The sequence below is a fragment of the Phalacrocorax carbo genome, chromosome 1 (assembly GCF_963921805.1).
Source record: "Phalacrocorax carbo chromosome 1, bPhaCar2.1, whole genome shotgun sequence".
Classification (NCBI taxonomy): domain Eukaryota; kingdom Metazoa; phylum Chordata; class Aves; order Suliformes; family Phalacrocoracidae; genus Phalacrocorax; species Phalacrocorax carbo.
The window spans coordinates 80,770,070-80,914,248 of NC_087513.1; the positions used below are offsets into that span (position 1 = coordinate 80,770,070).

The window sequence follows — 144,179 nt, forward strand, 5'->3', positions numbered from 1 at the left end:
CCACTACAAGGAGTAGGGAGATAAAAGCTGGAGAATCAGGGCAAAGAGTTGACAAAGGAGTATGTTTTCCTCTGTAGGAAGGAACTGTGAAAAGTATTCAATTCCATGAATTCTGTGCCACAGTTCAGCCAAGTTTCAAGTGCACTAATTTCTGCTATATAGATGCTCTGCCAGTGACGCTGTGAACCATATGTGCTATGGAAGCGTACGTCACTCTCATTTGCATAGAGCAGTGATCTGTTCGGTTAACAATTGTATGGTAAAGCCAATGTTAGGCCCAGCAAAACAAGATCTGATATTCAAGAGCTCGAGAGATCCACAGCAGAAAGAAAGTAACTCTGGGATGTCATGGCTACAGGCATTATTGTTCGTGACCTCACTGGGCACAGCAATAATCACACAATGTGATGAAACAAATGTGACAAAGTATGCAACCTTGCCAATAATACTGCTATTTCAGTAGGCTTTTGGAAAGAAGGGAATTGTTAAATTGAAATATTGAGAATAAGGAGAAGTTTGTATCCTGAGAGCACATTTTCTAACTTGGCATTATATGCTGATTATGTTTACTGAAACCCAGCATCATAGGGTCCTGTTCCTGTTTGCCATTTTAGGCGCTACTGTAAAACAACCAATAATTATAACACATTCCATGAAAGTTATTTTTTACAATGCTGAGGCCAAATTCTACCGATCTCATGTTATTCTACCTGGTGTGCAGTTTAAGGTGTGCTTGGTCTTTAAGTTTAGTACTCTTTACTAGGTCAACAGAATTCTTAAACTGACTATAATCATAGTATACCTTCATAGAAACCCATACTATTTTAATACCTTGATAAATAAGACTAAAAACATTAAATAAATTGTATGAACTAAACCATAGTGCTATCACACAGAGCAAGGTAGCTGTTGATATGCTTATGTTGCATAAAAGGAAGGCAAAAATCACTGCTTGAAATATCATATCTATTCTCACTGATGAAGAGGTATCAGACATCAGTCATAGAGAGCATTCACATAGTAAAAGACATTATAAATTCTTGTCCAGTGAACCTCAACTGTTACTTGATTCCTATCTTCAATGATATTAAGTGTCCTAGCATTGTTTTACTGCGTTTGTTTAAATTGTTAGTGATGCATCAGAGGAGAAGGAGTTATTGGTACTGAGGTTGTAACAGAAAACCATTTAAAAGTGGATCTTATTACATGTATATTTGAAAAGATTGATCAAAATATGACTACTGCTTCAGGAGAGCCTTTTTACATAGGAGCTGTGTGTTAAAACTAATGAGAGTTTGGAAAGATGACAGTGATCCTTCAGGGATAAGTGGAGTTGAACATTTTTACATTTACATATATGAGTTTAAAAAGTCAATTAAGACATTCTGTTAATTTCAGTTAAAGATTACTGTAAAGCTTTTTTTCTGTATCCTATAGGCTGTTTTATACAACATTTAATGGCTTATCAAGCTGATATTAGAGAGAAGTAAACTAAATTGAAATTCTTAATGAAACGGGTCCACATTACTGTCTCTTTCTATACTAATCTGGAGTCCGAGGCAGTAATTATTCTGAAATGATCTTTCACTCTTCAATTTTAAAAATAACATTATCCTCTCAAGTATTATGGAGCTAATAATTATGGGGAAAATGGACTTATGTCCTCAGAGAGGAATAAGCAAAAAGAATAGAGGAAATACTGAAGAACTAAAATATCTCGCCATGCAAACACCATAAAATTTAAATCCAGAAAAGAATATGTTATTTTAAACACTTTCCTTTGCACCTACTAATAACAGTGCTGGCAGGTTTTTCTCTGCCTATTTTTTTTTTTTTTTTTGCTAAGAAATCAGCTCTGACTGTGTGGGTTGGATTTTTTTAGGCATACATCCATTGGAGAAGCCAGACAAGATGGAACGGAGAAAGAGTCATGATGGAAGATTTTGAGCAAACCTTGGTGGCTGCAGAGATCCTTCTCATTCTATTGCCTTTCTTAGCCTATTCATATAATTCTTTATCACTGTAGCATCAGCAGTTTACAACCAAGTGATAACACGTGATGATGTATCAGCTGAATATGACGAGGTCAGCAAAGACGCTCTGGATCTGAGGCACTTCAGTCCAGTTTTGTCCACCTTTTGGAAATCTGGGACTGAGTCAAAAATACTTAAACAAACAAATCTGTGATAAGACACAATTTGATCTGTTTAGAAGCAGCTGTAGAAAAGAGGTTGCCTCGACAGTAAGTATTCTGAAGGAGTCTGGGACTCTTGAGAGCTGTTTATTCTAGCAACTACAACATCCCATAAATGTTTCATTACAAAAACCCTTCTGAAGTAGACAACTGGATGTTCACTTTCTTGAGTCAAATCTAACATGAGCAGCAGTGTGTTGAACGTGGAGCATTCTGCTGAAAGCTGACATTTAAACAATAATTGTGACTAACTAGATTCTTTTTAGGAAAAGAATGAAAAATCTGAAGAGGACTTTAAAATAAATTAATAACTTTTGATACTGCAACCCAACACGTGCAAGTGACCCATGCTGAAGTCATGAAACAGGAACTTCTAGCTAACATATAACACCTGCAGCCGGATCTTGTTCTGTTACTAGCTCTACATGCTTTCAACAGCAAAAGACCTCTTCTTATGTTACCCTAATGTGGAAAATAAGATAAAACTCAGTGTCTACTAAGAAAGAACATTCTAGTGACACTACACATCAGAACTTCAGAAAGTCAGTAAGGCTGCCTAAGTCATCACTTAGTATCTGTAAAATTCACTAAATAAATTAAGCATTAATATTTATCAAACTTTACATATTAACACCATTCTCCATTTTGGGTTCATGTGCTTAAACTGACTTGCAAGGTTTCTGTCATGAGGAGATAGATAGGAGTGTAGGTGCATGTAAATATAGAGCGTTTCTCTCAACCTTGACAATGACACATCACTGTGAAGGCAATAAGGTGTGCCTGGCAAATACTCTGAAAATGAAGATGCAATAACATATGGTTTTTAATTGGAAATGAAGTCATTATGTACAAGTGATATTTCTGAACATGATATTCAGTGCAATTTTATATTTCCCATGCACAGAGCAAGAAGAATATATACTTTCTGTCTCCAGAGGTGTGTCTGGGCATCCTATTACTAGTAACATTTAATTTTGTATCTCAGGATAGATTCAAACTCTCTGGGCACTCAAGCCCAAATACTCACTTGAATGCCTAGCTGTTTTTGATCTCTGGACAATTTAGCTTCAAAATTAACTTCTTAAGAATTTAAAGATTTACAGAATTCAATTAACTAATCTTAGTTTGGAGCAATTAACAGACACCACTATTAAGAATTTCAGCACATCTTGTTTTGTCCTTTTTTCCACCTGCTGTGAACAATGGGATGATTATTCCATAATACAAAATTTGTAAAATTAACAAAAATCTTAGAGAAAGTCTATAACTGAAAGGTATATATTGTAATTAGAATTAGCAATTAAGCCCTATCCATCATTCCTAAGAGTGCATTCTGACCAACAGTTGTGTTAAAGTGGACTAAGTCATTGTGAGATGCTATATTAATACTGAAAAGGTAAATTATGAGTATGTTGTAATTTGAGACAAATAGATTACAGCCAGCAACTGTGACTATGGCCAGGGATACAAGTATCCTGCTACAAAAAAACCTAACAGATCTGGACCTAACAGGTTCTGGGAAGCAGTAAAAAGCTGAAATTTAAGAAAAGCAGCACTATCTAGACCAGATTTTCACACATGACAGCATGATCATTTGTTTCTGTATGACAAGAACCCATTTGATTTTTGCTGAAGAATCCCACAGAGCTTTGCTTACGGGGGTTGCTGAAAGACCCTGTCCCTGTTCTGGGGCTACAAAGAGCACATAGGGAGGGAGAAGTCACATTTTTACGTGCAAGAGGAATAAACTGACTTTGGGAAAAGCCACCTGCAGAAATGCCCATTCCACTGATATTCCTAAGAAAATGGAATTTTTGGAACTGTCTGCTAAAGACGTAACAATGAACTATGTGAGCCTGGCAGAACAGAGGTCGAGGGCTAGAGACAGAAACTGAGAGATAGGGAAGCACTTGTTTTACGACTATATTCTTGAGGAAGGCTGAGAGTCTGATCAAGGCAAACATCCCGCCTCAGAAGCCATTGAAAACGGGGTGATATAGTCAAGGAGAACAACTAATTGGGATGTAGGTAGGAACTAAAAGTGCCCAGTAGGCAAACTATCCTTGTTATAATACTAAAAATCAGGCCCCTAGGCCAGGAGAGAGCCCCCCTCGCCCCAAGTCCCTTAATCCATGAGCATGCGTGGTAAATTAAAAGTGATCTGTACTGTTACATCGAAGGGAGAAAGTAGTTAACCAATTATTAACAGAGGCGTGTGAATATTAGCTCTGATTGACACATTTAACTGCATAAATGCCATGTAGTTTCTCAGTGCAGGGTGCTAACTGTGGGTTACCGCCTAGCACCAATCTTTGCACAAAAATGATTTGAATGAAATAACTTTTCTGTGTGTGTAGCCTGGCGTTTTGCACACCGGGCGAACGAACCCGCTTTTCGGGGTAACACCACCACCACGGCCGTGCTCCCCAGGCCCGCGGACCGGTGACACAAGCTAAGATGGCGGAAGCACGACGCAGGAGCAAGGCACTTTAGGAGCACCATCCTCCACCCGCTCCCTCCCTCCGGCCCCCTCCCAGGGGCAGCGAGGTCACTGCCGGGGTTTTGTCCTGCCCCCGAGTGGCCTCAGTCGGCTCCGCGCCTCCCCTCGCTCGGGGAACCGCGGCTGTTCGCCTTTCCAACTGGTTTGGCCCGAGCCGCCTTCCGTCCGGCAGGGAGGTGCTTTGAGGCTGCTCGCGAAGATGGCGCCCGTCGGCGCGGCGGTGGTGGCCGGCTCCGGTCCCTGGGCCGTGCTCTCCCGCTGCTGCGGGAGGGTCGCGGTGCCCCGTCTTTTTGGGGGCGCGGCTTATTCGTCCCTGCCCGCGGCGAGCAGCGGGGCAGGCCAGCAGAGGGAAGGTGAGGGCGGCCCGGGCGGCTCCGCGGTGGTGGCGGGGCAGGCGTGCAGCCCTCCGGGGCGCGGGGCTGGGGCTGCGCCTGGCCCGGGCCGGGCTGGGAGCGTGGGCCCACGGCCCTTCTCTCTTCCCGGCTTCAGGCGGCTCTGAAAAAGATGTTTTGTTTTGCAGCTGTTTGCTGGAGAGCTTTTGGTAAAAATAATAATTAAAAAAATAAATTTTAAAAAGTCCTTTACGGTGTAGGGTACAGGTTTTAGCCGTGTAGATACTATGAGTCGTCTGAAGAAAGAAGTGAGCAAACTGGTGTTTGCTAGACAGATTTTCAGCTGAGGGGTTACAGTGGTACAATGAACCTGCAGTGTTTTCCCTCATTCCAAATGAGAATTTCATTGTTTCCTAAGGAGTGTGTACTCGTGTTAAACATCTTATGTCGTGCCTGGCCTCAAGGTGAGCTGTTCAGGCCCTTCTGAGTGCAAAGGGAAACTGTTGGTCAGGGTTGTACCAACATTTTTCCAAAGCCTGTGTGGGTGTTTGGCAAATACAGATTCAGGAGGTGGGGGGTTGAAAGTGATTATATTAAGAGTTTGGGGAGGTTGAGGAAATGCAGGCAAGAAAGTGAAGATCTGTGATTAGATTGAAAAATATAGTGGTATTTGGTATCTTTATGCATCCCTATGAGTCCCACACTACAACTCCAACTGAAGTCATCTGGCTAAAAAGTTGAGCTAAATGGTGGCTCAGGCCTGCTAAAAGGGAGTAAACTCTTTCACTTCCTGTTGCATCTTCTCTGGGACTGCTCAATAAGCCAGATCAACATGGTGAAGTGGCAGAAAACAAACCTGTCAGTTTGTTCCTCATCTCCACCTCAAGAAGAAACACAGTTTGATGTGCTAACTGTTTATACAGAGGTTAGATGAGCTTGAGAGTGGCACAGAACAGGGCGTGAAGATGGGCTGTCAGAAGGAAAGAGCGGAACCATGGGATTCTCCTTTTGGTAGTAGCGAACTGGTGGTGTGCTAAACTAAAGGTTTAGCTGTCTCATGCTGCTGGTGGAGTGTGATTTGTAACTTAATGGCTGAGAGGGAGAAAGAAAAGTTATGAAGGCAAAAGTGTTCTTTCACTCATCTCATTTTTCTTTCCTCCTCCACCAAGCCAGAATAACATGCTAGCAAAATGCATTTAGGCGTGGAACCACTAAATTATTGTTAACATGTTTCTAGGACAGACCCAGACAAAATTACTTCCAAGCTTTTTAAAATCTTGTTTCAAAATATAAATGAGCAGTTTGCAATATAAGTATCTTACCTTCCCCTTCTTCCACATAAAGACTGGGAAGTATTAGTGTATATTGTCTTCATAAAAGAAAAAAAAGCAAATAGGGTTAGGCTACATTTTTTTCCCATAAAACCATATAATAGTTTATATTGAAAAATGTTTCTCTTTCTTTCAGCTTCAATAAGGAGGAGAGGCAGAACACCGCAGTTCGTAAGATCAGTAAGTACTGAAACTATTTGCAGTTAACTCAGAGGTGTTTGAGAAAGTTTTCTAAGCTACATGTCTTAACAGTTTGTACAGGAACCCTTTTTGTAGTCAAAACCTGGTGAAACAATCCATTGTGACTCTTCCAGAACCAGCAGCTAGCTTCTTTAATCTCCCAGCTGTTTTCAGACTGTTTTCTCATAATGGCAAAAACAATAACAAGCTAACAGTTGGCTTGTATTGACACCGTGTACTGCAGGTCTTAAAAGTAACTTACAGTTGCATTTAAAATAAAACTAGGCGTTTTAATGTTGTTTTCAGAATGAGTTTACAGGATTCGTAGTGGTTGCTTTCTGGCGTAATTAAAAAGGCTGATATTGTGCATAAGTGAAATTGTTCTTGCATACTAGAATTAAAACTGATATCTGAACATTTAATCACTGAGGATTTTCTTATTTATTCTGCACATAAATTTCAAAATTATTATGTTATGTGTTATGATTTTTAAAGGCAAATAGTAAAAGTGGACCTGAGGTGTATTAAATTTTTGTTTAACTTCCAAGAGCAGATTTAATGATACAGCAAAGCAGTCAGACCAGCAGACTGCGTATATCCGTTTGTCTTTTACCCTTCTAAATTCAAAGTTAAGGTTTGGGGGAAAGAAACCTTAATTTTTTTTAAGAGCATTTGACTGAAACCTTTGTCAGTTATTGGAGGATATAAACTATTTCTGCAATATAATAATACATTGTTCCTATACTGGAATTTCTATAGCAAGTAATTTCAGAGTTGTTAACATCTTTATTTCAGTATGAACTTGTTTAGACCTTCAGAATTCCAGAATTTTAAAACTTATTTTCCTTCTCCCCGCCCCCCCCCACCACCCCCCCCCCCCCCCCACCCCCCCACCCCAAAAAAAAAAATGATTAGGCACTTTAGGAAGTAGTGTCACAGTAAATACTGGTTTTATTCCCCTTCCTCCCCCCTGCTGATTTATCATGATGCAAGAAGATGGTAAGTTCTTCTTTCTAAGCATTCCTGAAATAAAATGCAATTGAAGATTGGGAAAGGCCTGTCACCCAAGCTGTGAGAGGCTATCTTTTAAAAATTATTTTACAAATTAGCACTAACTTTTGATGTAGAGGTGTCTTGAAATTTCTGGCTGTGGGAGTTTATTCCTGAAATAACTTGTTGTGTGTGTTGCTCCTGCTTTGTCTCACAAAACAGCATTATCTCCCATCAAACTTTTATAATTTTCAATTTATTAGCATGCACCTCCCAGAACTGAGAGGATGAGTGTTGATCAGGACTGGAGCAGTGTTTATCCAACAGCAGCTTCATTTAAACCTGCCTCTGTGCCTCTCCCAATTCGAATGGGTTACCCAGTGAAGAGAGGAGTACCTCCACCAAAAGAAGGCAACTTAGAACTTATAAAGGTAAGATGCGTTCTGCTGGTGTTTGGTAACTTTTCTAATTATTGTTCACTAGGACTGCACTGATTTGATTGGAATATTTGTATTGGATACTGTTTCCTATTGTTAAATAGGGTAATGTTCTATTCAATTTCTAAATTAAATGGTAACAGCTATGAATATAAGTTACAAATGAACAAAATCAGGAGACTTTTTTTAGGATTATCATGCCTGTGACTTTTGTAATGGGGCTTAAATTAAGTCTCTTGCTAACTCAGACTTGACAAGAGTCTTCTTATCTGAATATTTTAAGTGTATTGTAATACCTTAACAAATGTTAAAAGTGGTAATCAGATTCAGTAAAGCCCCTTTATTTATGAACAGACAAAAAGCTATTATTCTGGTAACTCTTAATATGTCTCTTTCAGATTCCCAATTTTTTGCATCTTACTCCTCCTGCAATTAAGAAACACTGTGCGGCTCTTAAAGGTGAGGTTTATTTTGGTTTTGTCGGGTATTTCTTTTTTCCGTTTTTAAAAAGCATCTTTCTCAGAGATTTAAGATAATACAAAATGTAACTGTGTGTGATCCACCTCTGAAGCTCACTATTTGTCAGGCTTTGGCTGGTATTGTATGCTTTCTTGTTGCTGCATTGAGTCATACAGCTGGTAGGCAAACATGTCTTAGGAGGTTTTCAGCACACAAGTAAGGCTTTAATTTTACCTTTCCATTAGGCCCTGCTTGTACTGGAGAATTTATAGTTTAGTGTCTTAAGGAAGATGGGTGATGAATGTGACTCGGTTCTCAGAAGATTATCTGTGATTAAGCCAGGGTTTAATCAGTAGCCATTTTGGCATGCATTTTAAAAAATGCTGTTAACAAATGAAACAGACTGTGAGAGAAAAGTCTGCTGGGGAGGTACAGGATTTAATGAAGACCAAGAGCATCTGCCAGCCAGCAAGCCAATAAGGAGAACCTAATGTGGAGGTTAACCCAAAGCAGAGGCATGAAGGGACAGGGAGGAGATCGAATCATAGAATAATTTAGGTTGGAAAAGACCCTTAAGATTATCGAGTCCAACTGTTAACCTAACACTGCCAAGTCTACCACTAAACCATGTCCCTAAGCAGCACACCTACATGTTTTTTAAACACCTCCAGGGATGGTGACTCAACTGCTTCCTTGAGCAGTCTGTTCCAATGGTTGAGAACCCTTTTGGTGGAGGAATTTTTCCTCCTAGCCCACCTAAACCTTCACTGGTGCAACTTGGGGCTGTTTTCTCTTGTCCTATTGCTTGTTACTTGCAGAAGAGATGGACACCCACCTCGCTACAACCTCCTTTCAGGTAGTTATAGTGATAAGGTGTCCCCTCAGCCTGTATGATAAGAGATAAGAGGCCTGTCTTGAGTTGCCTGTAGAAAGATGTATGCAGCATAGGAAACAGGAGGAATTAGAAGTCTGAGGAGTCACAGAAATGCAGAGAGAAAGCTTACACTACTGAGGAGCAGGAAGGGATGATGTGGAGGAGAAGCTGACCTGTACCCAGAAGAACAGCTCAGATGCAGAGCTTTGCTATGAGATGGATAGCAAGCTGACTGAGAGTAAAGAGTAGGGATCAGAGGAGAAGCCAAAAAGGTTGTGGTAGTCGACATCTGCCACAGATTGGCTGGTTAAGAAGAGGAAGTGGATGGAAAACTGAAGAAAGCCTCACAACTGCAAGCTTTGGTTTTTATGGGGAACTGCAGCCATCTCACTATCTGCTGAATGGGTGGGATGGAAGCAATGTAGGAGATTTCTGGAGTGTGTTGCAGATAATTTCTTGATGCAGATGCTGGACTATGGGAAGGTGTTGTGTTGCACGTGTTACTTCCCAAGTATGGAAGAACTGGTTGGAGATGTCAAGGTTGCTGGCTGCCTTGGTTGTGAAAAGAAGATTGTGGAGGTCAAGATCTTGAGAGAAGTGAGAAGTGCAAGTAGTGTATTAAAGGCAATTTCTCGATGCGGATGATCGGTGAGTTCACTAGGAGGCTGCTCTGTTGAATTTCTTCAGAAACAAGGAAGAACTGGTCAAGTATGTGAAGGTTAGGGGCATCCTTGGTAAGAGTTGTCATGAAACTGTGGTGTTGAAAATCCTGAGAGAAGTGAGGAAGACAGACAGTGGAACTAGGGCCTGGACTTCAGGAGAGTGATTTTGGTTTATTCAGGAATGTGCGTGGCAGATCTACAGGGTACTCTCCTGCGGAGCAAAGTGGCCCACAAAAGCTGCTGGATGTTTACATTCAGCTTCCTTAAAAGAGCAAGAATGGTGTATTCCAATGCACAGAAAGTTGAGCAAGTATGGCAGAAGGACAGCATGGGTGTGCAGGGAACTCCTGAGTGACCTGAGATGCAAAAAGGAAGTACACAAGCTGGAAGCAGGTAAAGACTACTCAGGAGGAAAAGAAGATTTTGGCTTGGCCATCTTCAAGAAGGGCAAGAAATAAGATGCAGAGAACTGCAGGTCAGTCAGCCTCACCACATTCACTGGAAGATTATGAAGCAAACCTTCCTGGAAGCCAGTTCCAAGCTTGTAAAAATATGTTTTTTAACACCCTGGATAATGGCAGAGAGCACAGCATCAGCATGTCTTCAGATAATAACAAATTGTGGGGGGAACTGGACAGCAGAGCTCCTGTTCAGAGGGATGTCAACAGGCAGGAAAAAGTCTGCTGCAAGGACCCTTATAAAGTTAAACAAAGGCAACTGTGAAGTCCTGCATCTGGGATGCAGTCTTGCACATCTGGGATGTGCAGCAGTACCGGGGGTGGTGGGAAGGGGCAAACAGGTAGAAAAAGGCTTTGCAGAAAAGGCCATGGGGAGCCTGGTGGGTATTTGAAAGATGAACATGAGTCAGCAGTGTGCCCTTGTGACAAGGAAGGCTAGCTGAATACTGGGTTATATTAATGAGTGTAGCTACCACATTTAGGAAGTGAATTTTTTCCCCTGGAGTAGTGCATCCAGTTCTGGTGTCCCCAGTGGAAGAAGGATGTGGACCTGTTAGAGGAGGGCCCCACAAATGACCAGAGGGCTGGAAGACCCCTCCTGTGAAGAAAGACTGAGAAAATTGGGGCTGTTGAGCCTGGGGAGACATTATTGTGGCCTTTAAATATATAAAGGGGACTTATAAGACAGGCAGAGACTTTTTACCAGGGCCTGTAGTGACAGGACAAGGGGCAACAGTTTTAAACTGGAAAAGGGTAGATATTTAGATCGGATATAAGGATGACATTTTTTATGATGAGGGTGGTGTGGGACACTGGAAGACCTTGCCCTGAAAAGCTGTGGATGCCCCAACATTGAAAGTGTTCAAAATCAGGTTGGATGGGGATTTGAGGAGCCTGATCTAGTGAAAGATGTCCCTGCCCATGGTGAGGGGTGTGGACTTAGGTGGTCTTTGAAGGTCCTGTCCAACTCAAACTGTTCTGTGATTCTATTTGGTGATTGTGAGACTGCATCTGGAGTACCGTATCCTGTTTAGGGGAACCCAGTACGAAAACAGACATTGAAGTACTGGAGCAAGTCTGGTAGAGACTGTACTGTTACTTAAATGAGTACAGTTTCTATAAATAGTACTTAAAAAAGATATATTGCAATAAATTTTTACAAAAAGAAAAAAAACCCTAATGGTTACTACTTGGAGTGTTTTCTCTTTATTACATAGATTTCTGCACTGAATGGCCAAGTGCTTTGGACAGTGATGAGAAATGTGAACAGCATTTTCCTATTGAAGTTGAAACAGTAGATTATATTTCTGCAGGGACATCTATTCGTAATCCCAAAGCAAGAGTTGTGACCTTAAGAGTAAGTAATATTTTTTGTAAACAGCCTTTGTTTCAAAAACCCAAATGCTTGGCTTTCTTTTAAAAATACGTGCAAATGTGGTATAAGGAAATAAGGGAAATGGTTTACTGAATGTCTTAATAAAAAGCAGTGGGTTTCCTTAAGTATATTGCAGCATGTTAGAACTGGGGTTGTAACATTATGGACGTGTAGTTACAAATGAAGACTAAGCTCCTATATAAATAAAATAGTATACTTTCTGAAGAATCTACTTATAGAAAAGGCTGTAAGTGCCTTTTGTCTACTCGAGACACTGCTCGGTGTCTTGCTTAGGCTCTCTTCAATGCTTATTTATAGACCCTAGAAGTACACAAGGATTGAAAGCTAGGCCATGTGAATGCGGCACTTTTAATAAGTACTGAGTTGGCAAGCCTCTAGGCATCAGTGTGTATGCAGTAAGGGCAGCAGCCTTCTGATCATAGGGTCATGGGTTACTTGAGGTTGAAGGGGAGCTCAGGCATTTTCTGGTCTGACCTGCTCAAAGTTAGTAAGGTATGAGATCAGACCGGGTTATTTGGGACTTTATCTAGTTGGGTTTTGAATGCCTTCAGGGCTGGAGATTGCACAGCCTCTCTGGACAGTGCTTGCCTGTCCTCATGGTAGTCAAGTTAGGAGGATTGTGCTGCAGCTTTTGAACATGCCTTTTGAGATGAGATTTGAGCCTGTCTTAAAAGCAGCATCAGCAGTGGGATCAGTGATAGTTGTGTTTTACTCTGTCAGTATAGAAGTTAAAATACCGTGTGATATCACATGCTCATAACACCTGTACAGCATCTAATCACAGCAGCTTTGAACGGTAGGATTCATTTAGTCTGTAGGAGTCTCCGCTTTCCCTTTATGTTGCAAAACCTTTTGGCCTTAAATTTATTTTGGTCTGTCATTGACTTAAATATACATTTCACACACCACTGTTAGCAGTAATGGCACCATCCCCTTACAGTCATTGCATACTAGGGTTTAGCCTTTTGTCTCCTAATTCAGATCCATGGTCAAGAGAAAGTTTTCCTAAATTTGTATACATTAGAAATAAAAGGAAATGGAGTTTATCTGTGAGAATAGAAGCCCCTGACATCATGCTGGGTTGCAAACATGTGCAGGAGGAGGCGGCACACATTGGACCCCCCTTGCTCCCATATTCAGTTATCTCGCATGGTGTAGTACTGACATTTGCAGGTCAGCGCCAGGCATAGTGTCAGAGGTAGAGGGAAGAGCTCAGCTGCTCAAACAGCCTTGAATTTCCTCCCAGCAAAAACAGCAGGTGGTTAGCATATGTACATTTCTTGCTTTGTATATAATGTAAAACATTACAGCATATAATTATCTTCTGTTAGGTGTGGCTGTTGAGACACAAGCTGTTGGACTAGATCAGCTATGCTGCAGTGGAGAGGATAATTCAAAATGATATACAAATAAGCACGTCTGTATTATCCTATCTAAATCTGTCCATTAATGTTAACTGGCCTTGGTACTTGTGAGGTGTTATGTGGATGTGTATTACACATGTATGTTAAAAAAAGGAGAGGTTGGAGGGGGAGACAAAAATGGAACAATTATCCATATGCTTTTTCAGTTACTGGTGTTCTGATCGCAGACTTCATTAATAAATTCTATCTCTGATTAATCATCTGACAACAAAATCTGCCTAGGGAGGGGGAAGGGAAGATTTAAAGGCGAAAGCAGATGGTGCTGGGTCAGGTAGTGGTTGAGTTTATATCAATGAGAGGGCATTACTGTGTGCTGTGTTAGAGAGTATGATAAACTCTCTGGATCTTCATGATTAGATTTGCTTTTTTAAATATTGTTTAAAAGTTAAACCTTTTTAACCTTAATTTAAAAACTTATGCTTTTTTTTCTACCAGGTATCATACTGGACACGTGAATTTTTCATCTGTTGTAGCCCAATGCCAGTATTTCTTGTGATGACATTTATCCTAGTCTATCCCCAAGCTGAATTGTCCACATTGTGCCAGACAACACAGCGCTACAGGATGTAAAATGAGACTTTTTAATCAATAATCGACTGCTGTTCTTAACAGAGCTCTAACTTTTCTAAAATTCAACATAAAATAGTCTGCAGCGTTCCAGCTAACAGTTAAACTGTTCAATTTTTATCCCATTTTGAAGCAAATAGCTGTATAAATATTTGTCACTTTAAAGTGACTTTGGATTAGTAGGAACAACATACTTTTTGTGATCCCCTAATATAGGAAACTGACCAGATAGCTTTTTAGTTTTTATAGGAAAAGCAACTCATATGGAATAAAATCATAGCTTTCTAACAGTAAGTTTCAGATGATAAAACTATGGTAATGCCACCCTTTTAAGACAGTGCAAAAAGTACTACCCCATGGAATCGTTTTGCATTGTTGGTTAAAACAAGCTACTGCTGGACATCTGGACTGGAGTATCCCCTTAAGTTCAGATAGTCATGGCCATAAAGTGCTTATGTGCACTAGCAGTTGTACGCTTGCCGGAGAGTTATGTCTGAAACTCTTTATCGTTTGGAGCATTTTTTCTTTCTATGAGTGTTAGAGAAAGACAGTGTTAAAATGTGTTTTACAAAAAGGTGTTTCGTGTCAGTTTGGGTGAGCATTGCCAGGCAGCAGTAAGGGTAGGCTGTTCTGCAAGGGAAGACTGTTCAGGGGCGGTGAGGCAGGCAGGGCCAGTGACCTCCCCAAAAAGGGGGTAGCTACTGTCTGAGCAGGGTGAGCAGGATGGGTCTGGTAATAGTAACATCATCCAACAGCCCAGTAATCACCTGACAAGTTCATAATGATAAGGCAAGTTTGAGGTCAAAAGTGGGAAGACAAGTCAGCAGATCAAGATTAGGTCTGGTGACAGTAACTAGGATCAGGCAACAGTCTGGTGATTGTCAAGCTAATCCATAGAGATTCAGTAGGTGAGGTCAAGCCAGGAAGTCAAGGATGTGTGTTGGGGTTGGGATAGCGTGGGCCATGGCTAGGCACAGACATAGCTGCATTATGGCTCAGACAGAGATCGAGACCAAGTGCCTCAGCTTAGATGTAGCTTCTCAGTAAAAGTGGGGCATTCCCACCTTCTCATAGCTCCCTTTTTTTTTTTTTTTCTTTTATCACCACTGATTGAAGGCTATGTGGCTGCACTGTATGGAAGGACGCTGTATGCTAAGGTAGCTTTGACCCTTAGAAGGGGTTGCTGTGTGCGTAGGGACCCTGGAAGTATTGTGACTTCAAAAGTTATTGTTCATGGTCATTTTAGGCTGCGCTAAGAATAGAGCTTTATTTTTGTAGCTTAACCTTTGCCTTAAAGACTGGATGCACCTAATAGGTCTGTTAGAATTAGACTTGACAAATTGTGAGCTAGGGAGCAAAGCTAGGTGAGATCCTGCTCACCAGTATTACAGGCATGCATAGTAAATGAGCTTGTAATTCCTTTAACAGAAGACATTTTTCATATAATCTATGGAGTAGTGAATGATAGGTTTTTTCTAGATTAGAAGTTTCACTGATGAAACTCTGTTGTCACCTCCCTTGTATTTAGGTTTAGTACTTCGGTTTTGTATTTTTAGTAATATAGGTTTTTCTTTTCAGGTAGTACTTTCTTTCCTGATATTTCAGAGCTTCTAATTTGTTTTGGTCCTTCAGTTTTTGTTAGTTTTTCTGATGCAGGTTTCTTGATTTTTTTTTTTTTTTTTAATGGTTCTTTAGTACACCAGTGACACAGTAGAAAAAAAATATGGAGGAAAAATGAACAGTGGACAAATTAGTAACAGACTACTGTTATGTCTTCATGTTTTTAATATTCCTCAGCAACTCTCACTTAATAGAAACACTTGTTTCCAACACCATATATCTTTAAAGTGTTAAGGTTCACAGCCTTCGTATTTGCTACTGTGTAAACAGATAGCTAAAACCAGCTTGCTTTACTTTTCATACACATTATTGTATATCAAAACTAGCTTCAGACTAACTCTTAAATTTTTTTTTAAATTAATATTAGTTATTTGTTGTTTATCTTCTGTTTGTGTGTTTTCTGGTATTGAAACAGAAGACAAGCCATTCACACTGATAGGTTATGTGAGATCAGACAGTTCTGGTCCATTATATTGTTAACTGTGTACATCGTTGCATACTTCTATTAATCTCCCAGTAGTGACTTTGAGAATTCTGACTTGATGTCTCTCTAATTAATAGCTTTCCTCCTCTTCTGGATGCTTGTCATAAATGACTTCTATATATCTTAGTATTAACCTTACTTTTAACCTTTGAAAAAACCAAAATAAAAAAAAAATTTAGTTTTCCATATGAAATATGGAAATATTCGTATGGAAATACAGCTACAAATGAAACTGACAGGTCTTTTTTCCTCTGAAAAAAAGTTTGAGTAGGAATATTTTCCCCCCAGCCCCTCTGGTATTTGGATGAAAAGGAATTTATTGTTTGAATATTCAGATTTTACTTGCCTTGTGGTAAGACTTCTGACATGTTACAATCAGAAGAAATTCTGCAAATGCATACTTAGTAGCTATCCTTTTAACTCTTGATAAAAGATGTGTTTAACTATCTCAAAATATTTTCAGGGCACAGAGGTGGATTTATCTAAGTAATTAAAGGTGTTTTCTCTTGTACTTGAAGGTTAAACTTTCTAACCTGAATTTGGATGAGCATGCAAAGAAGAAGCTCATTAAACTTGTGGGAGAACGCTACTGTAAGGATACAGATATACTCACAATTACAACAGACAGGTATGGTTACAAGAAGGAAAAAAATGCCTGTAGCAATGGTCACAGTATAGAAAGGGCTGGGTGTCTTCCAGGAATATTAATTATCGTCTTAGTAAATTATTATATTCTTAAGGCTAAAATAAGTCTTAAAATAAACATACTAGTACTCCAGTTATTAACTGTTAAAATTGTAATGGATAAATCACCTAAGGTCAAACGTAGTATTTGTTAAATATTGCTGGTTATTAAAGCTCTGTGTTTAGGAGTCTCATTTGTTATTTTAAAGTAGTTGTCATGTTTCCCAAATGGGTTCTGTTAGTTTTAACAACGATCTGAAGAGTTCAGGCAAGAAAAATGGGGATATTGGTGACCAGTCATTTTTCAGTGTTTTGATGTTTAGATATAAATAAATCACTGTAATTTACAGTCATGTTCAGAAGGGTGCATGGGAGAAACATGTGTTCTGTATTGAATTTTGAAGAGTTTAACAGAATACATATGTATTCCTAAATTCACAATACACTTTAATTCACAGCTACTTTCAGTGGTAGGAAAAACATTATTGGTAATATTTTCTGTGTTTTTATTAGAATCCATTTTCCCCTGTTAAATTTCCTGTCCTTCAGTAGGAGATACTGTTTTATTTCTACATAAAATAAATACAAAATGGATAAAATTGTGCATATCTCTTTTGATGAGACTTGGAAATCTGGATACTTTACTGGGACCACTTGTGCTACCAACAGTTTTCATTTCCTGAGCAAGAGTTATTTTGTGGCTAAAACATTAAGATAGTTGAAAGGAGCTTACCCATTAGAGCATCTATGATGGTCTCATGCTGTGCTCCACAAGAAACTCTCAATATGCCTGTTGATATTTCACTTCTGTTTTAGTGAATTCTAAGGCCTAAGCTCTGAGCAGTACCTATTTCTCTAATACAGTATTTCCCAGGCTGGTATTTAGATTACTTTTAAATTGAGGCTCTTTCACTATGAAAGAAATGAGAGTCAAAAGCTTGAGTCCTTTTAAAGTTTATTTGCTAGAATAGTCATAGTCATTGGTCATTTTAGAGTGTCTTAGATGTAGTCTCACATGATTCAGTTTGTTCTGCATTAAAAAGGGGGTGAAGGAGCCTGCAGGAAGAGGTGAGTGTGAGAAAGAGACAGGAGGTTATGGGTGATCAGCATGAGGAAGAGATTAATGTCATTAAATTCTCAGCAGGTTTTGATGACTAGTTTTAAGAAATACACTGGTTTTGCAGGACTGTGTCTTACTGGTAATCCTGTTTTGACTTACAGCTAAATTGACTTAAACTTCTCTTGTTAAATTGTTGGCCAGATCTTCTGTTCTGAACAGCATTTCATGGCTGTCTTTACCAGTCATCCTTTTCTCTTCAGGTCTGGGGGAAAAATAAATAAGGTTTGAAGGGAGTTTAAAGTATGTTGGATTCCCCTTTGACGCAGATGGCAAAGAATTTTTTAATGCTTCCTGAATATCTGTAAATTCTTGCCTTAAATATGTTTTCCTACGGATTGCAGATGCTCATTCTTCCATGTTCTTAATATTCACGGTTTCATGATGTTCACTGTATGTAATTCAGAACTGGGTGTGAATCAAACACACATTCCCCTAAGATCACCTACATTAGAAATTAGAAATTTTGATGTTAAGTTTAACATTGTATTCAAAAGGATATTACAGTGGCTTGATTTAAAAAAGACTAGCTTTGTTTATGAATTTTCAGGTGTCCGCTACGAAGACAGAACTATGATTATGGCATACACCTCCTCACAGTTTTGTACCATGAATCTTGGGTAAGCAATTGTGAATAGCTTGCGCTCCTCATAATTTACTTTAAGCTGCACGCAGTCATGGAACTTTTTATAAGTTATCTTAGATTCTTTCCTTCTTCCACCTCACTTTTCTTCAAATTCAACCAAGATAAGATGCTTAGGTTTGAATCTTACTCCCCAGTCAACTTAAAGTGCATTTCTTTAACTTCACAAATGATATTCTGATGTTCATATACGTAGTTTGCCTCTTTTCAGAAGTTCTCTAGTTTTTGACCTTATTAAGAGATTCTTTTCTAATACATTGTTTCTCATGACAATGAGCCGAAAACCAACCCTGTGACTAGCAGAAAACGCCTTAATTCTCAGGATTCCTAAACGTACATTTAGTTTGGCAGCATGCTGGGCTGCCTATGCACAGTATTGAAATACGAATTGAGTGCATCCAGAGAAATGGTGTATTCTGTGATTATCACCTATATCTCTGCATTTTTAACAGTGGGGCATGTATGAAGGTGGCAACAAGTCTGTTCCAAAAAAGGAGAGGGGTATGTTACTGGCTTTAAAGCTACGAAAAATAACGTACAGCTCAATATCTACATTTTGCCTGATTCCAAACTCTTATCTGCTACTTAGAAATTGTCTTTTCTTGGTCTTTTCCTGGGCTGGGGTAAACCCATGGCTGTAATTTGGAAGTATTCTGCTTCTTAAATGCTCTCTACAGATCTTGACTCAAGCTGGAAGGAGTGAGGACTTAGGCTGCTTTTCTGAGTTCCCTGTTGCTAAGGCAAGGGACATTGTCCCCATGTTGTGTTGACTTTAGGGTTTCATTCATCAGAGTTCATGTCTGGAAAAATATAAAAAATTATTTTAACTCTTTAGGTAAATATTTCTACCAAAGCAAGTGTAATATAAACTTTTCTGTAATCATTCAGTAAATGGCATATTTGGAATTCTTCCCAGTAGTTTGTTTAAATGGGTATACATGTGTAATATCCAATGCAAACCTACTAAAGATACTATTCCAATGTACTGATAATTTACTACAATTCTTAAGTAGTCCTCTATATATAACAAGATGCCTTTAGACCACAGATCTTCCTTTTACAGTGAATTCTTCAGACTTATCTCCTGTATTTTTGTGGTTAATCATGTTGGTCTAAGTATTGCCTTCAACAATTTTACAGTCATTTCTTACAGAAGACGAGTTAGCAGTCTGAAGTGAAATTATTGTTGAAAACACATAGTTATATTTTGGATAACTTAACCTTGTTTAAATGTAATAGGTTATTAGTCACATTGAGACAGATACTGATGATGGCGGCTTTCACTATGTTTCCATAGATGTACTCTTTTAAATAAGCTGTAGCTGATTAGCTACCAAAATTCACGTTTACTGTTTCAGTTGTTCTATAGTATTTAAATCTCCATATTTAGCATTTTTATGAATTTCAGCGATCTTGACTTTGATCATTGCAGTGATGATGTAAAAAACATCATAAGGAGGATGAGCTGTACTTCCCTTTCACTGGAAGTTGCCTTGAAGGATACACTTTGTAATTGTAGCATGCATCAACCTAAATTCAGCTTATACTAAATCTTAAATAGATTTACTTTAGATTTCAAGTGCTTTGTACACATGGATATTTTTCTTCCCAACAGCATTACATTGCATTACAAAAATAAGTGACAGATTGGTTTCCAGTTAATATTGGAAACAAGACAGTTCTAGCAATGACAAGAGCTAGACTCTGCTTACTTTTAATTCCAGATGAACACCACATCCGTCCTTTGCTGTAGTATTACTTAGTGATGGAAGACAGGGCTAAACAATGTTGCTACATGAGTGTTCAGTGCATATTGAATATGCACAAGTCTCTTGCCCTTTTATTACCTTTCAACTTCCATGTTAATATTTGATGAGTTCACCAACCAGTAGTAACTGTCTTTGATTTCCATGAAAAATTAATGGTCTCCAGAGACATGGTTTGGTTTTTTTGTGTGACATGTTTTGTTTTGTTTTTCCCATGATCAGTGGTAAAGCCTTTTAATAACTTGCTGAAAGATAGTTTGAATATGTTTTGTAAACCACAAGCAAACAATGCATGGTTACTTTTAGTTTGCATGCACTTTAATATCGGAGGGGGGTGGACAGGGACTGGCCTTCCATGTAAACAGTAACATCAATCCTGTTTACAGAACTAATTGCAAGATTTGATGACTTTCACAGCAGAATAGTGCCATGCTGTTTTCGTGCATGTGTTTGATGGAATTCAATAAAAAGATGAGGGCAGCATTCCATTCTTGCTCAATGAAGGGAAAGCTGGCTGCATGTAAATTTTGCCCTCAATCCTGAAAACTTTGCCTACGATCTCTCTAAATATGCCATAACTCTAACATGTTCCTACCTGGATTTCTGAATTTTGTTAACCAGCAAGTATGTGAATATATAAAAGGAAAAATTGTATGCAGATACACATCAGGAAATGTAATTTCAAGTGTAATTATATTTTAATGGCCAATGATGCCTTATTCTTTTATTACAGTTACGAAACAGAGCATCTAAGTAGTTTAGGAATCTGAAACCTTTTTGAAAGAATGACTGTTCTTTGTGGTTTTGTTGGGTATGTCATGAAGTATATGCTGTGCTGTGAAGCTCCACTGTGTAGAGATGCATTTCCAGCAGAAGGTTATTCTTAAAGTAATGAGTATGAAGAATTTAATTCTGGCTTGTCTGTCTCTTTGTATGCATGGTTGGTTAGAAGACAAAATTTATCATTGTGTCAACAGTAGCTTCTGTATTACAAATTTTCGTGTTTGCTTTTCCAGTCTTGGCTTCAATAAAACACAGGGCATCCACAGCTCACCAATTCTATTGCTATTGCAATTAGAGGGCTCAGGTGGAATTAGTTTGCAAGAATCCTTGTTGTAATGGAGTTACAGTTGAAATACACAAGTGTGTACAGACAAAATAGAAAGGAAAGGGGGGGTAGGATTACCAACAATTGGTACAGGTATTGCTTTGCCTCAAGGCTCTGAATATATTGTTAAGAATGGATTTCTCGGATTGTGAAGTGGGGAAGAGAGTTTGTTTGTATTTAAATAAATGAATAAAAGGTTATCCAAATAAAATTTGGCAAACTGGTTTCTGAGAGGTGCCCCAGCCAAAGTGAGGGAAGTGTGTTGATAGGTTAATGCACTGACTGGCATTAAAAAAAAAAAGTCTCCTCTAACCTGCGAGCACTCAATGGACGATGGAAGAAGACAGATTAGCCAAACTGTGAAAGGTTTTGAGGCTATGTTGGAGCATTGAAACTGGAGTTGAGAAGCTTTCAGAGAAGTTCAGGTGATTTTTATAATTGTGTGTAAGAGCTCCCTTTTTTGAATGCATGGAGAAATAAGAAAAAGGGAAGAAATTAAAAGGAAGGAGCAACTTGATTGTTTTTTTAATTTATTTTTTTGTGGAAGGAGTAAATGAATGTCTGTTTTGGTTTGGTTTTGTGAGTGTTAGAGGGGAAGAAACAGAGTTTCCATACTGTGATGGGGGGGCAAAGGGGAAAAGAATCATCAGACTGTTGATAGATGGTCAGAATAAAGAGTTAAGATGAAGAAGCTGGCAAGGGTGGCAGGAGTGCAAAAAGGTACATTCATGACTTGGGAATGGAGAGTGTAGCTGAAGCTATTTGATTACTTGTAGAAGTGGGATACTACTGGGTAGCCTCTTAGGCTACATAACTGCTATGAATTGGTAGTTAAAAAGTAGTATTGCATTTGAAACTGTACTGTCTTTCCTGTCTTCTTGTGTTCACACAAGTGCCATTAATGCCCTTGACCACACAAAATCCTGCAAAAGTTGAGGATAGTCAGGGCCTCTCAGGGTTGTGTTAGAATTTACCAAAACACAGTGCAATGTTACCAGTTTGTATATGATCTGTATTTAAACAAATAAATCCCCTTTATTTTGAAGACAGAAAAGTGATGACTTTCTTTCATCCTCTAGAATGCATTCCTGTAGCAGATCATGCTACCTGTGCTTTTGGCAAAGGGAATCTATAGTGCTTGTTATTTTCTGACAGAAAAAAAAGTCTCAATTGTTTGTTTTCAATAGAGGATGTGAAGGAAGAGAGCAGGAAAACCATTAATTCATCCTCTGGTTCTTGATACATGCTCTGTTATCACAGGTTCAAATGAGATACACTGTAAAGCAGAACTGTGGGAAGCTGTTCAGAATATTGGCAGCATATTGGTGGATTGATAGTAATTGTTTGGTAAGACAGCATGCTGTTTCTCGAAATGAATCTGAACAGTGGGAGCAGTGTTCATTAGGGGTCTACATATTGCATTCGTGGTTCAACCTATTTGAATTACAGATTGGCTAATGAGGCTGCTAAAATCTAACGGAGAGCTCCATTTGTTGTAGTCTTTGTTACAGAGGTGCATAGGAAGCAAGGAGTGTGCCTTAAGATCCCAGACTGATGCATTTGGCACCTTAGTCTTGATAAAGGCAGATAGATATCAGCTCATGAGTTCACTTATCTTTAAAACATTCAGATTTTAAAACTTAATGTTCATTTATTATTTTGACATACTTGGAGATTTTTTGCTTCCTGTTTAATAGTTCTCTGGTTATTAATCAAATATTTGTATTTTATTAGCTATTAGAATGTATTCAGTAGATATGTGACTTGTACCATCTGGTAAGAATTGAACTTGCCTTCTTTGGACTTTACCTGTGATTCCTTTCAAATTATCCCCCAGGATTGTGCCTGCATTGAATTAATCAATGAAAGGGTGAGATATATTAGGTAGATTGTTAAACAGTAGTTCAATCAGTTGTATTCCTGCTACCTTTAAACATGGCGCTTGAATGCTGTAACATCTCTGTAAATCTAAATGTATTTTTATAGTATTAAGTGGTTTTTAAAGAGTAAGGGTTTGCTGCCCTCAAGTGGTTAAAAAGGTCATAGACTGATTTCTTCCACAGTCAGCTCAGAGTAATAGTTGATCACTAAAAAGTGAAGCTCTGAGTTGAAAGAAGGAAGGAGAAACAAGTGGAGCAGGAAGCTAACTTTCCACTAAGCAAAATCATTCATAGTCATTATAAAGGGGAGGAGTCTAAAAAAGATAGTGAGAAGGAAATAACTTAGTTGTTTTAAACCAGTCAAGACTACAAAAAGGTGCAGCATTTTTCTTGCTCCGATTCCACATGATTTTAAACATACACAAATGCAAGATGATGGCGAGTGGAGGATCTTATTCTGCATTATACAGCTGAGATCTTGAAAGATTAGTGAAAAGTCACCCTTACATTATCTGTTCTCCAGTGTGTTTCTTAATGTAAAAGGTCTAATCTGACATACTAAGAATAACAGCAGAGCAATGCTGGGCACACTTTTGAAACTTGTCTTGCTTTTTCTGGTTATGTAGTTATGGGAGTCTAATAAAGATTCAAGACTTAAAAGGAACAGTGAGTAAGAAGGAATATAGAAGCAGGCATACGTGGAAAGTGGCTATTCGATATGTGCAGTGACAGCTAAAGGGTCTTCTGGGTGCATCTCTGCATTGTGCCTGCATTGTAGGTGCTAATAGTACTTAAAATGAAAGGACAGGGAAGTTGAAGCATAAAGGCAAGGGAAGGAAAAAAATGAAGAACAGACAGAGTGATACTAGAGGCTTAACTAGAATTTATCTGTGAACCCCAGGGCTGTGTAGTTTGAATGAATTTGAGGCAAGTGTCACACATTGCTTTTGCATTCCTTTTTAAGTAGAGCATTCAACTGCAAGCCACTGGTGGGGTGGGAAGTCTGTGTATGCATGCAGCTGAATGAATATTTTATATAACCATTGGTGAGAATCCTGAAATCCATTGTATGGCTTTTCTGTAGACTTTGGTTAGCACTGAAATGGTATTGTCCTTTTTTCATCTACACTCATTTTAACCCATTACAAGTAAGCATAACTTCTGTCACTTCAGATTGTGCCAGTAGAACTTTGTAATGGTAGAATTTTGCCATTTTCATAGTAGGAGTTTACCTTGTAATAGCCTAATATGTGTAAGGATATGAATCCACTTTTGGAGCCGGGCTCTGGCTACTTAAGTTTCAAAAGTATACTTTATCCTCATAGTCTGAACACTCAGATGTTATGACACATGGGTTGTAGGATTAAAACAGGAGGTGGAGTGAGATACTCTCTGAAGTCTTGCTGAAACTCTCTGCCTAGGCAGAAGAAAATTCAAGATTGAATGAACTGAACAAGAGGGCCATAGTCTAGTTATTAAAGCATGTGCCTGGATGAGACAGATTTAGAGCTCCGGGCACCTTTCAGTTTAACTGAAGACTGCTTAGTGTCCGTCAAAATCTCCTGACTTTGAGATCTTAGAATAAGGGAGTGTGATGTAACTGTGCCCTTCTTACAAGAGTGTTCTTTCTCAGTATGTCATTATTTATGGTTTAAGTAACACAAACAGGCTGGAGAAAGGGTGATCTCTCAATGTTGTAATATATACTTTGTTTTGAAATGTGTATTTCATGGTGTGCTTGCCTGTGCTCAAAGTCTAACAACTTGAAAGAGTCTTTGTCATTAATGTGAGTCAGAAAAGACAAAGCTAAGTGGCATAGTAGATGCTAAATTTAATAAACTTTCTCTGAAGATCTGAATTCAAACACTTCAAGGGAAGAGGTTTGCTGAAAGGAATTGTGTATTGCAGTGAAAGAAGGTTAAACTTTTTTGTACCACTTGCTTGGAATCACAAAGGATGAATGTTCAGGCAGAATGTTGAATTAAAAATTGTCTTTGTACTGTTTCAGACTGTAGCAGGCTTTTTGCAATACCTTGTGTTTAAGCCCTATGTTTCTAGGTGCTAACTCTTGCTAAAGGCTCCTTTTTAATGCCTAAATATAATTTTTATAGTGTTTAATTTTCAGTCTAAATGTTGTAGTGAAATTAAGTTTTATGGGGCATAGATACTAACACAACAGAAAATCATCAAAGATTTGGACCCCTAATACCACAAATCTTTCTTGATGAGGCCAGAATCTTTTCTAATATGCATTTAAAGATGAAACTGATTTAGGTAAACACCTTTCAGAAGCCTGGGTTTTCCAGAAAATATATGCAGCCACTTCAGCCCATACAAATTAGGTGTTGTCCTTATTTTGGAAAGAGGTGATCTAGATGATGGTGACTGCTGAGGACTCTTAAATTAGTGACAGAACCAGAGATTAAGCCTGTGGGTATAAATAAGAGTGAGAGCATCTCTTGGATCCAATACTATTTTTGAGGCAAAGTTCTGTTTGTTTTTTTTTTCTTGTTCTTATTTTCTGTTTTACATTTGTACCTTACTGGAATATTCAGTCCTCACAGTCTTTCTCCTGATTATCCTTGATGCCCTAGAGGTCTTATCTGCCCTGTCCCATTGCTGTGTCCTAGAAAGTAATGTTCTACTCATTCAGAAGAAGGTACTTTAACCTATTCTGCATCACCAAGGAGTTAAGATTTTTTGTATCCAATCTCATCAGATACAAATGTTTTGCTTATTTACAAATCTGTGTTGATATTTCTTTAAGTTGCTAACTAAACAGTACAGTTCAAAGGTCTAATATATCCAAAGGGATAATAAGTACGTACTTGTTTTAGCAACTCCTCTTTGGCTTGAAGGTACCCAATAATTTGGAAAATGCTAGTATACCTGTCATTTATTATCTGAAAATCTGTGATTATTGTACCACACAGAGTGACCCTTATTTCAGTGTAGCACTAAGAAATAGGTCTATTTATTCCAGGCTGTACAGAGTTTGAACCTTAACTTGCAACTTAAATAACTTTCCTTCCTCACTGGAAAAATCCCGCTAAAATACTTGGTCTTTGCTAGACAGCATTATATTTTAAACTGTTCAAACCATTGACAAGAAAATTGACTAACATGAGTCATGTTTCTAATTGCCTTGAAGATTTCTGTGTGCCACATACAAATTTTAGTTAAAATGTCTTCCCCAAAAAAACCACCAGAGAACTGACAATTCTAATCCTGGCTGTGACAGCAAAGTTATGAAATTTAAACTGGCAAAAAACCCAAGAAAAATGATGAAGTGCTTTTCTTTTTTTTTCTGTATTTAAGGGTACAATATATATTGAAGCTTTTTGTTAATGACTTCTATGTAAAAAGAAATTTCACTAGCCTGAGTACTATTTTAGTATTTATACTGGGTCAGCACTTCAGATTAAGCACTCTAAAGGCTTGTAAACCTCCCAAAATACTGGCTTAAATGGTCACATAAAATACTGGCTTAGAAACAAATCCTTATTCTGTTTATAGCATTAAAAAATAATTCTATGTGTTTGCATTAGGAGGTATAAAAAGAAGTCTGTCTTTTGTGCCTCTTCTTTAGTAATAGATTTATGTCCTTCGACTTTATATGAAAAGTTGCTTTCTTGTGATTTTTTTTTTTTTTTTTGGTTTGGTAGTTCTGATTGGAAGTTTTGGTAAGAGAAACAGTTGAAGTTATCAGCTGAGTGCATTTTTAGCCAGCCTGGTTAATACTTACTGAGATTCTGTCTTATGGCTGGTAGAATGAAACAATCATTTTTAGTGAATTAATTGAAGAAACATACGTTCTTGATTTTTAACCTTGTTCACTAGGTGGGGATTCTAGAAAAAAGTTACACAATGCTGCACTTGTATTCCAGTTTTCATGGTTTTATTCTCATTTGTAAGACTTACTGCAGGGTTTACCAACACTTTAAATTTGCAGGTGACAAAAAATAATCAACTAACAAAACTCTGAGGGATGAAGTCCTCATTTTTAAAGTTTCTTTCATTGTCTCATTAGTTTTCTTCATAACACTTTAAACTGAGGCTACGATACATGTAACATCTCCGCTATTCAGAGTTCATGGGTGCAAATATAATTCCAGATTCACTTTTAGTCTTGCAATAAATCTGGCTGGAAAGGTATTTTAAGTTTCATTTAATACAGCTAATTTGCAAAAATCTGGTTTCTGTTCAGTTTCCTGTTTATGATGTATGCCTTGACCTGTGTAGAGCAGGATAACTTTTCATTTTGAGGCACGGCCACCAACATTGCAGCAATGGATACCAGCTTCTTGTAGCAGGGCTGAGGAATGGATTTTGAAATCTTCCCCTGCTGTCAAATCCCTTCCTGCCTCCCTCCCCCTCAGAAGTCAGATTTTATTTTAAAATCTATTTTGACACACCATTCTGCTGGGAAGGTTTCCAAGAAAGAAAGACTTAAGAGTTTCTTTGGCCTCCTTTAAAATCTTCTTGCTCTGTATAGCTCAAAAGAGATAGAGAAATCTTAATCTGTTTATCAACGTGCATCTCTGAAATCCTGTAATTTAATGTGTGCGGAGAAGGATTTTCCTGAAGAGATAAATGTTAATAGCTGTAATTAGTTCTTTTTGTCTCTGCTATAACTTAAAGGTGTTTAAAAGCCTCACAATGATCTTTTGTTTGAACTTCAAACATGAGTTCGGTCCAGGGGCAATACCCATATTCCCTTACTCTTGCGAAACCCTATCCCTGTGAGAGAAGCTTTTGCTTTAAAATGCTTTTGGAGTTTAGGAAAAAAATGTATTGGAAAGCCATTATGCAGATAAACAAGGGATATTAAAAACAGGATGGTGTCGTTAATTTAAAACGATGTAAATCTCCACATTGAATTGCAGTATTTTTCAAACATACAAGGAATATTTTACTATACCCACTTGTTCCAGAACTATTTTAGCAGTACAGGCTACAGTATGTCCTTTTTTTTCCCTCCCTCTAGAAGTTGAATGAGTTTCTTTTACTTCTGTGTTGTATTGTGCCCAGGTTTTAATGTCAGTCATGTGAGCCTTTTAACAGTGGTAATCACTGTTTCTGATTAAACATTTGGACTCGGAGATTTGAAAGGCAAGAGATTCCATTTACCAGGTGCAGGGTGCAGCATTTGTTAAAGTATTTTTTAATTCAGATAGGCAGACCCAAGCTCACAGGGGTGGGGGTGGGGTGGGGGGGGTGGAAATAATCTTGGGTCTTAATTAAAGGTTATTATATATTCTGGTTTGACTGCAGCAACCTTGTTGCCAGTGGACGGAATACTGTAAAATAAACAAATGAAAAAACAACCAACCCACCCCTCCTCCACCCCCAAAAAACCCCATACCAACCCTCTCATGATTGCCAGGTTTATTTGGATTCTGCATAGCATAGCTAAAATTTATTGAGAAGCCCTTGCTGGCAAGGGATTAAAAAAAAAAATCCATATGTTGTAAATGCTTTACTCTAAAGTTTCTTTGAACTTACTCCCAGAGAAATATAAGTTTTATTTAGACATGATTTCTACAACAAGTGTAAGAGTAATATGACTGCCAAAAATACTTCAAATTGTGGTTCTTATATAGGTGAAAAAGTATAAGGATGCTATGTATTGTTGACATCAGTAAAGCACTAAATTACAAATATACAAGTAAATTTACAATCTACAATGTATTAAAATACAAATATATCTGCAAAGCATATGTATTTACAAAAGTACAATAAAAATTAAATGCACAAAAATAGCAGGTTATAACATTTGAAATATTCCTTCAACAGTCTGTGATGCTAGAGGAAGGCCTGCTGAATTGGAGAAATACTCAAATGCAAAATTTATAGAGAACAACTGCACAACCCACGTATTTACAGGCGCTGGGACGGTGCCTTCTGTCCGTGTTCAGCTTTTGAGCCTGTCTAACCTTGCAACACCAATTAGGTAAAAGTTAGCACCTTGTGGATAGATATTCTTTTGAGGAGCAATTTGTTTTGCAGGAAGGGGAAATGGATTAATTTGTGGTGCTTTTCCTTATGAGTCACAATTAAAATATTTCCTAAATGGTGAAGGATTGCTGTCTCTCATCATGGTTACATGGTATGAGCTGTCTCACTTTGTGCCTTACAGCCAATGTAAGCATACCAAAATCATATGCTAGGGACATAATAGCTAGGTGACTACTTCCAAAGCTTGAGTGCTTAAAGTTATTTAAAATTATTACTTTTACAAAGCTCTTTGTTATTCATTATGTATAGTCCATAAGCTTTTCTTCCCATTCTGACTTGTCTAGTTATCTGTGCCAGGTAAATAAAGAACTTAATAAGTGGGAAGAAAGAAACTCATTCTGCACAGAAAATGTATGGCATACAGGCATCTTTTGAACTCTGTTTGAGGCTTGAGTTGCAAGCCTTGGACTTCAGAGGAGGGGAAATATCTTCCATGAGAGGAGTACTTTTTAAAGCAAATAAGTATGAGAGAGAAATTTCTTCAAATTCTTGTAGCTTTGTTTCAGTCTTGAGTAGTTTTTAAGGCAATGTATATTTTCTTTCAGAAAACTGAGATGTGGGAGAGCGAGAAGACTGAGGAAGACATGGAAGAATATATCTGGGAAAATAGCTGCTCTCAGAAAAATGCCTTGGATACACTGCTTCGAATAAAAGCCTCAGAGAATGTCAGTAATGTAACTAAGGAAGAGCTGCTTGCATCTGAAGTGGTTAAGAATTACAGAAACTCTGTAATTGCACTAAAAAATGAAGGTGAAACAGAAAATAACATGTCTCAGTATAAGGAATCCGTGAAGAAACTACTGAATATACAAACATCACCGTGAGAGCAGACTCTGCAGGTACATCTGATTATTATGGAAATATTAAACTACTGTGTTAATATTTCTATATGATGTGGATTATTCAGAACTTTAACCAAAAATATGAAGCCTGATAAGTTAATTTCAATAGTAATCAGATCCTTCTTTACTGTTGGATTTTCTTGTAAGCATAATTTTCCTGTCCATGAATCATGTTCTTTGAATAAAGAATGTTTTGAGTCATATTGACCTGAATGTTCTATTCTGTGCTTTCTTAGCTTGGAGATCCTGGTTCTGTTCTCTACTTAATCATATTCTGACTTCTCACACAACTTCTTTTGGCATATAACTTAGAGAAACAATGTCAAAAACAATGAAATGACTTAAGCTCCAAGTTCCATTAATTGTCTGAAAGTTAAGAGCTCTAAACTTTCTAAATGCTTTTCAAATGCGACTCAGTAGTTTAACTTTTGGGGAGGTTTTGAAGCACACTGAGCAGTGTCAGGTTGTCAGCTCTCATCATGAGGACTAGCAAATACCCTAAGTAAAAATACCTGTCTCTAAAATCAAAGAATAAAATAAGGTAGAAAATGGGATGGTAGTGGAAAGGTGGACTAGCAGTTATTTGCAGGATACCAAATTACATGGGAAAAGTAGAATTATGAGAGTTGCTGGAAGTGAGAGCTGGTGAGTAGTGAGGCATGTATATAGCTTAAATAGGAATGGACTGAGTCTTGGTACCCTGAGGCCTGCAGAGTTCTCTTGAATGCGCCTAGGCTCTTCAAGGGAAAAAATGTTTGCAGCATCCAGCTTACTGCTGTGAGCACAGAGAATGAAATTACATGGATGTTTATCTTATATTTGGTAGTTTGTATTAGAAAGGAACTGATTTGAAACACTGGAATCATGGGCAACTTTTATTGCCTTCTTATGGTTAAGAAAAAAACCACCTTAAAAATATCAGCTGGAAAGGACATAAATAACTATTTGTGTTTTTATTGTACCTTCCTGGTTTAGTAAGATGTCATCTTTGAGAGAAAGTATTAATTTTCTGGAAGGGGCAGAGGGAGTTTTCATTCATCAGACTTACAGCATAAGAACACTGAAAACTGAAGAGGTATTGATTTCTGCAGAGTATTCTGTGTGGCTCAACTCACTACTAGGATTTCTCATTGTCTGTTTTGTGTTTACCTACAGCCAAAGGGTATATGTATTCCCATTTCCAAAACATTGTCAGTTTTGGAGGGATTATCCTTAGGTAGAGATTTTTTTCATACAGCAGGAGATTGAGTTTAATGCAGCTTTTTACTTCTTGTGAGAATTTGCCAGAGCTACAGCTAAGATTGAAAATGCTTGTCCTGTAATCCAATTTTGCACTTACCAACTTGATTATTTAGTGGTCCTTCCTCTTAGATTTGTATTAATGTGAAGTTTTAGCAGAAGCTTAATATGGGGAAAGTTTTCACTGTTACCAAGTTGTTCCTTTCTTCAGGGATAATGAGGGTAATGTTTTAAATTCTCATTTTCTCATTTGAAAAGTACATCTGTGTAATTCCTAATCTCTTTTGAACAGCCATGAAACCAAAATTACTGAGGAAGTAACTGCAGTTTGACTCAGAGAATGGTATGGATGGTGGAATTGTGCCTGGCTTTATTCCAAAGGCCGTTTGGTTCTAGTAGGTACACAGAAGAAATTTGTTTCCTTAATTAGCTTTGTCAGAGCTTGCATAAAGACTGGCATACTAGCAAGCATATGTAACTAACATCCATTTTGCAGTGGCATGTCTTGTACCAGACTGTCAGGAGTAATGCCCTTAAGTGTTTTAAGGAACCTAAAACTCCATAAGCTTGCGTTTCTCCATAAAATTGTCCTTACCTACTTAGGATGTACAAGCACCTGATAAAATCCTCTTTGCAGCATGGGACAATTCAGTTTTCCTTTGCTCTTCATAGACCTTAAATGGACCTAAGCAGAATGCTGTATGAAAGTTGTAGCTAAAATAAGTTTGACTTTACTAATAATAATGGCTGATAGAAAGAACAGCACAGCAAGGGAAATGAATTATTTTCATTTTATTACATCAGCATTTCATTAGCTTCACAGCTGATTCATGGAAAACGTAAAATGTGCAGGCTTCTGGAGTTCCCTCTGAAGTGTTCAAGCCTAGCCCATATACGTTCTATGTTTCAAGAAATAGAGGCAGGATAAAAGGTGGCTGTCTCCCAAGTACCAGGACACTCAAATGTCTCTACCGACAATAGATTATACCTACTGACCAAGAACAATGTTGGGACTAATTCACTGTGGTCCCTCACCACATCCAACACTTACCATCAGAAATTAATTGTCAAAGATAACAGTTTTCTGGTAGTATCTGGCTGAATGACCATATGGCTCTACAACACTTGGCCAGCTGGCCTGAGAAATCTACAGGATAGACCTCCAACCTTAGTTTTCAGTGTTGTCTTTACTTCCTCTCCTTGCTAAGAAACATAAGAGCAAAATTAAAAACCTTTATAATCCTGTAAGTGCCCAACCAAGCTGCTAGAATCAAGGGCTATATAAAATTTAGAGTTACACTTGTGATTTTTTTACTATGGATTATATGTTACAGTACAGAGCTTGTGTAATGCATTGGACTGGATCAAAGGTAGTCTGGATTATATTTTGAGCTCTTTGTCATCTTGGATGTTTTTCTTTCTATTTTACCGCTTCTCCCTCCAAACTGTTTGTGTTTGAGGATGGCAGTGTTTCTCTCTGATTATACAGAATATCTAGGATACTGGGATCTTAACTCCAGTGGGAATCTTCCCAACCTTGTTGATGTATAATGTAGCACATGTTTTTATGAATTAAACTACACATCTTTATTCTCCTATATAAAACTCTTGCAGACTGTCTCACTGGAAACCTGCACTGAAGTTCAAAAACTGTGAGGAGTTAAAGAGTAATAAACTACCAGGTTAAGCAGCTCTACAGCACAGTAATAAGTACATCCTTAGCAATGTTCACTTATTAATGTGTGATGTACATTAGAATGTAAATGCAGGACTCTAGGGTGGGTGTCCCTCTATACATACCTCTGTGTGTGTACATTCTTCTGTACATGGAAGTGCTTATGTTACTTTTAAATAGAAATGTAGATCTATAACACTTAAATCAAGAAGCACGCTACACCCCCCCAGTGCATAGATTTGGAAGGAAAGAGGAGCAAAAAACCGTATATAATATCTAGAGGCATTGGTGTCTCCATAGGCAATTCTTCTACTGGTATTTACTGGCCAAGAAGAACATGGAGCTACTTCATGACAGCCCTGACCTCAGGCAACCCCATCCATCATAGATTGAAACTTGAGCAGGAAGGCTACTATATATGCTTCTTTGCGGTCATTGTTCTAACCTCCAAGTAGCAGATGTCTCATTTCAAATCCAAACACTTGTCCCCACAAACTGGAAAAGTAAGTTCCTTACGGCATGGAAAAATAAGCTGTCTCCAATGGAAAAAAACTCACACAAATTAAGTTCTTGGCCATCTGGAATAGTTGTGATGCATAGTTTTGCTGGTGCTGTTGAGGAGACTAACCTTTCTTTTATCTCCCATATAAACATTCCAAAGAAAGGTTGAGATCTAGAGCTTGGTCAAACTGGAAAAGAACTTGCTTTGTCAGTATTCTGGCTGGTTTTTTGCATCTAGAAACTGCTGTAATCACTGGCATAAGATGTCTTTAGTAAACAGTGTGCTAAGAGTTGTGAAGTGAAATGTTCAAAGTGTTGCTTAAATAGTTGCTTGAGGTTGTTTGTCTATGTTCTGTCACACTTTTGCCCTTTAAAGAAGGGCTGTTGGACTCTAAGCATAACCACTTGCTCAGATTAGACTAGAAGGCCTGTCCAGAGACATAATGCAGTCTTTGGCAAGGAGAGCAGATGGTACAACTACTTGTAACTTCACCAAGACCTAAGACCTGAATGTGACTGGCTGTGTGTGAAGAGTTGGTAAGTCTCTACAGATAATCTTGTGATCTTCAGGGAACTAACTTACACTCCTGACTGACACTTTTTGTCATGTTCTCATGCGTAGCGTCGCTACAGGCATGAGTAAGGGATAAAAGGACAGTTGCCTAAAAAGAGATGTGCTGTCTGGACAAACTGTCCTTCCACCATTTCTTGTTTTCTCTCACACTTAAAATGTATGTATTTTCTTGTGACTCTCCTAGTCTGTAATAAAATAGTTCTGCCACTGTGCTTTATATAACCCTTTTCCTGCCCATTTTTTTTTCTCTATATGCTAAGAAACTAAGAATAGTCTGCAGAACATGATCTTGTATGTTCTACATTCCATCCTGCCCTAGAAATGTTTGTGCATGGGACACAGATTTTCACTTCTGTCTTGTTTGCTTTTTCTGGTGAGTATTGGGGTCCTCGTTCCATTATATTATTCTACACAACATAAGCTGTTAAGTGCAGTGTACAGTCACTAATCTGAAGATGAGGAAACCACGGACACCAAGGATGACTTACTTCCTGCAGATCACACAACTGATAGATCAGATAGAAGTTACTTTTCTGAGAGGAAAAGGATGTGAAAAAACACCTGGTTTAAAATAAAGAGTATATTACCTATGACTTATTTCTAATAAAACTAAGGCCTTCTTGCAGAGATTAGTGTTTCTGGCATGTTGGCATGTATCGTGTCCAGTGAAAAGATTTCTTTGCTAGTCTTTTCATTTGTAGGTATACAACATCCCTGATGTAAAAATAGCAAGTTCTCACTTCTTCAGTAGTTTATTATCTTTTTTTAAAAAAAGTCTGCTAGTAGTATCCATCCGTTATGACTCGCTTTTCTCCTTTTCTCTTGATTCAAGCTGCAATGGAGGATCTTTTATAGCAAAGGAAGAGTTCGACAGGCTGGAAGAAGCCTGGCACTATTGACTTCACAGCACTCCAGACTGTTAGCAGATGTTTTGTGAGGCGTTTATTTAGCAGCCCAGACTGAATAGGAAAAGTCAGGGTAAGAATAGATCTTAAGGACTTGGGGAATGAAAATAGTGCAAGTCTCATAAAATAAAGGTATTGCAATATGTTAGAACCCGTCTCAATTTGCAATTAAATTGCATAATATTTATCTGAAAACAGCAATATCTTACGGGAAGAAGAGGGAAGGGGAGTCCCATGTTCACCTTTGCATCTGACATTTCCTGTCTTGAATGTTACCTATTATCATACGGGTACTGCAAGATACCAGTACTGCAAGAACTATGTTGCCTTAGACATGTAATGATCTTACTTATGTGTCTTCAAGTTCAGCAATATATTATAAATATATATTATCGATTTAAGCATCTTCCCCTCTTTTATATGCAGGATTAAATAATGAGTTAAATTAGAAATGTGTTCTCAGTATGATAAATTAATAAGTAAAGGGCACTGTGTTACAATACTGCTGCCTCAAACTATTAAACAGTTCTGCAAATCTTATTATGTGAAGCAGGGAGAAAGAGGTGTTGTGCACTCTCTTTTCTTTAAAACCTGGAAAATGGAAAAAATAAAACATATTAAAATTTTTTAAAAAAATCCAAAGTATGAAATAACTAACACAAAATGCATGTGCCTGTAACTGAAGTTAACTAATATTCAGCAATGCTTGGCAGAACTCTAGGCTAAGAAAAGTGAAACACATTATCCAGCTGAAACTATGGGGAAATTTTTAGTAAACAGAATGTCATTTTTCTACCTGAATCATACTAAGCTGCCTGCATGTAAATTCTGTATGCTAAAAATTGCATGCACTTATGTAGCAATAATAGTTTTAGTGTGTTCCCTGATTTTCAGGATAAATTATATTTGGAATTCAGTGCTGCAATGTCTTGAAAATAAAGTTTGTGCAGTTTGAAATGCCGTAATTTCTCAAGTAACACCTTCTCTTTGTCTGGGAGCTATTGAGACTATAATGTGAACACAGCAGAATTTGAATGGCTCTGTTTAGCCTGAAGAAGGGCATCACAGCATGCAGATGTAGTTCTCTGCCAAAGTATTTTTCTGAGTCTAGGTTTAGGCTTTTTAACTGTTATTCACATAAAAACGCAAAGTTCTTCAAAGTGCAGTTTTTGCTGAGCCCTTCTTTTGCAGCTAACATATGCTTCACCATTTTGATTGCTTTGGCCATTTCAAACAAAGAGACAATTTCATAAGATATTGAGGTATTACTGCATTACACTGGATGTTTATTCATGTGGTAGCAAATAGACAAGCAGAAAGGTGACAAGCTGGATATCAGATCTGCTTTTGATGTATCTTTCCGTTTTAGATGTAAGTTGGTTTTAAAATGTGTTTTGCTTGGTTGCATGATTTTAAAAATTGTGGGGCAAAAAAAAATAAATGTAAAAAGCACTTTCATTGCAAATTGATGTGACAATGCTGGCTGAAGTGTTCTGTGGGAGAGTGCTGTGATAAAATGTCATCAGTACTGAGTGAGATGAAAAGTACCACAAGTTGACTTGGAGCATGTGGTTAATCAGTTTGTTTGTTTAATATATTTGATCAGGTTGTAATGGATTTGTGAAGCATCTGAATGTTATCTGTGGTAGAGCTCAAAATATGAACTTTGCAAACTTTTCATTTTCTGTTTAAGACTTTGTAGATGGCAGTCAGTTATGCCTGCTTGTGTCCTTAACAGAAAGGTGCTTCACTGAGCCATAAACATTTCCTTTAGAATTTAATTAGAAGACCACTGTGCAAAGAGAATCCTGAACCACTTGGTCTGCTGCTCCTAGTCTAAAGAAGGTCATACTGACAATATCAGTGCACATCGCCATTTCCAGTGTAAGCTGTGGCAAAAGGATATAAAGCACATCACAGTAATCTATGTTGAGAAACCAAGTTCCTCCTCTGACATACACGTGCCTTTGTTTCATAATGAAAGGAATCAGAACTGAGACTTTTCCATGTTGGGGTCAGATCCATGAAGATTACGCTAAGATGGTGAGCACATGAGAAATATGTTCTTTATTTACAATATTACCGCATTCATCCTTTGATTTGATATATAGAGTATACTGGTTCCTTTCTCCTGGTTCCTTTCTCCTAGTTGCTTTCCTTTTGGTGTTAAAAACCTGGAAAAGAATATATGTCAACTTCCTCTAACTCAGAAGAGCCCTTGGGGTCTCTTTGTTCTCAGCTGAAATTTTTAGTAATAGTTAAACTACGTGCTAGATTCAGGAATTAGAAAAGTGCAATTTGGTGCTAAAAGCTTGTTGAAAATTAAAGTGCATCATACAGTGGGTATACCTCTAGGGTTTGTATCACTTTACATATAAACATAGAACTGCCCTTAAAAACAAACCGTACCTAATTCTAATCTTTCCAGCTAAAATAGAAGGAATTTTTGTGTTACTTCAACTGATTAAATAACCCCACTCCTTTAAAATGTTTTTATCCTGTGTCAGTCTCTCTTCTGTTACATACAAATTAACATACAAGGTCAATCAAATACTATAAACAAGGGGGTTTTTAAATTCCAGTTTTCTAAGGTACAGTGCTGGTCAATACGGGTTAAAATATCATTTTAGAGAGGTCTTTTCCTCTGAAACCAACCTGCTCAACAGTAATTAGGTATTCATGTGGCCTCACAACCTCATCACTGTAGTCTTTGAACATTGCATGAATCTTACCCGTTTTAGAATAATTTTCTGCCACATAGATACCTGAGAATCAGTTTTATTTGTTATTGTTTCCTTTTATAACATTTACACTTGTCTGGGAGATAGAAACTTCTTACAGCAAGTGAAGAAAACTAGAAACTCTTGAGACGTCCACAGGTTTAAAAGAAGAAGAACAACCCCGGTTACTGTTGAAAATGTTTGCTTTACTAAGCAGACTTCCTGAGTAAGGTAAGGCAAGGACATACCTTGTTACCTTGTTGATCTAGTGGCTTGATTTATGTTCAGGCGGAGCACTTTTATGAATAGAGTATACAGGATGAGGAAACAAAGAAAAGGATTTTTTATTATAAAGCTAACTCCTAAAGTTTTCAAAACATTTTGTCTATTCCTGTGCAACATACATTAAATGACTGTTCAAATTTTAAAAAGCTGATGACGTAAAGGATAAATATGAGTAGGCAAGAAAAAGCAAGTCAAGGTGGACGACGCAGATCGATGCTAACTGCAAGGCATGAAGAAACGTTAGCCATGTTTGTGTTTTCTTTAGCCAGTAGCAGAATGGATTTGTCAATGCATTGCAGAGCAAGTAAGTTTACAAAAGCAGCCAAAGTCTGAAGGTGCTTCTGGAGGGGCTTGAAAAACATTTGAAATTATTGTTATTGGAAAAGTGAAGTGAGAAGTGGGGGGAAAGTAAAGCATAAAGATTGAATGATCAGAAATTTGGGTATGAGTTAGTGGAATTCAGCAGTTTTGGCGACTTGGGTTGGTTTTGGTGTTTTTCTTTGAAGAAGTAAAGAGTGCTGGCAAAATTGTTTTGTCTCAGTATTAGGGATAAATGGGGAAAAACGTCAGTTTTTATGGAAACAACTACATCTGAGGCAATTAAAGGATGATTAGAGTTAAATGCTTTTATGATACTCTAAACTTTCAGTCAGTTTTACTGATTGCACTTACACTTAATTTTCTCAAGTGAGTTCAAAGCCAGGAAAGAATATGTACAGCTGCAGTGAATCTGCTCTTAAATTAGGGGAAGTGTATACTGTTTGTTAGGCATTAGTCTGGGTCAGATTATGAACCAAAATGTGCTCTAACACCTCTAAGCATGCAGTGGGAGCTATAAGTGTGTACTTCTTACCCAAAGAGGGGAATTGTGTTTCATCTGTTGAGAATTAAATTAAAATTGAAAGATTCTGAAACCATCAGTGAAAAAATTATCTTTGATTCTATAAAAGAAACGAGCTGGTATATATAACTCATTTTTAAAAAGCTGTTTGTTCCGAAACAAGGATGGTGACAATATTTTACAAATTATCTTTAACAGTAGTGTATTTTATGAATTGTCTCAACACTGTTCTTCTTCTCCTTATGGGCTTATACTGACCTTTCCTATTTCTGCAACGCCCTGCTGTGAAAGCAACAGTACAACAGCAAAGGAAGATGAGAGAAGAGCAAAGAACAACAGGAATCAACGAGACCCCCAAAGCTGCAGCTTCCCATGCAGGTGCCTCATTATCTGAAGTATAATTCCTACCACTATAGCCTTTGGTTTCATTTAAGTGTTTACTGCTGTTTAGATGAGGAGGAGTGGGCATGTGGGATAATACCTCAGCAGACTTGGAAATCAAAGTTGAGGGTACAGTCTTTTTGTCTGAGCTGGTGATTGACCTAGTGCTTACTGAAGTTATGCTTGTCCTCTTAGCAAAACGATCATCCAGTGGAAAAGTTTCTGCCCTGGAATAAGTGGTAATTTCAGTTTTTTTGACCATCAGGCTTGTACTGGAGGTATAAGTGTTTGCTGTTAAGCTGTGACTAGCGGTAGAAGATGGAGCTTGGAGTAGAAGAGAACTTGGCGTGGCATTATGACTCTGGCATCTTTCCCACTTGGTGGCCTTTGTGCTCTTTTGCCTTTCAAATGTATTCAGTGAGGAGTGAGTATTTGACTCTCTGGATGTCAGTTTTTCAAAAATAAGAAGATCTGGATCAATCCCTGTTGAATCATAAACAATGTTAGTTTATGTGATAAAAGCTCGTCTGCACACCCACAAAAGGAGCACGCGGAGACAATGGCAGGTCAGGGAGCCCAAATAATACCCATCAGCACCTTCTGGACTGGGGGTGTCACTGCCTAGGGTTATGGGACACCTTATGGGATGCAAGGGAAGTGCTTTTGGGATTGTACAGGCCTTACTATGGGATGCTTCAGGAAGGAACCAAAGGTGAGGAAAGGGAGGGATCTGGGCTACTGGGGAGCAGGAGAGTGGCAGCCAGCTCTGTGTGTGTGCGTGACAGTCTGCACCAGCAGCTGGAGGGGGGCTGCGCCCTCGGGACTCGTACGTCTGGGTGCCAGCAACAGGAGACGGGTCCAGGAGCAGCTACTGGGCAGACCAAGCATCTGAGCAGGGAGCCCAGCTGCTAGGGGGATTCACATTGCAGGTATGCATATATATATGTATCTATATATCTTTACTAGCAGATCTCTCCATCCTGTGCAGCCAGAGGAAGCAGGATGTGGCTCTTGGTGCTGCCTGTGTTCATGTGTCTCCTTTAGGCATATATCTGTGTAACCTGTGTGGCTGGCTGTGTATATAAGTATACTTGTGGTATGTATGTGCGCGCTTTGGCACAATTAGGCACAATTCCCAATGTGCCTAATAGGAACACATTTTCAGCCTTGCTCCTGGTTGGATCTGGGCACATGGAGCAGTGGGAGCCTCGCCTCTTACATCTGGTGTGGTATTTTCCCCAAGCATAGTATTAATCAGGTACTCAGAGCATGAATCTTGAACGCAGGATGAATCTTCAAGGTCCTTTCTCAAATACTGAATGGAAGAAAGGGAGAAAGTATTCCTAGAAATAGGTACGTTAATGAAAAAGGAAAAAAGTCTTACGCTTTTTAGCATTACATGTTACTTCAGATCTTTTAGCACAGCAACTGACCTAGTATAACATTTCCTATAGTTGCTGTTTTCAGCCTTTATAAATGAAATGCTTAGTTACCTGTTGTGATGTTGTACAAAATGACATTGATTCTAGCCTTTAGTATACAACTTTCCAATGCTGGGCAAGACACGTGTAGGCAATTCATATTCTCATGAATAGCTCCATGGTAGAACACTGCCAGATTGCAGGAAACTGTAATACAAAAACAATGAAGTTGAGCTTATCAGCGTAATGAACATCGCATTTTTCATGTTATTACATTATTTAACATCAGAAGATCATTAATACTGGGCAGCTCCATAGTACTTTAAATCCATGGTTCTCTCATTACCGTGCAAACTAATCAAGCAAACTAAGCACCTCGTCAGTAAAGTAGAGCCACTTCTAACGATATTATTATTATTTTAAGAAGAATAGAATAGCCATCTGATTTCTAATGTACCTCTGATACAATAAAAGCATATGCTTTAGCTTGTAGTCCTCCTACCAGTTGCCTTCCTTCACGTCTCAGCTACAGTGAGTGGACTGTTTCTAAAAGTAAAGTTAGCAAGGAAGACAACTTTGAGACGTTTCCTCTTGTGTAATATACATGTCTACTTAAAACTGGGCTGCAACCATTCATTTTACCCAGTATTAAAAAAAACGTCCTAAACTACAATGAGTAAGTGACACCCTGTGCCACTGCCCAGTTGTTTTCCTTGTTTGCCTTTGGGGTATTTTATTTCTGTGAATAGGGTAACTTAGACAATTCTTTATTTATGTTTGGAGGTTCAGTTCTATCTTCTCATATCAGAAATCGTACTTCAGGGTGAAATTAATAATGAAAAAATGGCTGAACAACTTGTCACTGAAACCCAATTTTCAGAAATATATAGATGCCCGAATTCTACTGGTTTAAGATTTAGATTGAAAATATATGCTGCATTACTTATGGTTAGTCACACTGTATAAAAAGCAGGAAAGATTCTGCTTTCAGAGTCTTACAGGACATCAAAATCTCAAGTCAAAATATCAAGTGAAAAGTTAATTTTATTTTATCCTTATCCTTAGTTAATTTTATTTTATCCTGCTTGGAGCAGGATCAATGTTAGGTTGTGTTTTAGTTGTACAAAATTTTGGAGGTTTTATTTATTTTATTTTACCTGCCTTGAATGTAACCTCGATATCTGAGCTAATATAGCTAACTGCAATTAAAAAAAGTATTGGCAGGGCAAGGGACAAATTCAGTAGCAGAAAATACTGTAAATTTTGAAACAGCTAAGGAGAATTTTTCTGATACTGATTCTGACTTTCAAGTTTTGCGCTTCAGAAAATTGTAGCGTACCTTCTGAGTCTAAAACAGCTTTTAAGATAAGATCTTTATTTGTTAATGTAACTGGAACACGTGAATTAATAGGGCTGAAGAGCTGCTTCAGGCAAACAGTTCTAAAATAATCCTGTGATTTTTTTTTAAATATTGGAAAAAGCATTTTAGTTACAGTATATTTATGTAACAACCTTATGAAAAAGCTTTATTTTACAAAAATCCTTAGGAAGCTACCCAGCTTTATAAATGTATTGTATTTACTTAGGTATTTATTCCAAACATTTTCCTTATATCTGTGAGTAATGAAAATAATTTGTAATACTTCTGCAATGAACAACAGAAGAAAATCATGCAACTCTTCCTATTTTATGTGTGGTTAAAAAAACAATAAAATCTCTAACCTATCTACAAATGGGAAAAGGAAGAAAATACACTAAACCCATGCTTACTGTCTTTTCTGTATTACTTGTATTTTTTCAGTCAGTAGGCTCAGTACTGCATCATAGATTAACACAGTAAACATACACCTTGAAAATAGTTTTCTCCATCATCATGAACTTATCTGTCCTGAGAAACATTACTTTCAAAAAATGTATACAAATGATTAAGTAAAAATTTGCAACGAAAATGCACTCTCTCTGTCTGAACAATACAAATCAGCAGCTCTATGGAAGAAAAAATCATGGCAGAAGTGCTGTTACGGAGTTGTCTTGTGTTTTGTAGTTACTTATGTATAAAGGTCGAGGTTGTCTGCCTAGCTGAAATGAAAACAGTAATATTTGCATGTAAAACTGAGATCCTAAACTGTAATGACAGCAAGGTAAAGCTAAATCAAAGATGATAATCACCAATTTTTCTCTCACTGATAGAATTTTCATGTCCTGTATCTACCTCTAGTTTTCCTTTGTCAGCTTCCAGCTATTTGTCATAGGAACTTGAGTGTGGAGTAGATATTTATGAAAGCAAGGCTGGTGCAAAGACACTTATGATTATCAAAACAATAGTACGACATAACTTGTGGGAGACAGAATTATAATCTTGCAGGGTTTATATGAAGCTCTGGCTTTATTATATACCAATTGGTCTACTTTTTTCTTCAAAAAATTAGAAACATTTTGTAGTGATAGAGAAGCATGTTTTGTAGAACCATAGAATGGTTTGGTTGGAAGGGTCCTTAAAGATCATCTAGTCCAACTTCCCTGCCATGAGCAGGAACATCTTCAAAGCCCCATCCAACCTGGGCTAGAACACTTCCAGGGATGGGGCATCCACAGCTTCTCCGGGCAACCTGTTCCTGTGCCTCACCACTCTCACAGTGAAGAATTTCTTCCTTATATCTAATCTAAATCTACCTGCTCTCAGTTTAGAGCCATTACCCCATGTCCTATCACTACATTTAGCCAGCACATAACTATTTTGATATATTTCCTGAGGCCTACAGGCATATCCACAGTTGATATATAAAAAACATCGGCTTCTACAGATAAAGGAATTTAAAATCCAGTGAGTATTTTTAAGAAAATAATTCTGAATATAGAAGTAGTTTTAGGCATTAGTAAACATTTTTCATCATTTTTAGCATAAGTTAACTGTTCAAAAGTCAAAGCCCTTCAAATATTTCTGTGAAATATCTATGTAGTACTTGCTTTTCTGTGTTATCTTTTGTTCAAGGTTTCTTAAACACTCTGCAAACACTAACGAAGTGGTATTATTGAAGTCATTTGAAAATTCACGATTTTCAGATGTTTGTTCACATTGATGATTTTTCTTCCAACAGAAAACTGTTCCTCACTTGCATCACATGTAGCAGTATGTACCCTTGCCTCCAGACCCAGGTATACAATGTTCTAGATTTTGTCAAAGAATGGATGTTTTGTGCTAATAGTATACTTTGTTTTCCAGTGTGACACATGAATACTATGCAAGTTTCTGATATAGAGACTATCTTATTTAAGAATATATAAGACACCTGAAAATACATGTGTGTGTTTGAAGGGAGGAATGAAATCTTCGAAACCTTTCCAATCTTCCAAGTTTGTGCAGAGTTCTGTTGTCATTAGAAATTCTGGGGTTTAGCACCACATCATTATAAATGTTTTTAAAATTTTAGTGATTACTTTGCAAGCTCTATGAAAATGTCATTAAATAGTAGAAAAAAGTGTCTCATCTGAAGAATTTAGCTTCTGTGAATATATTGTCTTTAGGATCTGTGATGGATTTTATTGCATAAAATCAGGTAAGAAAAATGAGTCACAAACCTATTTTTTGTAAGGAAGGATAGTTCTTTGGTCAGGAAAAATAAAGTCATGCTATAGGATTTTTTGCATTGGTTTGATGAGATATAAAGAAAATGTTTTATTGCTTGTTTTTAAATTATTTCAAAATTTCTTTTTATCTTGTAAGATTAGCTTTCAGTAACTGTGCTATTATTGAGGATCCAGCAAAGAAATTTCTCTTTCCAAACTTCTTATCAGCATTTCTTGAAATCTTAATTAGGACATCTATTAGCAATAGTATTTGTGGTAGTGACTACATCTGTCTCTTTGGGACTGTAAGGAAACCACAAGCTGATTTAAAGCATATCTTTGAAATGCCATCTAATGTCTCTATTTTAGTTAAGATTGTAACAAATCTGTGCTTGACTATGTAACATGATAAAAATGAGATTCCAAGTTGTCATTACTTATCTCTGTAGGGTATCCAATTCCATTTCTGTGAGAAAAAGTTTGTTGTCCAAATAGGAGAAACAGTGCTGAACTCTATATAATTGTTCTTTCCTCACAATATTTAAGACAGAAGTTGTCTATTCCTAGGAATGCTGCTGGCAGTTACATTAGTTACATCAGAGTCAGGTTTTCAGGGTTGTATTTTTGCGCATAATTAAAAATTTCATCAGAATTCATGTTGACTGTTTTTAGTAACTGGTACCTCATTTTCATCCTCCATATCCAAAAACCTTTCAAGTCTTGTGAGTTCTGCTATCAAAATTAGGCACCACAGACACACTCCTAAAATATACTCCTATAGTGTACCAATGCCGTGTGATACTGTGGAAGTATAGTCTTGGGCTTAAGTCAAGCAATGATTTTTCTTATTTTTATTCTGGGTCTGAGTTTACAAGGCTAGGGAAAAGGGGTTGCCAGCTGTAACTTTATTGTTCATATTTACGTTACACTTGGGTTGCACCAGAAACATGCTGTAACCTCAGAACAAGAGAGTGCTCGCTCCAAGAAAATGAATATTCTTGGATTTCAGAGAAATCCAACTTGGGTGTTCACTCCCCTTTACCCCTCACCATGTCCTAGTCTAATACCGTACTCCATGAAGAAAAGTCATGTTGAAATCAGTGTTCCTAGTGTGGTCTTCTAAAAACTTCAGATTATCAAGTTCCTTTCTATAGGACTGAAGATGGGGGAACAGTTACAATGTGCCTTTGCTTTCCTGCCTCAAAAAAACCCCCATATATCCCATTTTTTTGCATTATTTTTTCTTCAAATAAAGGAATGTCTATATAAAAATTACGCAGAATGTCTTTCCTCATACATCATGACGCAAATTTTAGTTTATGCCGCAATCTTGGTAATAAACACTCACCATTCCTCAGAAGGCAGCAGGTTCTGCTGCACTGTTGGGGTGAGACTTCTGCATAAATCTTCAGCACCTGGGCTCCCCTCTTCTGTGATTCCTGCAGGTCAATCAGAAGACCTGGGAAGCGTCGGATCCAGCAGTTTTTGTAAAACGTGGTGGGTGAGCAGAGAGAGTCTGACTCCACAGCCAAACCGAGGACCAGCAGCACTTCTGCTATTGCCACCAGCAGAACCATCTCCTCAATGTAATGGGCTTAGTCAGCACGCTCTCTCATCCACAGATGCACTAAAGTTTGGACCAGGATTTTAAGAGACAATCTCTTGGGTGGTGAGGATACTGCCAATTCTGCCAGGGACATGAGCCAGGGGATGTTTTTTCCAAACAATTCCCATGACGCTGTTTGGGCTGCTGCTGGAAGGAAGCAGCCATTTTATGAGCTACATATGATTACAAAAGTTATTACTGTTCTCTAACTTAATTATTTGGAGACAGTTTTTGAGAGACAACACGCACAGGTTGCTTTTAGTCATTCAGAGAATTGTTTCTGTGTTCCCAAGTTTGTGTTTCTTGTCTTTCTAACACCAAACTAGGCAGACAGCCCTAATACATGATGAATAATGGTAAGCTCAGCATATTGTTTCACCTCAGCTCTGAGAGTATGGGGTACAGTCACTTGAGAGCAGGTAGGTCTGCCACTTTGTTCAGGCACACTGTTACACTCAACAAAGAAAAACAGCTGAGTCTAGTTTCGTAACACTTTTTGAATTATCTGGTGGCTGCAAATATAGTTCCCTTCTTTACCAACAAACTGGACTATCTAATTCTGTCTGCCAGCCAGAGGTGGAAATTTGTTCCTCTTCTCTACTCTGTTTTGATTGCAAGAACAATACAACTTTATTTGCAAAGATCTAGGAGTAGATGAATACGACTGGGGAAGGCTGTGACCTACATTCATCTCTGCATTAGGTAGGTAATCAAAGTCCTGCCCCTAATCTTCCATATGTGTAAGAACATTGAACTATCTGTATGGGTTCTTCAGCTTATGTTTAAGCTTGGAAAAGGCCTGTGTGAGTACAAGAGAGAAAAATATAGTTGGCATATAGGGAGGCAATTCTTCAAGCACCTAGTCCAAAACCTGAAACTCCCAAGTGTTTTGTTTCTTAAAAGGACCCAGTCTGATCCCTGATTCCCACTTCTGTATACTTTTCATACAGAAAGGCTTTAAAATACCGTAATGCATGAGTTCATTTAAACTCAGTGGACTGTACTGTGAGGTTGAGAGAATTAAGTAGAAATACATTTTTCTGCAATAAAAATAGTGTGTTGAATATATAAAAATATTTTAGATGGCATTTTTTTCCCTCAAGATTGGAATCAAGGAATTTCACAGTCTTACATGAAGTGTAGATCAGTGACATGGTGCAGGGGGGAAGCCTCAAATTCATTTTAATTCTTTAGTCATTATAGCTGGTGTTTGTTTTGCAAAACAAGGCCCCCTGTTTGGAAATGAGCTGATGTATACAATTTTGTTCCTTACAGAGCTCCTTAGAAGGTAATAGAGCTCAGAGCAGGTTAACTCCTGTTGATCCAATAGCAAGACCAGGCACTTATTTATTCAGCGGAACTACTGACTATAATTAGGAGGATTCCTAATTATATATATAATTATAAATATGTGGTTGTATACAGATTGCATGTCTGCTGTGGGGAATACATGAATCAAGTTGTAAGAAAGAGCATAAGTGGGTAATTCTTTAAGCTTCTGTCCTGAAAACCATCTCTTTGTACTTGTGTAGTTTTAGTTTTGGTATGTGCTTATTTAGTTTTTGATGTGCTTTATTTTCATCTCTCTGTGAAAATCACTACTTAAAACCTTAAGTATGTTTCAGTACACCTGGTAGTTTGCATTCAGTAGATGGCATGAGGACATTTTTAGGCATTTATCTACCTACCATTGCCACGAGCACTGTTGACGGTATTTTTCTAATATTTTTGTTCCAGCTTTCCAAATATTCCAAGGCATCCCTTGTTATGGGCCACACACAGAATTTTGAAAGATATGCCAGTATATTTTGGCATTACCTCCAGTATTTAGTATGAATTTTGGATCTATTTTGTTCTGTAAGACTTGCATGCAAAAATGTTGATTCGTGATTGCTTTCTTCACTGCTACTCTTCCCATATCTCCAAGAAGAGAAATCTAGAAAATTATGAATAGCTTGGGGAAACATGGAACAAGAAGATTAAACTGATACAAACCAGATATTTATATTGGATAAAGCTGAATATGTCTTTAGTCCATTGAAATAAATAGAATAGAATAGAATGAACAAAAATTTAGATATAATAGTTAGCTTTAATAGTATATGCATTTGTAGTTACATGAAAATTACACTCTTTCAGCTCCTCTGTTTTCATACGTTTGATGCCTTGCAAAGTGTATGTGTAAATAACAGATATGTTTATTTCTTCCTAAGGACTAGCCCTTTGACCTACTTCAGTTAGATGGACTGAAATACCGTACGATTTTTTCGATTTCAGTGGGGCTCTGTCCAGACACTAAGATAAAGTGAGAGACTGGGCGTGAACACACCTGAGCATCTAAGCATCTTTCAGACCATTCAGTAAGTCTTTCTCTGTTTTGAATAAAATAAGAAATTCTTAAGTGTCTGGTACTTCCACTACTCACTACTCACTGTGCATAATGTTTAATTATATATTTGCAAAATTGGGCTTGGGTAACTAGTCATGTTTTGTACAGATCTATATGTTTTCAATGTATATTTTAAATCTCTGTTTTGTTTGCCACTGTTTGTCAAGAGACATGTTGCTAGTCTTTCACAGAATGTTCATGTTTTTATTCTGTTCTGTTCTGCGCTTCAACCAAGCCGCCTTTTTTCAATTACTTGTCATTCTTTCTCCTTTCACTGTTTCTGAATAAATTATAAGAGCAGGAATAGCTGCAGGGAAACTTTTTTATTTAATGAAATATAAAGAGATTGAAATAAATAAATAAGTGGCTGCTTTAGGCAATTTCCTTTAAAAACCGAAAAGTTCTCTCTCTTCAATTTCAGAGTCTTCTGCCAGCTTCCCCATAATTTCACTTCAATTTTTCTATGGGAAATGCATATATATAATTTAATGCTGAAGTCTTAAATCACAAACATTTTGCAAGAACGAAATAGGAAATACCCGAGTCTTACCTGCAAACCAGTGACCGACTGTTCCATGCGCTCTGCAAGGAGGGATCAAGAGACTTTTACTGTTAGTAAGGAGCCTCTGGCCAGTATCAGTCCAGCGCTTCATATTATTAAGTAATTCTTTTCATCAGCCTTCTTAAATTTCTTCCTGGAAAACAAAATGCAGCTGCCTGTTTTCTGTGAGAACATGGATGTCTTTACAGACCTTTCAGTAAGAGATATAAACGTACCTGCCACAAAGGAAGAGAATGATCCTTTTAATGATTCTTGTTATAAATAGAAACAGTACCTGAAGTTTTCCACCTGGGCTGGCAGTCATAATGGCACAATCCAAGAGCTCCCTAGCACAAAGGATTCATCATCAGGCATTAACTCTTTTTTTGCCAAATATAAACAAAAGCATACGAAGTAACAGATATATATTGATATATATATTGATATTTGGAACTATATTTAGCTTGTATGGAATATGTGGTTCTAGTACTCAGAATATGTAAAGCCCAGAAAGGTCTACATAGTACAGGAAAGCATTCCCAAAAAGGTCTAAAAATGCCAAGGGTTTGATTCTGTATTCAGATCAGCCTGTCTAAAACTACACTGCATGTTGGCTTTGTTCATGGGTCATCTGTTGTCCACACTGTTATTGTCCTGTGGTTCTCTGCTGAATGTCTTGAAGTTCCCTGTCAGCCCTGAGGGGGGAGGACAGACAGTGTGCTGGGTCAAGCTGAAGTTTAGGCGTTTGAACTGTTCGAACAGCTATGGGAGACAGTGGTGCTTGTTGCTATGTCCCAGCCAAGTCTAGTGCCTCTCTTTGATAGTTTCTCCTTTCTTCTTCTCTGTCAGTGGTAGTTAAGCCGGTATTATCAGAGAGGGACACATCCCTCATGTAAATGCAGACTAGACAAGAGGAGACAGCTGGGTCTCCTGTCTGTGTCTTCTCTTTCCCAAGCAGATTAGAGGAGAGAAAGGAGAGATGCTTCCTGAGGCCCAGATGTGGCAAAGCAACACTCCTTGATGCTGCCAGGATGATGCAGAAGTACGCAGCGAGTGATTGCTGCTAGCGCAGGCCCAGCCTGTCTCAGGCATGTGTAAAGCACTTCTCTGCCACACTTAGAGTCAAACATGTTAGTTTAAATCATCGGTGTTTTAGACTGTCTCTGACAGAGCAGTTGAAAGATGACAACTGCCAGCTGAGAAGCAGCCTGAAGTTTCCCATGTGAGTGCTGCTGCCTATGTCCTCATTTGAACATCAGTAAGCTTATTTAATCAAACGTGCAGCATAATCCCATGCAACGTCAGCCCTAATAATCTCTGCTGAAGCCAGTAGAGCTCTCTGCCTGAGTTGCGCTCCGTGTCAATAAACTAAATTGCAGGCCTGTGTTGAAACCATCTTTACCTCATTTTTCTTAGATACGTACATGTGTTTTCCCTTTATTACAGCAGTGTTAAGGTCAAAATTTTACCTAAGCTAAGTATTTTGATAGTGCCAGAGTGTGTCACTGTAACTCTAATATGTATAAAAGTTATAAAATACTGATGTATTGAATCATTAAATAATGAAATGTACATACTTTGAAAAAATATCAAAGCAAATCTTTTTGACATTACTGAAATACTATGCTCGCTTTCTCCTTTAAAATTTCCTTGAAATCAAAACATTCTTGCAAAATGTCCTAAGTCCAACAAAACAGCATTTTTTGAGAGAACTGTTTTGTCAAAAACAGCTATTAGTGGTCAGATTTAGGTTTGGAGCAATATATCAGATTTTTAATGAATATGACCTTCTCCAGGGTTTGGGACAGTTGGGTCCAAGACTCTGGTTTCAGCCGCATCCCAGCAACATGGTAAAAAGAGGTGAAATATTACAGTTTCTGTTCCTGGGACTTTGTGCAAACCATTTTTTAAAACTTGTGTCAAAGGGGCTGCCAGGCCCTGAGATTCTCTCAGAGCTTGGCTTCAAACTAATTCTGGTAAAACCTCTGCACGAAGGCTGGAGTCTATGTGTTCAAACAAAAAGCAACAGAAGTCTTAGCCAGATTAGATTTATACATATATAAATCTACTGGCATACATATAAACTTGAGCCAAGGTTTATGACAAAAGGCACAATGTTTAGCAAACACTCGAATGAATGCTGATTTATGACAGAACTGGAAACTAGACAAAGGGGATGGAGTTTCGATATTGTGATGAATTTTATACAGATGGGTACTTAGTGAAAGTCTTCCATGTGGGTTACCATTCATCTTACCTAGTTATTATATATTAAAATTCAGCTCTGCCTGTCTGCACCAGAATTTAAAAATACGTGCTATTTTAAAAGCACTCGGTTTACTCTCATCTAGACAGAACTACACAAGAAAATTCTGGCTGGGGATGCACGATGCAGTTATGCAGAACAAACATCCCTAACAGGAGATTCAGCAGCAGGCAGAGCACTCCAGCAGCCTGGTCCCTGCTCAGGTTTTGTCAGGGAACACTCATTTCACCTGAGAGAGTTTCAAGGAAGATTTTTACTGACTCTGTGGCATAAAAAATTGGAACAGATTGAACACCATTGTAACAATTTACACGCTCATGCCTCCATTCTGCTGTCTGGTGACTGAACTTTCTCGTGATTCACAGAGAATGCCCACTAGCACACAGACCATGGGAACAGCCTTTTTTGCTGCCCAGAGAGAGCTCAGTAGTACACACTTCAGTATTAATCACTCATTAAATTTGACTAAAGCAGGGATAAGTTAAGTACTTGATAATAAGTCATCAGTATTTGGAAAAAATACCACTCCAAGTATTTTTTCAGTAGTGTTACAACATATATTTGTTGCAAGGAATAAATATTAAATAGTACCTCAAAAGCAGAAAAATTAAAGAGAAAATAATGGGGAATAAAGTCTAAACAAGTGCTATTGGAAATAGGAGTGCTCTCTTTTTTTGGAATAGCATTGCTAATGGCATTGGGTAAGAAGTGCTTTTTTTGGCTCTGAATCTGAAAAATGAAATTACCTTTATTTAGCAGCTCATCCTTCACAAATGATAGAGACTTCAGTTGAAATAAAATTATGCTCCAGTCAGTTCCTCTCAGAAATGCCAAGATCCTTTAGAACACTGATATTTTTAATGCTGAAATACTGCAGGATATTTCCTATGTTCCACAGACGCTTTCTTTGTATCCTGTGACAAGGAAAATACTAAACAATGGCAGCAGTTGATGAATCATTTCTAAAAGACTAATTCCTCTCTTGAGTAATTCCACTATTACTCAATACACAGTTCCCTGGCAGTACAGTACAATTCCCTGGCTTCTCAGAGGGAAGAATGTGGCACTTTATATTTTATATTAGATAGCATGTATATTTTAAATATCCCCTGATTTGGTTCCAGTTCACGTTTTAGACTAATAAGGCTGAAAGGAATTCAATTTTTCCTTTGTTTTTTGCCCTCATTGTGGTCCTTTCCTTAGAGCACTCAGGTCAGTGTTGTTTTCTGGTTCTCATGTATTATTCAGAGTCTCTGTGTTGAATCAAGGGAAGGTTTGCCTAAAACAAACACAAAACCACTGCAGTCTTCCTTTAGGCACTGTACTGGTGCTTAAGGGTTTGATTCTTCTCTGCTGCAGATTTTTTGTGTGATCTTGGGTTAGACCCACAAAGAAATTCAGGCTATATTTCATGTATATGTAAACCAGGTTTCCTGCCAAGAAAAGCATTTGTCATTCTGATTCCCAGTCACTGGCACTTCTGTTACCCCTCTTTGCTGTGTCTTGTGACCTTACCAGACTGGAGACCCATCCAGCTTACCGCACAAAGCCACTGAGTGGTTCACGGAGGAAAAACAAGTGGCCATGGTTTTCTAAGTAAATCTAAGCAGTGTTAAATACTTGAAGTGCATCTAAAGTGTAAGCAGTCTTCACTCTTAGCGTGCAGAGTGGGCTTGCACCAGCCCTATACACGTGCCTTGCCAGTCAGGAGGCATGAGCCGAGCTCCATGAAAAACAGAAAGAGTGCTACTTCTGTCTAGTTGTCTCTGGCTTTGCTTTTCCTATCTCTGTAGCAGTAGCTTCTCCTGACTCTCGGTGTTTCTTTGCTTTTGCTAAGCTAGAAAAGTCAGAGGGCTATAGAAATGTATGCCCAGGCAGAGAAAGGGCCAGAAGCTTAGGTTTTCTGTATCATGGTTGAATGGTCTATTACAATGTAGCTGCTGTATAAAAGAGCTTCTTCAAATTTCCAAGTCTTTCTAAAAGAAAAGAGTGATCCCTCTTCAGCCTTGGAAATAATTCAGGCATTAACTACAAGAAAATAGTTCAGGCACCAAGCACAGGAAAAAGTGTCTAGACTGTGAATCCCAAGCAGAAATGGCCATCTCAACTCCAGAAAGCCCTTATTGACACTCTTTGGTGCCTTCCTACTCCATTTGTTGGCACTTAAGAATCCTTTTCCTTGAGATAAATTTGTCTGTCAGACACTGGAGAGACACACCTGAAGTATCTAAAACAGGCTTGAAGATTTTGCTCCAGAAGCCAGACTCTAAAAGCTGGATATTGAAAAGCTGAGCACAGTTACCCTTGTCTTCCTCTCGGTGTAAATATCTTGCTCTTCGGGGTGTGTTCTTTTACCATGCACTCATTTAACACCTACCATGATGCAAACTTGTTTTCATGTTGTTTCCTGCATCATAATGTTCTTGAAGAGTGACAGATGGTCTTTCATATTGGTTTCAAAGATCATTAAAGTCTTTTATGGCTCTTAACTGCAGCTTTTGACTTTGTAGCTCTAGCACTAGAGTTCCATTAACTCTGGAAAATACATTTCTTACTCTCTTAAGATCAACCAAGATGATTGTTGGTGAAACAGCAAGACCTTTTCTTTGACTCCGGTATAATAATATGTGTTATTGATCTTAACATAAAGCAATACAGCTGTAGACTGGGAGAGAGACAAAATTACCTGTACAAATATGGAACAAAAAGGTAGTCCTTGCCTTGGTGCATTTTGCAGTGTAAGTACTATATAAGCACACCATACAGACTAACTGATTAGTGCAGTAAAAAAACCCAAGGGAACTGCCCTGTCAGCATGTTCTGACTTAACAAAATTGCCCAGTCTTAAGCCTGGATAAAGCACAGATAGCTGACGATTGGGCTAGTAAAAATAATTGGTTCAGGAAACAGATTTAGACTTTTTACAAAAGTGGCCATTCAACAAAGAGTATTGCTGACCTCTTGTGCATGTGGCAGTGTCTAATGAAAGCTATAGAAGTCAGTGCTCTCGAAAGTTTGCTGGAAGGAAGGAAATACTTATTGGTACATGACAGAACTGATCCAGTTTATTAAAAACCTCATGGACCGTGAGGAAGATGGACCTGAAATCCTTGGCAGAGTGGCAGGTACAGGCATATATATGCAACAGAAGAAATATTCCATCTGTCCAGGCTGCGGTGTCAACACTTTGAGGGAACAGAACTTATCCTAACAGACTACATAGAAAAAATCACTCACCAGTTAGGAGCTAACTTACCAATACATCAAAGTTACAAGACTCCAAAACAGATGTCTAAAGATGGCAATCATACCACCATGTTGGCAGTCATACTGTATCCCAGCAGGGGAGCTTAATGGCCACGACAAACACGAGCTCTCTGTTTACATCTGAAGTATGAAAGATTACAATTGCTTGAGATATCTGCCTATTGGAATTACAGTACAAGAAGGAAATATGGGTTGGACCCCTACTGAAGTGCTAAGACACTTGTGCATGATGATCTTTTCAAGGCTGAACCTGAGGCAGAGAAAAAAAAACAGCCAGTGCTCGGACTCAAGCTCAGCTAGGTGTAAGAAAGTCAAAAAGCCAAATGATGCAGCACTTCATCAATAACAGAAGACAGGAAAGTGGGATTTGAAAGCTGATTAAATACTGAGTGAGAATGAAAGGAACACAAAACAAGCCAACAGTGAAACTCATTAGTAGGAAAGAGAAAATGAGAGGTGATAGTGACCTCGCTGGGGACTGAACTGAGGCTGCTGAACAGAGCTCTTTGGAACTGGCTGGGATCCTATATAAAAGGATTTCAGGACATGAAATGGGCCCCTCAGAAACAAGATGATGAAAACGTTTTGAAGTGAGGTGCAAAACAAAAATGTACAGAAATCTACCCCACCTCAGTAAATGCTTTTATAAAAGCCAGCAGAAAGGAATACTTGTAACTCTGAGATTAACATTCATGTCATCTATATGGGCTAGAGTTAAGAAGCTGAAGATCAACAGAACAGTGAGAGAGGATTACTTCATGGAGGAAATGCTAAAAAGCAAACAAACCTGTCTTCCTTTATAGAAAAAAGAAAGGAAAGGAAGGAAGGAAAGGAAGGAAAGGAAGGAAAGAAAGGAGGAAAGAAAGGAGGAAAGAAAGAAGGAAAGAAAGAAGGAAAGAAAGAAGGAAAGAAGGAAAGAAGAAAAGAAGGAAAGAAGGAAAGAAGGAAAGAAGGAAAGAAGGAAAGAAGGAAAGAAGGAAGGAAGGAAAGAAAGAAGGAAGGAAAGAAAGAAGGAAAGAAGGAAAGAAGGAAAGAAGGAAAGAAGGAAAGAAGGAAAGAAGGAAAGAAGGAAAGAAGGAAAGAAGGAAAGAAGGAAAGAAAGAAAGAAAGAAAGAAAGAAAGAAAGAAAGAAAGAAAGAAAGAAAGAAAGAAAGAAAGGAAGGAAGGAAGGAAGGAAGGAAGGAAGGAAGGAAGGAAGGAAGGAAGGAAGCCTAATACCACTCTGAAGAGTTTTAATAGTTGGGGGAAATGAACCCTTCTAAGCAATGGAAATACGGAGTTGTCTGAAAACTGAGCAATCTGCATTAACTGGAGATGAGTCACATTACTGCTAATGGGAAAAATTTTCTATGGTCTGCAATACACGGTGAAAGAAATAACTTTATAAAGATAAAAAAAAAATTTAAAAGTCTTTATATTAAGCATCATCACATAAGAATACACAGGATGGCAGACTTCCTCAACTGTTTCAGCCGGTGCTTTTTGTAAAAAAAAGACTGTCACTATGTTTCAAGAATGTAACAAGGCAAACACAAAACAGTCACTTTATCCACGCCCAAGATGCTAGTTATTAGTTTGCTCTTTTCCTGTTCATGTCAAACTCAGGGCCCTGGTATGTAGATCACTCTGATGAATATATATATATTCATAATGTCCTATTCCAGGAACTTAGTTTAAATAGAAAATACAGAGTAGGAGAACAGGTTATATAGTATGTTTACAGGCCAAACCAGGCGCTGAGTCCCTGGGGGACTTGTGCAGGCGGAATCGGGAAGGTCTCGGCAGACTTATGTCCGGTACTCGCCGTTCCCAAATCCTGCTGCCGCACTAGTGCGGGCTGATCCCTTCTGTTGTCGTTGTCAGTGGATGCCGCAGCATCGCGCTGCCGTAGCGCTCCCGCATCCTCTCCGGCTACGCACGAATACGCGTACACGCACCATATTTGTTTGCCTGCCTGCGTGGTTCGAGAATATTCCCCCGCTCCAGGGGTGCAGAAGGACATTTATGGCAAGGGGTTAGAGCAGCCGGCTGGGGCAGCGCCGGAGGGGGAGGCGGGGGAATCGCCGCGCCCTCCGCCTGTCCCTGCACCCCGGGGCCGGGCACTCGGCCGTGTCCCCCCTCCCCAGCACAGGGGCGGGCGGGCGGGCGGGCTGGGAGGGGGTGGCCGGGTTCCCGATGGGCGCTGGTGGCCCCGGCGGGCAGCCGGGCAGCGCGGAGAGGCCCGGCCGCCGCCTCAGCGCTCAACATTGCCTTTTTAGGGCTTTTTTCCTCTCCTCTGTTTTTTTTTTTTCCCCTTGCAGGGACGGAGGAGCGGCGGTGGCCGGCGGGGCACGCCTCCCTCCCGCCTCCCCCGGCGGGGCCCGGCCCGGCCCGGCCCGGCGCGGCCCGACCCGATCCGGCCCCGCTCCGCCCCTCCCACCCCGGCAGCGCCGCCGGGCCGGAGGAGGAGGAGGAGGAGGAGGAGGAGGAGGAGCCCGCCCGCAGCCGGCAGCGGCCGGGCTGAAGCACAGCCAGGGGAGGGGGTGAGCGATGTCCCTGGCGGAGCGGCGGCAGCAGGAGGAGGAGGAGGGGGAAGGGGAAGAAGGGGATGGGGCCGGTGCAGGGGAGGAGGTGGTGCAGATCCGGCTGGGGGACAAGTGCTACCCGGTGTGCAAGAGGAAGCTGATCGAGCAGAGTGACTATTTCCGAGCCCTGTACCGCTCGGGCATGCGGGAAGCAGGGCAGGGCCAGGAGGAGCAGCTGCTGCGCGGGGGGCTGAGCGCTCTGGGGCTGGAGCTGGTGCTGGACTTCATCAACACCTCCTGCCTGGCCAGGCTGGAGCAGGAGGAGGGGGGCGATGAGGAGCCCCCTTTGCTGGAGGAGCTGGTGGAGGCCGCTTCCTACCTGCAGGTCACCCCCTTGCTCCGCCTGCTCCTCTCCCAGGTGAGGCTGGGCAACTGCTTCGAGCTGCACCGCCTGGCTCAGGTCTACGGTCTCCAGGACTTGCACGATGCCTGTCTAGACTTCATGGCTGCCCATTACCATCAGGTGCTGCGGAGGCCCGATGCCCAGCCACATCTCCTCCTGCCCCATGCTCTCCAGCAGCACTTGAAGGAGAGGCGGATGAGGGGCACCGCCACCCTCGTGGCCATTGGGGACTTCATGGGTGCCTCCTCCCTGGGTCTGCCTCCGGGCTGTCACCCTCAGGTGGAAGCCCCCTGGTCTATGCTGAGGTATGACGAGGAAGCGCAGAGGTGGCTGCCCCTGGCCAACAACCTCCCCCCTGATCTGGTGAACGTTCGAGGCTATGGGTCAGCGATGCTGGACAACTACCTGTTCATCGTTGGGGGCTACAGGATCACCAGCCAGGAGATTTCAGCTGCCCATTGTTACAACCCTTGCCTAAATGAATGGAGTCAGCTGGCCTCAATGAACCAGAAGAGGTAACCCCTGCTCCCTGAAATACATGTGTGTCCATGTATATTGTCAAAATAGACCCTGTTGAGTCACGTGGTGTTGACTGGACTCAGTGTTACGAGAAGTGATTCAGACCTGTCTCTCTGCTTGGAATCACTCGTGTCTCTTGCATCATGTGATGGGAAGGACCACAGCACTTGGCGATGGCTTGGCAGCGTGCCACCGGTTAGGCCTGGCAAGCCTTGTCTTTACTGGCAACAGTCATTCCACTGCAGCACAATGCTGCTGCCTCTCTCATGCTGAGGGGCCCCCTCCGTCTGGCCCGGGGAGCTGCTGTGGCAAGGGAAGGGTGAGGAGGATGGGGCTTTGTTGCATAAATGCTGGTGGTTAAGGCCCCAGTTGTGGGAGACCATGAGCTAGAAGTCAGCAGAGGAGGACTGTGCTATAGCTCCATGCTATAGCAGCATGTGTGATCATTCACCTCGTTGTGAAATTGTGGCGGGCTCCCACTTTTCATTTAAATTGCAGTATACAAGGAGCTGTAACAGAAATCCTCCCTAAAATAACAAAGATTTAAAAACAAAACAAAACAAAAAGATAAAATTCTTCTCTTTCTTTGTGGGATTATCTTAACTCTAATAATGTATGTGACAAGAATTTTTACTGCTCTTAATAGGGATGTATAGTCTATCAGAGCTAGAGATGGCTGAAAAATTTTAGTTGGAGCAGTTTTTCATTGTTTTGTACTTTCATAAAAATCTGAGTGTTTGGTAGGCCTGCATTTCAGTGAAATGTTCACCAGAAAAGTGTCAGGAAGATTGTGAGAAATTTCTCACTTCATGAGAACGTTTTGATCTGGCAGACATTGAGCATTTTGACAATTTTGCTTTTCCCAGTATCCTTTTGAATTTTTTGTTTGACATTTATGTTTAAATTGGTATTCAGAAACACTTGTATAATTCACATTTGGAAGAATAATAGGGAGCTAGCTTTGAGGGAGACCCAAGAAGAGAGGCCATCTCCTTGGCCAAGGTTGTGGCTGCTCTACCTTCATCATGCTGCAGAGTTATCAAGACAAAGACTTTTACTTATTGAAACAAAATGTTTCTGTTATCTGAAGTGAACTTCCTCATTGTTTCCATTTTAGAAAAAGCATTCAAATTTTATCTTCTTTGTAACCAGTAAGGAGGTCAAAATTCACTGTAGAATGGAAATTCTCTTCTCCATCCAGTAAATTCAAGGAGCACCCAGAGACCCCAACCATTGGCATAAATGCTTTGCATCTGCATAGTAAAACTACAGTCTATATTCCAGTCTCTATTTAGCTCTTGCCAACTAAAACCCCTCAAAACATGGGCTTGACTTAAAATTAGTTCTTTCCTGTTTCACTTTTTTTTCCTTTCACTTCCTGTGTTGTGAGAATTTCACTGACATGATTGCCTCCATAATCGGTCATTGGAATTGATCAGAAGTAATTCTTTTCAGCATTTCTGGCTTCTTGAATAGGTGTTGTGAAAAATTTGATCTGTAAAATGAGTATTTATCTTTTAAACACTGCAAACACCTATACTTGCAGACATATTTCTTAGAGTCTAAGCCTCTACGCAGTCTTCACCAAGGCGCCTGCGGGAACTGAGGCGTTTTAGCCGGCCTCGCTTCGGCAGTCTTGCCTATGTGAGCATGATTGAGAGCACAGGAGCCTCGGCAGGAAAAGATGATGGGGTCAGCCCACGCAGCGTCTCCTATGGAAATTAACTTAAACATAGGAATCCCACGTTGATCAAGTTACGAGGGTTTGGCATTGGTTTGTGTGATGTGTATAGCAAGAGAGATGTTATTATGTGCGATGATTCTGCAGCATGGTGAATGAGGGATTTATAAAAAAATGTTTTTTCAAAGCCCTTTTTTCACCTTATGACCTGACTGTTGAAACTCTAGATCAGCTTTTTTCCCCTCCACACTTTCCCTTTTTTCTCGGGTATATCATCATTATATCTGAAATAAACACATGGATATTTTCTCCTTGTATTACTATTTTCAACTGCACTGCCATACCAACTTACTCTTGAAGCCCACCACAGGTGACAGCAAGGTATTCCTTAGCATAGAATTTCACATTGGCAGAAAAGTAGTACGTGAATGGATATTTTTGGAATAATCTCTATTCTTACATTTCATGGTAGTTATTTCAGGTCGAAAAGAACCCAAAATTACATCTGCCTCTAGACTTGCAAGTGAGTAAGTATGTTCCTCTCTGAATGATAAGCAGGGGAAGTGTCTTCTGTTTTTTTGGGTTTTGTTTGTTTTGTGTTTTTTTTAATGGAAACTCTGCTGACCCCTTCACAAAACATGCTTTGATCTTCATGGAGTCTCGACTGTGAAGTTAGTAATTATTATTTTTTCTATCTGACATAACATTTCAGCTCTTTGATGACCAGCTTGACATTTAGTGCCCAGAACACAGGGAGGGATGGCCTATGCCATAGGAGCCAAGAGCAGGGAAATTTTTAGTATCTCAGTGAGTTTGCATTCAACAGGAACAGCAGTGATGCCTGTCTGCCACACAGATAGGCTGCAATTCGAACTGCACTTTGCTCGGTGTTGTATTTTTGGTTTGTTATGCTGTATTAAAATAAGCAGGGCAGTTGCCTAGCATGCTGCTTAGGAATTACAGTCATGTGACTGTCTGCTAAATGAATTTATGTCAGCCGATATAATTATACCCCATGAATGAATTTTTTACATACTTTGAGGGAGGATTCTAGTTCCCGTTGAAGTCTGTTTGACTTTAGATGACATTTTAAAAGTATCTGGGTCTGGTCCATATGAATGGATGCATATCTTAGCCTCGAGAAGGCTGAGGAGTTATGGAAATAATTGTGCTGATTTGCTGTTAATATAAGAAGTTCTCTCCCCTCAACAAACCTTGTAAATTCTATGATAGTTTTATCTTTAATTATTTCCATTATTATAATATAGAATCCCAGGATGCTGGGATTCTCTACAATCCATAGATCAAATAGTCCCAACTTACTTCTAAGTAGAAGATAAAAGTTGCCAGATGTATACTGAATACTGAGCAGTCATTCTGCTTTAGGTTATAGCTGCTAGCTTTCTTTCTAGATGTAGAGGTCTTATTACTGTAGTTTCAAATTTGTTCATAGTAGGTAGTTCCTATGTAGTATTCTTGTGATGCCCACATAAGCCTGAGAAAGTGTTATCCCCTATTTATGCACACACAAGGGAGATAAAATAATTTGCTCAGGCTCATGTAGGAAGCCTGTGAGTAAGCCTGGAATTTCTCATCATCTGAGGGCTAAATCTGGTCACAAATAGTCCATAACAGATCACAGTTTCTAGATCTTTAATTCTGGAGATATTGTTGTACTTGGAACAGTGTCTTCAGAGGAGCTACCAGGGCTTTTTTTGTGGAAGAAACTTCCTGTAAATGTTGCCCAAGACCATTTGTGGTCTTTGGGGACAGGAAGGTAACAGGGCACTTTGGGGACTGTTCAAGTAGTGCCCTTCAATACCTTTCCAAACTTTTCTTTAAATTGATGCTGTCAGTTGAAATTTACTGTTTTAAAATAATATACTCATAGGATTTCTATTGTGTGTGCCAGTTACAGCTGTATATTCCACTTTTATTTTCCTTCAGAACACTCATGGCAGGTAAATCTTCCAGGCTTGGAAGACCCTTGTAAGCCCCTGGCTGGGATTATACACATGCATGTGGAACATGGTTTTTGTGAGCAATCTGTGCCTGAACTGCTGCCACTCTGAGGACTCTTAAAGGAATATAGGAGAGGGTTCTCCTGGGGAATGGTAGTGGTTTATGAGACCTTTTCTTTCCACATTTCTAACCTTTTTTTTTTCACTCAAAATTCCTCTGCGTTGGGGGAAAATAGACTTTTCAAATATTTCTGACTTAGAAATATTCATGTTACATTTATCGCAAATATATCACTCACTTCCAACGCTAAAGGTTGGATGCAGTGTGGTCTGCAGACTCATATAAGAAATGGGGAAAGAAAGAAGTGTGGTCCATGCGAAAAGTGTCGAATGCTTTGGAATTGCCTTCATAACTGTGCCTTCATGATTCTTCATCTCTGTTATAAATGCTTTAACTCTAGAATAAAGAAGTCATCTGATTTGTGGGAAATTTTAAGGTTATAGTTGATCATTTGGCAGGAAAGAACCACAGGTTGGTTAGTTCAACCCTCCTGCTCTACAGCAGGACGAAGCTTACTTTGCAAATACATGTCTAACTTGTTCTTGAAACCCTCTAGCAATGTAGATTCCAATCTTCTTCCTCCGAGGTGAGGTATCTCGCTCCCATGTTTACCTACCCCTCTGATGAGGAAGTCCTTGCTAATATCTATGCTAACATTTTCTTGTTGTTTACTAAATGAATGCTATCTGTCAGTAAACAAGAAGAAAGTGGCTATAAAGAGGACAGCAAGCATTCATAGTGGTCTCCTAAAGATACATCTGTGGCTGTTAATGCAATCCAGAACAATGTAGGGTTTTTTTGCAAGTTGTTGAATGCTGTCTTGTATTCAGAAAGCTATGCACTCTCATCCCCAGATCCTATGCATTTGTGCATTAATTTTTCTTCCTCCCCTCATAGAGTACTTTGCACTTATCTTTATGTTGTACTTTGAACTGTGGTAAAACCCCACAGCTCACTCTTGCTTGTGTTCCTGGGCTTCCTTTAAGAGCAAATGAGGGGCATCAGAAGACAGCTCATACCCCATGTTGTCCCAACAAGAAGGGTATGCACTAGGCCTGGCATCTGGAAAGTACTTGTGATCCCCCGAGTTTAGATAACTCACCAAAGTGAGTGGAGTTACGTCGCAGTTGAATCTAACAGACTGTTCAGCTCTGTTGTTTCCAAGCTGTAGTCCATGGAACAGTTGTTAGTTGTGGAGAGCTGGCTGGTTGCTCAATGTTTGCTTTCCTTGATTCCAGCTGCTCCAACACATTAAAAAAGTATAAAAATACACTAAATATTTCCTAATGTTCACTCTCCATAAAAACACCTGCTGTTATTGGCATGGAAAGGTGAACGACAGAAGTTTTTTATAACATGTTGAGCCATTGTCCAAACTTTCATATAAAGTCTGCTGAGGGATGCTACTTTTGAGTAAAATGAACCTTATAATTAATGTGTTCCATAAATCTGAGATATTTCCACTATATGTCATCCATTTTAACAAGTGTTGGAAGTGGTTAAATGACTGACACAAATGTACGTGGTCTCCTTCTAGAATAACTGGAGTTGAAAGTTGTGCCTTACATCTTTCATGGGATAGTTTTCCCTGTGCTGCAAGAAGCAACTCAGTGATACAAAGGCCATCAAGCAAAAACTATAAATTACCTCCATTCAGATAAAATAGTAAGAGACTACAATTAGAGGGTAACTAGAGAAGCATGTGTGAATTAGCAAACCTGAATTTTTTAATGTTCTGACTGTACACACTTGTTTAGTTTATTCATGTCCTCTGTGGCAGAGCTTTTAACGTGTTTATAAAGTGGCCAGAAGATCTTAGAATAGGGAAATGCTACCTGTGTGCGTGTGAACTCATTTTATATGCAAAATATCCTGTGCCATCTCCATCATAGGCACAGAGTTAGAGACTTTCTAGCATACTTTAGATTTTAAAGAATCACTTGGAAAAAGCATTTACATTTTGTGGTTTTGTTCCTCTGTTAATTTGTGGATTTGGTTTTTTTAACACCACAACTTTTAGAGCAGGTACGTTGCTTTGAAAATCATAATGCTTTACAAGTAGTTATCTTCATTTCATACCTGCTATTGATTGCCATATTATTCTGGATTCTCTAAGATGGAAAACATAATTGCTGTAGAGAGGAGATGAACAGAGTGACCTAATTGTAAATGTCAGAAAAAAAAAAAAAAGAATAAAAAGCAATTAATTCCTTCAAAGGAGCATTTTAGTTTCCAAAGCTATATCAGGATGACAAGAAAAAAATGACTCCATCTGGAAACAAATTCTTTTTCCAAATATATTTAATAAAAAGAAATTGAAGGGCAGTCTGCTGCTAAGCAGAGTTCATTTTGTCCAGACAAAATCCTGCAAAACTACTTAGCGGTAAGTTTTGAATCTTGGATTCCTGCAGAGTGAAACTCACTTTACTGCTCAGCAGGCCAATGCAAGTCTAAAGCACCACTTTAGTTTTACAGACATAACGTAGTTCCCCATTTGGCTTTATGCTGAGCTAGTGCACTCCTGCGACTTTTGTGCATTTAGTTAATTGGGACGTTGGATGGTAAAATCTCAGTTTGGCTCGGCAGTAGGCAAGGAGCAATCTTTCTAGGCAATGAGAATGTTTCTGAAGAGAGGAAGAGCTCATCTTTGATTAGACCAGCTTCCATAGCTGGAAGGCATAGCTGAGCATGCAAGCCCTCTAACTTCAAGCTCTCCAGTTTCTTCCTACAGACTTGCACCTTTCACATCCATAGACCATTTGTTTCTGCCTATATTATCTTAAAACTGTAAGCTGTAAGGCTTCTTGTGCTTCAGTAATTAGAAAGTTGCCCTTTGCCACGTGTAAAATATAACAGCACAATTGCACAAAATAGGAAACAAAAGAACAGGGCACTGCCTGTGGAGTGCATTGTATTTTGTTCAACTATGGGTGGAACATTAATTTACAGATACATCTTCAGTGGGGTGGAGGATGTATTTAGTTATTTAATGCTGAATAAGGTACAGGAGATTCTCTCTTCCTTCTTTTGCAGAACGTGATTCAATGTGTATCGCTTTAAATTTCTGTTTATTAGGCTTATTAAAGAGATTCTATATTACAGACCAAGACGAGTACACATTCTTAGGCATTCATCAAGTCTTGTTTGAAATTTCTGCAATTTTAACTAAAATGTCCTTGACAGTGTGTATATATGTTTTTCTCTACTAAATGTGCTTTGCTAAAAGCCTAGTAAAAATGAGATGTCTGCTGAACACATAAGTTAACTAAACATTTAGAGCTCAAACTGTGACAGATTGAAATCCAAAATAAGATATTCTTCAGTCTCAGCGTCAACACCGTTAACATCCAGAATATCACTGGTTGCTGTCCTAAGTAATTACAGTGTAATTACAGAATTTTGGCCTTGCACAGAAGGGTTTAGATGCTGTAATATATGAAGTGATGGTACAAGTTGGAAGTGATGATAGATATGTTGGAGCCTGGATAGGAAGAACTTTCTCACCTATATTTTTCTGTACATCTCTCTAACCTATTTCAATGTTGCAATCTTTTCTTTCAGGTCCAATTTTAAGCTTTTGGCTGTAAATGGAAAGCTCTATGCCATCGGTGGTCAATCCCTTTCCAATGTGGAGTGCTACAACCCAGAAAACGACTGGTGGAATTTTGTAGCATCCATGCCAAGCCCTCTTGCAGAATTCTCAGCTTGTGAGTGCAAGGGCAAGATCTATGTTATCGGAGGATACACTACACGAGGTAGACAGCTTGCTTTTACTTTTTTTTAACCTGATTGCTTCTAAGGCCCAGATACTTTTCTTCTCTTTTTCAGGAAATCTTTTGAACTGGTGTAGAAAGCTGCATAATACTTATTAAAACATGTAGAAAAAAATCACTGGTAGAAAATAATTGGCAAATGAAAAAAAAATTAGCTCTGTCATAAAGGAATCAGATTTCTTTCTCTTTTTTTTTTGTTTTTTTGGCGGGGTGCACCTACATGGACCTGGGGCTCTGTTATTCTGAGGTAACAGACTGATGGGTAACTCAGCACTCAGCTTAGCCCTCCCTTTTTTTAGATTTTGATCATACAGTAGAAAGAGAGGTCCAACAGATACACTTTGTTTAATTTTTAAATACCTGTTTTAGATAATCAGAAGGAAAAATATGAAGAAAATATCTGCCTGTATTAGTATTTCTCATGTACGAATAGATGTCATGATCCTTTTACTATAGCATTTCAGTGTTTCACAGGCAAATTCAAGCTATAGGCAAGATTTTCATTGCTGAAATAACTTAATTGAATAATTAATCAAAAGCTTAAGCAAGACCCAAGATTTTTGACTTGCTTCCTTTCTGTACCCTGTTTTCTGAGGATACTGTACAGAGGGAAGGATTTGAAGTTGAATTCTCAGCTGACAATTTCTTTTTCTTTATCCAGTGGAAAAGCAAGCCACTTAAAAAGAGCTCCCATTTGTTCATTCCTTAAGCACATAGTGCCATTCTTTGGGAGTAATACCATTTTCTCAGAGATCTAGAAGTAGGTTTTTTTTTCATGCCAAATGTTTAGTATTTACCAGGATTTCCTAAATTTAAACTCCTATCTCTAGGCCTTTGCTGACTTCATTTGACCACAGTAGTTTTAAACATTTTTCCAAACGTAGAATAAAATTAGAAGAGATATAAGCTTTTATGGAGTGCTGCAATCAAAGCCAAACTGACATTATAACAAACTGTCCCTTCTAGTGTCTGAGCAGATTTTGGCTCTGAACCATTATAAGGTTTATAAAAGACACGCACCCCTCATGGTCCTTGTGGTAATGATAAACTTCAAAAGCATTTTGTCTGGTCCATTCTGACCCAGAACCTGGTGGCTTCACTGAGGAAAACAAAAGATATTGGACTGCTTGTGTCCACATGGAGGGCCATGCTGTGGTGTGCTCTGTAGTCCCAGCCATCTGGTTGTCTCCACTAACGGATCTGTTGGGATGCATTGCGCTCCCTGATGTCCGGCGGTCGGACTGAAGGATGTCTGGCACACACCACTTGCTGTGCTGAAAAGACAGACCCAAAAGGAAACACCCTTTGAGACAAGAAAGCAGAGAACAAGGAGAAGGGGCTGAAACAGACAGTAATGGGAAGACTCATCTCTATAGACCAGAGTTAGGATTTTTGTCATTTTTATCTAGAGGAAGAGAAAGAAGTGTTAAGAAGAAAAAGCTCTGATTTGGTTAATAGTGCTACTAGATTACGGGAGTGCCAGCTTTTCTTCTACATCCTCTGCACTTTGCAAGTTCCTTTTCTGGTGCTTGTGCTGTTCTTTCTTCAGGCTGCCTGCTCCTGGTGACATGGATAAGAAGATCAGCATGTTGCTGATGCAGATCCTACTCCCTTAAAATTCATTAAGAAAGCATATGTAGTCAGGATTGCTGCTCTGTGTCAAGCTCCTTATTCAGTACTTACTACCTGTGGTTTCAACTGAAGAAGAAGAGTCAGTGAGTTACCTCTGGCTTCTTCCACACCTCAGGGGATTGCCACTGACCATCAGGCCTCAATCTTTTCTTAGGTCTTTTCCTAAAGGCCATTTTTAAATTGAAACGGCATAGTAAAACAGTATAAAGTTGTGAGCAGTGGATAACTAGCACATTTAGGCTTATGTTTAAATCCAAGACTGTTCAGAACAACAAATGCCTGTGCTTGTTATAAATAAGGACCCTTTCCTCAGTGAGGGTCTAGAATCAGTTTTTCTGTGACACCTTGGCTTAGGACAGCTATTGGACTTAGAAAGCAGAATTGCTGCAATTACACTGGTGATTTACCTTCCAAGTTGTGCAGATGTTGGAGGGAGTTAAGGCATAACTATCTGAGAGGTGCTGAAGTTAATTTGGTGTTTCACTGCTTTCACTAAATAAAACACATGCAGCAATTAATATTTTTTTTTCAGTATTTCTGCATATGCCTCAGTGAGACTGTAATTTTGGTGTAGTTTTTGTAGGTTTTGTGAATTTTTTTTTGTCTGTGTAGAGCCTTCTCCTGAGACTACACTTTCCAAAAGATAGTAGGAACTGGAATTTCCCATTATAAATTATAATGACACTTCTTGAATAAAGAGCTTCCTTCCAGTTCTCAGCTCTGACTTGTGAACCTAGCTCTTAATAGGCACTCTGTATCAGGAGGTGTAATGTTCATGTTTTGTATTGTTTTTTTTTTTTGTTTCAGTGAATATAAAAGACCTAGGCTCTGAACTGAGCAAATGAAGACCATATCACAATAGACTTTCATTTCATATGCTCGCTCTCAAACCATAGCACTTTTTACCTGGGAAGATTACTGCTATAGGTAGATGTAGAAACTTAATTACTAGAAATGTTGGGATTTTTTCCCCACTAATGAGTGAGAGAAAGATACATTGTTTGTAGACAAAAATAATTTATATGCAGAGCTTTGATCAGCAATTTCATAAAGCATTGCCATATACTTCCTCTTTTTCCCTTTATTTCATGTGGATTAAGTGTTCAGGAAGACAATGTACAGTAATAAGCAATGACTGAAAGTCATTAGAGTGCAAGCAAATGCTATAGCAGCACCTCCCTAATCATGTTGCTAATGCACTTCATTCATGACAATCCGGTTATATTTATGGCTATTTATACTTGTGCTCTTACATAACTTGTCAGTATGTCACCGTCTGCTGTTCCACTTGGGAGCTCATCTGGAGGTCATCATGCAGGATAGGCTTGTAATATGGAGCAGATTTCATTAAAAGACTAGGCTAGAGTCTGCAAACCTGTTGCTGCTTGTCACTTGAGTTTGAATTTAAGCTCAGGTCTCCAGAGATTGCAACTGAGTTTACTAGCGAGTCCTGTGCATTCTGTGTTCATTTAGTGAAGCCTTGGACACAGCCAGGCTCTCCACTGCACCATAAATCCGGCTGGTATTGTAACAGTTTCATAGAATAACAGCATTGCAAACACATGCATCCACTAAATTGTGACTGAAGTGTAGATACGCTTCGGTTCTTTTCTGTGCCTCTGTCTGGTGCTGGAGCATAGAGTTCCTGGTTCTTAAGATGATTTTGACAATGTGTATTTCTCTTTTTACGAGGTACTGAACATATGCCCTTAGGTCATCCATGCCATTTGCTGGAATGTAGCTAGCTTTATGAATTTTATTCCGTGAAACTTTGATCTATGGAATGAAATGCAAAGTATCAAAGTTAAGCTTGGATGATAAATCATCACTTGACAGTCATTAATGAAGCATACTGTGTTCATGATAATTTGATTCATCTGTGGTCACTGTTGGAGAGCAGAATATGCTCCATTTTCCTTTTCATAAGAAGTTCTTGCATATGAATCAGAGACAAAATTAAAAGCATAAGTTAAAAAAGGTAGGGATTATTCTGCTAAAATCTGCATCCCCAGATCATTTGCATTATGTAATATCCCAGAAGCAGCTTAGTTTTTCCCTCTGCAAAGGAACAGAATGTTCAAACTTTATTGTCAGGGACAAAGACTTGCAGTTCTCAATAATCAATATTTCCTCCCTGGTCTGCTATGCTTTTGCACTGTAATACGTTAGCAATCTGTAATAATGGCTGATACACTTTGGAGGGAGGAAGAATCCTCCTTCATGAGTGCCTTCTAATATATTTATTTATTTGTAAATATTTCTCCTCTGTTTCAGATAGGAATATGAACATTTTGCAGTACTGTCCCACTTCCGATTCCTGGACCAACTTTGAACTTTGTGATGTCCATGTTCGCAAACAACAGATGCTCTCTGTTGAAGAAACTATATATCTGGTAGGGGGTTGTATTCATGAACTTGGACCAAACCAAAAATCCAGCCAAAGTGAGGACGTGTTAACTGTGCAGTCTTACAACATTGCTACCAAAGAATGGCTCTACCTCAAGGAGAACACATCAAAATCAGGTCTTAACTTGACTTGCACTCTCCACAATGATGGAGTCTATATATTGAGTAGGGATATTACTTTATCTACAAGCTTGGAGCACCGTGTTTTTCTTAAGTATAATATATTTACGGACAGTTGGGAGTCACTGAGACGCTTTCCAGCCTTTGGACAAAACATGCTGATCTGTTCTATGTATTTGCGTGATGTGCGAGAAGTGTAAGAGTATCAGGTTTTTCTTTTCGGCTCATTGATCATTCTTGGAAGAAACATTGCTCCCTCTAAATAATACTGTTTTCAGAATATTATGTGGTTGCATAACGTATTCTCTTCTTTAACAAAGTTGCAAAATCCAATATTAAGAGAAATCCTTCCAGAAACAGTTTTAGGATTTAAGTTTAAAAAATTTACTGGTTTGGATTTTAATTTCATCAGGTATTTTATACCAGGAGTATACACGATAAAAGTGGAAATAATTCAATAAAGTAAATAAGTCTAAGGAAAATCACAAAGAGAATTATTTCTTTCAAAATGCAGTTTTTAATCAAACTGTGTCCTGTCATATGCATAATGTTTAAAATTGTTTATACTATCACATTTTTCTCTCTTTTATGGTAAGATGGTAAGAATAAGCGAGATTCTCAAAGATGCCAGCAATTGGGGTACTATAAAGAAATAAGAACTTCCCCTGAATCATTTGTAGTGAAATGCTTTGCCAGGGACTGGGAGGAATTGCCTAGAGGCTTACGGTTGCTGGTTGGATACTAAATGCTCCTTTCATGGAAGTTGGCAGCATTTATTGCTATCATTAAGATAGAGGTAAAAAGACTGTAAATTCAAGTTGGGAGCTTTGCTCATCTTCAGAAAGGTTTTAAGTTTTAGTTGCATTGTTGTATTCTGGTGTACTGAGTCTTAAAGATCAAATTATAGTTGGCAACAAGCTGCATGTTAGGAAGGTGTGCATGAGCACATGCGACGGTGATTCTGCACCAGGCACATCCTGTTCAGTAACAGTCATGCAGGACATCCATCGCTTGCTATGGAAGAGTTGATTCATGTAAATGACTTCCTGCCAACACCACCCAAAGCAGGTGCACATGAGTGTTGGCTCTTTCTTGTATTACCAGGATCTTGATAGAGATTACCTCAAATTTGCCATCCAAAGTTGTTAGTTTCTACAAAGAGCATGGTAAGGTGGTCACCATGAGTACTCCTTTGTGGGGATTCAAGAATAGATACTCTGGGAGCTTCTCCCAGTTCCTGCCTATTGCTTGAGACAATTATAAATATGATTGGCTTTTTGTAGCTGACAAGTTCCTAAGTGTTTTCTGAAGGCACTTGCCCAGGTTTGGAATGTGTGTCCTCGCGACAAGAAAAGGAGGTGGTCTTGGTCACCATGGGAAGGTTTCACTGCAGCTGCCTTTAGGGAAGAGGTAACCAGATTAGACATGTGCTAAACACATTGCAGGGATGCTGTTTCTGCACCAGCTATTTCTCCACATAAGAATACAAGAGATTTAATTCATCTGAACAGGTTCCTAGTATGTGGAGTTGTCTTCTTTTCTTTAACTTGGAGTTCGGGAATATGAATCTTCTTTTGAAGATAGGTGCCTGTCGAACAGGGGAGGAGGAAGCAGTGATGTTTCCCTTATGGTTCTTTTAACTCCCTGCTCCTCCATGGATTTGCATGAAGTCGGTGCAGACTAAAAGAGCTGTCAGACTTGAAATGCCTTAGCAATTACCTCTCACACATTCAGTGCTTAGGTGTGTAATTTTGGTGCTTCTGATCATGCATAGCAACCCAAACAGAAAATTCCAGGAAACGCTTTGGTCCAGAATGAGGGCTTTCGGGTTTGAACACTTTTAGGATACAGGTATTTTGGATTACCAAGATTTACCTTTTGGGTGGAATTTTTGCAGCCTGGCAGAGTATGTTATGGTTAGGCCCAAACTAGTGTCTATAATTCAGCTGTGTGTGTGAATTTAATGAGTTATGCCTGTGATTATTCTTTTGAAAACACAATGCACTGAGCAGTGGTTCTCTTCTGACAGCAGTATCAGGCCAAACCACGGCTCTTCTGCAATGAAGAAATAAAGTGACTTTCATAAGATTATTCTTTCAGAAATGTTTTAGAATAAATATAAGCAGTGTGACAGTATCTGGTGATAAATTATCTCAGTCACGCTATTTTGCCTGCTTTACTTCATTTCTTTTCAGTTCCAGATTCAGTACCTTACAGTCACCTTTAAGTCAACTCAGGTCAATACCGGTGGAGGGAGACACATCTGAGTTGCGGCATTCTCTTGCCTGGCAAATCGACTGTGAAAACCCATCACTCCCAGATTTGCAGGTGTGGTATATCTAATCAAGTCCTTTCAAACCCGTTAATTTCTTAGTGCAGTCATCATTCCAAAAGCTATGACATAATCTTTTAGGTGTGATCACTCTTTATCACATGAGGCCTTTCCACATTGGGTTTATCTACACGTTGGTTTTAGCTTTCAGTGATCAAGTGGAAAATCTGGAGAACTTGCTCAAATGTAGAAGAGAAAGACAGCTCAGACTGTAAATAATCAGCCCCTTTTGTCAATCCACAGTGCAAATTCCTCATATACTGACGTCTAACAGTACTACAGTCACAAATCAAAACTGGTGTTGAATTTAGTGGGAGCACCAGTCTCTGATAATCTAAATGGACTGTATTACTACAGGCTGAAATAAATATCATTTTCTTAGACAAAGTTCATTACAGAAAAGCATGTAATGAGGGTGGATCCTATACCTCAAGAAAAAACCCAAACACTGTAATGACTGTCCCATGCCTCTCTCATTTTCTTTCTATCACATTAATATTTCACATAAGGCACTGTTGGGCAGCTTCTGCATTTTGGAGCAAGGAAAACTGTCTGAGAGTCATTAACAGAAAAAAATTTAAAAGCTGCTTTTTAGCCAATGGAGATATTGTTCAGTGATTCAGTGTGCTCTCTTTTCTTTGATGGTGGGTGGAAAAAGGTCCTTAAGGACAGATAAGCTGCTTCTGAATGACAACAATACAAGTGTAGGCTGAAGGGCCTTACAGTCTGATTGACTGGAAATTCCTGTGTCATCCTGGTATTGCTTCTAACTTACCGTGTGGGCTTGGAGAGATCACTCCACCTTCTTGCATCTTCATCCCCAGACGTAACATGTGAGTAGGAATGTTCTTTCTGTGGGAACACAAACAGTTTCTCTGGTGTAGTAGTGTAGTGTTTGTAAGACACCTTGAGCATGTGAAGAAGTACGTATATTCTCATTGTGTAACTGTTTACTTGGTTATTAAAACTGCTTCATGGCAAGTGACAGGATAGAAGACGGGCAGTAACGTCATTTTTGTGTCTGCTAATTACCTTTATTTGGAACGGATAGCTATTTCCAGTCAGGTTTTTTTTTGTTTGGGTTTTTTTTTTTCTTTTTCCCCAGTACCTAATATTGCCTGTAGTTCATCTAAGTTTCTTAGTCTTGGTGTTCTCAAGTCTGTATCCAAATTCAAAGCTGCTGCTTTCCTGCTGGGTCTGGGTTACCTAGTGCTTACATATCCACTATTCATTTTCTCTGTCTCATGGACTGATTCCATTTGATACTGACCAGCAAAAGCTGACCATGGAAGAGGATGATCCCAAGTCGAAAGAAAGAACAACAGAGAGAACAGCCTCCAAAGTCCTGAGGGAGCGGTAAATGGAAAACTCCGGGAACTTTAGTTTCTTCTCGTAAAATAGAGAAGCGTTTAAGACAGTTGCTCACATCAAGGCTAAGAGAGCGCATAATGGTTTCTTCCTTTCCGGGAATGGTTTGTGGTTTTCAATGTGAAATAAGAGTTGTGTGGGGCTTAAGTTTAATCTCCCTGGCTGGTTTCCATAGGTTTCCCTTACTGCCCTGTCGGCTGACCTTTCTTGGGCTTAGTATCTGTGTTTTCCATTCTTTGAGGATTTTGCCTTTCTATATCAATGTCCAGCCTGCTTTGCTGAAATCCTACGGTAGCAATCTGTTGGTCTTTTCTATTTGTTAGTCTACTTTTCACACTGATCTGTGTCTGTCAATCACCATGATGAAAAAGTAAAGTAATATGAATTCAGGTTGTACATCTTCATTTATTCAATTTTGGGGTCTCGGAAGAGAAGCCTACGAAGCTACAAATGTTTTGTTTCATTTAATCCTCATTTTAGTGAGAAATGATGCTACAGACATTCAGTTTGTGGTAATTGATCTGCGTCAGTAATGTGATAGAGAACAGAATGCACAGAGTGTAATGACAACATTTAGCACATAATGTGCTCAAAGCCCTACACAAGCAGAGATTACTCATCCCTATCATCCTGAATGGTAAGATATATACTGTAAACAGTGTTAAAGCAGAGACAATCCTTGGAGTATCTGTCAGTATTACCAATGAATTTCTAAGAGGTTACCTAGAGTCTTCCTCAGAGGGCAGAAATCATCAGCAGCATCCATGGTACCTTATATTGGTTTTGCATTTACAATATTGACCAAAGGGTGGCTCCCCATCCCCACAGTAAGTCCTCGGAACCAGAACAAATGCTGTAAGATACAGAAAGTTTAACTGTCTTTCTCTACGGTATGAATGCTGCTACTTTCATAGTATGTTTTCTATCTAATCAACTCAGAGTCTATTTCAGTGTATTCTCTGTCTTTTTTTTTTCCCAGAAAGGAGAGTGCTGTTTGGAAAAGGAATCTGGATTTTGTGAACTGATAGGGATCATGCATTCACAGCTTTAAAATTGCTATCCCAATTATATTTGGTATATGGGGGTTTTTCTAAAAGCATTGACATTACCAGTAAACTTATGTTGTTGTGTCCTGTGAATATCAGTATTTTCTAAAGTAAGTTTCTTTCAGCTTCTTTATTGTAATTAGAAGAGTGAAACATGTTTTATTTCTGAAATAAAAACTGTCCTTATAAAAGAAAAGGAATCATGGCAATTACTGTATTTTTCTGGTGGAAGGCAGGTTACAGTGTCCAGTTTTAGAGTATCCAGTTATATGATGTGCTGCACATCTTCAGCTCATGTGCTTCAGTAGGAAAGGTGTTCAGCACCTGAGCAAAGATATTTCCTGTTTGTTGGTGCTCATACCATTACTTAAGTTTCAGCAGTGAATGCAAACTCTGAATCCTCCTTCCTTTCTGTTTTTCAGTTGAATTTTATGATTATTTGATCTCTTCCTGCTTTTCCACTCTCTGATATTTTCCAGATGTTTTTAAGGGTGTGCCTTGTGATAAGACACCCTTAATAAATAATTTTCAGAAATTGAAGTAGTTTACTCTGACTCACCATCTTTTGCCTATGAAGATTTTACCCAGCTACAGCTCAATCATTTTTGTGCCAGCATGCTGCTCTAATGGTGCCCTACATTTGCCCTGATCACCATATTATCCTCTATGAGCACCCCAGACGAGCAGAATTCTTGAATGATGCTCAGCTAAATGTATAATAGCTTATGTTGTACTACAAGCCCCAAATTCCTTTCCCAGAACAAACCTTTAACACACCGCTTCTGCTATACAGTAACTCAGCTTTGACTTATGAGATGCTGTCAGTCTACAAATCACTGCAGAAATCAGATTTCTGATGCAACTGTCAACCTCCTCTATGCTGGAAGCTGCTTGTCTCTTTTGGAGTTATACCCAACCCTTCTTGTTCAAGTTTCCTATAAACAAGTGCAAGTCAAGTGATAAAGACCCCTACTGTAGGGAAATCCTGGCAATATTACACTTCAAAATGAAAATTAACTGCTACATAGTTTTTGATCTTCCCATTCCTCCCCTTTGTGATACCCCATCAACTTACCCAAGGATACATAGGTCCATCCATGTCTCCTGTGTGATGTTTTTTTCCTCAGATAATGTTTTCCTAGGAAAGATATCTTTTTTTATCCATTCACCTTCTATAATTAGGAAAACTTAAAATCCTCTTTCCAAGAATCTTCCTAATATTAAGTTCTTGGATCTTCAAAATTACTTAACCTATAAACTTTCTGGTTTGCTTTTCTTGGTCGTGCTTTGAAAAATTGTTCTGTAGTTCTTGAGTACTTTCTTGTACTTAATATTCACAATATAAGGGATTTACACAGTTTAAGGGTAGGGAAATATCTGTAGCTCTTCAAGGATGTGGCTTCATCTATGTAAGGTTTGAAATGTAAACAGTGGCATTGCTTATTCTCCTTTGTAACTTAGATTAATTTCAAGATTTACACTATTCACTGAGGTTAAAAAACTTGTAACTGAACAGTGTTTTGAGAGGAGATGTTAGAAGGGCTCTGTTTTCATCTTTGAGTATTGTTATTACAATTTTCTTTTTCTACAAGGGATGATATATATGTTTGGTATACCTTTTTAGTTGGTTGTAAGGGAAATTTTGCCCTTTTACAGGTAAGGCCTTGATTTACTGTGAAGACCAGAGCTGTGTCATTTGAGAAGGTCTGTTTTGCAGTTGTAAATTATTGATTGATGATAACTGCTCTAAGCCCATAAAAACATGATTTTGGGTGGTAGAGGCAAAGATAAAGTCAGAAAACAGATGCTTAGAAACAACCATTCTCTAACCTCCAGGCATAAGCAACTTTTAAATGCAGAAGCAGGGAGAAGTTTTAAAGGGTTTTAAAATAATAACTCCCTTTTCCCTCTTCCCATCTCTCCCCCTGCAACTCAAACCCTTTCAACCACAATAATTTGTGGCAAGGCATCTGGGCGTTCGGAAGAAAATGTTAGTGGTGAGGTAGGAATGCACTGCTTGGGCAGGTGATCCCTTATCAGAACTGCTACTTGGCAGACCAAGAAACCTTCCTTCAGCTGTTCTGGATGACTCTCTGACTGACATTTATGACTCTCTAATGACATGTTATCTGCTAACGTATGTATAATGATAGGTGAGGGAGGGAGCAGAATCACAGAAGCTCTATTGTGTACCTAATAGCAAATGCACAATAGGCTTGTAGAGAAACTTTTTTTTTAACAGGGCCTGATCCAAAGCCTTTTGATGTTAATAAAAAGAACTAGCTTTGAATTAGGCACATATTTCAGTGAATTAGTTAATTCTGAAAGAATCTGAAAAGATGTTAACTGTACAATTGGCTGATGAAAGAAGAAGCATAGACTGAAGACTTGGAGAATCTTGTTACAGTGTGATCTCTGGTATGCCCCACCTGTGTTTTTTGTGTTGAATTTCAATGTGAAGTTATCCATCCCTGTTAACAAAAGTCTTTCAAATATAGTGGCTCTGAAATAGTCAGGAGAATAACGTTTTCCTAAGAATAACTGGGGAAAGCTGAACATCTCTGCAATTATGCCTCTGGGGAGTCACTGAGAAAACATTGCTGATACGTCATGTCTCTGAACAGCAAAGCACGTTTGTGTGTCCTGGTCTACATTTTCTTGTACCAAGAAACGGGGTATGGAGGATTGAAATGCTTTATTTTAATTCATGGTGCTATGAGATTTTGTTTCTTCCTTTCTTTCTTTCCACAACGTCCCCTCAAAAAAAAAAAAATTATATATAGGCATTTGGATCCCTCTCTTACATGCTATAATAATTCCATACCCCAAAAAATGCAGGGTGTGGACATGTGGAACAGACAGGCATCATTCCAGTTCTACGTTGTCAATATATATAAATACAAAAGGTTTGTTTGCACAAGGATTGGAACTTTGACTGATATTCCATGCAAGGTGAAACAGCTCCAGGAACTGTTTGAAAGCAAACTACCTCAAGGCTATACCTTTATAGGAAAGATAAAGGTGTGTTCCAATAGTGAGTTGAAATGCCTGAAGAGGATGGACTTGAACCCAAATCTCCTATGACTTGGCAAATTTCCAGGTAAACATAGGCCCTTCTCTCTTCAGTTTGTATGTGTAACTGTGTTTTGTTATTTGCCTGAGCCAAAAATTTTTGCAGGCTTCATTTGAGATAACCAAACTGTGGGGTGTTTTTTTTTTTTTTTCAGAAAATAAAATATTTACCCAAAGCTATCTACATATAACACCCCCAAACTAGGATGTTCAAGCTTGCATTTCCTATGTATTAATTCCCTTGGGTTTTTTCTAAATCTGTTTCAGCTATTGGACTATTCAAATGAATCTTACTAATACCGTATCCTCTGAGTATTTGCAAAGCAGCTCATGTAACAAGAGTGTCTTTCTGACCATTAACCTGGTATAATTGTACCTATGTACGGGGAATTGGGCATGGGCTTTAATTAATCAGGTGTTCCAGATTAGTTGTAAAGACTGCCTCTGATTTTGAGGAGTGACTGTTGTTGACCAGGGTGGCCATAATGCCCCTAGAAAATCCCCTTTCTCAGCAGCATAATGTAATAGTAATTCTGCCATTGTTTCCTTCTGGATTTTCAGTTGATCCATCCACCCTCCAATGCCTTCAAATCAGTGATCTTCTGCCAGCTGTGTTGCATAAAAAGTTCCACTCTCTATATGGTCCCTGAAGTACAAAATAAACATAAAGGAACATAAACTCTTTCACCCCTCCTGGGCCCAGCACTCAGTGGACTCCTCACCTCTCCAATGGTCAATAGAAGCTTAAAAAAAAAAAAAAAAGGCAAATACTTTCATCCCACCTGAGATCAGAGACCCCTAAGTCATTGGCAGCCAGAAAAACCACTCATTTTCTGCCAGGCCTTCTTCACCAAAGGGAGGCTTTAATTGGGAACAGGCCTCTCAGTTAGTTACCATTAATAGCTGGATACTCACCCTGTCAAGATCTTCCCTGCCAGTCTAACACCTACTTCCTTCAGGTGCAGTAGGGTGGGACATATTAGGAACTCAGCAGCCCATTAATTCTTTCCTGATTTCTGTGGGAGGTCTTAACAGAAGTTCAAGATTTTCTTCAGAGGCAGCAAGTTTAGGATTTGAGTTCCACCCTCCTTAGCAAGCATGGACCGTGCATAGTAATACTAAAATCTGCCTGTCTTTTTACCAGAATTAAAATGCTCTTGTGCTTTAAGAGTAAATGAAGGCAAAGGTCAAGACAATGTACTGGTGCAATGAAAATGTGAACTGGGGTACAGAGTACACTAGTAATTGCAGTGTTAACAGGTATGTACAGCAATGGCAAAACAGTAGACATCGACTTAGAAAAAAGGGGCAAAGTTTTTTCATCATCGTCTACAATGCCTTAGGCATTGGGGCATTAAATTTCAGGCACTTCAGAATGGACTCTGATGTTTTGTAAGTTCTATACTTAAGTGCTTTCTGAAAGTGTTTCTAAATAGGCATCTAGAGGATATAGTCAATTGCTCTGAGCCTTTTCTGTAAATTTTACTAATCAGCTGTCTGTATCTTCCTCTTCTGAATGCTTTGCAACTTTGAAAGCACTGTTTGCTCAACAGAACAAATTAAATTGGGTAGGCTTCCCTCAAGCCATGTTATCTGGACAGAAATAGCGAGGCACTTGCCTCACTTCCAGTGTGGAAGTGCAGTTCTTCCAGTTCACATCTCCGCAGCTTTTGTACAATGTATTCTAGATAAGAGATTGCAAAATATATTGTATTTGTACTGTCCATTAAGAGTTATTGAACAGTGATCAGTAAACAAGAATAGCATGATGCAGGAAAACCACTCAGTGTTCATTTAGTTAAGCATTAAGCTAAGCAACAGAGAGGGAGTGCATACTCAGTGGAAGAGACAGAGAAACAGAAGTATCTGGATACAAAGGGTTTACATCTGTACAACAAAGTGATAAAGAGACTTTTGGGTTTGGATGCACACTGCTTTTGTGCAAGTGTCTGTCTACCCATCCACCCATTTTTGAACGTCCTTTAAGCTGGAGTTTGTTTTATCAAATTCTGAGAGATGTCTTTTTTCCTTTTTTCACCCTTTGTTTTCCTCTTCCATCTCTTGTGTTTTCTGTGGCAGGGAAATTCCTTGCATGTTATAGGTCATTTTGGGAAGAGGGGGCAGCCTTGCGCTTCTATTTCTCCATTATTTTCTGACAGCAGTAGCTGTTAGGGAATATTTAGGACCCAAAGTTTTTAACTGCACTTTTTAGCATTATTCACTTAAAACTGCCATTCTGTTGGAAGGAATCATCTATTAATTTGTGACTCAAATCTGCAGAACAAATATTGGTTTTGATGTCATGTGTTATGATGCTGATGGAATCCCAGAATTGCCAACAGCTGTGAAAATTATTTAGCTGATAGTTTGCTACCAAGACCTGGCAGGCCTGTAGAATATTGAAGAGTTTGGTTTTTTTTTTTGGTGGCCTCAGAAAAGCCATTTCTCATCACAGGTCTCCATGTTTTGCGGACGAGCTATATGAATAAGGACCCACAACAGAGTACCCACAGCAGAAGTCTCAGGCTGAACCATATTGATTTGCACAACAGACTGTTTTTTAAAGCAGTAAGAGGTGGCTGGATGGGGGAGGCAAAGACGTATTTCCTTTCCTATAACCCTGTAAGTGGTTCACAGTGGATTTGTTCCAGGTAGTTGATAGTTTAATCTGTGCTGGGTCAAATGGGTTGCATAGCGTTCAGAGTTTTTTGGTATGAAGAAATGTTACTCAGCAGGCTCAAATAACAATTAATCAGTCTCACTGGAAGCAGCCCAGTGAAGTTAGGAGTGAAAGCTCCATCTTCTGCATGCATTTCAACCAGTTCTCCTTAGCCATGGCACCAGGGTACCTTTCGTGTCAGAGTCTGTGATATCTTCAGCTGTCCAGCTGGTAAGAGTCTGTAGGAAGGTTGTGGTTTCATTGCATTTGGTCTCCATGTAGGTGTACACATTCATCCAGGCCCTTGCTCCAGAAATCATTCTTACACTGTTATCTCTGCAAAGCTTTTTCTTCAACTTTACGGGAAGTTTAATCTAGAAGAGATCCATTTCCACATAGTCACTCTCACTCAAGCTGATTTTGAATGCCCGATTACAAACTTAACACTTCCAGCACATAAAAATACAGTGAAGCTAAAATAATCTTATAATTTGAAATATAAAAACTTATAAAGTCTCAAATTTTATGTCAATCTACACCCCAGGTAAGATGGATTTAATGAATTCCTAACGATGCATGTACTCCGCCCCACACAAACTTACAATTCCAAATGTGGTTTTGACGCAAACCCCCATTCATCAAATGTTACAAAAATGTCATACTTTGCATTTTTAAGAACATTTTAAAAAGTAAAACTTATACACCTAGGATAAACTCGATGCACTAATTCCACAGTTTTAGTGTACTGCTTTTGAGAAACATACCATGCATTCTATAAACATTTATCATACAATAAATTTCCTTTAGTAAATATTTAAGTAGCTATGTAACCTGTTCCAACACAGATGTAGACTTCCCCATGGTTGGGGGGGAGAAGATGATGTTGCTAGGTGTTGCTATACTAAGTGCTATACCAAGTGCACAACCTGCTTTTGCAATAACAGTGCGTCTGTTATCTAGAATAAATACATGGTTTTGACTCTGTTAAAAGATTGTTTGTATGAAATAAAAAGCTTCAAAGAGTGGAGGCTTATTTTAATTGTATGTTTGTGCAGCTCTTGATCATGATGGAAATTTCTCAGGTTTTTCAGTAATAGTAATTATTCCCTGTTCAAGGAAAGAGCCAAACTGCACTAAAACATACCAGCAGGGTTGGAAGGTGCAGATTTGCTGAACAGAGTATGACCTGGCCTCTCAAATCCTGTGTTCCCAGGGGTATGTGTTATTGGCACTTTTGGCACTTGCATTAGCAATGTTGTGACTGTGTCCTAAGTTTAACTGTATGTCTGTTCTCCCTGTCCTACGCTTCCATTTCATCTTATATTTAAAGGTAGAACTCTGATTTTTCTCAACTAAAGGTACACATATTCCATGAAATGTGTTTATAGCTGGACTGTACAGTCTTCAAAGGAAATTCAGAGAAGGTCAGTTCTTGTTAGCTGTGAAAGATGGGAGATCAACTTTGCTTTCCCCTCTAGACAAAATATTCCAGAGACTAGGATCACTTACAAAAATACGATGCGTTTGCCTGTGGCTTTATTGTGATGTCATTATAGGCTTGCGATAACAGCACTCCAGTAAGACACAATAATAACACACATCAGTGTTGTCACACTCTGTTTAACTTTTAAGTTTATTCTGCTTTTGCCTCCAGCACTTCTACTGTCTGATGCTTTATGGTTTGAAAGCATTCCCAACAGGCCAAGAGCAACGGGCTCTGGCATCCCTGGCGCTCTGTGTTCCCTTACTTGCTCACTGGCAAAGTCCCTTTAATGTGAAGTTAATCATGTTTTTTGAACTATTTATGACAACAAATTGGATATGAAATAATAAATATTGGCAGCTCTTTTCAATAATAAATGTACCCCAGAACTGACACGAGGTCCTCTCAGTTTCTTGAAGAAAGGACCTCTGTGTATAACCTGTTAAAGCAAGTTGTCCGTGAGTGAGCACATTAAGAAATTCTCCTCACATCTTCCAGGGCGCTCAGGCTCTTTTTTGCAATAGAGAGCTTGAGAAGCTTTGCTTTATTTTTTCAAATTTAGAAAAACTTTCAAGATAGATAAAAATATCACCACCTTGACTAATTATTTGATGTCTAGTTACAGTGTGTGGTCAGCTGGGGCAGCAGGGGAAAAGTGTCTTCACCTTCTTGCTTCAATTTTGAAAGAGATTATTTCTTTCTGTCTCCTTCCCTGATGGTTACAGAAATTTACTGTTAACACATACCCACTGACAAAAACACTCAGATACAGTGTGAAGAGCACTATCAATGCCAAACAAATATAAATGAAACAAGATTGGTGTTATTTTTTAAAGTAGAAATTTGGGCTCTTACACAGCTCAAAGGGCTTGCCTACTCAGAAAACTCTGTGGTGCTTAAACAGCTGGAGAATGTGCTTAATTCCAGGCTATTTTGTCTCCTAACTCATGTTTTCATAATTTTCTTATGAAGATGATAATTAAAATAAATTGCTGCAAACAACATCTCCTGCCACCACTACCTTGTATTGAAGTTGTGATATTATTTGGCAGAATTTAACTTCCAGTGCATAAGCATATGTTTTAAAGCAGGCAAATATTGTCTCACAGACGGATATGAGTTGGCTGAAGTTTATGTTAAATATCAATTTGGAACATGCCCCAAATTCTGATCTTCTTACTGTTTAGGGGACTTTTTTTTTTCCTCACTGGCATTTTAAACACATTTCAAATTATCCCTAAATCCAGATAATACAAAAGCATTTATGATAGCTGTACAAACAGTATATCCTGCAATAGCCTATTCAAGATTTTAACCTTGAGGTATAATGTGGTTTAGATTCTGTTAAGATATGGATGTAAGGACATATTTTATCTTAATAAAAGAATAGGCCTCTCTTTGTGTTGCTGCTTTTGTATCATTGGGACAGTAACACATATAAAAAAAAAAAGATTGATGAATGGATATTGAAGAACAGTGCAGATGAAATGAAAGGTATCCCAAGTGTCATCATGATAGATTCTCAAGTAGATACATACCTCTAGGCTATATAGTGGAAGACAGCACGCTGAGAAGGTAGCAGCAGCTTCATTAGAGAGGCTCTTTGGGTGTTTCTGCAACTCAGCAAGGACATCACGGGACTTTTGTGCAGGAAAAGAACTAGCTAGATGTAGCTGAAAGTAACCACCGTGACTGGGATCAAATGGAGAATAAGCTGTGTAAGAAGAATCAGATGGTGTTGCTGATAAAGTGCTGACTGGCAGGATGTTCTGTTTTGATTGTGGCATGGATTTGAAATGATAAGCTGATGACCAAGCTATGCCTGAACCACAGGCAGCATCAAGACAGTGGTACTGTCATAAGTGGAACTTTTGGGAGCCAGCAAAAGGAGTCACACATAGGAAGAGGAGTAACATGAAGAGTCAGATTTATCAGTTCCTGGATCTCTAAAGATTTGCAAAGATATAACAGGGTTTGTGAGAAGAAATGACTTGTGATATATGATACTGCACCGGGCAGGATGACCGGTGAAGGAGAACAGAAGGATGTAAAAGGAAGTTCATGGAGATATATTCTGAGATTATTCTTTCTGTGTTGTGGAAAGTGATAGCTATAAACATCCTTTTGCAGTGAGGATTGCATGATTGCTTTGGAGTCATCCCTGACTGCCACTGTTCTCACATCGTCATGATTCAGTTCAGATTTGGAAAGTGCCAGGCTGCTAGCACAAGAAAGGGCGTGATGCTGGGGCATGACTGGGTGCTTGAGAGTGTGGTCTGCAGAAGCCAGGGTTGCTGCCAGAATTGTGTACGTGCAACCACAGCCTGTGGTCTGACAGTATCAAGATTTTGGTGTCAGTCCTGGCTTACAGCCCTCACTGCACGTTCCTGCCTCTGCCACAGCACACTACCCACTTGGTTGTGCCAATAAATCACTTGCACAACCATGCTATAAACCTGGTCAGCGAATCTTAACAAGAAACTGTAAAGAGAAAGGGGCATATGAAGGGGCTGATGATTTGAAAGATGGCTAGCTAGTTTTGTCAGAAGTTGTAGCTCTCTGAGATAAAGTCTGGCAGCAAAACTAGCTCGAAGTTTTTCACCTCTCCACTTTTCCCACCTTACAACTCTTCTGTACTCATTCTGTGGTGCCCTGTCCCCTCAGTTGTGTCAGCACAGCTGTTTATGCAGCCAAGCCTGCCAGCTGGAGTGCAGGCTTTCTTAATACTCTGGATGTACAAAAAAACAATAATGAAATGAAAGTTGACATTTGCTAATGGCTCCCTGTTGGAACAAAAGACGTTGGTCTCTCCTACCAAACCACATGATAATTTGAGATCTTTGTCCTATCAGTTCAGACGGTGCAGAGAAGCCCTACCTTGCACCTGCTCCTGACTTAAGTTTCAGGATCCTGTCTGTCTGCTGGCGGACCTTTCCCTCCCATTTCTCACCACCACACAGCAGAAGTGGGGTGGCTTGCTGCTGTTGTGGTACCAAGGGACGGTATCCAGATTCCTAAACTGCAGCTGGGGCATCAGTCACAGCAGAGGCAGTGCAATAGGTGAGGAGTGTGCTTCGTTAGTGTTTGTGAGTCAGGCACTGAGTATACCATGGGTTTACCCAGTTAAAGCTTGGGTGTTTAGTTGGCTAGTGTCCTGCTTTGCTTCCATTGACTTGAGTGGGGCAGCTCCCATGGGCAGAGCTGGTACAGGTGGGGGTCCTACCCCTTGTGCCACCCACTGCTCGATTCAATTGCCTGGTTCAGTGTCTTGTTTTTCTCGCTCCAGCTTTCCGCCTCCAGTTTTATGCTTTCTCTGAAGGCAGTGCTGCAGTCTGCCCCACACATTTCCAGGTTTATTCCTGGTTGCAGTTGGTCTCACCAAGTAGGAAAGTATGAATTTGCAACCTTGTGGTTATTTTTATATAAGAATGTCTTAATACATGGTGGATGTTTGAGTCTAGCTTTCGATGTTTTTCAAACGATGTCTGTATTTTGATTTTTAATTTGCCTCTGAGCAAGACTGTCTACAAACACTGGCCAAATCTGCCTATCTGGGACCTGGAAGGGGTCCCTGGAGAAAGCACTTCAAGTCATTTATTCAGCATTGGCTGCTTTTACATTTGGCTTGAAGTCTGACAACTTTCCACCAGACCTGCAGCATAGTAAAGCACATCCTCTCTATGACAGCAGTAGAGCCAAGGAACTAGCAGGTTGCAGGAGTGAATGCTATAAAACAGATGTTATTAGTGGGCTTCACCAAGGGTGGGAGGCTGAGTACAGTAGCCCTATTACAGCCTCCAAGGTGGGCCACAAGATTGCTGTCTTAAGAGCAAGCTGTGCCTGCAGTATTTGGCTCAGCATCGCATCCTGAAAATTCCAGTGCTGAGAAGCACTTTTGCGCTATGAGTAAACTGTAAGCTAGATTTGAAAGGAAAGATTTTGATTAAAATCAGCATTTCAGAGCCTTCAGCTGGCAGCTGGTGTGGTGTTAAGGATGGACATGGTTGGAGACTCCTGCGGTAAAGAGGCCCCATGTCTGAGTGTTTAAAACCAGGTTCCATCCAGTTGTGATGGTGGTTTTTAACAGTCAGAGGAAAAAAAATATTGCTGCATATTTACACATAGGGACAGATTCTGCTCCCATTAAAACCAATGGCAGAGTTCCCGTTGATTTCCATGGGTGCCTGCCTCAAAATGTTTGAACAGTAAATATATTCTTCTGGGTGGGAAACCAGGATAGAAATCCCTCTCACAGCCTGCTCCCAGCATTGTAAATGTCAGGGTTTTTCAGCGCTAGGCTCAGAAACGCTACTTCTAATTTTAAAATCCTTTTAAACTTCAACCGCCATCTGTGGCCTTACTTCACAGTTGTCAATCAGAATCAACAGCCAGTATTATATTAGCTTGTATTTACCTCTATTCTCCCTGTATGTGGAATTATTTAATTTTTATAAATATCAAATATATCAGAGTAATTGAGAAATGTAATATTAGATACAAGCATTTGCCCCCCCGAGTGCTTTTAATCAAATGATAAATCTTGATGTGCTTTAGTTTCATTGACACTGGATGAGTGGATCTGGTATGGATTTTTTTAGTGATATGGTTTATGCTCTATGTACATTTCCCAAAGTGTGTGCGTGGTTGTGGGTATGTGTTTTTTGTCTCTCTCCTCATCTCTGTCTTAGCTGAAAGCTTTAGAAGTCCTTGGTCATTTGGGATTTTTAGGGATATAGCATACAAAATTTATAGAAAACAACTTATAGATAAAAAAATCCCTAGCTTCCCCCTAGAAATTTGAGACAAAAGCCTTTCTTTAACATTTCTGAAAGTTCCTTAATGCAGAGCATTCCTTCATAAGCTGTTGGCTTTGTTTAAAACCTGTAATGTATATATAGATTTCTGTTTCCAATAGTTTTCAGAGTTGTGTACAGTCAACTCAAATTATACAGAGCCAAAACTTCTGGCAAATTACTGTCAACCTGTATCAACATTTGCATCAATAACATTTGGTATCACTTGATGGATGGTCTACATCCAAGCTTTGAAAATGGGTATGGCGTCTGTGTGTTCGATGTGCTGTTAACCGTGCTGTCTACTGAAGGCTGCTCCTTTTTGGCTGTCAGTGCTTCCTAAGGATACGATTGCATGATGGACAACCTGCATGTCCCAAACTTCTTGATCCAAGTAAACTATAGATTTCTTCTGTCTTCTGACATGTGCAGTAAAAGGGCACAACGACTGTCCAGAAAGGAGGGAGAAACACATGAGCAATGGTCTTTGATTACCAAAGTAATCAGAGAGAAAAAAAAAAGATAAAAAGAAAAAGAGAGAGAGGGGAATAAAAAAGAAATAAAAAGGAGAGGAAGAATCAGAGAAATAAAAGGGAAATATAAAAAGCAAGTAATAACTTCAGTTGATGTACTTATGCTTCTAATACTGCTCAGGTATCAACCCGTTCTTAAGCCACACACAGCTGATAGTAAATTGCACCACCTTGGAAATGTTAGCCTTGGAAATAGTTTTAAAAATGCTCCTCACACTTTTTTTTTTTTTTTGGTGCTAATGGAATGTTAAACAAAGTTTTGAGCCTGTGCAGGCATTCTTAAGTAGCCTATGCCCATTACTTGTAGAGTAAAATCAGTCAAACACCTATGTAAAGCCAAGAGTTCACAAGCCTTTCCTGGTTCACTGCAATGAATTTGGCTACTAGATCCTATGTGTAATGGAGCCGCTCTGATAAAATAACCAGATTGTTGGGGTGTACCTATGTTTGCAAGTTGTTCTTCTCTTGTGAAAAAGGAGTGGCGCTTTTGCTGAAAGGTAATAGATCATATGGAAATCTCCCAAAAGGCAAGGGTGAAGAACAGAAGAAATCATAGCAGAGGAGCAGAGGCTTTCACTGCCCACTGTGTCTTCTAGGTCAGCTTTTACCCATGTTGGGGTAGCTGGGTTAGGTACAAGGATGATAGCAGCTGAAGTGGAGACAGACAAAGCCGTTTGTCTGAGTTTTTTGTGTCCCAAAGGGGAGAGGGTTCCCCCTGTGGGTGCTTATGCACTCCTGCCCTGCTCATTCACAAGAGAGAGTCCAGTCCCCGCTTGCTTTCTCAACACAGATGGGAAGAAAAGCTTGTCATGAGTTTCTCTGCAACTCTAGTGCTTTTACAATGAAATGGTGAAGTAAAGAAAGAACTCATTTTATTATGCATAAGCAATGATCTACTAATTATGCACTTTGTGTTAGAGATGGCCCGTTTCATGGTTCAGCTTGTGAGAACAGTGTCTTCAAATTTTTTTAAATATTTTGCAGAGTCACATTCAGATTTTCTTCTGTCAGTAACTCTGCATGCTGTCAGTAAAAATAACAAGATAACCTAGAAGGAAGAAAAGCTCACATTTATTTCCTTACTTTGGCACAAATTACTCACTAGTCAGAATTTTTGAATCTCTTCACCTTTCTGAGGTAAATAAATTGAGTGCCGTGCGTCTTAATATGTATGGGTCTTTCATATAAGATGTTAAAAACTGCATTGTGTAGATAATAGGTCCATTGATGAGGGACCAGACTTGGAATTGGCTGGGCTCTCTTGTAGGTTCTCTCTCTGAGTGGCTGTGTGGGGTTAAGAAAGTTGCTGAGCCTTGGATCCCCCATCTGTGACAGCCTCTCTCCCAGTAAAGCACTACATACGGAGGGTGTCAATGACTGAGAGACCTATTCTCCTATATCACTGTACAAGAAAATTTTGGGGGTTTTTTTTGTTTGCTTCTAATTTTCTTGGGTCTTTCTTTTTTTCCCCTGACTCTCCTTTGCTCTGCTCTGCAGTGTCTGCTGATATCTAATGCAGAGTGTTTTTCAATGGTGTCTCATCAGTGTATTGGTTTATAAGTGTTCTGTACTGATTTCCTACTGTCCTTGTTACTGTGGGTGGTGGTTGCTTGGTGTGAGATCCACTGAAATGACAATCCGTATACCAGTGTGAAGCAGTCTGCTGCTGCTTTGTTGTGGTTGACATTTTGATAGCTAAAAATAAATTTTAAAAAGTGTGTGTGTTAAACTGTACAAACCATTTTTGATTTGGTTTGCTGGGATACTGAAAATGTGATCCAGTTTTAGGACTGCCTGAAATGTTTTACTTTTAACTCCATTTTATCAAATTCTGCCTATTTTAAAACTGACAAAGATTGTTTTGAAATAAAACTTTGAAATGTTTCAATTAGTGTCAGTGCAAAATATTTCAGCTTTCCTACATTTTAATAATTTTTTAGTGATATTTGTGAAATTCAGCACAACTTCATGAATGGTTTCAGCCTTCCCAGAACTACATAGCTATTTGCCAAAAAGCAAAGAAATCAATCTACTTGGTTGTATTTATAAATAAGAACTTTAAGAATTCATCATTTTTTACAAAGCTTATTTTGCAGATCTGTCTCTTGCTGAATAAATAGAATTAGTTTTCAGTTTTGTAGTGTGTCTGTTCAAACTAACTAAAAAAAAAAAAAATCCTGAATGTTTCTCATAGTTTTGCATTTGTTCTCAGCTGTGGTAATGACATGTCATGCTATTTGTTGTCTGTGGTGATGTGGACATTTTCAACGCTTCTGTACGGTCCTTCATAAGTGAGAGGGCTTTAGATTTATATAACATAGGTTCAAGAAGTTCTTCCCTGTTTTCTCTTTCTCAAGCATTTAACTCTCCTGACTGTGCCCACAGAATGGCGACAATGCTGCAAGGTCACCAGGGAACACTAAAAAAATCTCCTAAGGAAAGGCAATTGGATTAATACTATGGATTAGAATATATTTGTGCTTGACTCCAATATCTTTATTAACACTGGTGTTGATAACATGGCTTTTAATAGCTTTTATATGCATAAATGCAGCATGGAATGAAGCAAATAGGTCATTAATCCCTTAAAAGTACAATTTAATGCAATGCTTCATGACAGGAAGTGAACAGGATAATAAAACCTTTACTGTTTTAAGCCACACTTAATATTTTTATGGCACAGTTGGCTTGACAAAATACTCTTTGTGAGTCATCACTTCAAAACAAGGTCCTGGGGACCAATTAAAGTTGTGTCTGCAGCCCTCATGCATAACTGCATGTAAGCGTGAGGTATTTCAAAATATCTCTTTCAAGTAATAAGAGTTGTACCACGATGAAGTAAAAGGGACCTTTTGCTTCAAGCTTTTTAATTTAATATGCCCATGTGTGGAGGCACCACTGGGGAATGAGAAATTGATTTTCATTCCTTGCATAGATGCTACAGTCAAATGGTCCATGGAATTTGTCTTCCAAAAATTATATCCCTGACAAACAAACAATAGCAAGAAAGGTTGTCCTTGGTTTCAAGCTTTATCTTGAAACAGACCAAGATGTCCCTATTACGGCTGATTAAAAAATAACACACATAAGAGTAATTGCTGTGCATCCAGTTTGCAATTTCTGGGCCAACAGAACTGAAAGGATTAAGGACAAGTATGAAGATTGGAGAACTTTCTATTCTAATTTAATCTATGCCAATAACTTGCTGTTTCACCAGGCAAGGTTTTTAACCTCCCTTGTGTTGATTTCCACTTTGAATGAATTGAAAATATGTCTGTGTTGTTCTGGGGTTGCTGGTATTACCACATACCTAATATGGATGTTCTCATCTGAATGGCATAGCGAGCATTTCTGAGTGAATTTTGTAGGTTTTTGGAGAATCAGCTTGGGTAGAAACTCCTTCTAAGTAACGTGATGGCTTTCATACTGCAACAAGTTACAGCCACATTTTTCGTTGCTTAAGGATCCACCTGGATAGAATCCCATTCATTACTCTGCAAAGAGTAGGCATGTAACGATAATTTGTTGTTGGAGGAATGAGAAAGGAAATCTATTATCTTCATGTAAGAGGAGAATAAACATTAAATGAGCTGTGTTTTCTGACAGAGACCATGTGGTCATGGAAAAATCACTTTCTGCTATACTAGGATGTAATGTGTTCATTGTGCTTCTTCTGCAAATAAAGTAGCAAGGGCTAATCTGTTCTTGAACGGGCTTATAATAAAATACTGGTTGTTCTTGCAACAAATATTGCTGATAGACAGAAAATCGGGGAGAACAGGCAGAAAGTGACATAGTGGATCAGAAGACACAACAAAATCTGTATTTCCTGGATCCTATTCTAGAGTTGTGTTTGCAGGACTGTAATATCACAGACACTATTTTTTCTTTTTAAAAAAATCTACAGTACCAGCAAAAAAAATCAAAACCCAAATATTGAGTTGCTTCAAGATCTAGCCATCTCTCCCCACCAGACAGTAATTTCTTAGCCACTGACATCTATTCTGCTTTCTTTCAGAATTTCCTTGGATTTTGATTGAGCAGTTTGTTTGTGCATTGGGTTGGTGAATCAGGACTGAAGAACTGACTTACTACTGTAACAGATCATAGGACTTTCATGTGTTAGTATCCTGACAAGTTTGTAAGAAATGTGCTGTGGAGAAGGAATAGAGGTGCAAGGAAAGGTTACTTGCATGAGCAGTAAAAATTTGAAATGCAGATGCAAATGACAGAGCTCACATGAGAATATTTAGATTTGTTTATTTGTTTTTCTATGTAGGAAGCATTTTTGCAAGAGTGTTTCTATGAACAACCAACTTTATTTTTCTCACCTTTTTCCTCCTCACACTTCCTGATTATCTGTCCCTTCCATCTCTTTATCCTGTATCTCTGTATAATGCCCTAGAAACATCTTGGGAGCTTGAAAGTAGACAGCTTTGGTTTAGCAATGGCTCATATGCAGATTCCTGAATCCAGGGAGGTTCAACCCGTGGGAAAGTTTCAAGTCCCATCTTAGGACTAAGCTCCAAGTATTGTTAAATGGCTGAGGTTAGAAATAGTGGGAAAAGAGTAAATAGATGCAGAGCTGCAAGTCAAATCTTTACACCCTTTCTTTTCCCTCTCCCCACAACCTTGCCTCATGCACTGTTGTTATATGAGTCAGTCTGTTTCTCCCTCTGCAACCCCCCTCTAAGTGGGAAAGTGGATCTATAAAAACTAATAGAAATGAGAGAAAAAAAAAACCCAACCAACTCTTGATCTTCAGCCTCAGAGACTTTGACTGAGAGCCAAATATTTCAAACAGCAGCCCTTTCATAACTGGGAGAGCTAGTGCTAGATCTGTTGGGTATGCAGTGTGACCACATAACGCTCAGCACATGTCAACATAACTGATAACCAAATTGTACCTCTCAACCTCCCATACAGCATAACTTTGGCAGGCTGCCAGTCTCTCAGTCCTAATTAACATGCTGCCATGCTATGACTGGAAGGTTAAAGCCACAGCTTTATTTACTGCACAATTAATGGGTAAACATGACTTAATCATAACTTAAACATTCAGCATTTATGAGAAAATTTTAAAATCCTTTTAGGAGACCCTTTGACCTCAAATCTCCAAGCAGTCCTCTTGTAATGTGGAATTAACCGCCTGTTCCACCAAGGGACATTGGGGCACTATAGATTTCCATCCCTGAACAAATCAAAACCAACATCAACTTAAGAGACATTCCTCTGTGTGAGTCTGAGTCGTCACAGTCTCATCCCAGTGGCAGGATTCTTCTGGGCTAAATCTGCACCTGATGGCATTGGAACACTGACCTCAGCAAGGATCCCCAAGTAGGAGGAGACCTCTTTATTGTTCCTGGATCTCAGTAACTCCACTGTGGCCCATGCTGACCCCTCAGCTTTCATCAAAATGCAGCATCTTAGTCCTGGTCCTGCAGAGACCTAGGCATGTGCTTAACTTTACATCTTGTGAAGCATGTTCATTTTAATAAACTAACCACTCATAAAGTTTGGCATCCATATACTGTTTGTTTATCATGTTTGGAGCTTTAGATGATATCTGGCTTACTCAGTTTTTAAGTACCTTAGAAACCACCAATATACAGTGAGTTCAGCAGCAAATATCTTTTTGCTTAAGAGAACTGGTGCCAAAGTACCCAATTTACGGTTTGTCTCTTTCCCAAATAGACATGTAATCCTGTCAAGTAGATTAGATATTATACCAGATATTACACCAGCAATCTTAATCTCTGTGGAACCACTGCAGTGCGAAAGGGAATTGTGTTGTAGCATGCTGGCCCACCAGCAGCACCTGTTCCATGTGGGACCATTCACATGCTCAGAGTTAGGCAGCCATTCCTCATCTCCAGAATGAAGTAATTTTCATATCAGTAGGTGTACAGGCACCATATTTTGATAACACACCACCACCACCACCTATAGATGTACAGCCATCTTGCGGGTATGTGCTTAGAAATATTTCCCTAAAAAGGATGAGAGGGGAAAAAAGTTCTCTTCTGAAAGCAGAATGACTTGTTTTAAACAGGTACCATATATTGAGGTTTATTACCCTTCAATATGGCAATATTTTACAATATTGTGCAGAGAAACACAGGCAATTTTCTACCATGAAGAATACTAACCCTCTTCTACCTGAACTGCTGATCTTCTAATATCACCTTTGTTATCAGCAGACTGTTTCTGCCATTGCAGTAAATGCTGAGCTGGCAGTTTTACCTCTCCTGCACCTGATTTGGGCTGCAACGTGGAGAATCTTTGGCAGGAAAGGAGGTGAATTAAAGAAGGAAGTTGCCAATATCAACCGGAGTGGGTCCGCAAAGGATTTTAAACACCCATTTAGATGTATTAATGTATTTTGCAACCCATAAATTGTGGGACAGAATAAAACTAATCAAGAGAGAAAGAAAATTGTTTCTATGTTGTTGCTGGAAAATGTGATTTATTAAAAGCCTTGGTGCTGTGGCTAATACCTGATTTTTCATATTCATATATATTTCTCCTAGGTACCAAAAATGCCACACATTCTACCATGTGAGACTTATGTTAAGGACACGTGAGAAGAAAAGTGGCTGACTAGGTGGTGCTTCCAGTGCAGTGTGAGGAAAGAGAGTAGAGTACAGTTGATTGTGAACTGTCAGAAAAGTCCCTGGCTGCACAGTTTAGATGGGCAGAGTTGAGCAAAGTGGTCCCTGCATGTAGGGTGCATTCCTTCCCCATCCACCTCCTGGATCCTTTGAGCTTCTCCCAACCCTTTAAGAGGGGTTTTCTCTGCTAAATCAGACCATGGTAGAGGCTGATATAGTGTGGGAGGAATTGCAGGATAAAGGAAGTTTTGTGGATCCGGGACTGGCCAATTCATTGGCAAAATTCCTGTGCCCTCCTACTCTACTCCTGTCGCTGCCCATGGTGTGTTTACCACCTGTTTGGGTATGTCCTGTGACTGCAAGAAGGTAGCCATTGTGCATTACACTGCTTCGGATCTGCATTCAGCTAGTGATGCAAGACTGTCTTGTAGGAATGAGATTCACTGAAGAATTAGGAGTCTAATCTATTTCCAGACCTGCCGTCGATTTGTGTGCACTGAGAGGGAAGCCAGTTACTCTGACTTCCATGCTCTTCAGCTTTTCTGTCCATACAATGGGGCTTATAGTGCTTATCAAGAAAACATGAGTGACTTGTAGTCTTCGCTGTGTTTGGAGAAAGCTTTAGTTTCTTGGATTCGAGGTCCCATTGGAAGTGTCAAGTAGTATTAATGTAAAGAGAATATGGTGGTTTTTTGCTTCCTGTTAATGTGTTATTCACTTCTTGGCTTCAGGAATAATGTGCACATCCTCATGTGTGTCTGTGCCAATGCTCAGTATTGTGTGTGCCAAGATACGTTGCAGTGCCTCTATTTACTATGTACAGCCTACATACCGCCTTTGTGAGTAAGTATGGCAGCAATGTAGTAAGGGAAGGGGGGGAGTATCTGTGTGTCTGTATATAAGATCATATATTTGTACAAAGTGTGTCTGTGGGCTTCAGAGACTGAGGGGAGTCTGTGGTTCAGACAGTCTGCCTGTTTTTTTCTTTTTTTTTTCTCTGAAGGCAGCAAAATATGTTGATATGGATTTTTTTACAGGAGCTTTTTGTGTTTTGAATTAATACATTTCCCTCACATCAGATCTTGCCAAACATCGTTTACTTACTAGTACTGTGAAAGCAGGTTACCCAAAGGCAGCACCATTCCCCGTTGTTTTCTCTTCTTCCAAACTGCTCAGAGACATGCTGTAATAAGACTCCTATTTAAAAACAATAGAATATCAGCATGAGTAAAAAAGTTGAGCAAAAATGCCTGTGCATATGTTGCATGTGTGCTTAAGTGTTTAGCTGACCTATTGCCAATGTTGTGAGTTTATACAGCAGAAATACTGCCACTGATATGCTCTGTGTAACTGTGACCCGGTAACTTCATTTGTGAATTGTGTTTGGTGTGATATTTCTGTTCAATATTCCCACTGCTAAAAGGAGGCTTTAATCATTGTGCATATCAGAGAAAGAGAGAAGCTTCATACAGACTAGTCTACAATGAATTACAGAATTTTCATTCATGAGAATAATGTTTGTGACTTTTTCTCCCAGAAATGAAACGCCTGCCTGCAGTAAGAAAGTACAATACAAAGGAAGTGAACTCTTCCTGACTGCTGGAGGTTGCAAGTAATGACCTCTTCCCCGCCCCACCCACCGCCCTTTTTTTCTTTTTTTTTTTTTGTTGTTACCAACTAGCAAGATTTCTCAGTGGAAATAAACTATTTAGTCTATGTATAGATCGTTCATCAGAAGGATTGAAACACATTCTTCACAAGCATGCTGAACATACCCAGCCATTAATAACAACATTTTTAGTGGTGAATAAAACAAAGGATATTCTACGTTGCCAGTAGGGAAATCGATTCATCTTGCTTTGGTTGGTTGTCTGCATTAAGAAATGTCACACATATTCAAAGTGTTTTGCATAGCTAGGGTCTTGTGTTTTGCCATACCAAAACCTCTGCTAGACTATATTTTGACATCCTTTTCTTGACCTCATGTCAGCAAGGAAACAACTACTTTCAGTGAAGTATGTTTAGCCAACTAACATATATACTTTGTACAGCTATATGTATATACACATAAATATATAGGTATAGTTATGCATGTGTTTAGATATTTTAATGAATTAGACCGAAAGACCTATTTGCTTCTCCAAAAAGGACCATATTGAAGTGTGCATACACTGACTTTGTAGATAATTTTCAAGGAAAAATTATTGGCACATAGGAAGAGTTGCCGCTTCAGATAACTTGCCCTACTGGACCTTATCTTTTCCCACTGAAATCCGTGGCTTTAAGATAATTAAAACTAGATTTATGGACTTACAAGAGAACTTGCAGACTGGTACAGCCGAAGCACAACCTCTACTAGTGGAATTCAGTTTGCCTAGGTCCACAAGGCTGGTTGGCACACTCTCAGATAAGTTTAACTCAATTGATTAAAAAAAAAGAAAGAAAAGCAGTCCATGATACAGCCATAGAGGCAGGATATAATGCATGTTATGCTACTAGACACACTTAAAACTGCCTTTCAGAGCTGTGTGGACATATCCAATGTGCATTGTTAGGCTAATGATGAAGATTCCACTCTAAGTATTTATAAATTTTCAGACTACATCTTGAAAGGCAGAAAGTACTTCAGTTACATCCTGAAAATGAAATTTAAAAGACTTATAACATTAAATTTGTCAATGTCCAGATTTGGCTTCAGGTTTTTGTATCTGTTTGTTGTTGTTTTTTTTCTTAAACTTATTGAGATCAATGATACATACAAGCAAAATTTAGAAATTCCTTACTGTGGCTGATTTTGAGTTCTTTGAGCAGAAAAAGTCTGATCAGAACATACATGGAAAAATTTTTTGTGTGGCTTTTTTTGTTTTCAGTGCTAACATAAATAAACTGTTTAACTGATTTTGTATAAACTTTCCAAAAAAAACTCAAGCATGGAAAATTTCAGCCCAAAATGGAGTTTATTTGAGAAAATTACAAGCAACAGAAAAAGAGGGTTAGAATGGAAATCTGAACTCCTCATTAACTAGACTTAAGCGCCAACTTAAATGCCAGGGTTTTTTTTCTGTTAATATTTGGTTTAAAGTTACATACAGGTTTGGAAGAGCTTAGCTCTTTTTAACCCCTTTTTTATTGCTGTCACTGACTTAGTTTTGTTTCAAAGTGATGGCATGGGTTCAGGACTCAATAGCTATCTTCACCACAGCAGGAGGCATACTTTTTAACTTTTTCTTCCAGATCATCACTGGAGACTGTGTTCACGTATCCTTAAATTCCACCTAAATCCTTCTCCCTAGTATTTACTATTGGCTGGCTCTAAATATTTAGTGGCACAAACAACTAGGGATCCTTAGGCTAAGGTGGGTCTTCAGCTGTTGGATTATGGCTTCTGGTTTCCATTACAGATCTGTGGCAGCGTGAAGAGAAGGCAGGAGGTCTACCTAACGCAGCAAAAAGGTATGCATAAAACTCAGTAAAATACAATGCAGTCGAAACAACGGCGTACCGTGTTTTTAATCCTTTGCTGGGGCAGAAACCTGCACAATCTCTGAAAATGTTGGCAAATAATTTTTTGAGCATGTCATACTTTTTATCTGGCAATCTCAGTCCCTTTAGGAAAGTGAAGAGATGGATGTTATTTGACTGCTTTTACTCTTGATCTATCTAAAGATGGAGATTGCTGTGGTCTCATGGATAGGACCTGCATCTAACTCCTTAGCAAGCAGCTAACTTCGTTCCTGGCTCTGGTGCAAATTCCCTATGTAACCTCTGGCAAACTTTCTCTTCCTCTGCTCCTTCCTTTGGAAAATTCCTCTGAATTCAGGGGGGCATTTTGTTGGGGGAATGCAGGATGAGGAGTTGCTTTACCAGATTTGGAGTCTCTTTTGCTTCTTGAAGGTTAGCCAATTCAGTTCTGAGACCAACAATGAATGTCTCCATTGCAGTTCTTAAGAGAATTGTCTCTTTTTCCAGTGATGTAAATTTTGTTTACATTTTATGCTTTCTACTTTTTAAAACCTCCCTGGTCTGTCTTTCTTCCCAATTTTTTAGTCCAAAAGATCTTTATTAGATATACAGAAGTAGGAATCCAAGTATGTATTAAAAGCAATTATAAGAACTCCTGATTTTAAAAGTGCCTATTGCAAATATTTAGAAAACATTCAAGTGGTCAGTGATATTACACTGAGTGTGGGAGTGTGCACTTCTCTTATTTTTAAGTTATGAAAATGATTAACTTTTCTATAACTGTGGGGAAGCAACTGACAACCCAGGCACCTGGAAGAGCAGGGCTGCAACTCTGGTACTGCAGCTCCAAAACAGAGATCCCTGTCACTCAAAAGAAGACAGTTAGAACACTTCTGTCAAGCACTGCCAGTCTTCAGAAACATGCACGCAAACTAAATGGCAAGGTGCCTACACACTAAGGCCATAATCAGGCAGCCTAAAACCCACGAGTGCCAGTGCATAGTTTTTCCTATCGGCTGTTTTTCAATGTCTCCACCCTTAGTTTATTTCAGTCCCCTGAACCACACTTCAGAGGCCTTCAGAGGTGCTTGGCTTTCTCCACTGTGTAAGCATAGGGACTTCAGTAGGTTATAGACTGGCTGATTGTGGTTTTCAGGGCCTAGTCATGTTCTCACTAAATTATATCAAAGCCTTTATTGTCATCACTGAAAGCTGAAGTGGACTCTGGTCTGTCCATAGCACAGTTATTTTTACTTAAAATTTACAGAACCATAAGCTATTGATCGACATTTCTTGTAAATTCAGATTCTTTAGACAGACAGCTCCACCACTGGTTAAACATATTTCTAGACTTCTGACAATGATCTGAAAATTTCAGCCATTTCTTCACTAGCATACCTTTCTTCAAGGAGATTTGATTACGCAGAAAGCTTGAAAGTGTTGTAACAAGCTGCATTTTGTTGTTTCTATTTTTCAGTAACATGGACAAAAATACAATCTAATGAGCAAAACATTTATTTTGGTACAGGATTCTTCCTGCTGCTTAATGCTTTTTCCTTCTGCTTTTTTTCTAGAGTACACGGGTTTTCACATTGGCAGGATGTGTATAGACATGAGCTGAATATATATTTAATCTCAAATTCGGCAGCATGCACTAAATTATTGAACAACAATGCCTGCACAAAGGCAAAATTATGTCAGCCCAGCAGGGACTTATGATAAGGTAGTTACTGACTTTCTTGAGTGGACTTGGGCCTGCTTTCAAATGCTTTCAGCATTTTCTGAAGTAGCAATACTTCTGATATGAACACTTAGTTTGTACAGAATTGACAACTCACACTACAGCCTTTCTTGTGAAGAGGATGCAACCCCTCCATAATTAAAATACATTTTTGATGTATTTTTTTCCAAGTAATAATAACTGCTTGAACACGCTCAGAGCTGTCACAGCATGTCATGATAGTTAAGTAACCTGTATTAGGAAATGAAGCGGCAATTCAGTGCTGTGAGGCTTATGCTGATTATGGTGGACCTGGAATAAAAGTAAAGATACAAGCTCAGTCTAACCATTCAATGCTTAGACACTTACATGGCTAAAAGCAGGTCCCTTCCTTATGTTCCTTTTTTTCCCTGCAGGAAGCCATCAGGCTAATGTTTGGTAGCAGAGAGCTGTTTGCAACTGGGAGAAAGGCTTTGTGTATGGCTACACTCAGAAATGCTCACAAATTCCAGCTAGCACAGTATCGTCTGTGATTGGCACTGCGTAACATCTACGTTTGAGATATTTCTGTGCTCTGACCAGAAAAATCCCAGTTGAATCCAACTCTTGATCTTCATGGAGGGGCCCCTCACAAAGGTACTCCATCCACTTCTAGGTCCACCTGGACACACACCTTCTTTGGTGCTGATTTATGCAACCAGATATATTCACTCCACTGCGGATATTTCCTTCCGGTGACGAGATTAGCTCAGAGTGGCAGAGAGCTTCTTTTCTTTCTCACAGTTTCTTCCTCTTTGCTTTCCAGGAGATGCTGATGTTGTCTGTCAGCTTGGAGCTTCATCCTCCCATCAGTTAGTTACCAGTCCTGCTGCTACATCAGCCTCTTGCGGATGGTGAGCCCTTGCGTCATAGTGACTGAAAGGCAGAAAGGAAAGGGGTGACCATGCAGAGGTGACCTTGCTCGAGAATGAGGTGGGATCTGGCAATAAAGCTCTATGGATGGTTTCAAATATTTAAGCTGGAGCTAGGGTCTGTACTGTAGGTCAAGGAGCAGAGAATGGCTCAATGTCCCTTCTTTTTCTCCCTCTAATTCCTAGCCCTCTGCTCCAAAGCTACGCTGCTCTGAGAGGCCAAGAAGTTGAGTCTACTGATTTTGCAAATAGTATTGTCCTCCCACACGAATACTCTCAAGTTTTGGCTTGGGAGGGTGGGAAGCTGTGGTGAAAGCGCTTTGACCTTCACAAGCTTTTAGCAGCACAGTTTTTGCTCATTCCTTCATTGCCCTCAATCTTTCCCAGATGAGTGGACATGCCCCAAGGCACAATTACAGATGGTCTGCAGAGAAGGAACGCAGTCAAACAGAAAGAATATTCACAAAAAGTAACCAAGCTCTTAGGCTTATTTAATTATATCTTCCACTTCTTAAAAGGGACTAGATTTTTAAAAGCTTTTGGCTTATTAAAAATCCAGTCATTTAAAAATCCTGGTAGGTGTCTGCCTGCTTATTCCGGTGCTTAATTACTTTTTAAAATCTGGTCATCGGCGCTTTCTTTCCATACAGATTTTGGGGCAATTTTTCCTGTGTTGGAACCATTACCAGCCATTGTTTTTCTGTCACCTGTAAGAGAAGGATATGTCCACTGTTCATAACTCCCAGATAACCTCCCAGAAAGCAATAAGTAAAGATGTAACGATACATGGTTAAAACATGGCTACAATATTGCTGTTACCGTGGGTGACCAAATGCCTGAAACCAAAATGTAAGATGCCTGTTTTTCCTAGTGAGGCTCTGAAGCTGATACTCCATCAGTGTAGGAATGAAGCCAAGTAATATGACAAGTGAAATGTTGTGGTTCTGGGAATTTCTAGCAGGCTTATGGCTCACATGTGTATTTCATGTGAAAGCATGTTATGTGCCTGTCCTGGCTGATCTTGTATACAGCTGTTGAACAAAAGTATGTGAAAGAAAGCTTGCATGCAAATCTCTCTTCTATGTGTGCCAAATAGAGGTGTTTTATTTTCAGTCCAGGAGATGTTAATTATTGGGGCTGGGCAAGGAAGTACTTTCAGCAAAGGACTTTTGCTCTAAGGAATGGCAGGTTTTCCCACTTAGAAAAATTAAATTTTAATGTCTTTTGATTCTAGAGTTTATAGGGCAATTTGTAGCGTATATTACTGCTAAATAGTGCTAGAACTGCTATCAGAAAGCTAGGTGCCGACAAAGAAAACAGCATTCTTTTCTAAGAGAAAGAGAGGCTAAAAGTTTTGTAAGGTCTATTAGAGTTTTGCTTGCATATATCATTTTATTAGGGTAGAAAGAGGTAATAATAGGGTCATCACCAGAAGAAAAACAATTCAACCTTTAATTGGTGTACACTCTTTTTAGTTGTTGCAATGCGCTTTCATTACCTGAAATTTAGCATGCCAGTCATGATAATTGATATTCTACTCTCTGCCTGTAAACTTGTTCTTTCCTCTGTCATCAACATTTCTCAGAAGTGAGTCACTGAAAACTGCAAAGACACATTCAGACACTGCAATTTATTACTGACTTTGCTTATAAGGAATCTCTGATCCTTGATGTGATATAGATTATATATAGAATTGCAAATGTAATATTCAAGAGACTGCCAGAGTTTCTGTGTCTGTGCAGCTTCAGACCATCAAAGTGGCCTGAACCCTTGAACTCTTAATAGTGAAAGCATGAATCCTGTTAGATGGAAAGAAAGAGCTAGACTTGTAATGAGGAAGTTTATAGTTCAAGCTTTTTTGCTGATCACGCAACAATGGTCAAAAAAAGATGGGAATAAGACACTGTCAAAATGGGGATCATGCTGCTTCTTTGAGCTTCTGCAAAAGTCAGCAAGTACTGACTTCGGAGATTGGAACTATTGCTGATCCATGACTGGTTGATTTTAGGGAGAGCAGGTGATGTTTTGAAACTCCTTGAAAAACATCTGTGCTTACACTGGCTTCAAATGCCGACAGAAGAGTTGTGAAGCTGTTTTTATAGTAAGTTTGAGGAAGGAAGTCAGAAATAATGGATAAGGAAGAACGAACCGGTGGATTTGATAGTTTGGTGGCCTTCCTTAAAAAATAAATAATCCCTTATAATTATTTTGAGTTGCTATCAGCTCAAGGATTATTCCTTGATCACTTGAACATTGAGAAGCTGTAGTTTCTTATGTTTAATTCACCATGGCTTCTCACCTGCACGATTTTCCTATTTTTTGAAGTCAAGAGATAAACATAGTTCAAGAATGGCTCAGTTGTGCTGATCAGAGAGATGGGTTAAGATGATGTTTCTCACAGCCAACAAATGTGACAGTCTGTTTTTATATGGAGCCAATTTTAAGAAATCTTACTTGAGAAAACAGAAAGAACTGAAGAGAAGTTTCGTCCGTGACATTTCCTTCTTTCTCCCCTAAATTTGTGCTATATAAATACTCACTGAAATAATTTCTTGGAGTGACCTTGAATGGATTCTCAACCTTTGATGAATTGCTTTCAGGTTTTATTTCTGAGGAGTTTGCACAATTGAAGAAAAAAAACATATTCCTAGGGGATTCCCTAGGAATATCTGTCTGTCTTGTTATGGGATACGTTCCTTGTACTGTCACAAGATGAAATGAGGGGCTCCCCTGACAAATATAAAAGTTATGTGACAACCCATCTATTTTTAGATGATTTAAATCAGTGAAGAGGGAAAAACATTTGTTTCCAAGACTGTAATTTTCCAGATGACACCATTTTATTGCACGGTGCCATACCATGAGAAAGAGAATTCTTGTGGCTTTTGAACTGGAAATCCTGTAGGAATGCTATTTCTGGCATTTATTTGCTGTGAAGCCAGGCACACATGGAGAGCAGACAGACTGACCAGATACAGTTTGTGGTATTAAGGCATTCAGAAAAGTCCCTGCCGCACAGCCCTTTTCCAGTATATGAAGTGTTGAGTGAAGTTGAAAAATTATCAATGAAGATCAAATCTGAAAGCCATGATCTGATCAGACAGCCAGACTTTCAAGTTATTAACGTATTCCTTCCTCTTGCAAAAACACTATTTTGAAAATTCAGCTTTTCTGTCTTCATACATTGATGCTTATAAAATAATTCATGATAGTGAACAAGATTCTGATACGAAGAGGGGGTGAAGTTTGAATGCACACTTTAATGAAAAACTAAATGCAGTCACTCCAGTTTAACTGGGAAGATATTTTTTTAATTTACCTGGCTACCATGTGTGAGCATACAGAAAAAAACACTGACTGAAAAATGGACACAAGAGTAGACAGCTTAGGCCCATCCTTTGGTAACCTTCTAAAGTGGGCAGTCATAGTGAATTCAGTATGGCTACTCATGCAAGAAGTTTTTGCATGGGTAAGTGTTTATGGGAAGTTGCTGTCTATAGCTTAAGAATATGTATCTTCAGATACTTCATGTATTCTGTTAAATAGAGCAGGCTGAATTTTTCCTTTAAAAAAAAAAAAGGATGTATGCTTTGAAATTTTTCTTGAATATAGTTGTGTCTCTCCACAGCTTCTCTCATAGGAACAGTTCTAAAATGATAGTCTTCCTGAACAGAGCAAAAACCCTAATAAATATGGTGCATTCCTCTTTAAAAAGTATATTTATTTAGTAAGTTTAGAAACCACTCTGAGGTTAGGTTACAGCTATTGGGATTAGAGGGCGTCTCGTGGGCAGTTCAGACATCAAGCTATAGGTCCGTGGAGCGAAGCTGAGCTGTTTCTAGCCTGATGTCTGAATTATGAATTAGGTTCATTCTAATTCCAATGGGGTAAACCTCAGAGCAGTTTATATACTTATGGCTAAGTGCTCCTAAAATACAGGCTATTTATTTAAAACATACATGTAAAATGTAATATCTAAAAAAGATGTCCGGCCTAGCAATGCTGGAGGACAGCAACCCAGCCAAACAAAATCTGAATTCCAGCTTTGGAACCCTACAGAAGGGGATGGCACGGCTGGCTTTATGCCACGCACTGATACTCCCAGCTAGGCTAGATCCCCACTTGGCTTAGGGTGAATTGGAACAGCCACAAGACTAAATTAATTTGCCTCAGCCCAAGGCACTTGCCTCTTCCTCAGCCATGCCTGTCATGCAGAGGCTGGGAGAGCTTTGGGTCATGATGCCCTCCCTTGGCCATTCAGGAAAGTTCCTTAGGCCAAGAATGCTATGCAGGGCTGGCTCCTCTTGCTTTCTATCACTAGAGTCACTAGAGTTGTGCAAAGAAACCCGAATCTACTTTTTAGTCTAGCTGGATATTTGGGGAGTAGAATGGAGCTGGAGGGTTGGACAGAAAGCACAGGATTTATTAATAGCATCAGCAACTACTTCCATCTGGAACCATCCTGATCTCTGAGCTCATTCTAGCAGCAGTGCCAGCTGGTGAACCTCTCACCTTAATCATATGTCTTTGACCCCTGCTGCTAGCAGTCAGGTAGCTGTGCCAAGCTGCAGTCTACAGCTGGCTTTTTCACAGGATGCTTCTGACTGGCTGCCTTGTGGGGAAGAGCAGTCAGTGAAGGTTTCTGCAGGAGGCTAAGCCATCCCTTCCTCTATTCATTTTGCTCAAGCTACTAGAGAATCTAAAGGAGACACAGCATCTGAGGTTATTTTCCTGGGATAGGAGTGGAACAGAAACTACCCGTTATTTTAGGAGAGCTGAGCTGGCTCCATCACTATACAAAAAAAATGAGTTGGTTTACACTCTAGTTCTCTCTTCCCTACTTGCCATCCTCCTTTAATTTCCATTCCAGGAAATAAATGGGACAAAATACCTCTCAAGTAATTACTTCTGCCTTGGCATTGAGTGAGGTGTAGAGAAATCTTCTGGAAAATACCATTCCCAGGTTTGGTCAGAAGGTGAAGATCTGTTGTAGATGCAGAAGCAGCAGATGTGTAGTGGACACAAAGGGCAGATTTCTTTGGGCATTGAGGAATTGTCATAGGGTTGAAGGAGTGTGTAACTAATTCATGTGGGGATCCTGAGGCCAAAGATCACTTTATACAAATTTGCAGGAGTTGACAAAACTAAATGTCACAAGCAAGTTAGTGGAAGTTAAAATCTGAACATGGACAAAACCCGTTGCTGCTGTTTTGTGTTTTCAAAGAAACTAAATCTCACCATTTTCTGTGGCAGCAGAGTGCTTACTCATAGTTATTGGATGCTTGAGGCAGACCATGTAGCACTAAATATGTGTGATTGTAATGAGAATATTGGAATAATCCCTCTCCCTCGGCTGCCTAAATCAATTCAGAGATGCTTGGGAGACAATACTTCCTCTGGCATAACTGAAATTTGGGCTGGGCTTCACTTGGTACAGGAACAAGAAGTGGAGTGCTTTCAGTGGACTGTTGGGTTATCAGCAAATTTCCCATGTCATTGATAAGCATGAAGGTAACTGTAATGAAGGGTTTTCAAGAGTGAAATAAAAACAATGAAAGGTCTGAATAGTGGATCTCCACCTAGCCCTGCTGCTGTTCTTTGGCCTGTGATTCTAACTATCATCCCCCTCTGGGCATTGTCACATATTTATATTGTCACCAACCTTTCCCTGGGCAGTAGCATTCAACAGCAAGATCATACTAAAGCTTTTTATTCAGGTGCGCTCCAAGTACAGGAGAAAGATCACATCTAGAATTGCTTGACTTTTTGTGTGCTCTCTACCAAAAGTATTTAGGCAATAAGATTTGGTCAGATTAATGCGTCTTCTAGTTTCACTTTGTTTTGATAGGCTACTCATCTTTCCTCTGAGCTATCTAGATTAGCCTCTGGGTTACTTCAGAGGTGGTAGAGAAGTTCCTTGAGGTATGATGGCACTACAGAACAGACATGATGGCTTGGCAAGGGGTCATATGTCGTGCCTGCAATGTGTTAGAACCAGCTGCATGCCTGGAATGTTATTTTCTTTGCTGATGACCAATACACATAGCCAGAGGAAAAATTCTCCAGGAAAGCATCACAGGAGAATATGCATCAGTCAGTAAAAGCAGAATTACAGAAAAAAAAAAAAAAATCCTGTTGTAACAGATTAAGTATCTATCAAGTGACAACAGCAGTTTATTTTCCTCAAGCAAAAGTAATGGATATTGTTAGACATAATCCTACCCTCAAGTGTTTTAATTCTGATGGCACTTTTATTAAGGACAGTCACCAAAATGAAAAAGTGCACACTCTAATGGAAACAATGTTATAAGGTTGACAGCGTTTCTACAAGGTAGGTTGACACGTAAATTAGCTAACAAGGCTAGAAAGAAGATGGAAAAAAAAAAGAGAAGGAAAGAAAAAGATTTGCTATGAGTCAGTGTTTTTACTATTTGATGAGTGTTTTGCAGTCTCTGTTTTCACAGCCAATTAAGATACAAGGAGTAAGAGAATTAGGTCTTGTTTGTTTTATTCGACCTTCCCAGTCTGTTGACTGGCTAATCAAGAAAGCTCCAGGCCCAGGTGGGAGTTCATACCCACTTGCGATTTCTCTTTACCTCCACGTTTTACTTGAAAATGTACTTTGTTAAACTTGCAATTTACCCTACACCCTTGAAACAAAACAGGCAAGTGCAATGGTTTCAAGCTTCCATGTTTCTAGGCCCCTTGGTGTTGATATTGTATACGTTGCTTATCTCTACAGAAGAGAATATGCCAACACACTTATTTATTCCATGCAGGTGACCAAAATCACATCTGTATGCTGCTACATGGATTGCCAGTATGACCAGACTTGCTTGTATACCTCCTTAATTTCATTGGTAAGGAGAAAACCTTTTCCTAATGAAATATTTGCAGGTTATTAAAATCACCCAGCAGGCTAATGAGGCTTACAGAGTGCTTCTATGTGATTCCTAGTATATTTTCTCAACGCAAGCAAAACCAAAGTTGTGTAACTCCAGGAGGGAAAAAACCCTCATGCTTTAAAGAAGCACATTTCTTTTATGCTGTCTTTGTGATCCTGGTGGAGAAAGTATTACTTTTGTACTAGCCCACACTATCAGCAGATTAATTTGCAAGCCCCATGCAAAAAATGGCATGCTGTAAATAAAGCTGCTTATTTGCAAACTGAATTTTTGGTTCATCATAAGTCATTTAGGCTATGTCATATTTCAAGTCTGTGGATTTAAAAAACCAAGAGACTTCAAGGTTAGAGATCATTCTGGAGAGCTCAGCTGAAGTGACTGAAATGTAATTTTCCGACTCTGCTTATGAGAATTTCTTTGCCTGTATTATATGGTGCAAGGAGTAGGATTTCATTCTCTGTCTTAAAGGAAGGGGGAGGAAGTCATATGGAAGAACTAGATAAGGGTATTCACACACACACCAAAAAAAAAAAAAAAGCCCAAAAAAAAAGGGCATAACCATGAGCATGTTTGTTGGAATGAAATTCTTTCAGGTTCTCTCATGACAGACTTTCAGTCTCCTCCATGCAAAAACCTAATATGACAGGTAGACCAAGATGATATAGTTTTGGGGTGATGAATCTAAAATGGAAACCACCTCTATAAGAAATAACAGAAAAAACCTCTGATACCTCTGTCAGCATGTCTAATGTTTTGAGACAGTCCGGAAGACATTTCATAAAACAAGCTTCCATGGCTCATTGCTTTATGTTGGTTACTCATATTTTCCCTTTGTAGTAATGTTTTTCTAAATGCATTTCATTCAACACAGTGTTTCTCTGGCAACAAATGGCGGCTCATTGTTGAATAGCTAGCATTGCTTTGATGATTTTATTACTTCAGTGCCCATTTGCACAGCAAAATCCTCTACAGAACTAACACAGCCAGTTCCTTGTGTCAAAATTTTAAGGAGGTTGAGCTTTAAAAGTGCACAGCTTTCAACAGTAGAAAGATGAGCGCTTCATCCCATTAAAGTGTTTGATGTTCAAGAATGGTTCTTTACTTGTATAGTGGCGAGGCCAAGGAAAACTAAAAGACCTTGTAAAATATTTTCACACACACGTGCAAAGACACCTTGGGACAGCTAAGAGCTGTCTACTTAGGGCACTAGTGTGGGTTGGCGGAGGATGACTTAGCAGAGGTTTAAATTCAACTTTTTATGTCCCAGCTGACAGCCCCAATCAGTAGGCTATCATCTACACTGAAATTATTTGGTCAGCCTCTTGTGTATCTCATATAATTTTCCTCCTTCCCAGGCAGTCTAATCTCTGACACACGGTAAGAGGATTTCAATGTTAATTTTTTTGCACAAAGAAAAAAGAAGTTCTACTAAGCTTTAAAATGTAGTAATTTGAATCTGTTTCAGCCTCCCCCCAGGTCCTGACTATATATATACATATCTGTATATATGTATGTTAGGCTGGCTAGGCCTAACACTCCACTGGAGTTCTCTTCTCTGCATTACTGAGACTTAGATACAGTTTATTTTGGATGATTGCTGGCAGTGCGTCTATTGGAAGATCTGTAGCTTAGCCTTTCTGTCATCTCAGAGCAGTCCCACTTACTTAAATAAATATTTTTTCAGTGAAACAAGGTTTTGACCTATATTCCAGATGAGTGTTAAATTACTGAAACTAAACTTTACAGAAAATTCCATTCAAAATTTAGAAGTGATTTCATGATACAAGGTTATTCTAAATTAACCATTAAGAGTTCTGGTTTAATGAAACTGGTATTTTTGACATTAAAATGCATGGTAAAAAACAATACTAATGGATGTTTGTGTTTTTCTGCAGAGTCACACGAGGTGAATATCCTGACCTGAGCAAAGAAGGAGCAGGAGTTGTGCTGAAGAACTTGACATACTTAGCATCACTAAGTTTTTAAACCACTACTGCAATGCTCTTTCTTAGCCAAATAGGTCCAGCTGTATTAATTATGGAGGGAGCTAATTCGTCTCTAAAAGAAAAATACATTTATGACAGTATCCTAACTTGTTTTTGAGAGAGGGAATAAACTTCTGGATTTCATTAAAGTGAGTTTTCTTCCAATATATCACTGTGCTCCCACCAAACCAAGTTATAAAATTGCTCTGGGAGCAAGGGTAGGCCACTTAAGAAAACCTGGCCTCACATTCCTTGTCATTTCTCACATCCATCCAAGATGGTTGGAACATCAACTCTTACTTCCATAGTTTAAGAATATCCTTGCCATTTGGAGCTTTTGGTTACGTGGCCAGCTATCATTCTACTAGGATGAGAGCTGACTGGGTTGTAATTAACTGGACACTTCCATTTATCTCTTCATGCTGGATCAACATGGTAAAATGAAGACTACATGTTTAAAGCACTTGAAAGGCAGTAAACTTTAAAGTGGCATCTAATCAACCTGTGGAATTTGTTGCTGTGGGACATGGAGGCAAACAGTTTGAGAGTCAGGGTAGGATTAAACATTTGAATAGGAATAATACCTGCAGTTAACTTGCGAGGTTAAAGTATTATGAGGTTTATCAGTTCTTTTGCTTCTGGGCATAAACTGCCATCTCAGTTTGTGAAAGAACTTGTTTCTGCTCTTGCTTATTGCTCCGAGCCGTTCACAGGATGCTTTCACAGGGTGTGGGGCACTGGAGTAAGTTGGTGCTGGAGGGGAGGACAGCAAACTGGAACAGTCAATAGCCTTTCTGTGGAGCAGGGGCTGCTGCACTGGTTTTGATCCCCCTGCTTCTGAGGGATTCCACAGCCCATGTGGGAGGCAAGCAGCACAGCCAGTGGGCTGCCTTATATTAAATCTTGTTCACAGAAAATTGTCAAGGCTGGGAAGTGATTTATCTTCCAGTCACTGCATGGCCACTTTTCCATACAAAATAGAAGCCCTCCATTATGTATGTGTGTCTTCTGACACATGAGTATACTAAAAGGAATTAAACTGTCTCACCATTTGGTCTGAGATGACACTTATCTGCACATTCTCTTTCTGTCTTTTTGGTAAAGAAAAGCTAGAAGAAGGTGGCTTGAACATTCCTGCCTTTTTAAAACTTTTTTCCATAATGTCTCTTCACAGACAGAGATTATACATATGCATGTTATGGCTAGAAGTAAATTCACCGGTATTAACTACAGCAGCAGGTGTCTGGGGGATTGTTCACCTCTAGAATATTTGCACAACACCATTTAAACAATTAGCTGTTTGCCCTCAAGGACTGGGGTTTATAAAATGGAACACTTTACAGCAAGGGTGGTTCTGACTGGAAATGGCACCAGCTAGTTGAGATGTTTTGTTCTCAGTCTTGAAGATTAAAACTTTAAATGCCTGGTTTTACTGAAGCAGAACTTTGGATTTAGACTGCAAAACTATGTTTAGGCTGCAGGACAGCAGAGACAGTACTGTTGGCAAAGATGTTACAATTGAAAACTGGGTTAAGAGTGGGTCTCTTCAGACAGAGATTCAGTGTCTTCAGATAGGCTTACAGGAGCATCTGATGGTCTTATCTCACAGAGTTTTGAAAATAAGGAGGACATTCTGACTGCTTTGAATGATTAATGTAACCATGAGTGTTGCTAAGAGGTCTAGCTGAACCCAAACAAAAGCAAGCAATGTTTTCCCTCCAGTTGGCTTCAAGGATCCAGTCAAGGTGTTAGATATGCTGACCTCAAAGATCAGGATAAAGTGTTGGGGAACCCAATTTAAATGCTTCTTTTATTTCCAGACTTCTGCAAATTTCTGTACTCCATTCCTAGCTTTATTCTTAAAGCAGGCAAAGTGTTGAAGACACCATGTAATATGCTGTATCTCTCCTATTGATCTGGGTGTCTACAGAGGGACACTAAGTTTGTTTATGTGCACTACTGGATTGCTGGGCGGAGGTAGCTGGACAAGCACTAGCTATCTGCATGACAACTACCGTCTGGAAATTTAATATATGGATCTATTGACCCTACCAATCCCTTGAGGGACCATCCCTTTAAGACTCTATGTGCTGAGGTGGGTTTGGCAATGGGACAGAGCACTACTAGATTACTAAAGGACAGTAATTCCCTCGTGTTATAAGCTCTGTATCCAAGTTAGTGCAGTAAGGGCCTTGAATGCACCAAAAGCCCTTAGTTGCCCTGACCAGCATTACCCAGGGCCTCCATCCATGCAGCCCCTACCCATTGGTCCATGAGCTCCACTAAACTCAGTCCTGGGCCCCCAGCATGCCTGAGTGATACTGTGGATGTGCCTGTCTCTTGCTGTCCTGAGTTGCTGACTGGATTTCCAGGATGGAGGCCAGGCCTGAGTTGTAGCCCTGTTTCTGATCCTGTCTCTGGTCTGAGCTACAATGTTGATAGTCCTGTCTCTGGTTCTGTCTCCCCCTGTCTTGACTAGATGACTTGACTTCCTGGAAGGACCCCAGACCATGCAGGTAGCCTTGTCTCCAGCTCTGTCTCCAGAGACTGTTTTGTTATGCAGTAAACATGGAATAATCCAAAGTTCATTTGGCATTATGCTGTAGCTGTGAAGATATTACCTGGGATAGTCAAAGTCAGAGAGGAAGGGAGAAACAATTGCAGCTGTGGTGATGTGCTGGATAATGTACTGTAGACTAATTTACTCATTGTGAACCACCCAATGGCATCCAGCTTCATTGTGCCTATTCCTCTTGTTCAGACCTGTAGCTAAAAAATGTCCTGATTCTAGTTCTGTGCCAGAAGGACAGCTTATAAACCCTTCTCAGACAACATACAACCTCCTTCTTCCTTCCTGTGAAACCTCCTGGGGCTTAGCATGTGCGGGGGTGGTGGAAAAAGGGAGGGAGAAGAGGAGGAAGGGTGAGAGGAGCAAATATCCATTGCCAGCCATTCCCAATGGAGAAAAAGGTTGTGATAGTAAATGATGGATTTTATGGCAGAGAGGAAATGCCTTCATCCCATGAGCTGTGGCTGCTTACAAGCACCCTGGCCAGGGTTCTGGCTACCTGAGGAGAAGGGGGTAGGTCCCTGCTGATTGTATTTGGCCAGATGAGAAGTCTGCAAGTTGGGAGGTGTTGTCCCTGGTGGATGTAAAATACTTACAGGTGCTTCCTGCCGCCTGGCTCCAGCTCCAGCTCTTATGCTGGGAGGCAGGACGGCTGTGAGCAGATGATGTAGCTGTGTCTGGAAGTTCTCAGGTGGCAGATCACCCCTTAGAGACTGTCACAGCAAGCATGGATCAGCACAGTGAGCTGAGTCCAGAGCTGTGGAACATTGGGAGCTATAACAGGCTGTACTTTTCTCACCTGGAAAAAAAGGACACAGGCAAGGAATGGTTGCAGGTTTTTGTTTGTGGAATTTCTTGCCGTTGTACTTTCATGTATTTTGAGCCTTGTCTTGAACTGAAACTTTTTGACGCTTGTTTGGAGGCATGCCAAGGGATGGTCTAAAAGCTCTACAGGAAAGATCTGTGTCATTATAGCTCTTATGAAGCCCAAAGAAAAAGAGGCTTATACCAAATCTAGCAAAGTTTGTAAACAGAACTGTAACCCTTTTGCAAGGAAGACATTTTCTCTCAGCCATCAGGGCACTTTTTCTCAGTTTTCTTTTTCATTCTATTTATAGCCTGCTCTAGTTTAATTTTTCTTGGCCATCAGACAAGCAAGCAAGTCTTTTCTCTGCTGATCTTAAGGTGGCGTTTGTTTATATGTATACAAGATCTGTAATTACATAGCAGTGTGATTCCCCACAAAACACCCCCCAGCCTCCACGCCCCAAATTCATATAGGACTTCTTTTCTGCAAGGCCAAACATACTTTTAGAGTTTCTAGACAAAGCTATTTTGTGTATATATGATTTTCTCTCCCATCTCAACCCTTCCCTCACAAAAAAGAAAAAGGAGTGGGGGAAAAAAAAAAAAAAGAAGACAGGGCAGCTGGGAAATATTAGACTAGAGGGCAGATCGCATTTCAAAACATTGTGATCTAAAAATAACAATTCTGATTTCCCCTTCCCTCTCTTCATCCCCCCCTTCCCCTTCTTCTCAATGTAATTAATTTTGTTTAAAAAAAAATTCCCATCCTGCGAATATATGAACCATGTAACACTTCAGTGAGATTTATTTTATTTGCAACACACAGTTATGATTTAAAAAATTGGGAACTGGGATAAAAGCAAGCCTGCGACTATTGTGACTTGTGCAACTTGATGTAATACTGTATGTACATGCACACACATGCATGTGTGGTAACAGGAATAATAAGGCTAGAATTCCTGTCCATTTCAGGTTATCTCAGGGATCCAATATTTTTATGGATTTCACATTAATTATTAAATATTTTGGCTTTGCAGGCTTACTTCTGTCTCTCAAAGGACAGTTCCTACTGAAGTTGTGGGTCTGCCTTTCTTGTATGTAGATCAGAGGTTTTCAGTTGTGTGAATTAGATTGGAGGGTTCGGGTTGTTGGTTTGTTTGGGGTTTTTTTAACTTTCATTGGTGTTTTCAAAAGCAAAGAAGAATTTTGCACCTATTTGAGTGCCACTCTGCTGCAGGTAAAGAATGTAACAGCTTGTGAGAGTGCAGCGAGAGCCAATAATAATTTGACTGACATGTCTTGGCACTGAAGTGCCTATTAAAACTCACTCTGTCCTTTCAAGATGGAGATTTTAATGCTGGGCACTTGTTTGAGCTGAAAATTCACTCTCTTTATAGATCCAAAGAGCCTACACCCATGAAAGATTCTCAGAAGGATCTAATATTTCTATTGATGACAGAATAAATCCTTCAGTGTCACGAAGTTTCCAAACCATGGAAGTTTCCAAGCCCAGTACATACTGCAAACATGTTTCCATATGTAACACACTGTACTTTTCCATACAGGATCCCAAAGATTCCTTGGAAAACCACAGAGGGCAGCCAATTATGATAACCTGGTAACAGTTTTAGGAAAAAATATATCTACTTTTGAGCATTTATACAAAATATAGCAATTCTCAGCAGGGGTTAACTGTGGATTCTAGGGATAACAAGGTTCATCATGGGAACAAATGTCTTCAGGTGGGCATGATTTCAATGACAAATAAGCCAGCTCTGTTGGAAAAGTTTGACAATATATATACTCTTTTTTCACAGAAAGGCAACTTCTTTGTTTTTATGTAAGATATGCACCCTTTTAAAGCCAGTTCCAAAGTAAAATCACTGATATTCTCTCCATGGATTTGAGAGAGTTCCAGTAGGTGGGAGGTTAGCTCTCCTACCTACACTGCCAGTAACCAGAAAAGGTTTTTTTTAAAGAGCTGTTTATTACATGGTATGGTAGAACAAAATTTTTCAATACAACCCCCTGTCTCCCTGTCTCCTGCAGCTTGCGGTGCTAACACAGGTTTGTGGTCCCTGCTGGAGTCTGCCTGGATTTTAAGGCAGGATTTTAAATACACTTTTGTTTGTTTCCCTCTTTACACACAATGCAATAAAAGCTTGCATTAATATTTAGAAAATTCTGCATGTGTGAGACACCATGACATTTGCTTGACACAGACTCCCATGTTGACTTTCTGCACAATTAAAGATATTTTGCCAGAGAAGGTACTGTCCATGCATATACTGCATGGGTATTATAAAGAGATTGATATCCCTAGTACTCTTACTGTTTTCATTATCTGCTCTGTGGCTGTAGCTTTTACCTGTTAATGAACATCATCTTCACCTTAATGGTGAGTCCTAAGGTTTCTACAAGTTCTTTCCAATCCAATATCAGCAAGGATGAATAAATCCATTTAATCCTGGTATCTACACCACCACTGTGCTTTTTTTTTTCAGAATCTGGAGACATGTAGAAATTTGGGGTGAGATCTTGCCTTCCGGGATCACTCTCTGCTACAAACCTCCTGAAACAGAGATGAAATGGCGCTATGGTGAACAGTCAGCTCCTTGTAGATCACCAGAAAATTGGCGCCTCACAGCTGTGCAATAGCTTTATTCCTCTCCTTGCTGAGAAGAAAAGTGAAATTATTTAGGAGAGTCCAATTTTAGCATCCGGTTTTAGGAACTGCACCAAACTGGCTAAGTTAGCTGTGTCCCTGGATTCCTTGTCATCCTTGACAAGGATGACGGGGTTCTCCTGAGGCTGATGCAAGATAGTTATCTATCTCCAGCATCACCTGTAGAAGGACCCCAGGAGAGCTGGGCTCTGCATAGCCTACTTGCTTCCCATTTGCTTCTCACAATGGGAGATGATGGGGTGGCTGTAACTCTGAATCACAAATGGTCGGGCATGAGAGACAACACAGACAAACCTCAATTTTCTACAGTCCCCCAGCCTGCCAGAATCCACATTTATGGAGCAGAGAAGACCAATTGTCCTCCTACAGCAGCCCACAGGAGCAGCAGTAGCCGAATACAAGCTACCTCTCAGCTCTGCAATTTGCAGTGCTGTAAAATATCTGTTTAAAGAAGCGTGAAAGAGTCTTCATGATCTCCATGAATTTGATTAATCGTTCACATTGTTTTAGTTCTAGTTGCACTCTGGCATTTCTGCATGTTTGTGCCACAAGAAAAACCATTTTTTCCTAAAACAATAATAATAACAACTTTTGAAATTCAATGCACCTAAACAAGCTTCCCTTGAGGAAAATATCTTACTTTTTCTTTCCACCACACAATTTAACAAAGATTTACAAACAAGTATGTATACTGTATACTGTGCAGATTTTTTTTTTATTAGAAATCTTGCTTTTTAGGCATGTAGCTTTTAAAATGCTTCTTTGAATGAGCAAAAAGTGCATTTATATAAGGAAAGGAGGAAAATATAATATAATGACAGTGAGGCTGAATTAGGAAAAAGCCTTTTTCAGATGCCACAGATAACGTGAAGCTTATAAGGGATTTGTTTCAAAGAAGTCAGACCATATTCCTCCTATAATAACCTGAACTTCAGGCTGTTTTGTCCTGTGGAGGTCTGTGGCATCTCAGGTGTTCCAGCTCAGTCACCTCACACTGTGGTTATAACTGTCCCACTGATAGTCCTTTGACAGTTTCACGGGGTACGTGAGAATATATCCTAAGGTATGTTTTCAGGAAAGGTGCTAGAAATCTATTAGCATACTGTTGTCCCACTGCATTTCCATTGCATGGCAACTTTTTTTTGCATTGGTGGTCATTCCATTGTTGTGTTGGGAAGAATCTCTGAGGTTTGATTGGTGTGAATGAGGGCAAAACTTGAGCTTCATCATGTCTGAAACTCCAGTTATCTCTCATTTAACTTTATTGTAAAGTTAGTAGAAGTTGTGTGAGTCTGCAGCCAGCAGTGCTCTGAGAACTGCATCTCCCGTGCTTCAAGTATGAAAGGTGTCCCTGGCTGCAGTATAAAAGACCATATCCGAACTGGCCACACTGGGCTCCATCAATATAATTAATGATGCCACGAACATAATCTATCTCATTTGAAGCTAGACAACTAAAATGGGTCTCTAAAAGTGCCACTTGCTCTTCATTGTTTATCGAGGGAGCTCAGAGTGACTCATTTGGCTATAGAATGAAATCTACGTTGTAGAGATCGAAAGTGAGGGGAGATCAGCCCCACCTGAGCTCTGCTGTCATTGGTAGGGACAGTGAACGTGAATTGAAAAATTCAGCTTCTATGTCTCTCCCTAATATAGAGCATATGCTAGCAAAAATAGAGTTGATAGCATTTATTGTGACAGCTGATGATGATTTGACTTCTTCCATTAAATAGATGACTCATCTACAATTTGTTTTTAGGTTGTCTAGATTATGTGTACTTAAAGTCCTTTGGGGATTTTAATTCTGCATTTCATCTGTGACAAGGAAAAGGGCAGGCACGTTGAGCATATGAAGATGCAAAAAGGAAACCTGGAGGTTTCCCAGGCTCTGTGAAACAGTCAGATTCCTTAAGAAACAAGGCGACACAGATATATAAACTCTTTGTCGGTGTCAGGGTTCTGTTTTCTAAAGCAGCGGTAGGAATACACAGGTGGCATTTCTAGCACTGTTACTGAGATAGAAGCAGCTACAGAGTGAGCCTGTTGGGATCACTCTGACTTCCTGAGGAGAGAGAAAGAATATGTATGCTTTCTGATAGGATCAGGTGGTGGAAGAAGACTTCCTCAAGACATGCCAATTTTAGGATCAGAAATCAGTAGTGAAACTCACCAAATGACAGCCAGCATGCAAACCTTTATCTTTGCTTAAACACCTGTTGGTTATTCAGACATGAGCTATATCCTGGGTGCTGAGTTCTCCTCAGTGTTATTTCTGTGGTTTCAAAAATTTCACCTTTCCTGCAGCAGTGTGTGCTAGTGGCTGGAGCACATCTCTCCACTGTCTCTCCAGAGACGTACCTCTCTTTAGGAAAAAAAAAAAAAAAAAAAAAAAAAAAGAGAAGAAAAACACTGAACCTTCTTTCTTCCACACTAAAAGACCTTTGTCCCAAACCACACATGTAGATTTTAAACAGAAAATAATATGAAAGCACAGTGCTTCCTTTATAGCAGACCTTATGTGCCTTATGCAGTTTTCTGAGTTCCTGTGTCCATGGATTTATGATGTGCTCTACACTTTCCACATTCTCAGTGTTGTTTTCCCACATTTGAAGGAGAAATGATCAAGAGATTTGTGCTGGAGTGAAATTTATTCTGTCTTAAGCTGTGTAAAGGTTCCAAATTCACCACAGCATGGAAAATAGAAATGCTGTAAGCATCTTGGGCCCTTCCCAGGCATGCAGACACCGTGCCTTCTGTAGAAATGAACATTACATTCTTGTAATTACTGTTCTTGTCAGAACTGCTTTTGCCTCTAATAGATCAGGTAAATATGAACTGAGCATATGTTATAGTGCCCAGGGGGTTGTTTCTGCATGGGAAAATAGCCCCCAACCCAAAGAAAAGTTACAGTCCTCTGCAGAGGGGGGAGGTTGAGTGGCCTTTCTGGTAATTTAGAGTGAATTGCAGGGGTGGACCATCAGCCCTCCAAGGGGATCCTTTGTTTTGGTGGAGGAGAGCTGGAATTTAGTATTTTTAAAACCATTTTAGGACTGTTGTAAACAGGGCCACACCATCCAGTTTCCTCTGTGCGTGCTGGAAAACTGTGAGTTACCATCAAGTCTCAGCTGTTGAAGCCCCTGTCCCGCTGTGTAGACGCCCTAGTAAGACCCCCAGTTCCGCAGCAGTTACTAATAGCAGCACTGCCAGACTTGCCCCCATGCTGCTTAGCAAGGAACCGCCTCACAACCTTCTCAGTAACCTTGAGTATTCCTTGGAAATGTTGGTCATTACATCCATGGTCCCGTCCCCCATGTTGAGGACTACTCTAATTCTGCTAAAATTCCTCAGTGGTTTGCCAACTGCCCTTTCCATGGAACAAACAAAAAAAAACCCCAAGGGAAAGTAAAGAATTAATTTCTTCTTACTCCAAGATTAACAAAACAGACAGACAGAAATTAAATAAAACCACACTTAAAATTACTCTTTCCTTAGATTGCCTACTAACCAGCTAACCAGCTTTCAAGACACTTACATAGCTGGGATCAATCCTTACTCAAGATTCCTGGGCATTACTTATATAGAAAGGAATTGAGGCTTGATGAAGAACTTCTCCTTATATATCTATCTGGTCCTTGAGCAAGTAGCTGCAGCTTGAAAAGCCTTTTGTAATTCATAACTTAATTAGGTTGCCAATTTTTAACAGTGCTATTAAAAGATTACTGACCTCCCCTGCCTAATTTTAGAAATATTGATGTCTCTTTGGCATGGCTAGGTAGATCTATTTTCTGATCAGAGATTAAACATAACTTATTAATGACTGTGCTGGTGCTTAACAGACTACAGGTCTATTTATAGTAATGAAGGCAATCTTCCTGCCTGGAGTTGTCGAACACACGGTAATGTTCAAACATTTGTATATGACCAGTGTACATAAAAGCCTATACTTTGAAGAAACATATAAACTGATAATGATATTTCATTCTCTTTTCTGTGTTTGTATAATATGCGTAACTCATTATAATCTCTCAAATCCGGTCAGAACATGACAGTAATCAATCAAATCTGAGGTGAGAACTGGTCTGGGGAATAAACATGACTTACTTTGGCTTGGAGGGATATTGTTATTTGCAGCCTAATGGTTTCCCCATTCCATTCCTTTTCCTTTTTTTTATTCTACAGGGATTTTTAGACTACAGTCACTGGCAGCTGCAGCGAAGAGCATTCTGTCTAATATTATCTAGCTGATTGTAGGCAAGTGCTAGGCCAGTGCCTCTTTGGCTACATACTCCATCATGAAAGATTAAGCTTCCTTGATCTACCCATCAGCAGAACTATACATGATAGATTAATTGCCTGAGTGTAGTGGAGTCTGATGATATAAAATATTTATTTTTTAATATTATTTTTATTCTAATACATATTAAAGCTAATAAACTGTTGAGATACTGAAGAAACTTCTATTCCAAATATGGTTTTTCAGTGTCAGCTGGTGATCGTGTTAACTGATAAACATTTCTTACTGTGTCTTACTGCGCCCTAATGTTTCCCTAAAACAAAACAAAGCCTGAAAACCAGACCATCACAGAGTGTTAAACCAAGGCCTCTACATCCCACTTACATCCCACTTAAGCATTGGGTTTCCAAATCTAACCTTAATAGAACAACTCAGAGTGTCAAAGGAAAAGGCATCACTCTTGTGAACTGCATTTGCTTTGATCCTTGCTAAGCAATGAGCTGTGCCAGGCCATGCTCGAATTGTCAGTCAACACAGGCTCTGCTCTATTGCTCTCAAACTGAGCAGCGGTATGTTTCTCTCTCCCGATCTCTTGCTTCCAAGGCCAGAAGAAGCTGCAGAGACAGCACATTTGGCTCCCTCCGGAAGGATGTTAGTGCTTTGTTTGGTTTGAATCTCTCACCTCACCCTCTAGCCAATGAACAATCATCATGGGCAGACTCTGAAGGGAATTTTCTCGAGGTCTTCTTGAAGGAAAGATGATGCCAATGATCTGGCAAGGGAGGGCCAGTCATGCCTCAGAAACCAACATGGCTCTACCACACCTACCCACAAAAAAAAAATATGAATGGTAAAATTAGGGTTGGAAATAAGTAGTGCAGTGCTATGACCACAAGTACAGCACAAAAGAGAGCCAGAGAAACTGGCATGGTAACAAAATGTGCTGGAATCTGCGCAGAAGGAAAAGAGACCTTGGAACAAATCAGAAAGGTAAGATCAACTGGAAAAACCCGTGCTGCATTACCAGTTATTCTAGTCCCTTACAGTAGATGGCACTGTGGAATTTCCATGGGCCACTACGCTTTACGAGACTGAAGCAGGACGAATTGAAAAATCTCTTTTCCTCTTCAAGGGATGTGATCAAGGACATTAGAAGTAAAAATTAACCTAATAAGAATTCCTAGAAAATAAGATAGAAAATGTGTACTTTAAAAAAAAAACAAACAACGACAACATAAACACAGAAAACATTAAATGGAAGTAGCCTTAAAAGCAGAAATTGAGTGCGAAGCAGGTTTTTTTGTCTATCATGTAGGCTCTAAAGACACTATATGGGTCTCAGTGATTTGTATATGGACCAGAAAACTAATGTTTTGTAATTCAGATCAAAAGATAAATAATAGATTCAGAAAGTATCATAAAAAAAAGAAGGTCCTTGCTTCATTTTGACTAACTATTTTTGAATGGTAGAGGCAGGCAAAGCTGGGCAAAACTACCCCATGATGGCTTTCCAGTTGGACCACAACGCTCCAGTCTTGGGCCTGTGAGGTTCTGGAGCCCAAGAAAACATCATCTGCAAGGTAGTAGGGCCTTGAAAAGTACAGTTTAGATAGCTAAGACAGAGCTGGCAGCACTACCTGTTGGTGTAAGACCCCACTTTTAGTGGAATTTGAATTTATCGTATTGCAATAATTTCAACTGACATCTTCCACACCACTGGTCTGGCTCAATGCACATGATTATTTCTGAGTTTATTGTATCTACAGTGACTAGTAGACAAAGGGAATAAGGGAGCTGTGTGAGGCTGGCTTTTTCATAATACCCGATGCCCAACAGAGTGCCTTATTTTGGTATGTCATGGCAATAATTCCCCTTACAAATACTCCTTTGAATGCATGAATGCTATAATTGTGCATGCAAATAAAGGATATGTAATTGCCCTGGCATTTTCAAAAACTAAGTTTCAATGCAGAGTTTTAATTTGCCTAGTGTAATCTATCCGGTTTTAAAGGCCTGTACAACAGATTTCCTGCAACGCCCATAAGAATCTTTTCTGCAGCTTAATCTTTTTTTTGATTGCCATTATTTCTTCCTTACTGTGTTTATGAAGATAAAATGTCACCTTAAAAAATTAATCCTATTTTTGTTTTAACTAGTTTGACATCAGAGTTGATATGTTTGCTAGTGGAGGACATAATCTCTACTACAAAGAACTTGGCATGTCAGAGCAGTCGGCATGACACTTTTATGTACAGCTGCATATGCACAGGATTCCACTTCTGACAAAATGGAAGAGCTTTATGAGGAAGATACAGGGCCTTTTTTATCAGTCTTATGATAAATTAATGGATTATTGTGGTAAGGCCTTTCAGAGTTGGAGTTTTCAAAAGCATGCAGTTGATAAGCATACTCCAGCTCCTGCTATTTTGTGTATAGCACAGAAGGCAACAGAGGAGCAACAGGTCCTAAGACTTTTGGCTGGATCATTTAAGCCTTGGATGCCCTGGCTGAATACAATTTAAAAACAAAAAAAGAAGCAGGGGAGAAAACTCAGTGTCCCTTTGCAAAACTCATCTTCTACTTGAACAAGTGCAGTTGGAAAAGGATGAATAGACTGATCATTGCTTTTTAAGGAAACCATCATCTGTCTGTCTGAAATCTCTCTCCATGCTGTAATAGCTATTAACAGCATCTCTTACTGTAAACACTATTTTTCCATTATTATTTCATGTTCGTATATTTTGTATATATAGAAGTTTTAGTGTATAATTAGCTCTAGTGTATCCTGAGATACTCAACCACTTTTTCGGGCTAGTTATGTGATCAGGCAATTGATGAAGCAATAGAAAGATTTCTTTCTCCCCATTCCTCTTTTTTGTAAGGAATGTTCACCACAGGACCAAGGGCAACTCCTCTGGCAAGTTTGCCTGTGCTTTCTGAATATTTATTTAGTATCATTGTTTAGTACTGAATTCTCTGATTAATCTTCAGTGACAGTAACTTCAAGAAAAAATTACACAGCTTCAAAAAGCATGTGGGCAAATTCATGGCAGAAAAATCTACTAAGACTATTAAGTACAAAACCAGAAAGTCCCTAAACTGCAAATTGCTGGAAGTTGGAAGAGTGTTCCAAGGAAGTATCACTGTATCTTTTGCTTATAATTTTCCCTGGGCATCTGCTCTTGGCCAGCATTGGAGACAGGGTACTGAGCCAGACGGATCTTTGGTCTGACTCAGTACTGTTACAATTTTACGGAAGTGTCATGAGAAAGACTCGACAGATGCAGGGATGCAGGTGAAGAAGTGCTTTTTTTTTTCATAAGTCTTATTTTTCCTTTTCTTTCTTTTCTTTTTTTCTTTCTTTTACTTCTGGTATGTTTGGGGTTTTTTTTCCCAAGTAATTAATATGCTATGTTTTGCTGTGAGAAGCCATTTAGATTCAGTCATTGTTTTGCCAGAGCTAGCCTTTGCAAATTCAGCCTAACTGCAAATGTTGTGGGGAAAGAGAAATCTCTCTATCCCTGGAGGAATTAAAGCTCTCAGTGAGAATTCACTGGTCTGATCCTTTGTATAACCACAGTGTTGTTGCTGAGCTCCTGCTCTCTATTAGCCTCCCGTGCAGTCTAGGGTTTAACTTGGCAGAACTCAAGGTTTTCAGAGAAATTGGTTCAGCTCTTTAACCATCACGTTTACCAGCCCACATGCAAAATCCCTAAATATCAAAAGTCACGGATACTTTGAAAGCACATGAAAATCCATGACTCACATGACAGCTGTGACAAAAATGCAGTCTTATTGCTGTTTTGTTTATGGTCTTTCAGCCAATTTCGTGTCTGACAGAATAGAAGATCAAGTCAATTTTCAAATGAATGAGTGAAGTTCAATAGCAATACATTGAAATCTTTGCTAAAACTCAAATACAGTTTCCACTGTGTTTGCTTCACTTGTAGGTCTTTTAAATCACAGAATTTAAAAAAAAAATATTGTTTGCCTGAAAATACTTTATTTTCATATTTGTTGAATCTACTTATGTTTTTAAGAGGTTTTTTTGCACATCTGGTGCTCAGGCATTTATACATATATATTTTAATAGTCTTTCTTTTAAATACATTCATATGAATGTCAGCCACTGCTAAAAGGGAGAAGTCTTCAATCTATTGTGCAATGGTGGATTAAAAGAAAATTGCAAGGGCTGTCAACATTTGTAAAAAGCTTGAGAATATGTCAGTTCATTAACAAATTCAACAGTCAAAGGTTTTGAGATCTCACCCAGTTATTGAATGGTCACTTTAATTTGGCATAAACCTATGCAGCAAAAGGGGTATGTCTGCCATCCTCCCTTCCATTGCACCCCTGGCTACTGCTTTTTTCTGCCTCTCCTGTGCTGGTGCTAGCACTACTCTTCAGCCTGATCTTTCTGCCACATGGCTGCATAAACTCTAGCTGTGGAACAAGTATGAGTGTGCGCAGGACATCTGATGCAGCACAAACCAGTTTCTCATTAAAGTGGGCATGTAACCATGGCCCTGGTCCTCTGCTCCTCCATCAAGTATTGTGTGCTGAATGGTTTATCTGGGTTGTTTTTGTTTCAGCTGAGGAAGGTTATACAGGGAAGGAGGCAGACTTTAAAATATGAATGGGAACCAGCCTCATAGTCCCTGCCCTAAGCCGAGGTTAAGCTGAAGTCTCCAGTTGCCCTCATAGACAGCAGGTAGCTGTGGAGTACATGCAGCACAAGCACTTAAATGGCTGCCAAAGAGCATTATTTGGACAATAATCTTAGCCTGACAAGGCCAGTCGCAGCTGTTATCAGGAAAGGGGATGAGGGCAGACAGTGAAGGCCTCCTAGTATGTGCTGTACTGGGAGGTTATAGATGTGGGCTGTCACCTTCTCTCTTCTCCCTGACTTTTGCTAATTGTTAATAAATGCTCACCAGGGAAGAGAAAGGAGTGACGACCTCTAGGCAGATTTATCAGCCACAGGAAAGCAAGGACTGTAAGGAAGAGGAGGCCTGTCCAGACACCAGTGCTAACTCAGTACCAAGCAGGAGACGAGCAGGACTACTGCCGCTGTCGTCACCTTGCACCAAACAGAAGTGCTGTCTCTTGCACAGGAAGGCTGAAACATGGTTCCTGGTGGTAACTCAGAATCTTTCCACCTGTGTCACCTCCAGCTTGGCCTAACAACTTTGGTTTGAACTCCTCATCTGGTAGCAGTGACATGACTATATCTTACCCAGAAACAAAGGTTAGATATACTGGGCATTCAAACGCAGACCGAAGCTGAAGCTTTTGAATGCTCCCTAAGCTCAAAGAAATGCATACATTAAAAAAAATTATAAAACAGGTGGTCAAATGAAAGCCTACATGCTCCTGTGAAATAGATCTGCTGGCGGAATCATCCAAGCTCACAGAGGATTAAATTACTCTGTTGAGCTCAGTCTTAACAATAACAACAAGCCATGATCATCCCCTGCCTCTGAACAAGGGCCAGTTAATAGTTTCTCATGAGTAGGGGCATAAAAGGCGGTTATGACCTTGGAGGCATGAACATGGTCTACAGCAAGCTTTCAGCAAGGCAAGTGACAGAACCCTTTTGGATGAATGGATTGATTAAAATGTGGTGGTCTGGAAAGCACAAAAACTGCTTTCCCTTTAAAGGGGAAAACTTGACATCAGAAGATACTTAGCCAGAAACAAACTAGGAGCCATACCTTTTACTCCTGACTCACCTACCAGCCTCTAAACGCTGAGGATGCTTTTCTGAGCATTTGCAGTTTAGTTCTAATTACAGGCTGAAATTATATTTCCTAACTGTTAATTGGTGACTTCCTTCCTCCCTCCCTGTTTAAATAACACTATTGATCTTACAGTGTTTTCCGTTACCTTTCCCAGTTACTTCAAAGTATAGATATTAGCAGTTCAGTCTGTTCACTAGATAGCTTGCTTCTACAACCAATAACGGCTTCTGTATGGTGCCTTCAAGGAACAGGTGATGGGTATGTTTCCTCATCATTTTTATATTTACGCTTGCTTTTTGCCATGTTTTCCAACTTTACCATTTACTTGTCATACTCTTATTATAGAGGGGTTTGAAATGTCATTTTGGACATTTCACCTCCAATAGTAATGCTTCTTAACTTCTGGTTTTTAGATTTATTTTCTTCCTTTTTTGGATTGCTGTAGTTGTCTTCCTCTTATGACTTTTTTTTCCCCCTCATTTTCTTTCTTGGTGAAATGTTCTTACCTGCAAGAGAAATGAAGGCAGAATGCAATTTTTCTGTTTCCATTACAATGTATTTTAGAATCACATCTTTGACCAATTCCTCCCGAAGACCTGTTAGCTGGTTTCTGGTTTAGACTTCTTTTTTGGAGAAATTGTAACCTGTTGGACCTTAATTATGACTCCAAGATTCTCCAGCTGCCTTGGATTTCACTGTTTCCTCTTGCTATATTTCTTCCACTACTCCACCTCTTCTTTGCCTCCAGCTCTTCTGCTCTTCTTCTGATGAACTGAATTAAAACTTTCACTAGCAGAAATTATGGTGTGCAGCTGTGCACACCATTTGCTGATTCCAGATTCTTTCCCTCTGTTTATGCTTTCCACACAGATTGTTGCTGCCACTGGAAAAACAAATTAAATAAAACTGGCACCCGGCTTACTGGTGAGCCTAGCAGTAAACAAGCTGGGGAATGTTGGAGCTGCGTGATAGCCTTAAGAAAATGAAATTAAGTAAAAAGTCCAGCTGCAATGAACCATTTAGCACAAATGCCTAGAAAGTATCATGAAGGTGAGGTGTCCCAAAGGTGGATGACTGCAGGTTGATTTTTATTGAGCCTAATAAGCTTTGGTGTCTTTCTCAGGGTTAGGGAGCTAACAGGTTGACTTGGAGGCCCTGGGAAGGATAACTTACTCTTTCTAAAAGGCCAGCATTTCTAGTAAAGTATTTCTTTCCATTCTCCTATTCTCAGCAAACCGTTTTGCTTGCTTATTAGTTAATGATTATGGAGAATAAGGGGAAACATTCCCTACTTGGTGTTAAGATACACATATGGGTCTGCTGAGATATTTCAAGTCTGGAACCTAACTGGCAAAATGTTGGATGTCTTCCAACGTGTGTCGCCAGCTGCATGTGAATATGCATCCCTGAAATGCTAGCATTTGGCAGCCATCAAGATCTGCAAATATTAAAGTATTCATTCTTGGATCTACCTATATGTTTATAACTTGCCTCCCCCAACTGTGTGTGAGAGTCCAAAACCAAAGAATCCCCAAATACCCTTTATATGCTCTCTGGCTTTCACTTCCACACACATTCGTACGTGCATGTGCATGTATGCGTAGTTATTAGTCAAAAATACATGCAGACATATACAAAAAACAAGGAAAAAAAAAGGAAAGCTGCTCTTGAAGGGACACCATTTGCAGATGTAACATTTACAGCTTCATTTTTGTTCTTTTATTTGATAGCAGATATTTCACTTTTCTCCTACTTTTATATGGTATTCTGTGCTGAATATGAAGTTACCAGAAACTTGCGGAGGGCACCAGGGTGGATTAAGGGCACAGCAGAAATTGGTCTGAGGGAGAGACTATCAGGTGGAAAGGAAGCTGCAGGCTAAAGAGGGGGCCTCTGAAGGGCAAAAACCCCCCTTGTATAGCTTTTTTGGATTCTTATGCCAAATGGACTTGCAAACCTCTTCTCCTGTGGGTCCAGCCAAGTGATTTCAGCCATTGCAAGTGATGATTGCTGTGCATACCTCTGTCACAGAGGCAGCAGGCATCGCTAGAAAAATGTGGGATTTAACAGCTGGCGGGAGGAAGGGTGGAAAAAGCAGAAAATGACCCCCTACATTTGAAAGGCGTGATGTTTCTTGCCTCGTCCCTCTCACCCCCACCACGCTTCCTTCCCTCCCTCCTACACACACATTAATAAAGTGAATAAGGATTTCAAGCTATGCGTTTCTTGGAAATAGGTTGGAGAGCCAGTGGCGCTGTAACTGATGTGTGATTCTCCTTTTAGGAACGAGTCCCATGTGCTGCGTACAGGGCTGGGGTGCAAAAGCCTCACTGCCAGCCAAGGCAGAGGCAAAGCATTTGCAGCTTTTGGTTAAAGTTCCCTCGGCACTGGGAAAAGCAGTATTTGTGAAAGCAAAATGGTATTATATATGTAAAACATAACGTAACTGTTTTTTACGAAAGCTTCTATTCAGCATGGTGTGGAACTGGGAGGCTCTGAGCAGGGCAGGACACTTCACAGTCAGATTGAAGACAGTAAACACATACAGGAGATAAAAGTTTGAAATTCTTTGGAGGGAAACCTGGTCAGAATTCAGGCTTTTGATGTGGACACAAGCCTCATCTCCTGCCTTGCTTCTGCAGACAGTGCCTCCAAGTTCCAGTAAAGTCAGGCTGGAGATGCAGTCTCTTCTCTCACCCTTTCAGCTGCCACCACCTCAAACGGGTGGCCGGTGCATTGGAGGTCCTGCTTTCATCTGACTCATTCTCCTTTTCTGTCACAGTGACCTCCAGTGGTTCTCTTCATTTATGTCCGGCATGCTGTGTCCTGCTAAAGAAATTGCACTAATTCGTTCCTTTTTTTTTTTCTTTTATTTTAAACATCCACAGAACAAAACCTTTTGAAGGGAAGAATTGAGAACACACCAGTTTTTTAATCAGATTATTATTGTTGCTCACGTGGGCACTGGATTCCTCCTCAACGAACGTGCAGGAAAGGCATGCATCTGTGAGACTGGTGAAATAATTAGCTGGTAAAACAGAACCATTATTTGTGACTATTAAATGAATGAGTAAAACTGTTCTGAGATCTGCCAAAATGTTCACATAGAAAAATCAGACTGCTCAAGGGGAGGGAGGGGGTGAGAGGCTTGGAAAAACTGATTTGCTCAAGTTTGAAGCAGGTCAGGGAAGACTGGGGGAGGGGAAGGGACTAACTTCATCTCTGAGGTGGTCCCACTTTCAAGAACCTTGTGAGCCCTCTTTCTGGAAGTGGTTCTCTTTATACATTCAGACTTGGCTGGCAGCGGTCACCTTGCTTGGCCTTCCCTTATTTAAAGAAACAGCTGCATATGTCAGTGTTTTTGTTGCTATTACTTTGTACCTTGTGCCAGAGGCTCTGAAGCTATGAGCCTGCTCACCTTATATGTACAGCATATAAATCTGTACTCCAAAGAGCGCCAATGGGACAGTCCTGGAGGACAGGAATGAAAAGGAAGGGCATGAGAGGCTAGGACTGAAACACCTCTGTACGCAAAGAAGAGACACACCATTATAGACTAGAAGAGGAATTGTGTTGAAAACAAGTCAAATACTGTCAAATTCTGAGGGGCCTTTGGGAGTATTTTTTATGCAGGCAAAAATACCAGTGAAGTCAATGGAAGGTTTGCCTGATTAAGGGCAGTTGAATATAGCCTTGGAGCACCCCTCCCTCCGCCTGCCCAAGCCCAACAAAAAGAAAAAAAAACCAGAAGTCTGGGTGTTAAAAAAAATGACCATGAATTAATTCCTAGTCTGTTGTTGAAGACGGTATCAGGAAAAATTTACACACAAACCTAATTCCTTGGAATTGCCTGCAGTGTTCACTTTTGTTCTGAGATAGCTGTGCATCTCGTCTGCTGTGAGATCTTCCTCATTCTTGCTAGCCCTGTCTAGTGACAGAAAGGAAAATATTGGTGAAGTGCAGGATGACTCCCAAGAATCCACCGTGAGATCAACCCCTGGATTATGTACTAGCTACTGATATTTTTTTCCAGTTGGATGAAGAGCCTGCCCTTGGACAAGCTGAGTCTGCCTGTGCACGACGCAGATGATGAGCGGGTGAGCGCAGCCTGCAGCACAACGTCTGATGCCTGTGCGCTGGTCCCAGGGATAGCTCCTGCTAACACCAACAAAAGCTCTGTGGGGTGGTTGTAGTGCGCCCAGACAAGCGTGCCTTTCACAATACCTAACAGATACTGTATATACCACTGTAGATTGTTCCATATCATCCTACCTAGGCTCTGACAAATTAGACCACATCGCAGACCGCTGTTTCCCAGCTTCAGGCGACTTGTCGGTGTGCTCTTTTTCCTCTTAGTGTGTTAAAATCACCTAGGATGAGCTGCACATTTTCCTGAAGTCTTTTTTTCGGAGAATTTTAATTTGATCTTTGTAGTTGTTTTTCATTATGCATGCATATGTTCTTACTACAATGCTGTTTAAATAATAACATGCACAGCAGATTGTTCATGTAAGCATGTTCTAAATTTACTGGTGATTTTGGACTGTGAGACTAACTCTTGTTATGTCTGTCTCTGTTGCTCTCTGGCTGCTGGCTTTTTTTATAAGTGTAACTATTAATGGTCCCAGTGGGTTGATCTTTGCCTGATAAAAACATCTCTTAAATGGACTAAATATAAATGACGGATCATCTGTCGTTAGAGCTGCTCCTAACTCCAAGTATTTGCCCCATGTCATCTTATCATTATCTGAATAACTCAAATACAGTCATAGTGATTGTGATATATTTATTTAAAGTTTTCTTTCTCCTGCCAATAGCGAGCCTCTGAAACTGAGCAAAGCTGAGAGCTCTGGTTCTGCTTAGCCCTTCGGAGTCCTGACGTGAGAGTAAATGCAATGTAAAAAAAAAATAAAAATCAGTGAATATCAGCTGCATTTCATTAATGTAGATAGCATTTTCCATATCTCATATCATGATCTGTTGTTTCAAATATAAACAAATCTACTCTGTCCTGTAAGGAACTTCCTGTAGCCATTTCACAACAGCTAGGCTACTTGAGAAGAGGCCTTTTAAAGAACAGCCTATCTGTATCTTTCACACTTAAAAAAACCCCAAAATTTTGTCAAGTGTTTATACTGGGGTCAATTACTCACTGTCACCAAAGTGATTGTCACTAATGCTGTCCTGTGCTGCCCGGTTGAGAAGTGGGCCTTCAGATCTTCCCAGCCACTGCTGCTGGCTCTGCCCTCTTCTTCTCAGGAGTACATCAGTTTTGCTGTGTGCAGCTGATAGATTCTATATCTAGCAAACATGTAGGATCTCTCTGTGACTGATGCTGGCAATACAGAGCACTTGTGTATGAGAAAAACCCCTCTGTGTTCAACAGGACCATGCAATCCTTGCTTATTGATTGATTGTGAGCAATCATGTGGGACTCATATTGGTGTATGAGACTCAAACTGCTTGAGGTTGTAAAGCAATCCTGTCAACCCAAGGTTACATTAAGTTAACTTCTCAGTATAGTTAATGAGTTACACGGAGACTTGTCCTTCATCTCATGTGATTTCATATGTGTGAGTGGAATGTCATCACTACACAATGAGAAAACTCATCATTATCCCCAAAAGCATGATAAGTCCATTTTGTCTTATAAAAAAATTTATTAAGTCTATGTGCTTTCCTGGTAAATCTCTCTTGGTTATTATTGGAACAGGAACTGGAGCAATGCAAAAGGTAGAAAGGAAAAGAATCTATTTACAGACACTTCTTGCCTGCTGGCATTGAAAATCGTAGACATTTTCTGCAGGTACAGCAAAATCTTCCCTGTTTTGTCTCAGAATTGCAAAAGCAGACTGGCCTAAAAGCCTGACTGAGGAATTGGTTACTAATACCCCCCAGTTCTCGTGCTGACGGAACACCGCTCCTATGAGCCCCAGCCTGGATGAAAGAAGCCTTGGGGCAGTCTGCATTTCACACTGAGGGTTGTTCTGGTTGCAGGAGTGAACCATTGACAAAGAGGTACGCAGTCACTTTTTCTTATTGGGAAAAGAATCAGTCTTATTAGGACAAGAGTTTAGCTGCACCGAGTCATTTACTCTGAAGTGTTTGTGTGTTTCCATGGCCTTTCAGCTACTAGAGGGTGAAAGAGGGCAAAAATAAGTTTCTGAACACAGGTAAAGTGATTAACAATGTCAAAACTTGAAACGTATCAGAGTTGGTCTTCTTCACTCCTCCAGTGTAGTGACAAAATGGAAAATTTGGATACATGCTGGAAAACGGAAAACTCAGTTTACAAGGTGGGATAATTTTTCCTTTTGTTGTGCCCTAATTTTCTTTTTGAGTGATCCAGGTCTTATAAAATGTAGTTTTAATGGCATTAATCCACACAAGTCTCTCCCGCCCCTAACATGCTTGTACATGCCCAGTCATGGTAAGAAAGGCCGTTCCAATATCTTGCTGCTAATGAAGGATTTTCATTAGTGCATATGTAGAACTTACAGTTCCACTGGGAAAAAAAAATCTCTTCAAATTTTCTCAAGTTTTTCTTAAGGGAAGCTTGTCCACACTACATAGATTTATCTTAAGCATGCTTTTTAAAGTCCAAACATGTACTCTAGTGTAGCAGTGTACCCAGTAAGGTGCAGAGGATGCTCACCTGCATTGTCAGAGAACAGGATCCAGCTGTTGGAAAAGGACAGTCCATGGCTTATGCATTGCAAACCACTCTGTTGGATCACTGACTTATTCGGAAGGAGAGGCATGGAGAAGGTTAGATCATAGATACTTTCCACAGTAAGCTAGTTAACATTAACTATAGGAAAAAATTATTTTTGTGGAGAAGAGTCCAGGAAACCAATTAAAAGAGAGGACTCTAGGGGTTATATAGTAAAAGAATTGTATGGGAAGTTGTGTGCATAACTTCCACTGAAATTAATGTCTAGAGGGGCATCGTCGTGGATGGGTGATGAGAAACTGTCTTTAAGCACAGTCACCTTTATCTGGTTGACTACTGAAACCTATGACTTACTATCTGATGACTGTATTTGTAGCCTGAGTGAAAGAACTGGGATGACCAACCATGAAAAAAAACCCAAACCCCCAACAAAACCCAGGGGCAGTGGCAGGGGAGGGCAGGCTATACAATAATGTTTTGCCTTTCTGTACCAAGCTTTCAGTAGAACTCAGAACATTTAGAAAACTGGGCAAGTCTGATCCCATTTTGAATAATAACTGGGATAAAGAAGTAAAATGACTTCTCCAAGGAGTCCCAGTGTTCCTATTGTTAAAATTGTGGGTGAATGCACGTGCCTCTTTTCCTGCTTTCTTCTTGAAGCCCTTAGAGAAACTGGTGGTGGTCTCAGTAGAGCAAAATATGTATACTTTTTAATGAGTTTGTTGCTCACATGACCTGACTCCTCGTGCTGATAGTTTCCATTTTATTATGAGAGGCATTGTGGTGTGATGCTTAAAAGGCAGCTTGTGCTTCCTCCACTTGTATCTATTTTGTAATTAAATAAAGACCTTCAGACTCCAAAGAAACTATTCCAGCACCTTTTCTCTGCAGTAAATTATGACCAAATAACAAAATGTTTTAAACTCTCAGAGACTGTAACTAAATACAGCCAGCATTCCCCTACTTTCTGAATTACTGCAAGAGAGCCAAATTCTCTGTGGTGGCTCAGGAGATCAAGGGCACTTACTCATAAGTGAACACGCATGCTTACTACACTGTAGGTGCATTGTATTGGGAATAGTGCTGTCCACATGTTGAGATGGTGAATGCCTAAAACTAAGCCAAATAGTTCCTGTGGCTGAAATCCCTTCCTTGAGAGCATAAAGTCATTTCATAGTATAGGCATAAACTACACTGGGTTTTTTTTTTTATGTGTCTTGAAAGCCAAATGAATGTCTGTATTTACGAAGGACCACGAAACAAACTCTGTGAGTGGAACTCCACTGTTAGTGAGCTACCACTGCCAAGTGCACAGAGCCTAAAAAGGTCTTTTTTTGAGGTCCAGCACAGGGTAGCTGCTGTGAAGAACTGTCATCATTTGATGTCTTTTAACAGCTTTTAAGTTCTGTAGTAAACATGGTGACTACTTTAAAACCAGAGCAGTGGTGGGGCACCAAATGTAGGTTCCCCTTGGAGGCCTTGGGCAATAACAACATTTCTGAATGCTGAAAGGCAGGACAGCTGTTCAGTGCACTTCTGAGGTAGTCCACCATCTCCTAGTACGATACCCTAGCTTCATTTCTTTGTAATTCTGACTCATCTCTGACGTCTCTACTTGAAAACTTGTAAACGGTCTTTTAGAAATTTTCAGCCAAAATAGTCATACCATCTTTAAGTGCAAAACAAGAAAAACATATTATATTATCCAAGTTAAAAGTATGCTGGAATTTCTTCTGAGAAACCCTAGCACCTTTGTGGCTCGGGGGGAAAATGGAAATTTGAAGTGCGTCCTCTGCATTAGGAATGCTATTTTATCACCTTAAAGAACACTTGGCCATGTTGTAACCCTCCGAAAAATCACACTCACTGAGAAGGCTCCTTTATCAGCAAAAGCCTTCATCATGGAACAAGGTCCAACTCCTGTGCATGACTGGACTTTGAGTCCACATCCCTTACTGGACAGCCAAAGGAACCCCACCATCTTCCAGCACCCATGTTCCACCACCAGTGTAGACCTTGCTGTGTGAGCAGGCTCATGCTCAGAGGTTATGAGGGCAAACGCAGACTATCCCCACAGCACAGCTAAGCATAGCTGGGAGATTGGGAAAAGGCACTGGGATAGGACAATGTAAAGCAACAGTGAGGAGGAAGCCTCCCCACTCTGCTCTGGTTGGTTTTCCTGCTGGCAGGTGAGTAGAGAGCAGGAAGAAGCTGGTGAGGCTGCCGAGGGCATAGCATAACCCACCAGGAGAAAATCTGGGACTAAGAGCTTCGAGAAAGACAAGATCAGTGACTGTGAGCCAGGATGCAGAAGGTGGATTTGCTGAGCCGGGATACTGGTGAAGGAAGCTTATGTGGTGAGGTGAGGCCTGGGATTACCTGTCCAAAGAGGAGGGAAGATGTAATGTGGCTGGGGATGGTGGGGACCAGGAGAAACAGAGCTGAACGGACTTGGGGTGTGGAGAGGGAAGGGGGAGTGAGGAGAGGGACAGTGACAGAAATGGTGGGAGTAGAAACAGTGAGCCAAGGAGAGCACAGGGCTGCTGACTTCGGATGAAAAGACAAAAGCTGGATTTTTGATTTAGCAGAGGAAAAGGAATGAGGCACGGATGGGGAAGCAGAGGTAGGGGGAGAGAGAGGGAACTTCTCTGGTACCTCCAAACTCTTGTAATGCCTCTGTACCCATAATGCTGTCCATCTTAGGTGTGTTTAGGTGTGCACATGTGCCATGTAGAACATCAAGTGAACAGCCATACATGAATGTAAAAGGTTGAAGTTCTATCACAAGGTTTTTCCTCCTCTGAAATAATCATACCTTACGTTTGTAGATCAGAAAATATCAGGGTAAGTCCTGATTACTGCAGGGTCTCTGAGACAAGTTGAATCGTTGGGGTTGAACCGCCTGAGGAACTGAAATCTCTGGAAGATTTTAGCCCCCTACAGCTACAAAGGCAAAGCTGCTGTAGCTTATCTCAGAAATAGGAGTCTTCAGGATTTATTTTTCTGCAAAACCAAGAGCTCAAAAAAACTTGCATTCAGCCTTGCAGAGTTAAATCCGGCGGTCTGCAGCAGTGACTTTCAAACCATAGTCTGTGAACCACAGGATCTGTAGACAGCTTTTATAAGGCCTGTGTAAATGTCTTTAAGAAAAACAAGACTTCTGCTTAAATTTGCTACAATCACAAATTTTACTTACAGAAACTGGGAAAAAAATTGCAAGTCCTTAATGGGCAGTGTAAAGACATGGGAGAGACCGGACTCAGTTCAAAATCAGGCCTCCTCTTATGAAGTGGCCAGTTCTACGGAACTAAGATTTGCTATTTGGGTATATGGTTTTGTTTTATGCTCTTTGGGCCCTCTGCCTGCCAAGGATCACCCTTTCTGACGAAGATAAATTGCCTCTGCCCACCATAGCTTTAGGTTTTAGTTCCAGCTGGGATATGGTGGTAATCCTGAGATACAAAATCATCTTCTGAATATGTTGCAGTTAACTTCAATTGTATAAATCCAAGCATTAGCTGGATACTATAAATAGGCAGGATGTGCAAGGAAGCCAAGTTGAAAATGTGCAGGAACCATGCCTTTTTTTCTTTAGTGCAACCCCAAAGTTGTGCTACGGTTCATCATCTATACTATTTTTCATCTGAAAAGGAAACGATATGCATGTGCTTTGTGGCTGTAGTAATTAACTGGACATAATGAAGCATTGAATTTCACACTTTGGAGAAGTGGATGGGGGAGGATGGGTAAGTTTTTCTCAAGTTTTCTTGCTTTTAGTGCTTTCTTGGAGGTAGTTTTCTGCAAAATTGGGTAGAGAGCAGAAATACATCTGGTTTATATTATATGATGGCTGTACTTGGCAATGGAAAAAGATGGCACTTAAAAAGAGGAAAGAAGAATAAAAAATAAAAGCTTGGCAACTACAGAATGGAGCAGCAATTACAAGAACTATCTTAAAATTCCCAGGATTTGTAATTTATTTTTCCACGCTTGCATTTTTCTGATGTTGCTGATGTTAAAGGAGTGAGACAGAGGAAATTCAGTAGGATTTTACAAAGTACAGATATCTCTGTGAAACAATTTGGTTTATTCAGGTTGCCCCCATAGCAGCTGCTGTGATTAGCATGTGGGTGGTAGTGAAAGGGATAGGAAGCCAGACTCATATGTTCACTTCAAAAAAAGTGATAGTTCATAATTTGTTTCTGTTGTTTTCTTCAGCCAGTGACCATGAAGTAATGAAGGTGGTCTCTCCCTTAACTGCAATCATCTATGGGTATAAGACAGAAGTAAAATTAATGCTGATGTTTTTTTGGAAACAGAGCCATGTGAGGCATCTTTATGGTGGGAGTTGGGAAAAGTTATTAAAGCAATGCAAAAGTACCTAATAATGTGTCACCTACTGTGGTTTCTATTTTTTCTTTTCTTTATATATTCACCGAGGAAACGCTCTTTTCATTTTTCCCCTCACATTAACATAAGGTGGTCCCAAAGTACAAAGAGCTGAGACTCTACTCCTGTGGTAGGTATTTTCATCTTTGAGTAAAGTTGATGGGAGCCGAGGACACTGAGCATCTGCCTATTTTTGAACAGAACTACGGGGTGTGACATGTGAGCACCTTCCAAGGGTGTAGTAAGTGATGCATCCCATGGGGCTGCTTTTAACATCCTCTCATTTGGAGGATGTAATGCTTCAGCCTTTGCAGGGCTGGTGGGGTGGAAAGGCTGGGAATCGTGTTTTCCCTGCAGCAGGGTCCGAGCTATATGACAGTACCCCCAGGTTATTCAGCAACTTAGCTGATTTGAAATAGAGCACTGGAACAAAATATGTTCTGAGTGATTTTTAAGTAAAAGCTAATGTGAAAATGTGGGAGCTTGAACCAATATAAACACATTAAATTTAAAAGGATTTTCGAATGTAGTAAAGAAAAAAATAGTGTTCTTGCTCTTGAAATTCCTAAAGGACACATTTCTCCTTCTGAGTCATGATTTAATTAGATTATATTTTATTAGACATTCTTTACAAACTTTAAAATACTGCTATTATACATGCACAAAGGAAAATCAGTTTGAACAACTGTATGAAGCCATTCATTGAAGTCAACCACAAAACAGGAACATTTTATGTCAGTTATCAATGTACTTGATATGTATATCTAAAGTGCATTATGTTACAAAAAATATAGAAGGTCAGCAGCACCAAGATACGTTCACAAAATAAATACATCGGTCAACAAAATAAATTATGGTAAATGTGACAATAATAATTGTCTTAGCCTTAGCAAAAAAAAAAAAAGAAAAAAAAAAAGAAAATTCACAATAACCGAGTGTGCAGTTTCAGAGAGCAATGGGGGAAAAAAAGTTTTATTCTGAGCATTTACAATATTTACAGGTAATAAATATTTTAATACTTCCCATATGTTCACTATTACAGAATACTGCAATATGTCTTCCAAAAACCTCTTGCTGAAAATGTCAGCGCCTCCTGCAAAGAAAAAAAGGACAGAAAAAGTAGGAAAAGTAATTTTCACATCAAATACATAGACACAAAATTAATAGCTAGAGTGCTGCAGACAATAATGGGTGTGCCTTGCTAGTAAACATTTGCAATAGTAGGGCTGGTTTAAGTTTCAGACCTCTTTTCAAGACCTCTATTATATTTCCTTCAATGCAACTCAGCTAGCAGTACAAAGCAGTAAAAAGATCTGCAGTTTGTCATGACACTGAGGCCATCTATTCCACAATATTGTACACTCAGAGCAACAGGAAGGGGCTTTAGTTCTCTTTAGAGCCTTACGCAAGAAGATGCCTGAGTGCTAAAGGTAGAAAAATTGTATCAACCTATAATAAATATGTCAAGTGCTAAAAGTACAAGAAAAAATACAGTTTGAGAAATGAGAAACTTGTTTTGAAGATAAGAAAAAGAAAGTCCTTATTGAACACTGTGGCAGTCATGACCCTGCTGTGTTAATCACTTGGGTAGGATGCCAGGCTTCTGACTAAAACTGTCCCACAGGGCTTATTTGGGCTATCTTTCCTACTGTTAGACCACCTGTTAGACAAGGGTCTGTTTATCTCAGAGGTATATGTTTCTGTGCTGTTGTGTACACGAGTACATGCAGTACTTATGCAGTAGAGGCTGCTCAGGTCTTGAAGTGAACAGATCCTTGATAGCATGTCTCTTTAAGTGCTTGAATGAATTAAAAGACTATAATCCTGAAATTTTCTCTCTGTGAGCCAAAGAGCTTGGTCCTGAAAGAAAACAAGCACCTTGTCATGTTAAGCTCTGACTCCTGTCGCATTCCGTCAAAGCTGAAACAGTCAGCTGTATAGGGTCCTAAGATTTGGAAGTTTTCTAAGGGATGCTGGCACCCTGGTGTGAGTTCGGTACACCTCCCTTCCTTGTGAAGGCATGAGAACAAAAGCAGAGCCTGCTCCTATCCTGTCAGTATATTACTATGCTACAATATTATTTTAAGTTACTTCTCAGCAGTGCTGCAGAAAATGCTGAAGGGTTGGGCTTTTTCCCCTTCTGTCCCTGTGAACAGCACATTTCTGTAATGCACATTGGTTCCCTGGGAAACAGCTATAGGATGGAATGCGAAGCTGTAGGATGGAGCAGGATTCGTTCTGTTGTTGGACTGATCACCAAAGCTGCGGGTAGCGTTCCACATGGCAGACGTGTGTGGGTGTGAGATACAAAAAAAAGCAAATCCTTGAGAGTTTAAGAGGGTTTTTTTTAATGTGCTTATTGAAAGGGAGACTATATTTAACATTAAGGAGCCTACTTGTTTGAAAGGTTTCTTAGGAAATTAGGTAATAAGAGTTTAATTGAATTGGAATGAGAATCTAGTTGGAGTGTCCATGAGAAAGAATCTGTTTAGTGCCTGGAATGGAAATGTTAGCATGAAGCTCCTTAATAATTAACTAGTAATATTAGGGTGTATTCAGGCTATATTACAATATGTATAATAATGGCACACAACTCGTACAGCATGACTGTATATGTGTGTCTGCACTACACATGCTTATTTTTAAGAGGGTGACATTTTCAGTTTGGCTTGGATTTTAGGTTTTGTTTTAGAGTGGAGTAAGCTACGTCTTGACGATGGGCTCTTTACTAATGACTACTTGCAAGCTGCTTTCTGTGATTTAGTCCCAGATTTTGCAAGATCGGCTTCTTTTATGAGATATTTCCTGTAGTAAGTCAAAAGATCTAGCGAGCACATTATTTTTGGTCTTTTTTCTGACCTAAACCAAAAATTTGGGGATTGAGATTGGGCGGAGGGAATTGGCACAAGGATTTTAGTTCAGTGTGTTGAGCAGAAAAGATGCATAGGGAGACAGTGAAAAGCATGCTTAAAGTTTGTCTTTACACTTCCTTGATATTTGCCCTGCTGTATTATGCATATCCACTTCTTCACTGTAAAATAATGATGCTGCTTCTAAGCTGCACTTGCCTTAGGGGTGCTACAAAAGCAGCTTCTATTGGTGTAGCATATGGAAATCCTGTCTGCACACACCTTCCTTGTACCCCACCAGCAGATAGAGCAGAAGTTCCCGATTCAGCCTGGTACAGCTGAGGAATGAATCTCGCTCAGATGTTGTCATCGCTCCATCTAATGAGTGCTGGCCCACCTTGTGCCAACAACCACATAGACAACTGCATTGAACCTGACTCCCCCTATCTAAACTACATGTTAGGGAGATGGGACTTGTTTTCATTTAAAGTTTAGAAATTATATCTTTTGCCAGCTGATTGGGATAACTACAAGCTCAATATACTAGCAGTTTCTTAAGAGCCAAACCAGCATATAATGCTCTGTGCTTGTGAAGGAGGAATTTTGTTTTCCTGTTTTATGGCTTTCCTTTGTTTAATCATCTTCAATGAATTATCTAAAATATAGGTCCTCTTTAGGAATCTGTTTCTTGCCCTGGAGAAATACTGTATCTTGGACAGAAATACCAGGAAGGTAAAGCTGGACTGCCTTCAGTAGTCTGGACTCCACAGTAAAGCTGACTGTCTTCAGGCATCCAACCATACTTGAAAGAGAAAGGCTGAATTCAGCAGGAAGGCTGAACTCAAAGGCTGAACTCAGGAAAATCAACAGTGTTATACCTGTCATTCTTTTACATATCCCATTGGATATACAACCAAAGTCAGAGTTGTAAGAACAAGAAATAACACTCAGAATGCCCTAGAATGTTTTTTTTCCCCACATTCAAGATTCCTATGTGCCAAAGACAGGTGCTATTTATTGTCCACCACAATTCCTTAACACCTGTTGAAACATCAGGCAACTCCTGACCGAGTCCCAGGGTGTGCCTTTCCTAAGGCGCTGAGACAAACCAGCCGCTCGTACTTTGCTACTAACTGCTACAGCCACGCCAACTGGTTTACAGTCAGGGATACCGAATGCCTAGCCCCAAATGTTGGTAATTCATGTAGATGCCAGCAGAAGTTGAGGTGATGGAGCACATTGAAAACTGTGGCCTGTAAAACTTAACCCAAGACTGGATTTTAGTAAATCCCACAGCTGGCGTCTCTTTCTAAGGGATTTACTGTGAGCAAGTGGCACTTCTCTTATGTCTCTATTCTGCCAAAGCGAAGGGGAGGAGGAGAGAAAATGGTGGGGGGTTTGCTGTTGAAAATGCAAATATTTGAGGAGAACTGAGGAGTGGACTCCTTGGCTTTGTCTGCAAGTGTGCAGATTTCAACTCAAGCTGAGATGACTGCAAGCAGATGAGTTGCTTGGGCACCTAGACTGAAGTCTCCAGCTCACCACCGCCTGAAAATTCTTCATTGTCATACATGAGAGGAGAATGTGTCGCCCCAAAAACAATGCTCAATGTTTTTCAGCCACAAGGTAATTGTTTCACAAGCTGGCAGAAAGATGGAGCTGAATTAAAAAGTCCTAATGGCAGGGAAAATTTTATGGTGAGAAGCTAGGCTGCGTTGTTTGCAGATATTACTAAGAGAGAAATATTCCATGTTCTCCCCCAAGGTTAAACAGTAAAATGAAAAACTGTAAAGTAAGGGTAGGAAAGTTGCCAAAAAGGGAAGGTGTTGAGAGGGAGGAAAGAAAACTTCGCTGTTTTATAGATGCAGAGCCTTAAATAAAACTCAAAGCTTTCAATCTGCTGAGGCCCAAGTGTGGGACCAAGATCTGACATGAGAGACACTACGGTTAAAACAGGAAAGGAAATTTTAACGGCTATGATGTGCTTTCCTTGTGCAGAAATAACTTTACCTACTACTCAGCTTCAGGAAGCTCATTTTGGCAGTAAGTGGTTTACTTGAATTGTTTGTCTTAGGAAAGAAAGACTTTTTCACCAGTGCAAAGTGGAAAGGGTACTTACTTACCCCTGGAAAGCACCTTGAGACTGTGCGCTGCTTGAAAAGCCACTGCCCAGTTACGAGCATAAAGGTGTGCTCTACTCCAGGTTTGAGCAAGGCCTTGGCCTCTCACACCAAAAGTTAACAATTTCAGTAAATATATGGTATGGCCCCCAAAAGGATATAGCAGAATTACCTTAAAGTGTGATTATGTGTAGTAACAGAGTTGTCCAAGAGTGGGCTTTCGGTCACACCATTTCCATACATGCCAGAATTCAGCCAAGCCGAGCGGGCTCGCCTCTTTTTCTTCTCTTGTTCCTTACGTTTTCCAGGCTTTGCTTTCTTTTTTTTCCCTGATACCTTCAGGGGCTGCTCCTTGTAGGTCTGTGATTTGTTTGTCTCCTGAGTTAGGTATCTGCCCTCATCTTCACTACCAAACCGGACAGGGTAGTTCTTCGTGTTGGTAGCAGGCTTAGGGTTAGGTGAAACCTCCGAAGTCGCACGTATTTCTGCAGTGTTGACACCTTCGATTAAATTTTGAAGGAATATTCTTCTTCGTAAGTCTTGGATTGACTTGCCCTTGTCATGCAATAGCTGGTGCTCTGATACAGCCCGTTTGCTAAAGAAAGAGAGGAGAGAAGAGGGGAAGAAAACATTCAGGATTTGGTTATTGCCCAGTACTTGGCAGAGATCCTCTCTCCTCTGGCAGTGGTGGCCACAGCGACTGTGTACCAGCTCTCAGGCTTGGAGACATCCAGTTAAGTCAGGCCGCTGGAGCAAGTCCTGCTTCTCAGAGTACCTGCTCCCTACAGAGAAGGGAAAGACCTAAGCGGGTAATAATTCTCAGCTGACTGATCACATACCACTGGACCTGGAGTTGGATTAGTCACTGCTCCATTCTAGGAAAGCACTACAACTCTTAATTTATCACACTTCAGGCAGTAAAAGCAGGAAGGCAGCTGTCAGAGATAGGAAAACTAAAGGGTCAGATAATGGAACGCTGCAGTCAAGCAAGAGAGGGAATAACAAGTACTTGTACTGGAGCCGGAAGCAGTGTTTATACAATATCATTCTAACAATTTTCTTCTGCTCAGTCATGTACTTCAAAACCAAAAATAAATACATAAAAGTACATTTCATTTCTAAATTTAAATAAGTGCAATTGCAGGACCGTAGTGGAAAAATGCTAGAATTTGGGTGCCTAAAATGTAGGCATTTCAGTCTATAATGAGCTATCCAGAGAGGCAGCAGCCTGAGCATCAGCAGAGATGAGCCTCAGCCACTCCTGTTGACTTTACTGCTTGGCCACAGTTTTAGATGCCTTTCTAGTATGCCTTTAAGCGTGAACTTTTGGGGCCAAATTTCTTGTCTGCTGTGCTCTTTGAGTTTTATGCTAGCCTTCTTCACTAGACCTTCTTCAAGGGCATCCTGATTTGTTTGAGAGGGTCTCTGGTACTTTTCCAGAGTTCATGACCTTTTGGTTCACTAACCTCTGCCTTGTTTTCAAGGAACTGGGATATGGTTAGCTATCTGTCTTTTAGAGATGTACTGGCAAAGAAGGTATGAAACATCCGAGGAAAGAAGATACAAGTGGCACCTGGATAATAAATAACCGTGAGAAAATACATGCTTTTTTCCTTGGTGTGGGATAGACGCACAGCTGCACTGTGAACCACAGAAAGAGCGCAAGCTGGGATTTTAGCTATGTTCCCATGAATGCTATAATACAGTTTATCCTTCCAATTGCCCTACTTCAGTGTGCTGAGATTGGCTATGTATCCTCTCGTCTTGCATCAGGGTACTGCATGTGACTGGATTCTTAGTGTCCAAAGAAAATGAATTCACTGCCTTGCCTGTCTTATAATCATTTGGTCAGCTAGCTGGATAAGAAGTTGTTTCTGCATGTGGGTGAAATGGAAGAAGATACATAACCATGAGTGAATATTCCTTCCTTCCGACCCATCCCTAATTATCCTGCTACTGTACCAGGTTTCAAAATGTGGTGGCCAAAGATAGTATGCTAAATGATTGGGAGTGTTTGGTAATTTATCTTTCTCAGTCTCTTCAGCCAGACTCTTTAGATTTGTGATTTGGTCAACAGGAGAGCTATTTGAAACTGGCAGCTTCAAGTAACACTGTTTTAAGAGCATCTCCTTCATTTTTGTCTGTGTAGAGATGCATTTTTTGAGTACTGGGTTCAAGCGATGAGTTCATGTGATATTACATCTCTGTTACTCAGTGTAAAATTCAAACAGCAGCTTTCCCCCACTCCGCAATGAGACTGAAAGATGACTGTTGTTTTTGCAAGAAGTGATACAGTAGGGATACTTGCTTAAAATCAGGCCTAGGTATACTCAGGTCTGTAAGCGCACATTTGACCAAACACCATCTATGTTTTAAGCGTCCCAAAATCAGTTTTGAATGACTTCAGGCTTTAGGAGAAGTATTTTATACCAATGCCCCTAAACAAAACTGCAATATGATAATGCTGAGCTGAACCCATATTGTTTCATTCTCTTCAGTGCAGCTGTGAGCATTAATGCAAGCTCAAGGTCTCCCCCAGGAGAATTTTTTTGACCAGTGCACTCCCTAAAGCTCTCCAATAGCCATCTCTAACAACCTTCTCATTAAGGGTCAGTCTGATTTGCAAGTATGCTAATAAAACTAGCACCTTGGACTCCTCCGAGTGGCATGCTTCTGTGCTGCTAGTCAAGCTGTCCATTGTGGCTCACGTTACATTCCTAGCTTCAGTAACCTATTTTCCCAGGATATTCACATGGGAAATGCAGTTCTCCTTTCACTCTTCTAGTTTATAAAAAGCATACAAAATCTCAGTGCTTTACTGAGTCTAGAACAGTATGTCTCGTGATGAGCAAAGCTTTCCTACTGTCTCTTGTAAACTACCAAGGATAATTCCTTTTATCACAGACAGCCTAAAGCTGCCTTAATCCTGTAATGTGTATTTGGTCAATTTACCCACTGTGACAAAATCTTGAATCTCTAAAGTCTGTTATTAAAGTCTGCTTGATTGAAAAGCTATTCCACTTTACAGAGCCGAAACCTAAAGATTTGGTTCCAGTACACACAAGGCAGTCAAAGAGCATTACAAGATCTACATCTTGCGTGAGTATGCATTTCCAAAATAATGCAGGGATTGACGTGTGAGGGGTTAGTGTGCCAAAGAGGGTGGGTTTCTGTTTAAATGTCTGTATGATATTTAGCATCAAGTCTGGCCCCAAATAACATTCTGCTATTCCAGATGATTGTATAACATTATGTAGTGTTACATTTCACATGACTTTTATTACTCAGCCAGACTTCAGGATTACATTTTGCCTACCAATTTCCTTTGTATGCTCTAGATCAAAAATCTTCTTAAAACAAAGAAGATGTGGTAGATACCTATCTCTTTGACCTTCTGCCTCCTTCTGCCTCAGTGATTCAAACAACTCCTGTGTTTGTAAATCAGGAAAAAATACTTGCCCAAGAAGGCTGATGTAAGACATGCTTCATAATGGAGATATCAGCAATATCTCACACTCCCCCCCCTCCCCAGAGTAGGAAGGCAATGGAAGCTGGGATGATTGCATTCATACATTGGGTACAGTATGTAAAAACATATTAGGCTGTTAGGGTTAAGATGACCCGCTAGAGGTCCCTTCCATCCTTCTATAAAATGCATCTCTCATTCAAGGAAAAAGAGTCTGACCCCAAACCAAGTGCAATAAATGCAAGCTTACATGTGGTAGGCGCTTTTGAGAGAAGGGTGTTGATGGTTTGTATTTGACTGGAGTGTCCAAAGTGATTACTGTATCCAAGTACACTATCCACATATGAGACTTAATGTCACATGGGGAAAACAGTAGAAATCCATGACTTGTGACTATTCTGACTTCTGGATAAGCTGTTCTTTTCAGGCACGTTCTTCTTTTTTTTTTCCCACTGGTTATCTAGCATCACTGAGAGGCAACATTTTTCGAGCGACAACTTTCTGTCTCAGAGCTGCTCTTATTTAACTGTTATTATCCTTGACTATTTACACTGGGTCTGA

At 39.6% G+C, this 144,179-nt stretch overlaps 4 protein-coding genes and 1 long non-coding RNA gene across 7 annotated transcripts in view; 3 read left to right on the forward strand and 2 right to left on the reverse strand.

Moving 5' to 3' along the window:
- Positions 1 to 4,779: 4,779 nt before the first annotated feature.
- Positions 4,780 to 30,173, forward strand: MRPS35 (mitochondrial ribosomal protein S35). The gene is made up of 8 exons (XM_064461941.1): positions 4,780 to 5,047; positions 6,494 to 6,537; positions 7,791 to 7,958; positions 8,363 to 8,423; positions 11,635 to 11,774; positions 16,427 to 16,536; positions 18,260 to 18,329; positions 29,670 to 30,173. Exons 1-8 carry the CDS (start codon positions 4,894 to 4,896, stop codon positions 29,946 to 29,948), a joined length of 1,026 nt encoding a protein of 341 aa, XP_064318011.1. The 5' UTR covers positions 4,780 to 4,893; the 3' UTR covers positions 29,949 to 30,173.
- Positions 30,174 to 37,631: 7,458 nt separating this feature from the next.
- MANSC4 (MANSC domain containing 4) lies at positions 37,632 to 45,823 on the reverse strand. The gene is made up of 3 exons (XM_009511695.2): positions 45,424 to 45,823; positions 40,581 to 40,715; positions 37,632 to 39,570 (listed from the first exon to the last, which is right to left on the reverse strand). The coding sequence occupies exons 1-3, from the start codon at positions 45,650 to 45,652 to the stop codon at positions 38,885 to 38,887; spliced, it is 1,050 nt and encodes a 349-aa protein (XP_009509990.2). The 5' UTR covers positions 45,653 to 45,823; the 3' UTR covers positions 37,632 to 38,884.
- A 10,481-nt stretch (positions 45,824 to 56,304) lies between these two features.
- Positions 56,305 to 71,340, forward strand: KLHL42 (kelch like family member 42). The gene is made up of 3 exons (XM_064461962.1): positions 56,305 to 57,566; positions 64,835 to 65,028; positions 68,953 to 71,340. The coding sequence occupies exons 1-3, from the start codon at positions 56,674 to 56,676 to the stop codon at positions 69,402 to 69,404; spliced, it is 1,539 nt and encodes a 512-aa protein (XP_064318032.1). The 5' UTR covers positions 56,305 to 56,673; the 3' UTR covers positions 69,405 to 71,340.
- A 25,156-nt stretch (positions 71,341 to 96,496) lies between these two features.
- LOC135315359 (uncharacterized) lies at positions 96,497 to 108,762 on the forward strand. Its single transcript, XR_010374818.1, has 5 exons — positions 96,497 to 96,554; positions 98,700 to 98,919; positions 99,089 to 99,176; positions 105,974 to 106,054; positions 107,995 to 108,762. It is a non-coding gene; the product is annotated as an uncharacterized LOC135315359 (long non-coding RNA).
- A 27,018-nt stretch (positions 108,763 to 135,780) lies between these two features.
- PTHLH (parathyroid hormone like hormone) overlaps positions 135,781 to 144,179 on the reverse strand; it is a 13,918-nt gene continuing 5,519 nt past the window's right edge. For all 3 annotated transcript variants that reach the window (XM_064461984.1, XM_064461992.1, XM_064461973.1), the window contains 2 exons: positions 140,325 to 140,747; positions 135,781 to 136,276 (listed from right to left, as the gene is read on the reverse strand). In XM_064461984.1, coding sequence (XP_064318054.1) covers positions 136,267 to 136,276; positions 140,325 to 140,747 — 433 coding nt within the window. In that variant the 3' untranslated portion in view covers positions 135,781 to 136,266. The remainder of the gene's footprint in view (positions 136,277 to 140,324; positions 140,748 to 144,179) is intronic.

Excerpts from the sequence above, each read along its gene's own strand:
- MRPS35 (XM_064461941.1), top strand. The coding sequence starts at position 4,894 with ATGGCGCCCGTCGGCGCGGCGGTGGTGGCCGGCTCCGGTCCCTGGGCC. Across the intron at positions 6,538-7,790 it reads CACCGCAGTTCGTAAGATCA|CATGCACCTCCCAGAACTGA; the intron begins GTAAGTACTGAA and ends TCAATTTATTAG. Across the intron at positions 7,959-8,362 it reads GCAACTTAGAACTTATAAAG|ATTCCCAATTTTTTGCATCT; the intron begins GTAAGATGCGTT and ends TGTCTCTTTCAG.
- MANSC4 (XM_009511695.2), bottom strand. The coding sequence starts at position 45,652 with ATGGTTCTGCTGGTGGCAATAGCAGAAGTGCTGCTGGTCCTCGGTTTG. Across the intron at positions 40,716-45,423 it reads CTGCTGCCTTCTGAGGAATG|TTTCCTGCAATCTGGCAGTG; the intron begins GTGAGTGTTTAT and ends TTTGTATTACAG. Across the intron at positions 39,571-40,580 it reads TTTGTACAACATCACAACAG|GGATTGATCCAGATCTTCTT; the intron begins GTAACTAAGCAT and ends ATGATTCAACAG.
- KLHL42 (XM_064461962.1), top strand. The coding sequence starts at position 56,674 with ATGTCCCTGGCGGAGCGGCGGCAGCAGGAGGAGGAGGAGGGGGAAGGG. Across the intron at positions 57,567-64,834 it reads GCCTCAATGAACCAGAAGAG|GTCCAATTTTAAGCTTTTGG; the intron begins GTAACCCCTGCT and ends CTTTTCTTTCAG. Across the intron at positions 65,029-68,952 it reads CGGAGGATACACTACACGAG|ATAGGAATATGAACATTTTG; the intron begins GTAGACAGCTTG and ends CCTCTGTTTCAG.